Here is a 144,179-nt window from a genome sequence, read left to right on the forward strand (position 1 = left end):
AAAAATGAAGAATGCCCAGCATCATGACAAAAATTAACAGGTACTGTGTATAGAGGTAGTATATAAGTGGAAGTAAACTGGCTGACTTCCAGAGAATCAAGAAGTGACTGTAAAGAATAAGAGACTTTCAAGGGGAGGAATACAAGACAAATATTCATAGAAAATTCAGAAGCAAAACTTGTCAGAAAAAGATTACCAAAGTGAACTTTGTAGATGAAGAAAGGTAACATTGGACATTATCAGTGTTAGAACCTACCATTAACACCCTAAGAAAATACCAATTTTTACATTTTTTTTTCCACAGCTCAATTCTATAATGCAACACCTAAAGTAGCACGTACACTGAAAGTATTTAGTTGATAATGAAACATAATATTATTATTACACTCAGAGGATTCTAAAACAGCTGTTTCTGTTACACTACTGCAGCACCTCAATAGGTTCCCATTCTATTAAAGTAAACGCAGCAGAAGAAAGCCTACACACTTCAACTTAGGCAGGGGTTTGAAGTGATTAAAGAATTTCCTCATGTTGTTGCACAGTATTTAAAACAAAACAACAAAAAGCCCCATATGTTTCAATTCCAGCCTCTTTAGCACTCACACAAGTATGTGCGAACAGTAGTGGGTAAGACAGGAAATTATTTCTATGACAAAACCCCAAACATTCTCTAAACAAAAGTCAGGATTTCCAAAGAGAAAAAGATTTCAGGAAACAATATTCACAGTCTCATGCAAAGTGGTAATTAATTGCAAGCCTGTATGCTTCACTATACAACATCAACTATTTTGATTTATGAAAGAGCTCTCTGCCAGCATACGTGGCACAGATCAGTTATGGGTATCTTGCAAAAACACCCAACAATCATACCTAGAGCTTTAGCACACAGGTGCAACAGATGAATTCCCAAGGTTCCACACATGGGTTTATTTTAATATCCATCCAACTGTAGGATATCAAACTCTTCTCCAATAACAAATAAAAAGCTTCCTTAAAATTCCACTTAACAAATCTGTTTAATAAACAGGTAAAAAATGCATACAAAAGGACATCCAAACGTTTCACTGTATGCTCAGAAAGGTAAAGTGAATACCTAATCTGATGGCGCATTGCACATTAAGAATACAATAGGGGAAAAAAGTTACAAACACAAGTATCAGCCATTTAGGCTACAGAAATAACACACTTTATTAACTAAATTACATAGTTGTTTTATGCTTAGGTGTACCTAGATATTAATTTTATGCACTAGAAGGAAGCCTGAACCATTGAAAATAATAGTCAGAGGTCAAAAATTATCAGGGAACTGTTTTGAAAGATCAGAAGATTACATTAGACTAGAGAATTAGTGCTGGAACAAAACACAGATTTTAAGAAGGACCTAGACAGCAGCTTTCACAAATTAAGACCCTCTCTCACATGCTTGGACAGACTACATGTAACTTCAGTTGCTTAGGGCAGCTACTCAAATGCTGTCACTTCAGGCATTTAAATGTTCTGCTAGCTGCTGTTCAACACTAATGTTACCACAGACTTCAAATGGTCCAACCAGTACTACGGAGTCAAAAACCCAGAAGTGCAGTACTTTTCTCAAGCACAAAGGATTTGAGTCCATTCCTTAGACGTGTTCTGGACACGTGTGTCAGCTCTTGCTAGGAAAGGCCAGAGGCAGACCACCTGTATTGAGAGGGACCATGCAAAGACACCAGGAGTCATGTGGCACAAGCATAGGTGTCTTCATTCAGGACAGTTTACGTTCTCAGGATTTGGGAGAACAAAACAAAAGCTGCAAAACAGTAACTATAACTTACCTATTTTTGCTTCCAATGAAGGAAACAGATTAGTCTCTCTTCTGCCCAAGGGGTTCTTGGACCCTCAGTCAGAGGGCAAGCAAGATCTGAGATGGTGGAAGCCTATAACAAGTGAGTAGAACAGTCTAGATCTGTCTAATGGGGGTGGCACAAGCAGCTCCCCATTCAGCAGCTAGCATCTTAGATGCCTGACGTTCCCCAAGCCTTGCATGGGAAACACTGGTACTGATTAGAGATGAGCACCCACAGCCTCCACTAGCCAGAAGCAGACATCCTACACTCTGCAACAAACGTGTTTGAGAACTCCAAATGTTTCTGCCAACTTCTATTTACTTTTTCCGCTACTTGAAAATCAAGAGAGATGTTACTGCATTTCACATTACCCATCAGATGCACAGAAGAAATTTTCCTCCTCTACTCCTGAAGTTTTTATGTGTGAGTCTGGCAGACCAAGACATGTTTGATGAGATGTTTTTATAGCCACTAATGCAATAGGATATCCATTTCAGGGAGACATCACATTACAACAGACTCTGAAAAAGAAGCCATCTCTAGATACCGTCACTGATGTAAAATAAGATCCAGTGGCAAAAAGCATTAACTTTGGCCTCACCATACCTTGCATTATTAAAATATTCCTCAAAAACTACGCATTTCCAAGAAACTTGGTAGCTAATTCTGAAGGTTAGTTAATGATGGACAGTTCACATCAAAACCTGTGATCCCAGAATTAAATGGACAAGGCAGAAATAAACAAGACTTTGTTTATAATTGAAATTTCAGATTCCTTAGAAGTTCTTGCAATATCCTTAATCATAATTAAGAAAAAAAAAAAGTCCTTGAATAGGTAAACAACAAGCTCTGCAAACCCAGGCATGGAAACTGGACAGTACAAACTTTAAAAATGTGAAAATCTCTTACAACATCAACATTTTGGCTAGGTTTGTTAGGAAGTTTCTGCATAGACTGGGCATTGTTTATGCTTTAAATATTTCATCTTTAAATATTTCATCTTTTAGCAATGCCAAAAAAAGAATTACTTTTCAGAGATGTCTTTACAGAAGAGTAAATAATCACCTTAACTACCAATCACACAAATTACATAAACAGATGCCTCAGGAGTAGTTTTAAAAGCCTAAGATTCACAATTTTGCAATATGCAGCAGCAACGGGATGTAGGACTTGCAGTTAAATTCTAAAGAGTGTAGATTATGAAGGGAGCTTTTGAGTGTTTTATGGTTTCTTTTTTGTCTACAAGAGATTGATTCTGAGATCTTCCATTTCTGCATGCATGTTCCCTTGAAATACTTAGTGCACTGGCATCTAAATGCATAATGAACGTGTACAAAAACTCATAGTCACTTGTCTGGGAACTTCAGCACAGAGGATGAGAATCAGGAAAAATAATTCTCTAAACACAGAGGTGCTACAGGACTGAATTTAATTCAAATCAAAAGTTCATTAAATTAAAAAAAATTGCCAGAATCCTTATTTATGTGAGTTTGCTCTACACGTGCAAATTACTGTTACTCGAGTAAGGAAAAAAACTGAAATGTACTCAAGCCACTTAGCTTCCATTTCCTGATAAAATTACAGGGAAAAAAACCCCAAACTTTAAGAGGACCATTACTTAAAATGTAGTACTTTTTCCTTTCTCTTAATTTAATAATCACCACTAAATAGCAAATACTAATCAATTTCCACCACTTCACTAAATTTCTGCCACAAGATAACACCACTAAGAACTCACAATAAAGCAAAGCTGAATGAATTTCAGAAATATGGCTTTTTCTGCTGATATCTGCTTCTGACTGCTTACTTCTTATTGACAAGTTTCACCATGTAAAGAATGTCTTACCATGTTTTAGAGCTCTAAAAAATTCGCTCCACTCGTCACTAGAAAAAGGTGGTAAGAGTTCATGTAGGGCAGTATGACAAATTAAAAGTGATTTTCCGAGTTGCTTCAAATCAGATTCTTGTCCAAATGCCTCCTCATGTGTGTGTTCAGTGAAATAAGCCATGCACCTTTTCCAAGTCTTACATTTGCTCATCTAAAGCTCAGTCATTCCTCTCCCATTTGCAGCTGACAGGTTTCTCAAATTTCTGGTTGCTGTCCTGAGGAAATTTTATTGTATCTAATAGATCTTATTTACAGTTGCCACCTGTCCCTGATCACTGCTGGAGGGCAGTGCCATTGCAGGCAGAGACCCTGACTGCATTCAGCACCTTACGCTTCAAGCAGCCTGCCTGCCGCAGTAGGCAGATACCGCTCGCTTTAGGGAGATCGATGCAGAGGGAGCAGGGAACATCTGAACATAGGCAAGATCAGCAATGATCTGTTATCCTGGATTTCAGGTGCTTCCTATTGTATTTACCACGTCTTCAGTCATTCACCTAACATACATTTCTCACCTTTTTTTTTTTTTTTTTTCTTCCTGTAACTACCACTTCTTTCCACAATGCTTGGCAAACAGATGAATTCCCATGCATCTCTCAACCACGCACACCTTGGGAACTAGAGCTACACTTCTGCAGCTTACTGATGTGGTATTTATTCTAACAGCTAAACCTCAGCAAAATTACATTCCAGGAACACTTCAGGAAATCCCTACCCCAGTCTGCAAAAATAGTCCATCCATGTTTCAGAATACAAAGGTTACTGATACTTCCACACGCTTCTCTAGAATTTTTAAAGTATTTCAGCATTTTACACAATATCTGCATATTTTCACACTTTCTCCATGCATCAACAAAGACAGTAAGTTCCTTAAAAGGGAAAGTCAAAAGACTTCTTATGTATGGATCCAAAAGAACAACAGCAGTGTATCCCAAGCTGGAGGCAGGTGTGCCTCATTCTCAGTTTTGCATATTTTAATTTAATTGTATTTCTATTCTAAATGAAATGATGCATGTCAGCACTGGATTTAGACATCTCATTTTTTAAAAAAAGCTCTTTTGCTTTTAACTTGTATCAGGAACAATTATGGAAACCTCTCAGACAACAACCTCTACACTGGGATAAACATCATTCTTCCTTTTCTGATGTTATCAAAAGATTCTGCGTGTTACCCCAAAAGACAAGGAACAAAATATTCTCCCAAGACTTTGCTTCACATTTTTATCCCAACAGTATGTATTCACACACTTGAACAGATTGCTTGCACAGGACCATCTGGAATTATATCCTGCATGCGGGGCATTCCAAAATTGCTGTGGGCAGCAGCAAGTGGGTGGTGGTGGCTGAGGAAGCTAACACTAGCAGCCAGTTTTAGGGGGGGTTCCTGCACAGCGTCTCTGTGTTCTCAACTTACTATTTTTTTAACAGCTACAAGATCTAATAGACATAGCATTACTGTTCCTTATTTAGAAAGGTTTGGGAGTTCTCCCAGTACCTGAGAAGTTAAAACAAATGATGTTTGTATCCATTTCTTATTCAAGGTCACATAGCAGTATCAGTGGTGAGTCTTTGTCTCTACTTCTCTCTTTTTTTGCATAGTGACTCATTGTATTCAAGTAGCTACTGCCAAAAGTGTACGGCTATTGCCAAATCCAAGATTACACCACTGATGAAGTCCTGGACTAACAAGAACCTCAAGAAGCTATCCATCCCTGCTCTTAGACAGAATGCTAACCCATCCATCACAATCTGTTTAATCTTAATCTTTTCTAAGTAAACAACTTAACCTTTTCTAAGTTTTAGTCTTTCATTGTAGCTCATGTTTTCCAATGCTTTCGTTACTGAAGTTCCTCTCTGGATTTTGCTAATTGGTCTACATTTCTTAAAATACAATTTTCAGCTGAGACTGTACAGTTATCGCCAGAAGAGGAGGGATAACCAGTTTCTCACAAATTAAGTTGTCAGGTCTGATATAGTGTATTGTCTGTTCCACTAGCCTAAATCATTAATGAAGTCAACAGAGACTTCAGAATGTAGCCAGGTATGACCTCACCTAACATCCTTTCTTGCATTGATAGTATATTCACAAAAAACTACATTTTTCCTAATCAAAGTACATTACCATCCAAATTTCTTTAATTTCGTTAGAAGAACACAGTCTTGTAGGAGTGTGAAAGCCTTGTCAGGTTTGCAATAGAGTTTCACATCAGCTTTACTTTGTCCAATAGACATACTATTCTGGAAAAAAAAATGTCAAAAGAATTGTCAAAAACTTACTACCTCAAACCAATGTCCCCTATTTTTAATATTATTATTTTCCAAATAAAAATAATGTGTTCCCATATGCATTTGTAAATCACAATTGCACCGATCTGCCTTACTTACTTCTTTCCCCACATTCCATGCTGCTACTGTTGCTGCTTTGAGGAAAAAAATAAACTACGAACTTTATGTAGTTCTTTAGACCATCCACACACCATGCATCCCCATTCAAAGAATGCTTGCCTTGCAAACCTACTGAAGTTGACTGCAAGAATCATCACACAGCTGATAAAATGAAGAATTCAATAAATTTTCATTTAAGAGTAACTCTGTCAACTTAAATCTCCAAAAGACATTTAACACGATCATTCCCAAGGCCTTTAAAGAAACCAGACAAAGTGTAAGAGTATAACATCGACTAAAGAAAAGCAACAGCATGGAAGAAACAGTCAGGTCTGTGTTAAGAACTGTGCTGTTCGACATACTCCCTTTTCCAGGTCACTTATGAGTAAGTAATGAGGTGACCAAATTTGCTGACGAAACAAAGGTATTTAAACCAGGTAAGGGGGAACAGCAAGCTGAGTAACTGCAAAGTAACCTTGATGCAGGTGATACAAAGAACATGTGTGCTGTTATACTTTTAAGGGCGCTTTCTCACATTTTTGCCCTCTCCAGACAGTATAGGCCATTTTCATAACCGTCTTTCTCTTCAGATGTATTTTGTGTAACATTTAGAAGAGTTTACAGCATTGTAACCTTGGGGCTGGTGGGTAAAAGGCAGAAGGGAGAAGGAAAACATATGAACAGAAATCAAGAAAAGCACATTCAGCACAATGTGTTTTGGTCCTTTGTGCCACCATTCACAAAGGGAAGGCATATTGTAGAAAAATTATTTCAAAAGGTACTGGTACATTCTGTGCCTTTTTCCTGTAAAGTAGGTACCGCTATACTCCATGCTCTCTCCATCCTTCGGTGGATCTGTTCACCTGTTCAGATCTGTAAAACAATGTATACTAGCGTATTTAGTTTCCAATAAGCAGGATGTTGGAGTGACTTTCTGATGCCACACATGGTCCCATCCTTCTCAACAAAGCAACGCTCTGCTTCTGATGTAAGTTTTACCTTTTAGAGAAATAAAAAGTAAAAGGTAAAGCTAAAAAAAGACAGATCTGTGCACATACACCTGTTCAAAAACAAAACCCAGTTTTCCATTGCCAGAGCACACTTACATAGAACTTAGATGTAAAGCTACTCCTAATGCAAGGGGGAACAACAACCCAAACCACACTAAACCCATTTCCACAACTTTACTAAAACACTTACTCCATCAGTCAGCCCTGCAGAACAAGTGTTGCAGAAACCACATCTTCACATTACAGCCTCACTCAAATCTTCACCCATTCAGAAAGAATCAGCTCACATGCAAAGAAAATAATTTGTCAGTGTGGCCCCTGTACTACATGTTTCTCCAGCTGGCGCAGGGAAACAGCATTTCTGTCTTTCACACTTGAAATTCACATCTGTAAATTACACACCAGATTATACACTTTTTCCTTCCAGGCTGTTCTAGTCTTCCTCTTCCGTGTCTCCTCTTTATATGGTCCAGGTAATTTTAAATTTCCACTAGTTGCTGAGAGCTGCACAGTACAAAAATCTGATCTTCAACAATGATACCCTCACTTTGACATTTCTCTTAAAGGTAAACATACAGAACTTCAGGTTTATATGGCATTTGCATGTAGTAAATGAGGTCAAGGCTCTGTGTAACAGTAAAAAAAATGAAACAATTTGGGAATTACAGGAGCTATTGAATAGCTCCTTTCACAAATTAAAACTGTGCATAGAGATCGGAATCTAAAGATATGGCAAGTGAAAAAACATCTGTAAAAACCCTTAAGAGCTTCACACAGGTACCGCACAGTGAGGCAGAGCTGGTGAGCAAGTTATCTGATTTAGTTTAAATGTCAGTCAGTACAGTTCCTTTACAAAGCACAGAAGAGAACTGCAATGAGGTATCAGAATAGTTGAAATGGGACCAAAAGCAAATGATCAAGCTCATTTAGATTCTGCATTTCTGTAGCAGAATCAAAACCGTATCTGGATGAGCTTTCCTAAATTTTGCATACCCATCCACATGAAAATCTATGTTTACAGATTTGTGGCACTGAGATTTGGGAGATGACATTTCAACTATAATCTGAAGATCTTTAACTGCCTAGAGATGGCAGAGTAGGTAGGAGGTCATCAATATTTCCATAAGCCAGCCATGCTTTGATGGTATTTTCAGCACTGTACAAATCCAGTTCAAGAGAAGGTTTTTCTGCATCAGGGAAGTGCTGGCAGTATCAATACTACATAGATATATAAAGGCACAGAAAAGTGGAGAGTCCCTCTCCTAAGAGTCCCAAAGCCTAAGACTGTAATTTTTTAAAAAAATTCCCAAAGCCCATAACAAGGTAAAGCTAGAACAAAATCAGCAGGAAAAACTACTAGAAGCACAGGATTTTTTTCATTTCCCTCCTCTTCCTTCATAATTTCCCCCTTTGTGTCCTTATTCCCTGATGCAGATTTCTGCTTTCTTTCTGCATTGTATTCTCTGAGACTCAGTTCTAGTGTCACAGAAATCTTCCCCTAAAAACCAACAAATGAAATTGTTTATAACACTCTAAATCATCCTCCAGCTTCTAAACCAAATGCTCAGGGACATTTTATTGTAGGTGGCAGCATTTGACTTTTCAGGGTTGCTTTAGATTGTTTGCAGACTGAACCAGATCTTAGAGTTGCTAGACTGTCTTTGGTCTTCGTGGTTCATATGTATTAACCTTTGTTCCATCCAGATTCTGTATTTGCTGAATCCATATACATATATACCATGGAAGTCAGCACAGACACTGTATCTACCCATAAGCCAACTGTTTATTATTCCTGAAAAAGTTTTCCTGTAAAAAATGTGGAGGAATCTTTTAATGAGAAGTTAATTTTTAAGACAAGTTTCAACTAGGAGGAGCATTTAAAAGCAGAGTTATAAAATATACGGTGGGTGGGGCAGGTTACAGGTGGGCACAAAGCTATGCAAGGCATTATAAACACAATGCTAAAATAATAGGATCTCTTGAATGGGAAACCACAACCTCTGAATCTAAAAGACTTTGTTTTGCTTTCCTGTGAAAACTTGCTGATAGCACTGTTAAATGCAAACAGAGCACTTTCCGTATTTCATAGCGCACTGCAATCTTGAATACAAACACAGAGACAAAAATATAAACATCAAACATACTCAAAACTCTGAAAATATTTGTTTAAAAAGGTGGTACACCAGGCAATCCTATTCTTGCCTGAATGACTGACCATGATGTGCTCTGAAGCTGCACTAAAATGACTTTAAAATTACTGTTTTCTTTTCATCCACATTGCAGTGCTGAAATTTGTGTATTTTTGTTTATTGCTCTTGAGAGCAATTTCATTTTGATAAAACTAAAGGTCATTCATGCGACTGGTTATACTGCAAGAATGTGTTACAGCTTCAGAAGAAGAGAAATACGATCATCGGAAAGTACACATATATTTATAATATGCTTCCATGGTATGGTTCCAGAAACATCCTCTGCCTTTTGAAAAAAACTGTTGTCTTTGGGAGTTGAAGGAGGAAAGAAAGGGGGTCAGCTGTTTGGACTTGTGTTTCCATATTCACTTTGAAGATTTTGAGACTGGTAGCTTTAACAATTTACTTTGACAGGCTAGAGAAAAAAACTGTATAATGAAATAATGGAAGTCTTAGAAAGTTCTAAAATTTACTATCATTTAAATGCTGATTTTTTTTTAATGTGGTTTATATAAAAATGCCAAAAAGCAAATCCTTTATAATAGCAAATACTGATACAACTTTGAATTTCATATTTATATCGTTGCACAGCTTGTTTTAACATTACAACCTCTGTGGTACCACATTTAAGCATGTTCTGTTGGGTGTTTTTCTCTGTAAAACATACTCTGGTTGGCATAAAGTTTTACAATACTCACCAAGTAAGGAATAACTTCACTAAAGCCATTAGAAGTAGTACCATATAAAACTGATTAAGTTTAGACCGTGTACACACTCTCCCTGGCACAGCTCTTAGTCTTCAAAACCCAAAAGCTAACATGGTTTTCTAAGTTCCTTGCTCATAGAACATGAGGAATAGTAACCAGAGTCCAGGGTGCACCACCAAGATGACTATACTGATGTTCACGATGCAGTTGCTTCCTGGAGTTCCTTAGTTTTTGTAATGGGACCTGCTAAAACAGAACAGGATTTAACAGGAAACATGCTTTCAGGGGGCTTAGCCTGCTCCCAGTGCAAGGTTTTCCACTTCACTTCATTACAGTTTGAATTAGGCCCTGCAAATCTTTGAATGGGAATCCAGGCAGCTTCAATGCTTTCTGCTGACAAGATAACATGGGGGCACTGCAGTGAAGGGCAAAGTGGCACCATGATACTCACACACTGATGGCAGAACTGACTGCGGATAGCAAGAACGCTAGTTACCAGCATCTGATCCTACAAAGAGGCAGGAACAGGCAGAAAAGGAGGAAAGGAACACATCAAGAAATTCTTTTCAAGAAAAAAAGAAAGCTCCATTTACATTCTGCACTGAGAGCAATTTTTTGTAACTTTCTTCCTTTAAGCCTACCCTGTAATATCTTGCTGCATCAAAAATGCCTCTAGAAGCAGGTAAAAAAGGATTAAGACAATTAACACACACAAAGAAATTCTTGTTGAATCTCATGCACACACAAGCTGCTAAAGAATGCTACATACCCAATCCTGAAAGAATTCCCAGCTGTTACTAAACCAGTATATAAAAACCAGAAGGTGCATCAGTTACTGTTTGTAAAATGAAAATACTTTTAAGGTCATCAAGTCCAACCATTAACCCAACAGTGCCAAGCCTACCGCTAAATCATGTCCCTAAGTGCCACATCTATGCATCATTTAAATACCTCCAGGGATGGTGACTCAACCACCTCCCTTGGGCAGCCTGTTCCAATGCTTGACAACCCTTTCGGTGAAAGTTTTCCTAATATCCAACCTAAACCTCCCCTGGTGCAACTTGAGGCCATTTCCTCTTGTTGTGTCACTTGTTACTTGGGAGAAGAGACCTACGCTCACCTCACTACAGCCTCCTTCCAGGCAGTTGCAGAGAGCAGTCGCATCCCCTGTGAGCCCCTTTGTCTCCAGGCTGAACACCCCCAGTTCCCTCAGCTGCTCCTCACAGGACTTGTTCTCCAGCCCCGTCCCCAGCCCCTGCCCGGCTCTGGACACGCTCCAGCCCCTCAGCGTCCCCCCTGCAGTGAGGGGCCCAAACCCAGCCCAGGGTGCGAGGTGCGGCCTCACCAGGGCTGAGCACGGGGACGGTCACTGCCCTGGTCCTGCTGGCCACATTTCTAGCATTCACACATGCCAGCTTAAGCCATTTTGCTCCTAGAATCTCAGTAGTACAGGAAATTATGAACCATGTTTTAGGGGTACACATTAGGCAAATGAAGTGTGCATTCCATTTAAAATCTGCAGGATCCAAGCAACTTTTCCACAGCATACAATACTACCCCTTTTTCCTCACAAAAATCCCAGACAACCCAGAGTAATTGCCACTGAAATAAGCCTGAGTTTCTGCACTTATTTTACCTCGCTATTGAAACATTTGACCTTCTAAAGAAACAATTTCTTTACTACTAGATGTTCCTGGGGAACCAGCTGTAGGCTTTCCTATCAGAGCACACCTGCACATCAGCTTGTTACTATCTCTACTGCAGCCTCAGAAAACCTGATTAGCTTTCTGCTAAAAAGCTGGAATAGACAACGACTTCTTCTCCAAGTCTCTTTTACCATAACACGGTGGTCTGCAAGAGGTGGAGGAAAGGCCTACCCTGGCTTCTCACTAAATAACCCTCCTATCTGGGTAATACCTCATGAATTTTCTTGCAGTGAATCTCAGAGTAGAATGGAAAACTACTATTCAAATACTATTTCAATCTGAATTTGTATGTTCTGCGCTCTGCCATGGAGGCTTTACTTTTGTTACTTTTTTTCCACTTGCTGAAGACATTTGGGAAGGTAAGTTACTCATTTGCAAGTGGAGGGGAGGGGGAGCCAGCCTGTTATTCACCAAGTCATCCCTCCCAAGAGAAACAGCGCCAAAATTGAGACAAGGCATTGGGGTCACATGTTACAAAGGTGTGATAGCTGAGGTGATTGTAGTGTCAGACTACCTCTGATTTTTTAACATAAACTGCCTTTGAATAAGACTAGTTTATAACAGCTGTGAGAAACAACACAGGCTTAGCAGGGCGACTGTAAAAAGTGATCTAGTTGCATTCCTTAGTCAGTATCCATGGTACAAAATGCCAGAAGTTTAGAAACATTTTATGTTCCTAGATGTAGAAAATGAAGAAAAGGGAAGTTTTGGAGGAAAGGGCCTCAGACAGAATAGTTCAAAAAAAGAGCAATTGCTTGTGTCAAGCTTAATTTACACAGTTACCACATGCAACTGGGATTACTTCACATGTATCATTTTCTGTATTAAAATACATGTGCACCCATGAGCTTACAATAAGCAACTCTCACAAGTTTTTCCAAGTTTCCTTCCTTCTTTCCTTCTTTTTCTCCCCCCTCCTATTTTCCAAATACCACAGAAAGTGACCACCAGAAGACAAAACGTTCCCTAAAGTTCTAAAAAAGTTTTAAAGCAATAAAAAGAAGGTCTATCATAGCAGAGCATTTTAATCCATCGCTAGCACCCCCCCCCCCCCCCCCCCCATGTTTAAATATTTATCTTTTAAATATTACCAATTGTTACTGGAAATGTGTTATCAATCACTCCCACTTTTCTAATAGTTTTCTCTATTGTCTTAATTTACATCAGGATGCTCTTGTGTATCAGAATATGTTGTAAAAACGTTTCCACTGACAAGTCAGCTTTCCCTTTAAAGAAGAACAGCCGGATGCCTTAACCCTGGTCAGCCAACAAAAACAGAGAGGAATTCACTCCATCCACAGCAACACAGTTGAAGTCATTTAGAAGACTGTGAAAATAGGAAATTCTGTAATTTATCTGCTTTTCAAAACAATCCTGTCATTTTAATTGTGTAGAGAAACTAGAGGCTTAACTAAAGACATGCTCCTTCATAGTTTGCTGGTAAACAGAAAATGTTTAAAACTTGATCTGCATGGCTTTTATGCTTACGTAGCTATTATAAGCAATTGTTCTTAACTTTGCCTGTACATCAGAGTAAAAGACTGGAGTGTACCAAGCCATGCCATCAAGTCAAATCCCTTCAATTAGCAATGCCCCCTTCAACATAAAACCATTTAAAACCAAATAAGGACAAAGCCTGCTTTGCATTCAGTTTCTTCTTTTTCAGAAAATTACCATAATCCACAAACTTTTAGTGTAGAAAAGCATATGGAAAAGTTTCTCCATCTCGATTATGAATAGACAAGGTGAAAACATGAATTCTAGCAAAGACAGGAGGACAACACAAGCATTACTCAGCAAATATGTATTACTTCACATATTTTATGATTTTTTGTGTCAGCTGTATTGATACAGCCGTAGTACACAGGCACCTACAGCAGCTGCCCCAGACCTTACTTTCCCAAGATAATTGTTTCCAACAGAGACACAGGATCTGCATTATCAAGACTTGACCTACAGTTGAGCAGAATTACTTAGGGCCCCCCCTCCCTTGCTTCAGCCACTTAGAATTCGCTGAAGGCTCTGAATTTTAACAGAGCTCATCCATGTCTTGTACCCACAGGCCTTCTGAATGTTCTTATATATGCCAGGCTACCAAAAGTCAGGTACTGTGAATCCCCTCATCTTCTCAGATTGTAGCTCTCAGGAGCTAAGGCTCATCATAACCTTGCTACAGTCAGTACAGCAATACCAGTGCCAGACCCTGTCAGGCAGAAACATTATGTCACATTTCATTACCAGCTGTCTGAAGATGGCATAACATCAAGCAAGGCTACAGGAACCACACTATATATGACAGCATGCTTATGTTTTTCAGAGATCACTTTTTAACTGATCAGTTAGCATCAACTGGGACAGCATAATTTGATCCACTGGTTCACACTAGACGTGGAAAACATGATTTGTGCTCTTTCTCTCTTAGTTATCAGGTGTAGCAAACAAATAATAAAAAAATAAATAGAAACTCCAATTGTTAAGAGTCATCAAGGCTCACAGTCTAACAAAAAGAAAATTACCTCAGTACAGCAGCACTATCAAGAAGCACCAGAGCAGTAGGCTTTTGTTTTCACGCAAGGGGTACGGTTTTGACGCACAAAAATCTGAGACATTGTGAGAACAGCTCCCTAGATATGCATGTAAATCTACCTGGAACAATAATAAAATAATAGAACAAGTAACCTATCTTATAATACTGAGAGCAGCAAAAGTTCTGGAAAGAAACAGTTCTTAAATACAATCAATGGTTGGGACTTTTCAGAAATAAATGTAAATGGAGAATACAACAGCTTTCTATATTAATTTTTGCTCTTTCCCACCCCCCGCCTTTTCCTCATTTTAAAAGCTGTCAATTTAACAAGCCAAAATGAAGTAAATGGTAGCAGACACAGAAATCTCAGCTGCAATGGCACGCTCAACAGAGGCTTGATTGCTGGCAAACAAAGATCTGTCCACTCAACATCTGGATCATTTTGATCCTTCAAGTTTAGGTGCCAAATGACTATGTCATTTGGATTCAAGAGACAGAGACATGAGGGAGACCTGATATCATCATCCCAAATGGTCTGGGTCTTGTCCTGTGCTTGTGCTTAAAGCAGTCCTTTTAAGACCAGCGAGAATGGAAGAAGCTGTGCTGCTCTGGGGAAAATCTGACTTCATAAAAAGTTCCACAAGCTGAAAGTTGGCATGATTAGCGGTATACTGGGAGGTGGAAGAAAATGCGTATGGTCATATGCTCACAAGCGTGTTATGTGCATTTATAGAAATTTATATCAACAGTGCTGACCATTTTTAGCCCTGTATTTTCATGCATGCAACTTCCAGCTTTAAGCCCGTCACAATAAATCTGTCTACTTAAAGTATAATTTTAAAGTCCTTTTGACTAAGCACTCCCAAAAAGTTTAGGTTTAGAAAACATATTGTGTGCGTGTCCCATCTTTTTCTTTATTAATTTTTAGCTGAAGCAAAATGTCTGAAAAAGTCCACAGCTCTTACTGAACATACGTATTTACATGATTTCAAGAATGTCACGGAGTAGACTTAGACTTATTTTCACTTGAAAGTGGGTGCTCTTTTTATTCTGTGTATTAACACTGGGCAAATATTCAATTCCTTCTGAAGGACATTCTAAAGATGGCAGGAGACTGCCAGGATGCTGGTAGAAGGGTTCCTAGCAAAGGTAAAGAATTTCATGAAGCCATATGCACTCATGCAGATTTAAACTCACTTACATAACACATTAGGGCTCCATAAATATCTTTATTAGAACAAATGCTTTACACTCCAAACTCCTGCTGACCGTGGCAGGAGAGGGATTTCAGAGCAGTTAAACTCTTGTACAACCTTCTCTGAACAGCCCATTTACCTGGTTCCTAAGCACAAGGGGGAATTTGGCCACAAGGAAGTCATAGCACACAAAGAAACTGCAATTACAAATCTCTGGTTTTTGGAGGATAAATAAAGTAGCACACACACATCAAGTCTATTATTCTACCAGGAAAGTATCGCAGCATGTGTTTGCTGCACCAGACATCTAACCCAAATGACCAGAAAACAACTGGATATTTTTAGTCAACTTAAGAGGGCTCTTCAGCAACTCCAAACAGCAACAAAAAGCACAGGAGCTACCATTCTGCTGCGGCATCAAGTACCCAAGTGCCTCAACACAGAGCCTGCAAACATCAACACCGAAGATTTCAGTCTCCCGTACTGTTAGGCTCCCCATAGGCGGGTACTGAAGTCACTGGGAACACCTGCAAGCTCGAGGCTGCAGAAGCGGCTGCGGAGGTGCTGGTGGAGGTCCCTCCCCCGGCTGTGGCTGCTCCAGCACAGCCAGCTGCTGCCTCAGGCTGCACCCTTGCAGCCAGGCCACAGCCACCTGGGACCCTCAGCTCTGACAACGGACTGCAAAACCTCTTCCCCTGACGCAGCTCTTTTGTTGCCTGTGCATGGTGCACTTGTTTGCCCTGCCTTCTCAAGTGCAGACTGCTGTGCCAGACGGGTCTGGGAGCTTGTTGTCCTATGTTATAAGACTTGGAATAAAACCAGCTTGCTTTGTATTACTTATTTTGCAAAATCATGCTTTCCATTATGTTTTCTGAATTAGCCATAGCTTCAGTCGTATGCCTGCTGGACAACTCAAATACTCTATTTCAAAACAACTTGACATTTTTATAATAGAGTCATTAGGCAGTAAAAAAACCTTTGAAAAAGCAGTTTTGTGGTCAGTCGGTTTTACAGACTCCAAAAATCATTATTAGACCTACTTAAAAACCCAATTAAAAAAAGTCTGAATAAAAGACACAATCAATATTGACATCTTCAGACTTCAATATAATTCAGTGCTATTTAAATTTCTTAAATATCAAGCAATGAGTGATTTTAGAGCCAATTTCAAACATGAAGTCACCTATTCATAAAAAAACAAACAAAAAACCAATAAGCACAGAGATAAGGAAGTTTCCCTGTTTCCCAAGAATTACAGAATTAGACATGTTTTAAAGGTCTAGGCTTAGCTATGCTTAGTTATTATTTTGCCCTCTGAAAATGTTCTAGAAAATTTGGCAACAACAGAAATCTTCATTTTCTCTATAAACAAGTTAATTACAACAATAACTATAAAAATAGTCAGGTTATTTCATGTTTTACATTGCCCACAGGAATTATAGACAAAATAAAACATGGTCTCTCTATGGTCCAATGATACAAAAAGAATAACAACACATAACAAATGAGTGAGTCTTGCAAAAGACAAAATGATCAGCTAATTTGATGAAAACTTATTAACTTCCAAGTTGTAAAAGAAATTTGACAAAGGCATTTTTTTTATGCCAGAGAATAAAGAAAAACAACACTCTACTTCAATTTTAATTATTTTAAATTAGTATATTAAGATCCATTGTCTTGTGGTAGTGAAATTAAACTCCCAGGTAAGTATTCATATTAACATTCACTACTAAGTCATTCTCAGTTCATTTCATTGACAATTTTGAGTGTTTCATATTGAGAACAGTTTTATGAGAACCAGAGGCACATCTAGCTTAATGATCAGGATACTGCAAAATGGGGGTCTCCAGTTCTCATTCACTATAGCCTAACAGATCAGAGATTTTGAAGTAAAGAGTCAAAAGCGTTGGGTCTAGCCCAGCACCTGTGGAACAGGTATCCACAGGGCTTATTCCAAAAGAGTCCTCAGAACCCATCCCAAACCCACTACAGACTCCTTTAATCTCTGATTTAATAAACAAATAGATAGATAGATAAGGGGGGGGAAAAAGGGGGGGGGGGAAGGGGATAAAAAGAAAAATTATACCACCACAACTTAAGACCTTCTGCATGAAAACAAAAGCCTTAAAACTGTGAACTCAAGAAGAATGACAAATCGAAGACATTGCTATTTCTAGGATCCTGTCAACTAGCACAGAAGTCTATGGAGGGGACATCCGCAGGTAGTCCAAGGAAGGGGTTACCTCATGAAAGTCCAAAGAGAGGGAGGGAAATACTGGATGCAGAACTTCACCCCAAGCTCAAAGGCAATACTGATTGTATTTTTGACAGACTGTTTAGCACTTTCTTCCCCTGTCTCACACAGGCAGGCATCTCAGAAGTTGCTCACTACCGTACTTTGCTGAAACTCCAAATCCAGTTCACACTTGGGGAAGACCAAAAGAAGCTCACCAAGATACAGAAAGGGAGTAAAAGTCGAACAAACCACCAAAGAAGAGCAAGGTAAGTTTCCTCCTGGTCCTTTTGGGTGACTGGCAAAACACCTGTGAAGCACAGAGTCAAATCACCGCAGCTCAGAAAACTATGGTGAATTTCTGGCTTGCTGGGGATATTCCTATCACGTTTACACATTTTTAAGCCTAAAAGTACCCAAATTCTGTTCTGTAAACCTTTATACTAGCCCCCAACCCCGGCCCTCAGCCCCCAGTTTCAATTAGTCTGGGCTCCTCACTTCCATTGCGATATTGGGAATGGTCTTTTAGAATTTCACTCCCTGGATAGTGAGCAGCCACCTTCTTGTTTCTGGTTTAACCTGTCAATCGGGATCCTCTAAATAAATGTTACTACTCTTGCAAGCACCTTCCTTCATGAAGCAGTCCTATCTTCTCAAGGAACATTTTGCTCTGTTAAACAGTAGATTACTCTAGCTCCTCTCAGAAAATAATCTAAATTCCCAATCTTTCCTAACTGGCCGCCTCCTATGCTACTTTTCATTCATTTCTGAAGAAAATATCAAATAAGACAATACAGAAGGCAATGGTAAGACTGGTCGTCATTCTTTCCTATATTTTATCCTAGTAGAGCCCCCACCCAACCAGCTGATACAGCCAGCACTCTCCCCCACCATGAGTTCTGATTCTGCACCCTTGATTTGAAACAACTTGCAGCACATAAATTCCATTTCAAACCAAATATTTTTATAGGCTGTCCTTTTCAATGAGGAAAAAATCCTTTGATCTGAACCAAAATGTTTTGGGTTTTGATGTTTTAGGGTTTTTTGGGGTTTTTTGTTGTTGGTTTTTTTTTTTAATATCAGTTTTTACTATCTAACTGTTAAACTGCACCCAGAGCCTTGATACAAAATTCTTTTTTCAGTCACTACTTACTCATCACAGTGATGAATTTATTTCTAACTTTATTGTTGGCACAGAGAAGAAAAATCCTGTCCTTATACTCTTGCCTCCAGATATTTATTTGTTTGTTTTTAAACAACCCCCTCTTTAACTACCTGTAATATTTGGGGGGAGGGGTGAATAATTAATGATGTTATGGTTATATCACCATGCATTAATCTTTCACCTGAAAGACAGAGACATAGTAACAAAGCATTACTTTGCATCTCATCCTACATGCCAATACATGGAAGTGCTTGCCTTCAGAAAAACACTCTTTAGGCACAATAATGGACAAAACAGTGCCAAGTTTTGCAGGCAAGTCAATTTACAGCTCTGCTACACTCTGGTTCCACTAAAGATAAACCATAGCATTTTAAAGAAAAGATATTTTCCCCCGGTATACTTTGGACAAGTTTTAAGCAAAAGCATTATCTCCAAATACCTAAGCCTGCACATTCATATTTAAGTCTCAGGAATATGTGTATACACTGTATATCTTTTTAAGGTAAATTCCTGTGATAACTTAAATCAACAAAAGCTCCACCTTATAACTTTACATGTATGGACTGTTAAAAATCATGCTTCTGCAGCCTTCAAAATTGGGTTTTTTTAGCTTTGCGATTGGAAAAGCAGCATTCAGGTACCCCAGTGAGAATGTAAGCTATGTAAATAATTTCACCCCAAAACTACTTGTATTTCCTACTTATTATTGCTAATTGTTAGAAATACTCCCCAGATATTATAATCAGTCTTAAAGAGGAAATCTACAGAATAATTCAAATAAATTCAGAGTACAAGTTTTTTCCCCAAGTTTTCCACCTTCCAGATGTAATATGAAGGTGAATTTGGCTATCCAGCAATATACATATAAAATTAATAAAAATGTAGACAAGTACTTTTTTTCCTTGGGAAAAGCAGGCAAGAATGTTACAGGAAAGAAGGGGAATGGAATAAGGAGGGAGGGGGATGGAAATCCAAAACATATAATTTATGATCAAGGCAGCAAGTGACAGCACCAAAAGCCAAAAACTAGTTTCAAGCTAGATTTCAGAGTGTTATTTACATTCTGGCTAAAACTGCACTTGGCACCCATATTTTAATACTTGGGCATTCTAAAACATTTTCATTTCAACTTCATAAATGAGCTGCTTTTTCCTTGGCAATAAAAACATTTTTTCAAGCTAGGTCACTTGGCAAAGCACTTGAACCACTGTCAGAGTTCCTGATTTTTTATTCTTAGTTAAGTCATTCCATTTCCTCCTAATTTAGAAAATTCTAGATTTTTAGAGTGGTGAAAATGAAATTACCGTTGCTTTTATCAAGACACTGACTATGTTTAAGTCAATCTTCAACCCTCAGAAGAATACAAAAAGATAACTTAAAAAAAAGAAAAAAAAGAAAGAAAGCAGGGGGAGGGGGTGGCAAAGAGTGGCTTTATGAAATCACACTTTATACCTGAACAACTTTTCAGTTAAGGGCTTCTTCTACAGCAAACTTTTAAAAGGCCAAAATGGTAACTTGCCAATCACAGCTAGATAGGTGATGAACTGGGCCCTTCTTTCTGTCTTTTGATATAATTGTTTATTTTAAGCTAGACAGAAAAGTAACATGAGTTTGACTTCCCACACCAAACACTGTTCTTCATCCCTAAGAGTAACCTCCTCCAGACGAGACAACTTCAAGATTAGCAGAATGATATACTGACAGCTTGTGGCTTAACTCCACGCTCCTTATTCAACCTTCTGCCATGTTTATGGATTCAGAGACCTCAGCCTCTCAGCTCTGGCCCAGCTCACAAAACATGTCATGATCTCTGAAGTACTGTTAAAAAACCTCTAGATTTGGTACATCCAAACTAGATTCTCATAGGTCAGACCTGAAGTTCAATACACTTACAAAATAAATAGGCACAACTTCGAAAACCAGTATGGATGACTGTGGGCCTAGCACAGTCCCTTGTGAACCCAAACGAGGCCAACAGTAAATGATAAATTACTGCAGAGCCAAAATAATTCTATAGAATAATGAGATTTTTAAATTATGATGATCTATTAAAAAAAAAAAAAAAACAAAAACCAAAAACTCTGTCAGATTGATCAGCTGTCACAAATATAACTTCAATCTCTTGAACAATCTAGAAAGCAAGTTACACCAACAATAAGATAGCCCGAGACACAGCCAACAGACCTTGTCCACACTCCTTTGCTCTGTACTGAGTCTTTTGTAGAGCAGCTCACATTTCCACTGGCAATTCTCCCTGCACCCTTGGCAGTAACTTTTTCTTTGGGGACACTGAAGCACAATGGGGAGAAAACAGAACATTTTCATCCTGTGCACCATGTCCAAGCATCCTAAACATTTCTAATATGTACAGCTGCCCTTCAAAAACTGTAATCTTTAGCAGAGTTCATTATTGAAAACTACTGCTAGAGCATGGAGCACTCCTATAGAGGTTTTACTCTAGGTTGAAATAAGGCAAGTGAACCAAATTAATATCTGAGCATGCTATATCTGATCCTAAGCCTGTGCCCATATCCCACCTCTTATTGCTCCTTCCTGCTCCTTTTGGAATAAAGTAGACTCTAAAAACTTGAAAACTCCCAGCCACACAACAGAAAACACAATAGACAGATTAGCCTAGTACTCGTGAACGTAGGCTGCTCCACCATTAGGAGTCTTATTTCTCATATATTCGCTCCAAAGAGACAGAGTTGTTTCTGAAATGCACACCTGCGTATATTCCCCAACTCCATCTCCATAAGAGTGCCTTCCTCAGGGCTCTTACAAACTGCTTCTGCTGTTCGTAACTGTGCATACTTCATCCACCTGTCCATTTGCATTTCCTTTGGCGATACGGTGCAGAAATAACGTCTGCTTCCCAGACTTGATTCTGCAAACTAACCGGTGGACACAACTTTTTTGGAAAAATTAGCCCTAGGATGCCTCCTTGTATTATAAAAACCTATGCAGAACTAAAACAAACAAAAGCCACAGTAAAATGATAGCTAATTTTTTTTCACCATAACACAGAAGTCTACAAACAACTCTGTAATTTTAATATAAGCCAAAAAGAGCTTATCCGGGAACAGATACAGAACTGTACTTTCCAGAGTATGAAGTCCAAGAGAGACTGCCTTATGTGACAGCCCAGTTTCCTCCTGGCCTGGTGTACTTGACCTGGCCACCACTGATGTAGCACTGTGTTTATGGAGAAAAATGGTGAAAGGGAAGGGAAGCAAATTTTTTGCCTAACAGATCATGAACTGGGTTTAACAGAAAGATTGGTCTTGGGATAGCCAAATTGCTGCCTCAGCTTTACTTCTTACTTGCTTAATCCCAGGCAAATTTTTGTCCTTGACCAAAATTTTTCACCTGTAAAGTACAGATAACTTTCATGATCTGCACGAAATGTGATATCTATCTTTATAAGCAAAACTAATTAAACCTTGGCTTTGTAGATATCTTCAGGACACTGAGCGATGGGTGAAGTGTCTTGTAGGGGTATATTATAGTAGACACAGAATTACATAAGAAGGTTCAACCATTGATCAACTGCAAGTAACATGACCCCATTGATTTTATACCTACAAATTTAAATCAACAATGCCAAGGAAACAATTAAGACAAAACTAGTTCAGATATTACTAAGCAAATTAGTGTGAAGAAATTCAAATTACTGTGAAGAAAAGATCACAGACATCTGAACCATTCCCAGCATGGGTTATAGCTTGTTTGATTTGTTTCTTTCCTTCTGCTAATGAGCACAATATGAGATACTTCCTTTAACGTTTTCCTAAGAACCAGAATTATTCTCCCACCTCCCATGAATTTCCTAAGGGAGACTTAGAGATGAACCAAACAGTGAAAAGTAGTACTATAGCACAATAAATTACTATCCAAGACTACCTTTATATTAGTCCCAGTACAACCATTTACCACTTGATTTTCAGCTATATAAACCGTCTCTAGACATTTTCTTGCACAGAAAAATCTATGCTTCCTTTAACACTAGAGTTTTTGTACTGCTATAAAATCTGTCCTCTTTTTTTTTTTCCTTCACTGCTTATCTTTAGTGGCTGCCAGAGCCATATTTGTAATACACCAGTCTCTCTCTGTTCAGTCTTTCTTATGCAGTAAGTTCTCTTAACTTACATGTTTTTTTAAGTCTTATAGCTCAGAAGCACATTCATGTTTCACTTGATCCCTTCCTAAAGCACATAAATGCGCTACAAGACTACATTTCCAAATTTAAAAAAAAAAAAAACCACAAACACAAAACAACAAAAAACACATACACAAAAAAGCAAAATCCTTTTTTGCATAGATAACCACAATTCAAACCCAATGTCACCCAGATGCAAAAGCAGATATTTCAATATTAGCACACTGCAGAAGCATGTTGGAATGAGCCCACAGTGCTCTTAGGTGAAGGGAAGCACCACTCTCCACGCTGGTGTTAAAATGCAGGAAGCCTAAAGCAAGGTTCAATGTCCAGCAGCAGCAAAGACACCTCTGTGTCTCCGGTGAATTCTCTTGCTCTGCCTTCCTCCCTTTCTCCTGAAAAGCTGTGAGGCCATGCTACAAGGTAGCTCAGGACACTGATCTCTCTGAAAAATTTTTTAAAAAGCAAGCCTTTTCACAGCCAGATCAGTTCCCTAATTTTCTGTCACTGTATAACCACAATATTGTACCAGCATTGCTGAGGAGAAAGACGACAGCCAGGAATTCATATTTAAGTATTAATTTTCTGCTTATTAATGATATTACAGTTTTCATAAATGAAAACACTTTAACACATTTAACACATTTCTACTCAGTGTTATTTACTACTGACTTTCATTCGTAAAATCACATTTGAGAACAGCTTGGTTTGTTTACGTTCTCGTTTTCATCACTACTCATCTGCCTAATTGCTATTTAACTGCAACATTCATCTTCATGCTATTGAAAAACAAAAACAAAAGGAAAAACAAGGCATAATGAATTGATTTTCATCAGGGAATTAAATCCACATTTTTCCTGTAACGGGCCACAATGTTAGTCATCCTTTTCCACTGAAAAGGATGACTAACATTGTCATGTCTTCTGTTGCTGTCTCTTATGGTGTCAGTCATAAGGACTTTGGGCAGTTGTTTGATGAGATCAGCCTTGGGACCTTCTTTAATGCAACAGAAAAATGGAACTTGACAAGTGTCTTGACCAACAAGCTACAGAGTTTTTCCAAAGCCCAGGCTGAACTCCTCCTGGTGAAGTATTTCTTCCTTGGCTAACAAATCGGTCTTCACCAAGCCAGCAGCAAGCTGAGAACAAATGTCAGGGAATACATCTGATTGTGTTTAGAAAAGAAAAGCTGTCCGAACATTTGAGTTGAAGCATAAAATCAAGAAAAGAATAGAATCTTAGATCTGTAGCTATTCTAGCTTTTGTTTCCATTTCTAAACAAACAATTGTTCAACTGTGCCACTACTCTAAAGAATATTTTTTTCAGAATTTGAATCTTTTCTGTTGTAAGGAATGTTAATAGAGAACTGACACGATAAACAGGGACCAAATGTAGATACAGAGTGACTGAAGAAAGGAGTGGTCTCAGCATCCTGTTCGACAGGAGTAGCTGGAGCTTCACTACTTGCCCAGGAGCTGGGATTGGAACAAAATAAACGATAATCTTATGTCATTACTGGTTTTTTCTTTTTCTTTCTTTTTTTTTTTTTTTTAATGATACAAAATAGTGTTTGTTCTGCATTTTCTAGGTTCACTCACTGTAGCAAAGCAGATCTAAAAATTACTGGAGTGACAGTTCCAACTAGCAATTATAAACAGCCAGAAAATTGTCATTTTCATACCCTCCATGAAACCAGCTGCAATTCTCAATTCATGCTTGCTATTGTACCCCATTTATTAATAGATGCAAATGAAAGCTACAACTTAAATTTTTACAGGATAGTGTTCTTTCTTCCTTTGGGTTTAGCTGAAAACTACTGAGGACCTCCAGATATGTTTGGTCATACCCACAAGACATCTACCAATATGGCCTACTGGGTATTCAGAGGAAACTAATTAACTGCACTGTATTTGGAATAAGTGTCTGCTTCATGGGGCAAGGGGAAGGCAGACAATAGTGATAATTTTTAATAAATAATAAGACTAATAGAAATACATGCAAAATTAAAAAAAAATCTGCTGCTTTGAAAATTACTTTTGAAGTGTAAATGCCATCAACTTTATATAATTTTCCCTCACTTATTGGGTTTGAGGTAATTGACTGAGTTGATCCAAACATGCTTTTTGCTAAACGGTTGGATACAGGCTTCACTTCCAGCAGAGGGACATGCTTATTTATTCATAGGTACAGGTTTTCAGCATCCAAGTCCTGTTAATGTTACTTTGTACATTTCCTCATCTTGGAAGAATACAATCAGACTGCACATGACAAACTGATAATTTATACAATTTATAGGTTTGGGTCTCAAACTTTGAACATTTTGCTTTACCCAGCTAATCTGCTCCCTCCTCAGCAAGCTCCTCCTGAAGGCTGCCAGGCTGCTGTGTTCTGTTCCCACAGCGCTGGCCCTATGCTCTCAAGCTTTTGCATACTGGGGAGAGGGAAGGGAAGGCTTTTTTACTCCTTAGCTGAAGTGTGACAAAGCAATTGCTGCAGATTTAGAATTGACAATTAAGACTTCCCTAAGTGCTCCACCAGTACAAAATCAAAACTGAAGACTACCTTTCCAGAAAAATGGTGGCTAAAACGAGTTTTTACTGTGAATAGTTTCAAGTAGATATTTTTTTTAACCAAGTCTATACAATGTTTTGTTTTAACTTCCTTAATAGTAGAGGATTGTCTGGACCAGCATATCAAATTGACTAAATAGCAAAGTACCATATCGCACAGAAACACTTTATCTAATTTTTCTTCATAGACTTCTTAGGTATGGTTTCCAGGGAATTTTATTTTAAAAAAAAAAAAAAAAAAAAAACCAAACACACAACCTTCATTCTCTATTATCAAACAATCCCACAGTCAGCTTTGTTAGACTGTGATCAGTCTTCCACCCACTGATGTACTACGTGGCTAGCCCGTAGGCTAATGAAATCAGCTCTTGTGGCTCATATTGTAACACACAGACTTAAGCAATTGCCACAGCATGTTGATAAACAGCTCCTCAAACCCAGACTGATAGCACCACAAAACTGCTTCCTTCCCATAAGTTATATGAAGCAGAAAAACACAGAAAAGCCATAGTTTAATGATAAAGTTGGACTGTAGGGATTCCAGTAAAAGGTGTTCCAATAAAAGACATCCCAATGACACCATATTCACCATTAACTCATTGCAGTAATGAAGAGAGAGACTGGACCTTATTGATGTCAAAAAGTTAGTGAGAGAAGCTGTTATGTTTCTTCCCATAACTGACAAGAAAATAAGGCTTATATAAACTTCATTTTGTTTGCTGTGGCTCATATGACAAGAATTAATTGCATGCTTGAGCCCAGTCAGACAAAATCTGTGCTGCTAGATGGTCCATTACTACTTAGGCCTAAGAAATACAGATAGTACAACCAGGATACGGTTTCCATTAAAAAAAAAACCAACCCACAACCCACACACCAAAGTTGGGATTTCTTTTGCTGTTGCTTTCCATTGCGTTTCAACTTCCTTTTCACATAGTTTGAAGTTTAGCACAGCACTAATTCTGCTATCTTCTTGCATCACTCACCTTGGTTTAAGGATGAGCTTTCACATTTACCCTAGGCAGTGAGACAACTCCTTTTGTGGCTAGTAACAGCCCCAAGACAGGGGGCAAAAGCAGCTTTGGTCACATGTGACTTCCAATTGCCCGCCTTTGCAATGTAGTTTGAAGTACCAGCTTCAGAAGGCTGCTGCCTTTGTACAGATCTAGCCGTAGGCACTTCAAGATTAATAGACAGATTTAATTACCTGTTCCTTAGCAACCGTGTTATTGTTTCTACAAAGTCAATCCTTGTAATGTGCTGCTCCCAGGTTTTGGCAGGCTGCCTTGTTCCAAGCCAGGTGATTGCTGCAGTCATACAAGTTGCAGCTTGGCAAGGAGTTTCCCTTTCCAAGAGGGCTCTGTTTTGGTTTTTGACATGGGCAGGATCTCATGCGAGGTGTGATCACAATTTGCAGATTAACCAAACTGCCTGGGATTATGGCACAAGCATTAACTTGCAGATGGTACAGGCACAAGAAAGGTTTTCTTGGTTTTCTTCTGTTAATTCAAAAAAGTATGCAATAAAGCAGAGATTTTCAATGAGAAACACCAGCAGGGCTTGAAATGAAACACTTCAATACCTTTTTTTATTGTACTACTACTTCTTTTGGGTTTGCACTTCAGAAAGTCAGACCTTCCACGACCAGTTTGCTTTCAATAGCATAGAATAATTCCTTCAGTAACTGTTTAGTCACTTGCGCACTTAAAAAAAGTTGATTACTTATATTCAAGTAGTAAAATCCCAGGATCAATATCCATAGCAAAATAAGATGTCCTTCAAACAGAGAAAAGGAGGAACAGAAGTGTAAGGTAAACTATTCTGTTTAACAGCCAGAAAGAGTTTTGGTTTCCTGAGAGCAAGCACACACTTCCTCTGCTTCCACCTTTGCGGCTCCACAATTTAAAATGTGAAAGCTGACCCATTTGCAACAGCCCATTAATTACCGCTATTCAAGGAATCCCACCCGGGCAGCACTAGTAAAGAGAGGCTCTTGGAGGTCTATTATCTGACATCCTCGTTCCCAAAATGTTTGAACTGGCATCAAACCTGACACAGGAAGACCCAGCCCTGCTGGCTCATTGCTTTTGCTTTCTTTTTAACACAAACAAGGCTTATGGCACAGCCACAGAAACAGCTGAACTGAGAGAGTGGCAGCAACTGCAGCAAATCATCTGGAGGAAGACAGACAGAAATATCAGTGCTGTCGGGGATTCAACTTGCTGGTACTGAGCATAGTTTTGAAATCACACCCTTTCAAGAGAAGAAAGCGTGCTGCCTCCCAGACGAAGGAATTTTGAAAACACATACAAACTAATACACTATACATATAGTACAGTATTTGTACTACAAGCTAAGCCAACAACCTAGGAAGGAGATGCTTACACTACAGAAGTTAAACAAAAAGCACACTCATCATGCAGATTGCTTAAATTTACATCTGCAGACAGCGCAGGAACTTGAGAATAGAGAAGACATTTTGCATTATCCTCATATCAATTGTATCTGAGCTCTAGTTTCATACTTAAGAGGTATGGAGGAAAAACACTGCCCCAACACAAACTTTTAGCTGTTTTCATTAAGGCAAGAAAGAATTAACATAGCAGAAGACACATCATGTAGCAAATTACCTGATGATTTTACAAGTGAAAAATACTGAACTGGCTACTGTAACAGCTACCTGTAGTTAGGGGAAGGGGAAAAAAAATCATAATCAAGAAGTCTGTTTGCACTACCAATTTTCTGGATAGATCTAAATCAGGATTAGATAAATTCATTTTTAAAAATGTAAACTATTTCAGTAAAATTAGCAATATTTTTTTAGTGTATTAACAGACAGCTAGCACATCCTAGGCAACCACTTAAGCAGGAAATTCTTCTCTAAATGCAGCATAAACACTATTCTTGTTCTCCACATAGGATTTTCTATTGCAGGGAAAATACCCAAGCAAAGAGTCTTGTGACACCTATAAATACTTATGAAAATAAATGAACAACTGGATTTACTAGCACTGAAATAGAGATAAAGACCTTTTGGTTAGCTGCACTCAGAAAATATTTAGTGTTACTGCACCTGGCGCTGACTGCCACAAAAAAAAAAAAAAGAGAGAAGGTAATTAGCAAAGACAAGATTTTATAGGGAAACACCAGCATCCCATTACGATAAACTACAAAGCACTGTATTTGGTAACACCTTTTAAAAATGTAGTTCTACTCCTTTTGATTGCCAGAGGTGATGTGAACAGTAGTATGTCAGGCATCTTGAACAATCAGACAAGGCTGGCAAGATGAAGAGAGACTTGACTTTAATTAGTATACCAACCAGCATCTGGCCAAATAAAGGTGTGTCCAGGCTGAATCAACTTCATATACTAAGCCAGATGCTTTTCCTAATTTTAGTATATGTAAAGCTGGCATTTAAATATACTAAACCACCAAACAAAAAGGTCTGTGAAAGCAACCCAAAAGATTTCTGTCAAATTTTCGAGGATGAAGGTTAGGCCTTGTCTAGTTTTGCTCATACGTGGCAGTCATTGGGAAGATACAGGGGTCTTTCCATAGCAATGTGTTTAGGTTGTTTGTTGTTGGTTTTTTTTCCTTCTTAATTCCAGTGATAAATATGATCCCAGAAAATAACAAGAAATTCCTCTTCTCACAGTGTCAGCAGCTCAGAGACACACTGGTGCCATTAGAAATTCATTAGCTATCTCTGACAACCAAGAGCAGATTCTAATGGGAAGGAAACAATTCTAAATGTGTTAACACAAAACTACAATTTAATTCCACGTTGTTTCTTGAAGGAAGGTAAGGAGGCTGAAATTAGTGAATGTGGCTACAACAAAATGGGTCAAGAAAAGTTTCTGTATAACAATAAAGCAAAGAATGGGCAATACTGGACCTTCCTTTTTTACAGTTGGAGTTGATCTTAAAGGCATTTTCCAACGTAAATTTTTCTATGATTCCTGCACTCCAAAAGCTTGAGGCTTATGGGCTGCTTGAGGATAAAATCTTTTTCAACACATGTATTTGTGTTGAATTGCTATACCCAACTCAGATCTAGAAGATAATAGGTATACACCTTAATATTTAATTAATCTAGTGTAACATCATTGCATAAAAGAATGCCCACTATGAAACTATATTTTTAAAAAAACATACTCAAGAGTAGAGCCCTAGAATGAACTAAAATATTTGTTATGATGAGATAAGGTTTTGTTAAAGTTAATTCTAGAGTCTTGTCTTTGTCAGGTGATGTTGAACCTTACATGTAAGGGAAAGCAAGAAGAATGGTGGGAGCAAAATGTGTCTACTTACAGCAGGATTAAAAGACTTAAAAATTATACCTTATGTTGTCTTCACTTGATCTGAAGTATTTAGTATATTTTACTTCTTGCTAATTTATCTAGTAGTAATTAATGGAACAATATTGGAAACAGAGACAATCAAAACAGACATTCTCATCTACTCCTTTGTAACAGTTGCTCTTTCCTTGATGAGTTTCCTTAAAATGAAAGCTGTGAAGAAGTTAAACTTCCAGATACTATCTAAAATTCAGAGTCATCTCTATCTCACTGTAGAAAGGTGCATTTTAAAATATGTCCCTTCCCTCTGCAATACAAATATATTTCAAGGGAAGAAAAGAAAAGAAATAGATCTGAATTATCTGACTGATCCCAAGGAATCAAGCAGAACTCCTTCCCCTTTCCACACCTCGCCCCCCCCAAAAGAAAACCACCCACCAGCCCATAAAGAAATGGCCGACCAAAACACCACACACTTTCACTTTTTAAAGAAATACAAGTCTAAACAACAAACCAGTAAAAAAAAAAAAAAAAAAGCAAAAAACACAAAACAAAACTACCAAAATGGGATTTGGTTTGGGAATATTACTTATAATAGCCAAAAAATCACATTTGGAAATACATGTTGATTTCTAAAGTATACACTGGAAATCTGCAAAGCCAATCAGAATTAACTCAATCCTGATTTAATAAAAAGTCTCACACTATGGAAGAGAAGGAAGCTTTCTATCTTCAATACCATTCTGCCAGGCCACACAGAGTAGAGCTTATATTTTCTGTATTTCCATGGTTTGGTTTTGGGGTTTTTTATTAATACAATCATTTACTGAAGTGCAAAATTGGTACAAAAACCTACAAATCGACCTCTGCACTCTTTTAAAACAGGTGCACATGAAATTGTGATTCAACAAAATATTAGGTCATAAATCTCCTCTTAACCAAATAAAATCTATGGCATCTGTTTAGTCTAATTTATTCTTCCACTTAAATGGGAGTTGGAAGAAAAACAGGTTCATCTTTTCATGTAATTATTCTGTTGACCTGAAAGTTTGAAGCTAATTGTGCAAAGTGTTGCAGTAATTACTTAGGATTAACAGAGGTTTCAATCTGTCTGAGATACATTTAGAAATAAATACTTGAATTGGCTTTAAAAAAAGATCACTGTAATTTTATTACCTTACAGCAGGCTACCAGTTTAAAGCTCCTAAGTAACACGCAGAGATGTTCCCATTTCTTCAAACAGAAATTTAAATTTTAAAATGCTATTTAAAGACACTGTTTTACAACAAAACGTAAGTAAATGGGCTTCAAAAGGATAAAGCATTTAGAGGAGTTCTGCCACATTAGACAACTTTGAAGCACAGTGTGCATTTGCAATTCATGCTTTTTTCTTCTATTCCAGCCTGTTCCTGAGAAAGGCAGCAGTACACAGGGGAAGAGAAGAAACAAAAACCTGGCAGAATCTCCAGTGTGAAACTGGCAACCAAAACAGGATGCAAAAATGCAAGAGCAACCCACAAAACCATAGCAGCTTCCAAAGCACCACCAGTTGCCTGGTTAGCTTGTGTCTTCTGAATGGAAAGATTCTCTTATTCCTACATTATTTTTCTAATATCTATAAAATGGAAATGTTGCATACACAGCATAAGCCAGTGTGCTTACCCAGGGATTCCAAATGAATTAAAGAAAAGATAATGGCTTACAGTTCATAAGTGGCTTGTCTTGGCAGTTCTGTTTGGTATCTTGGGTAAAACTCACCACTTCAATCACATGGTAAGCAGTAAAAGACCTGGCAGAAGCTTAATATAAATAGTAACAGACTTGAATTTTAAAACCCAATGAAGTAAAAATTGATAGAATTTCATAGGGGACTCCCAGTGCTACAGTAGTGTCAGCAGTCCATAGACTAAAGGGTAAAAGAAAAAAAAAAAAAAAAAGAAAAGAAAGGAAAAAAAAAAAAGCATGCCAACCTGTAAACCAGGCCAAACTTGTAGTGATTTCAAGAAAAATGCTTTAGAGAATTAGAAACAAGGAAATAATTCAACACCAACCTTCTATCCCTTTGCACTTACAGAAGAACACAGAGCATTTTGCAGTCTCAAGATGAGCCTAAGCACAAAAGTCAGGTTTTGTTTCACATGCCCAGTGCTGCACGCAGAATTGATCCCGATATCAAAGTAAACACATAGTGTTTACATGAGCCAACAAAGCACCAGATTTTTTAATATGCATTAGCGTATAAGCTTAATCTAATATGAAAAGGATTTACACAACTGGACACTGTCTACAGGCATATTTTTCAGTCATATGTCCTAAGATAGCCCCCTAGCTGCATTACAAGTTTGCAATTATTTGGGAATCCTCCCGGTATCTAAAAGGAAGCAACAAGGGGACTCCTGGATGTCTCCAGTCATTGCTGCTCACAGACTACTGTGTTTGTGGCACAGAACTGACATGATTGCATGAGCATCCTCCAACTCACTGGTTGCACTCGGTTATTGAAACATCCAGCACAACACGGAGACAAAAGGACTTAAGTGTCAGTTATACCCCAGAGCTGTTTACAACTACCACCCTGAAAATAAAAGGCTTTGGTTATGCAATCTACAGCACAGCTGTGTCAGCACAACTGAAGGAACAGCAAATCATGATATTGCAGGAGGGACTTCTCAATCAGCAAAGGAAATCACATACCCCTGACATTACACTCACATCCAGTTGTAGAAGATGAATTTTTATAGAATCGTTATTTCAAAGAGTTTATTTCAAAGCATGACATTCAACTTCTTCTTTAGCTCTACTGGTCATCTAAAGGGAATACCAAATTGGTCTGGCCATCAGAACAGTTAACTTTCACATTTCTGCAAAGCTTAAGCTTTCATGAAATAAGTCACGTTTTGCTAAGCTTGTCAAGCTCAAGATGATATGATACTGTTACTAGAGCTGCCTTACCAAATCATGAACAGGCCTATTTATTAGCTCAGTACATTATTAATACAGAAGTGGAACCTCACGTGTCAGACACTGCTCTCCATCTCACAACTATGTGATACATTATGAGGCATGGTACTGTAGGTAGGCTATGGTCAAGTACAGTGTTTCCCTTATTTTGAGTCTTCTCCTCAATAAAAAGGAATAGCTTTATTATAAGCAAACTTAGAGATACCCATTAGAGCCTTGAGAATCTGTTAGAACATATTTGCTATTGTCTTCAGGCACCCTATACAAAAACTAATCCTTTAAACAGGAAAAGCTCTGAGTTTCAGCCTTAGTCATTGCCTGTCTGTATGCTGAACAAATTGAGGGGAACAGAGAATTGTCTGTTTTGCTATTCATTGTACCTTTCTTCTATTCTCAGTTTGGATGTTGGAACAAAAAAGAGAATTCCCCTTTTCAGCTTTTACTTAAAACAGATTGGACTGCACAGAATTAACAGAAGAACAGGAGTCTGAGAAACATGTAACGTTTCTACAAGTGCTCAAAGCTCACAAGAGCTCAAAGGACATCAGTTGTGATTCACTTACACAAAGGAAGCAACAATATGAAAACGCAAAGACATAATAGGAATGTCCAAAACCTTCATGCAATCTCCCCCACCCCAGTTTTTAGCAGAGGAAAAAGAAATAATCAGGCGCTTACCATATATCTCAAATTATCAATTCACACAATTTAGTCTGAAAACATCAAGTCTTAAGAGGCTGAAAAGGATGGGAGCTGTGCCCTCCCAAATAATAGCTAATATGAGTTCATATCCATTCTGAGAAAGGGAGTGCAGACTTCAAGTCTGTCTGGTTTTACAACAGGTGGACAGGGTCAAAGGATTCCTGTATTATCCACGTACACCAACACCAATGTCGTTATTGAGGAGTGAGAAGCAAAGTACTCGTATGAAACCTGTAGCATTGGGCTCAGGGTGCTGGGAACAACTTGGGACAAAATTCTCAGGGAAGTTATCCAGCACTCACCTTTCCACTTCCATGACTACTGCTATCACTGCATCCAATTTAACTGTCTGTAAGTGCAGCAGAATCCACCAGGATTATTAACAACTGACCTATTTTGACATGAATGAAATGATAAGATAGGTGAGTTACTGAAAGAGCTCAGCACTCCAGATATTGACACAATTTGCAGCAATCCAAACTTTTATTCTTTAATAAAAGTGAATGGGAGAAGAGGACAAGAAAAGCCAGTAAAACTAGCTCCAGCTGGAAGCAATGATCATTTCAATGCCACACATCACTTGCACCCAAATCACTTGCAACCCATAGTCTGCAGTTCAAAACGGTCATAATCAGAGATGACAATATGAGTAAGATGCCTGTTTCTACTACATCCACAGCTAACAGCAAAATTGCTGTCCCCTTCAGTGTTTCAGTTGTTTCAAGAGGATAGATTACAGGGTTGTGTAACAATAAACATAGCTGAATCTGAATATGAGAAACCAGTTGCAAACATATATTAAAAAAACACCACCAAAACAAAACAAAACAAAAAAATCCAAATGTTTGGCTGTTCTTGCAGGCAACATACTGATGAGATTTGAGACTAAGTTATTCGGACATTAATTTTTGCACATTTGGAAGATCATAAGCAGTTTAATCAGACTCAGTTTTCTTCCACTGGGCATTCAAACACGTTGCTGTTACTCATTTCCAGATTTGACTTTTTGCAGCTGGAGGTGGCAACGATGCAGTTCTGCTGCAGAGACTGGACAGACAGTGCAACCATACCAGAAGTGCAGCGGATAGCAATGATAACAGCAGAATTAAAAATGGCCATCTTAGCTTAAATTGGAGAAAGCCTACAAAGTTCCTGCACCAGCAGGATGAAACCTTCTAGGCTTCAGCCAGTAAGGGCATGGGGAGCTCCAGCTCAAGGGCATCAGCCAGACCTCTCTGCTCTTGCTTTGGCTCCGGGCTGGAAAAGGTCTGTTCAGTACTTTGGTTTTGTGAGGTCATGTATTATTAAAGCAAGTGACCAAATCATACAAGTTCTAACCATTTGTAATGACTTGAGCATAGACACTAGGTGCAAGTCAGATACATGAATAAATGGTCTTATTTGGACAGACAAACACAAAGAAATTAGAAACAGGTTTTTTTGCCAAGGCCCCCATTCTATGAGGACTAACAATCCAGTTTCTGCCTTAGCACAGAAACATCAAGTTTGGCCGACCAAGGGGAAGATCGTCTTAGGCATTTCTGTGGCAGCACAGTACATAATGTCTACTGAGCATCAAGTGCCTTCTGCTCTCATTTAAAAGTGAAACCATGTATAAGGTAGATATGTGGGTATATTTGTTTATTTCACAGCTGCCACTGCCATTAAGAGTGTCTGGAAAGCCACCTGGCAGAAAAGGACCTGAGGGTGCTGGGTGATGGCTGGCAGAATATGAGCCAGCAGGGAGCCCAGGTGGCCAAGGCAGCCAACAGCATCCTGGCCTGTATCAGAAATAGTGTGGCCAGCAGGACCAGGCCAATGATCATCCCCCTGTACTTGGCCGTGATGAAGCTGCACCTCAAACCCTGGGTTAAGTTTTGGGCCCCTCACTGCAAGGGGATGTAGAGGTGCTGGAGTGTGTCCAGAGACAGGCAATGGAGCTGAGAAAGGATCTGGAAAACAAATCTGATGAGGAGTGGCTGAGGGAACTGGGGTTGTTTACCCTGAAGAAAAGGAGGTTCAGGGGAGACCTTATCACTGTCTACCAGCCACCTGGAAGAAGGTTGTAGGCAGGTGGGGGTCAGTCTCTTCTGCCAGGTAACAAGCAATAGGACAAGAGGAAACAGCCTCAAGCTGCACCAGGGGAGGTTTAGATTGGGTATGAGAAAAAAATTTCTTCACTGAAAGGGTTGTCAAGCATTGGAACAGGCTGCCCAGGGAGGTGGTAGAATCGCTAGCCCCAGAAGCATTTAAAAAACATGTAGATGTGGCACTTAAGAATATGGTTCAGTGGTGGACTTGACAATCCTGAGTTAATGGTTGGACTTCACTATCTTAAATCTTTATCCTTCATAATATATTGCATGGTTCACTTGCAAGCCCATGATGTGGAAGTCTGCAAGGACACTTCATTATTGATTCCAATGATAAGGCCCACAAAAAAAAAGAAATTCTTCTGACAGATTTCTCAGTCAACTTCCTGTTGAATACACCAGATCACAGAATGAGTAAATACTAGCTTCACAAAACATGTTTGATTGACAGTCTTTTGATCCGACATGCACATGGTAGTCTCTTCAACTACACCAAACAAATGGAAAAGAAATACACAGCTAAAAAAAAAAAAAAAAAAAGGAAGGGGATGGGGGAACCAATATCCCTATAAAAGTCTGGAAGAAAATTTCACCCAGACAAGCCACAACATGTTGTACCAATATATATGAAAGCATACACTATAGAAAAATATCACAACTATATGCTTAGTAAGGCTATGTGGTCATGCAATTTGCAAATTACAGGATCAACTGTTAGAAGATTCATAGTATGTATTTCTTTTATGTTTCACATAAAACTTGCTTCAAGAAATATAATCTTTCTCTACTGTGTATGTCAACACAGAGGAGGGAAAGAAACATTCATTTGAGCAGTAAAACCTGCTTTTGGTGGTTTTGATGACTGTTGTGCTGGGCAGTGCAGCAGTGCTGAGACACCAGTGTTGCGATTATGGTCTCATTGTGATCAGCAGTTAAATAGCTGTCTCTAAGAAAAAAACAGTCGTGCTGTTGGAGCTGGTATGCATAGAAGCATCCTATTCTCTTCCATCCTTGCCCTGAAAGAATTTCTTGTGAAAACATAATATGCTTAGCACAGAAAACAGACATAGGAATGCTGTCTTCTATGATGTTACAGTCACAGTTGAGGCAGCTCCAGTGACAAGAGACTTCAGTCCTTTATTTGTGAACTTTTTCCTTAAAAAAAATCTAAATAATAGATGTAGCAGAATTTATTAGAAATCTTGCACTCATCACTGAAAATCTGCCATTTCCACAGTGATCTGTAACTGCTTTACAGTACCCAACACCAGATAAGAGAGAAGACACCTACCAAACATTTTTGTTTCACAGGTGCTCCCCTATTCCAGTGTTACTCAATACAACATGTACAGGCTGCAAAATCTGAATACTTCACTTCTGTTAGTTACCTTCCATTTCTGTTTTCAAGATTGTATGGCAAACAACTTCCTTACAAATATTTTGTCTTCATTACTGCTGCAAATCCACATTTTGTTGAACATAGACTATAAATTGTCCCAGCATAAGCATAAGCATAAAATACCGAAGTGGGATGTCTCTGTCAAAGATATTGTTACCATACCAAAAAAGTTAGAGTTTGCACAATACAGGTTTTCAAGTTTTACATAAAACATTAGACCTAAAAGTAAGGTGGGGACAACACATGCAGTAGTTTTTTCATATTGCTGAGTTTGTAATTCACCCAGACATTTGTCCAAAGTGATGGGGATAAAGCATTCCTGCCCAGCCTTCTCCAAGAGCAGCTCACCTCCAGCAACCCCAGCCTTCCCTCAATTTCTTAGCACCTGCGAGTCCTCACATTCTACATATGTCCATCCACATTCAAGAGGCAAAAATAAGGGTGTCAAGAGGTTTCTACTGTTTCATTCCTCCCACCAGGTACTTATGCAAGCGAAACCTTGCTCCCTCCTCTCAGATATTTACTAGGATCCAAGCAAGCTCCTCAATCCAAGAGGTTTAAAATTAGAAGGCATCTTGAATTTGAACCCCTATCTTCATCTAGCCATTAAATGTTAAGATGCTGAAAGGAGTACCAAGAGCTTGGAGAGAATGTAACAACTTTTTTTTTTTTTTTTTTTTAATCAAATATCCCAGGAGCTGGGGGAGAGAAAAGGAATAGATAAGTACAATATGAAATAAGAGGAGCTGGAATGAGGAAGCTACAAGAAATTTTCTTCAGTGACAAACACCATTGATGAACGCAAAACTTGGAAGAAAATGAACTAAAGAATCATGTGAAATATCCAGCTTGGGAAGGAAAATTGGTGTTGGTTTGTTCAACTGAACTATGCATTTTTCTCTTCTCAAATTACACCACAAGCATCTTGTAAATAGTAAATCAATGTGAGAAGAATTATAATTATCCTGGAAGATTACTACTGTGTTCTTGACTCTAGCTGACAGGAGGCAATTTTACACTCATTGTATCTACACTGCACTTCAGACTGGACATACAACACTGCATTATTATTATTTTTTTCAGTCTCACTTGAATGAGTTATAAAGCATACTGTGTCATGCGAGTTAACACCATTATCACAGAAATTACCTTACAGAACATTAGTGGAAGATTTTGAGCAACTCTGGCAGTCAGAGGTATCTCTGAGCAGCTGTTGGCCAAGCTGTAACTGCGTGTTGCAGTCCATGCTGCTGGGTACCCTGCAGTAACGGACAGCCAGTCAACTGCCAGCAGCTTTCCTGCTCAACAGAAAAAATACAGAACAATCTCAGGGCCTTACTTTTGATATTTTAAATCTGGATAAGCTTACACTGTGTAATGTCTTACCTCACAATCTCCTACTTTCATTTGGTTGCAGCGAATTTAAGAAAAATAAGTTACTCCTTACAAACCGGAGTATCAAGGTCTCATTTGCTGAGTCCACCTTCTGCAGAGACTCCCATGAAGTCAGAAAACAAAGGACTACTCAGCAAAAATGTATAAATCTCTGCCCCAGATGAGCATACACATTTAATTGATACTTCGAATTACTGTTTTCATGACTAGCCTACTATTCACAGGGCTTCTTAAAAGTTCGATTGTAGCCTCTTGCTTTAGAGCCCATATCTCCTCCCCTGCAGCTCCCAGGTAAACTAGCTGCTAAACTGGTGCTACCAAGCCAGCAGCTGAAGAACTAGGCGTACAGAAAAGGGCATTGCTCAGAGAAGCACTCTCTTGGCCTCCAGCAAACCTGCTGGAGCAGCTATTGTGACCCACTATGCAAATATTTAAAGAGGAAAAAAGCTGCATTTTCAAACCAAAACAATAGTGCAGTGCAAACGATAAAAAATAACTGTAAAATATGTTGTAAAAGTAAACAGCTGTAGATATTTAAAACACCAGTCAACTAACACTGCTCCATCTGAACTTGGCCCTTGAGAAGCAGCAAATTCTCCTCCCATTAGACACAACCCCAGTGAGCTTTCTCTGTTGAGTCTTCCGCACCTGTTTCCATTGTGGCAGGTACAATCAGGACAAAATTAGGTAAGGTCAAGAGCAGAAGATAGAAATCACCAAGCTCCTGCTAAAGAAGGGAGTTGAAACCACACAACTATGGCCACTTTTTGACATGTAGATAAAAACCAAGGCATAAAAGTAATGTAAAGTCAACACTAGCATTTATCCAGGCTCAGTCACAAGAAGGGGAGTAAGCCCAGTTACAGAATGTCTGTTTCAAAGTTCTTTACATCTGTTACTTTTTGAGCACATTTATTATTGAGAATAAAATCCTTATTTCTTTTCTTGTTGCAGCTACATATTGCAAAATTACAACCCAAATTGGATTGTAACAAGCAATAACAAAATTAAATACTTTGTTTTACATTAAGCTACAATCTGTGTGGAGTTATCAAGTGTTACTTTGGTGGTTTAGATATTTATGGATTTATTTTTTTTTTTTAATATACAAACTAAAGCTTTCAAAATATGAGTAAAGTCTCCAAGGCAGTTGGTTTTACATCCTGTAAAACCAATACTGGACAGACACAAATATAAACAAAGAAAACTTTAAATTAAGTTTAATAAAGGAAGTACCTTACATTGTAGTTCTACTATATGTCAAAGTAATAGCTAAAGTAAATTTAGTTTGAAGCCTACAATTATATTAACCAGTGGCATGGATAAAGTTTTTAAAACACAACCTTAGCGGGGCATCCTCAGCTTGACTAGTTTGGCATCAGTTGAGCTGAACATAGTTCCCTTAAGTGTAATAATAGTGATATTTCAATAGCACTAATAGCACTATTGAACAGTAAAGTAGGGAATATGGATAATTTCTTCAACCATCCCTTTCTGAGAAGTCACAATCAACTCCAGCCAGCCAGCCAGCAGTGAACCCAGTGCTCATGGTGCTGAGGAGTTACCTAGTGTGGATACAAGCAATTCAGAAACCGCTTGGATTACAGAAGCTAACAGCAGCACTAACAACACGGATTTAGAGGCCAGTTCATGACTGAGTTCTCTAACTGAAAATTTAGGCATTTATGAAAGTGCAAACCCCCCCCCAAAAAAAAAATTCTAGGAGAGTCCTTACTGTGTGTATAGGATAGGCTATTGCTATATAGATAAAATATTGGCTATTTTTCCCTATTCCTCTTGCAGCATTCCTCCCTTCCACATATATGCAGCAGTTTAGGGAAACGCCATGAGCAACCTTAGGAATTTTACGCACCTTAAGGAATCAACTTTTTGACTCCCAGAGCAAGCAAGTTGCAATGTCTTGTAGTTGTTAACGTAATGTAGATGTTCAAACTGTGAGATGTGCCTTGCATGGGTATCCATAACATACATGCAACTATTCCCTGAGGTATTATTGCATATGCAACACCATGCTTTAAAAACCTTTTAAATGTCATATTGGTCAGGTTACATATTTAGTCTTTCTTGCTGAAATACACGGGAATGCATAAGCTTCACCTTTACTTTCTTTGCAGCATTCCTGTGATCATGTACCAGCCTATAGACAGTATGAATACATTACTATTCAAAAATACACTCCCAAGGGTTAACTATTAGCCTCCAAGCCCAAGTATCTGATGTTCTTGCCAATGCCCTTCATCTTGTTTACCCACCATCTTTTACAGAGGAGTAGAAAAACACATCCTTTCTTGGGGGAAAGAACATGACAGTGCAGGATAAATGATACACAAGAAGCAGTGTTCCACTATAAATATAGCTTTAAAACTTCATCATGAATAGTAGTCTTTATGCTAAACTAGACAGAACCTACTCTTCAAGTTCTTCTCTTGGTCATTGCATTTTATCGTCTTTTGTCATTGAAATTTCATTAAGTGGTAAATGTCAATGCAAAGGTACAGTTTCCTAGTATTCATACAAGACCTTGAAGACAAATGGGGGGTTCTCAAATTTTCCTCTTAATGTTTTACAACAGAAAAATTTACTTCAGGAAGTCTTATTTTATGCCACTTCAACTTCTTGAAAAGAGAATTAGCAAGTCTGTCATTTCATAATGTGCACTTATATCCCATTTGCAGATGGCTTTAGAAAATGGTACATATAAGTTCAAACAAACTGAAGTAAAACTTAACATCTGAAAGAAGGATATCAATGTATACAAGCGCCTCATATCAGAAGTATGGAAGTACTGAGAGCATAGAGATGATTTTTGAGGCTGCAATGTCAGTAAGCAGCTCTAGCTCTCCACTAGGCTATCCAAATAGAAATAATTTTTAAAAATAAATTTTAATTTTAAAATAATTTTCAAAAGTATAAGACAGACACACCTTCACAAGCACTTTTTTAGGTGAAGACAGAATACAACTGAGAGGGGAAAAATAATCTTAAAAAATGATCACAATCATTTTCTTCCCAAGAATTTTTTCAAAGAACACTCAACACTTCCCAAAGGGTGTTCAGTTTCTAAAGAACAGGGCTCTTTCTATTAGGATTGCTTTTTATTAAAGTTGAAGGAAGAGATTAAATGTAAATACAGGATTAAATTATCTACACAAAGAAAGGCCCATCAAAGCCTGTAAATTCTGCTAGAATACTACACACTATTCAGAGTCTGTGAGGGCACAACAGGCATTAAACTCCTATAGACCTTGAATAATTTTCTTGATAAATCAAGTGTCTTTGATATGGTCTAAGACCCATATGGATAGAGATTTTAAAAAAAGGACTTGAAAACTGTAATTGGTGATGCTGACACCAAAACAACAACAAAAAAAAGCAGCAAAGTCCCCACCACTCACAGAAGTGTTTTGGCATAAACTTACATGTGGGAAGTTTTCCTGTACCAAATCACACCATCATTGAACTGTAGACAGAGTCACCTTGCATTTATAGTTCCTCACAGCTGAATTCCAGTTTAGCCTTCTATATTGGAATCTCCAATATGTCTCTCTTTATATTGGAAGCTCAGATACATTGGAAAGTGCTTAGATTACTGTAACAGTCTTTTGTTCAGTTTCACTTCACAACAATTTTCAATAGATGATTAAAATATTCCCAGGTAAGCACCTGACTGCCAAAGAACAAGCCCCTTTGGACCAGCATCCTCAAAATAGTTTATATAGAAACTGTGAGAGACATAGCTGTACTTTTGCTATTACTCACACACGTTATGGTAGCCAAACAAACTGCTTACAGGAAAAGTGAAATTAGAAAGATCCATTAAACCTTTTAAGCAGTTTCATGAAATATTCCTGCAGAGAGCAATGGCAGTCAACATCCCATAGTCTCCCTGCTCTTTAAGCTAGCTGGGTCACCTCATCCTTCCCCAATAAGCCAGTCCTGGGAATTTCTGACTTAGGACAAAGCCCAGTTAGCCACATAGGTATTATCACAGAAATATTAAGACTTCTCCCTTGCTTAAAATAACTTTTCCTTGGCTCTAACCCTGCATAGTAGTCGATTTTTGTAAAAATCAAATGTTCTTGTTGCAATTCATCTCATTCTGCTGTAAACCAATGAGTTTGGGAGGCTGCTGCCAGAGTCTTGCTCTGGAGATGGCAGCAGGCATTTTCCATTGCTCCTGGACTATGGAGGGTAAAGACAGAGTGATCAAAGGGCACAGGCACACTTCAAGCAGCTGCTATTTAAGGGGAGGTGGCGGAGGAGAGTAGTAGGCATTAACAAAAACCAATGCAAGTGCCCCCTTTTTCAAGGCCTGTTAGACTAACAAAGACAGAAGGGAAAGAGGCCAGCTCTGTGGCTGCTTTGGAGTTTAAATGCAGACGGTAGGAGCTACACCTTAAGCATCCTTCGGGTCTTTCATCACTGTATCTACTCTGTAAAAATGCCACTGCATGTGAAAAATACCTTAACACTTCAGAAAATACTTTAACTGTACCTAGAAATCAGTACAAGTAAGGTTTTGCCAAGAAATGATCTCAAATGATCCAGATACAAAAATAATTCAGAGGACAGAAGAAATTCCCTATAGATTGAAGGAACCCCCCTGGTTAAGTTGCAGATACTGGAAAGTGAAGCTTAACTTTGCAGGTCCTCTGTCTTACGGTTTATGAAAGTGACTGCCTAGATGTGAGGAAGAAAATCTGTTTTAAAAGTAGTGAAAGTTTTCTCAGTAGAGTTATTCTGTGCTTAAAAAAAAAAAGCACTTTTTTAAAATCAAGTTTTGGAGCAGATATTTCCAAAACTCTCCTAGATGTCTACATATATGAACACATATATACAAAAAATAAATAGGCATTTTATATATTATTCAAAACATAACAGATGTTCAGATATTTCATGCACTGAAGCATGCCATAAAGAAGCCAAAATATTTCAGGTTTAAGTGCATTTTTTCTAAACACCACTCCAGTAAATGAAATGGAAACAATAAATGTGGCTTCATGAAAACTAGCTTTTCTAAACAATTCAAACAAAAGTATTTTCCTACCCCCATAGGAAGCTTACTATTCTTCAACTGACTGGCAGAGGGAATCTACACAATTGGTATTTCCTGCAAGAGTTTGAGAGGAAGTCACTATGGCATTCTCACAAAACACGAGTGTTTCGGGTAGGTACACTAACAGGTTCACTGAAAAAAACCAAGCAATTCCTCCACAAATCAGCTATGAGTCTGAACCACACAAAAAGACACCAGGTCATACAACTTACATAAATTCAGCGTAAATTTTCAGCTGATATTTCTTTATTTCAAGAGATTTGTGCACCTGCTTAAAAAAAAAAGTCATCAAGATTTGGTGCACTGAGATCTGGATTTTTAATTAAAATGAAAACACAGTAAGTGGCTTACATATAGCATTTTAGCATTAAATGTCTAGTAACGTTTAGTTTTTAAAAAGAAACAGAGTGATGTAAGTTCAAATTAACACATATCTTTTTAGTTGTTAACTGAGAAAGCTCAAACTTTCTTTTAAAAAACTGTCTAGAGTTGCCCTCTCCAAGCTCTTTCAGCTAGAGCTTACAGTTAGAATTGAACCCATTAGCCACTTCTGACTCCATAATTATGGCCAATCTTGCAATTTGATTATGAAGCCATCTAATGAGTCTGCACATAGACAAAAAATTAAGTTAAATTGAGAAATAACAATAGCCTAAGAAAGTGTACAGTGGAATCATCTTACAAACCTATTTGGGTGAAAAACTACTTTGTAAATGCAATTCTCCCTACACAAAATTAGATCGTTAACTCAGTCACTTTTTAGAGCTTGAGATTCAATGGCTGGTGAGCTGACAACCCTGTGTGATTTACAGCAAACTGTCTGCCATCTGCCTGATATTAATCATTTTAGTCTGAAAATTTGGAATAAGGTAATGCTGTTGCAAGCTACAGTCAACTCCCTTGCATTTTTGCTGAGTAACACAGCAAGCCACTCTTGTTTAGGAGAACCAGCTTGATATTTGAAAACAAAGTTAATGCCAAGGGAACAAGACTGAGTCCATCTGACTAGTTTTCTAGTCCAGTTAGTGCAGAATGATTTTATTTATGTCTTTATAAATACATTGCTTACCTGACCAGTTGTTTAATCAGTCATAAATTCATCTGTATGCGTATGGACAATTATAGGTACCTATATGTACTACAGGCATTTAACTAACTATAGGACAACTATAGCTAGCTATGAATAACCAACAGATTTACAAACACATGGAATCAGCAAGGGAGTTATTACACAGCAAGTAGAAAGGATACTACCTGCAAATTCGTGATACTATGCATTTACGTCCCTCAAAACATGAGATTTTATAAGAATCTCACTTATTTAGAAAGCTTTTAAGGCTCACCTCAGGCAGAGAGTTTGCAAACAAGCTATGAGAATAGTTTTTCCAAAAATTCATAAAAACATAAATAAAATCCTATATAAAAAATATTAATAGAGTTGACTTAGGAATTAGCTAGTGATTTTTGAGTACTGATTAGCAATAGGAACCCTGGCAGATTCTACAGGACTAAATGAAAAAAACAGTGTCTCTGCTACAGAAGTCAACCAAGTCACTAGAAAAATAAAAAAGTGTGTCTTCATGCAAAAGTACAGCCCTGGTTTACACTCCTCAAAACACCAAGCTTTAGATTGTAAAATACAATGACAGGGGAAATGGGATGAAGCAAAGGATGCAGGGAGATTTTGACACATTAAGCAAAAAACTATTTCAGCTGCTACAGCACAGCTGACCCCTCCCGGCTTTGGATACACCAGTTCCTTGCTTCCTCAGGACATGAAAGCCTTCACCAGCTACAGTCTTGTCCAAGAGATTTCTGGACTACTATGGGAATGAGGCAGGGAGTTGCTATATGACAGGATCCACATTTCAATATCCCCATCTCTGGACCCACACAAAACTAGTACCACAGACAGAGCAACCTGATCTTGAATCCAGCCAAGACCCCAGGAAAGTCCAGCAATAAGGAGCTGATATTTCCAAGAGGTCACTTTTGGGGACCATGCTGCCACACAATGTACAATATGGGGTAGAGATGCTACTTGTGACACTGAGGTAGCTTGTACTCTACACATTGTAGTAAAATGCACAGGGCAGGAATTGGAAGCATTTGATCCCAGAAAGACAACATCAACAAGCTAGCACACAGGGTGAGGAACCACTTCCCCCACCCAAGATCAACTTTAAAAGTATTGGTTTTCATTTCTACATTACACACAAATGCCATTAGAAGTCAGATAGCTAGAGATTCACACACAGTTGCCAACCTGTATAAAGGTTTACTAGTTATCCAAGAGTACAAGGCTTTTTGCTAACATAGTTAAGAAATGTTAAAATCATGTATCTCAGATATAACTGTGATAGTTGCATAATCAAAGGTCACTTAAAATTAGATATATAAGTTTGCTTTTCTGAATCTTGCTTCATCCAATCTATTTCATGATCATTTATTTTGCTGTTGACAGTTGAGGTCAGTGCAAGAGCAGTAAGTCATATCTCACACTTCAGGAGTTTATGCAATAGCTGGCAACTGGACAATATTTCTGACATCTGGGAACTAATTTGCAAGAAAAGCTGGTGAAATGAGGCCATCCTGAGTTATAAACACAAGTCTAATGATATCTTCCAGCTTTGCAGATCACTTTTATAGAGTGGAAACTATGCAATTATGTGTATAGTCTCAATTGTCATTACAAAGTCTTTCCTACACACAATTCTTACTTAAACAATAAAACAAACCATCAGTTTACAAGACTTCTAAAACACTTGAACAAGATATAATACTTTAGAGATACATTTAAAGAAAATTAATGATGAAACTTTCTATCTCACACAATCAAAGAAAAACAAACTATGGAGATATTCAGCCCTAAAGATTCAGCTCTGCATATTTTGGAATTTCTAGAAACCAGCAGCTGTGCTGAATAATTTTTCTGTTACAGCAGAGCAGACACTTGTGTACAACCATTCAGTAACTGTAAAGTTGTCTGTTGTTTTTTGGTAAAGGATCTTCTCAGGCATTTACCCAATTTTACACTAACCAGCCACAATACCTTGAAATGTTATGAGCTACCAAATCACAAGGTAACCTATAAAAGTACAGCCTTGGCTAGACCCTCATGAACCCAGTCTTCTTTCTGTGTAAAATCATTCCCAATATAAGCACTTTGCTATAGTATCAGGTAAGGATAAAGATCCTTCCCCATCCGTTACAACTGAGGCCCTTCCCTCTGGTTCCTCTATCCCTTTGTCATTGATTATGAAGTTAATTACTAGAACACAACACACACAAAAAGTTTATCATTGTGAAAAAACAATAGCTTTACTTGTCAAAAAAGTCTGTTTAAGCCAACGAGAAACCTCGAGTGACAAATAAGCCCTCATACACAGCTCAAGCACAAGTTCAGCACGTCCAGTTTTCAGGGAAGAACAGCAATCTTGGCCTGGTACCACCTTGCAGCAGACCAGCAGCTTGGAGCAGCTGGTTCTTCAGGCTATATTATACTATACAGTCTTCCTGGATTTCTACCTCAGTCTATTTTGATTCCTTGAACGAAATGTCCCACCTGTGTGTGCAGTTTAAAGCTGTCTGAAGGAAAGCTATCCAACAAGCCTTTGCTGCCTGCTTTGCAGGAAGCTCAGCAGACCACTCTACAAAGCATCACTCTATCTTGGCAGCTGTCACACACAAACAGCAGCAGCACATTACTGCTTTCCCACATGGAAGCAAGCCCTGTTTCTGCTCCTGCTCATTCAGGAGTGACACCATCTCATGTGTCATCACATCAAGCAGTGACAGCACACTGAACCTCACTCCGATGCTGACCTCCGTTATCACCCATGCAAAAGAAAATCATAAGGGAAGGAGTGCCCATAACGTGCCTAGCTCACCACTTTACTCTTTCAGATTGAATATAGGCATCCTCAGATGTCAGTGCGTCCTTTTCAGGATTTTTTTTTTCCAGGAACAGGGATCCTGGAACAGAGCTGAGCCTGCACTCTCCTCCCAGCTTTTACATGCTACAACTCCAGAGCCCTAAGTAAGGATATCCAAGGATTTGTTCAGGATTTTTACCTTAAGGGCACTGCTGTTGAGTGGTCTCCAGTTTCTAGGTCTTCAAGGAGGTATGGCTTATCATCCTGAATGTCATGCACACTGATTTCTGCTCTCCTCATACCCCACAGTAGCAATGAGGTTAGCAGCTTCCTGATCCTGCTGCTGTGTCAACCTGCCAGCAGCCCAGCTCCAGCCTCTCTCATCGCACAAGGTGATGAGCAACAATGCAATTTCCTCAGTGCCCTAGGTGGATTTCCTGAGAAACCCAGGTGTAAAAGACCTGAGTGGACAACTGGAAGAGGGAACAACAAAAAGTGGTCTATTGTAGAGACAAAAGGTTCAGAAAAGGACTTGACAAGGGGCAATAGAAACAGAAGGTGGGCCTAAACCAAAAAAAAAAAGTGGAACTACAGACATGAAGGAACAGCAGAGCTGCTGCTAGACAACTGTCATTTGACAGCAAGTATAAAGGTACTTATGTCATTTGGCTCCTTTAACTGTAAAAATCCTTCTCGGATTGTCAGATCAGCAACTCAATAACTTAGCATCTGTGCATACACTCCAGATAAGCTGCATGATTTAAATTATTTGGATCCCATCCATTGATTTGGACCACTGTATGCCCAATGTGTGCAGCCAGAAAAGATAATCTTGTTTTGGTTTCACTCTAAAAGAATATATTTTATGCATACTTGCAACACTGCAATCCAGACTATTCCCACTCACATCTTTTACTCCTGTACAAGAAGCAAACATGCATAAAGACACAGACACATCAATACATTTAGATGGGTATGTTGTTTTCTTTATAACTATTTAAGTTCTTTATAAGACCAGCACAGATGACCAGGAGGCTGGTCAGTTCTATCATCTCAGCAGATGAAGAACAATGAAGTACCTGCAGAGTCTTTAACCCGTGCCAGAAAGCATGGGTCATTCTGTATAATATAGTCCATGCTTCAAATGTCAGAGGACTGGGGAGACTTTGTGATAAGTTAGCATTTTCACCCTACTGAATGGACCACTCCCTTCCTGAAAGCCTTCAGTGACTCAAAGCAGTTAAGAGTCCCCAATTAAGCCACAGATCAGCAAAACCTTAAGAAATTAGTGTGTTCATGCTATGAGCACACCAGATTCATTAACACTGTCCCTTTATTTTACATCACTTATGAATTCTGAATCAAGACTGTGTAGAGCAGGTGGACATATCCATGACTCCGTCCGAAGTAATAGTTCTGCTTGAACAATAACAGATGCCAAGTCAATCTCTGTGTTGTTCATATAAGAATAAGGGTTGCTCCTTCTTCCAGCCTTTCATCTGCAACTGCATACATACCTCCCATAACAAAAGTGATTAGGGTTTTTTTCTCCACCGTTTAACCTGCCATCCCCATAATGAATTCCAGGCATGCTGCCTTTCCACAACTATTGAATATTGACTTTTTTTAATACCATATTATACAGATGAAAATTGGGGAAGCTCATGATCTGGAAAGTTACCCTAAGACTTACGTTGCTCTTTATATTTCTAGAAATATGAATTTCTAAAAAATATGAAGTCTAGTCTACTTTCTACTTTAAGTAGTGTACTAGTTACAAGTTATGTTTAATGTTATCAAATTGTTCATTTTTAAATAAAGATTTTTTGAAAACATATCTAAAAGCAAAGATATGTTTCAAGGTATCTTTTGATATACTTGAGTTGGGTGGGTGACTACACTGAGCACAGACAGCTAGTAACTTCCAAGTCTTAAAAAAATTTAAAAAACATTGAACAAGTTTTCTGTAGAACGTAAAAACAAAATTCATCTATCACCCCAAGACTTACTGCTATTTTAATCTACTAGGGAATCACAGCCCATAATAAAACAGGTAACAGCTTTTTGAGACCAATTTGATCAATCTTGCCTAGTTCAGTTTTTATTTAATTTGTTTCAGCTGTGTTTAGAATACAGATTTCATTATGCCAAGAAGATCTTTTTGTTCCCAATTTGGTCTTTTTTTTTTTGCATGGATGTTTCCTGGCAATCGTTTTATTCTCTCATCTATTATAAAAATTTTGTCATCTTAGATATCTTTCCCACCACCGAGTCAGATCTCTGCTATGATTACTGAATTTTAAAATCAGGGCATAACTCCTTATGCTCCAATTGTAAAACATCCTGCTTCTACACACAGGCAAGATCCATTAATGCACGCACAATAGATTACGTGCTTTTTTTTCCAAGGAACTATGGAATAGTAATGAATTTGCATTATTTGCATACAGTATAAAGTTTTTGTTGGACTGTAAAACTGAAAGCCACCCTCCTCCTGTTTAAACTTAGTCTTCAGATTTCAAATGCAACTTTTGATTCATCTTTTGTCACCTTAAGAAATGACAGCCAGAGTCATTTTCCTCTCCTTAAATTTTAGAAAGTTCTTGACAGAGGCTCATTTGCTAACAAGTTTTTTCAAAATCAGGCAAGAACAAGTCACTGGCCATTGAGAGAAAACTAGAAAACATTCCACAGATACCGAAAATTAGAACTGAAGTGGGGGTACTTTGTATCTACTGCAGGGTACTCCTTGGAACACTCTTACCTTATTTTCTTATTTTGTTTACCCTCAGTGGATGATTAACTGATTCAGGGCCACAGCAAAAAAGAAGAGAAAGAGAGGGAGCGTGCAAAAGCAGTTGCCTCAGAACGAAGCACATAACTAGACAGAGATCACAAACAAGGTGTCAGTCACAGAGTGCCCACCGTACAATCCTTCTGGTTAGGCTTGCAACAGATTCCATCGTGCATGCTGGTCGTCAGGAACTATGCAGAGTCTAAATGACACATGTAGTGCATCTGACAGGCCACGCCACTTGCACAGCAAGTAACTCCCTGCTGCACAGTTCAGCAGCATGTATTCAGTATTGCTTCCTCTGTATGTTTGCCTTTCCCATATTACTTCTATCGATGCTTTATACTTGGATTCTGTTTAAGAAACAAAGCTGAAAGCTGAGTTTTTGCTTCCATATTAGAAAGAAACCAGTAGAGTAACACTAGAATGGAATTAGAAATTAGCATTTCCTTCAAACCAGTCAATGCAACACAAAGAACTCTGCAAAGGGCACTTGTGCAGGATAGAGAGGGAAACAAAAACAAGATACCATCTCATCTGTGTTTACCAGTTTCGACAGAATAAGAAAGAATAGGTTTTTTCTATACTGTCCCAAACTTGGGGTTTTTTTTCAGTATCAATTCCCTACTCTACTATTTTTGAACTACACTTCCCTTGCTATGAGGACCGAAAAAAGTGAGGAAAAACTATCCTGACATTTCAGAAAAGGGGGTGGGGGGGAGTGTCTCCAACATTTCTATCAGAAGAGGTATAAAAGGTAGAGGGGTCTGTTTCCAATTTAGTTTTTCTTATGTTTAGATTTGAAGGCCTGTTTATTAGAAACACAAAATCCAAACTGAAACACAACTATTAAAGAAATCCTTGAAACACTACTACTCTCAAAACCTGATAGGAGACAAACAGTTGCAAGTAATTTTTTAGCAAATAGTAAAATTTCAATACAATGGTCTACAATCAGTGGAAGGTTTAGAACGGTTCCTGGTGCACAAAGATAGCATCACACATGAAGTACCACAGCTTTGCGGAATCTAAGAAAGGTAGGGGGTTTTGATATTCTTTTCTTTTTGAAAGTCCTCAGTGTAACCCAAATACCCTGCAAGTGTTGCATGACTCAGACTGTTATGGGAAGCAGGCTTTTTTTGTTTCTAAACAGTCATGAGTTTTCAGCATAAGAATGCATCTCTTGTAAACATTTCCAGAAAAGATACAAAGCTAGAGGTTTGCTCCCATTCTAACCATACCCAGTGATTTAGATTGCATACAATTCCGTCAGAATTTAAACCCTGAAATTTATCGTCCACCAGTTCAAAAAATGGTGATTTGCTGGATATTTCACAAAAGACAACTTCTTTCCATTTTTCCTCTAAGATGATGATGGATAGCTTCAAGCACAAAAATATTTAGTACTACCACAGATTAACTAAAAGAAATAGCAACTTCATTCTAAGATGCTTCAAAAGCAAGTTTAAGGAGCCTAAATATAAAGGCTGTTGATTTTAAAGTGCTAAGTACTTTTACAAATCCTATTGAATCTTGGTTTAAATACACAGCAGTAAGTTAATTTGCCCCTCTTCGCACTTTCTTTTTTTAAAGAAAAAAAGCTTAGCATACATTCATGTATTTGCACAGCTTTCACCAAGTTCAGTTTTAAACATACTTATAAACATGGTATGCCCTATACACTTCACACCCACCTCTTTTCATTGTTAGATGGGAGATGCAGGTAGTGTTGCAGGTCACTTCTAAGTATTAGTGTTTGGCCATCTGTGTATTTGGTTCGCTCTGTGAAAAAATTCTAGTGTGATAAGTATGCCCATATGAACACAAAGTACTCCAGTAAATACAGATTTGTCCTGCTCAAGTCTAAGTGCACGCCCATTACAAACCATGTGACATTTGTATCTAAAACTAAACAAACTCCCATTTAACCATAAAGAGAATAGAAAACAAAATAAGTCATGCTTGCATTTAAAAAGAAAGTTACTTTAAAATTGTCCCAAATCTATTCTTCAGCTGACAAAAACTTCTCAGATTGGGACAGAAGTACCAAACAAGCAGGGAGAGCGATGTCTATTCAAAGCTCCACACAAAGATCTACAAGATGGAAATCTCTATTCCAACTGTGCTTCAGAGCAAAATATTCCTTGTGCTCTCATTTGAAATAATCTTCTACAGAACTGAAAAAGGCTTAAAATTAGAAAAGGCAGGATAGAAAGCTATGCTATGAGCACTAGAAGCCTTTAGGTTTCCTGACCTGTCAGATTAGTATAGGCATATCGTTCTCCTTCCCAGTTGAAGCTGCTGAAGACTGCCTCTAGGATTTCTCTATCACTTTCCCAGTGGCATAACATTTTTTCAGGGTTTCTCTCACCTCCCTATTCTCCAATATCTATTAAACACATTACTGCTTTCAGCACTCAAACACTCTCATTGAAAGTCTCCTATTGCAGAATGACTTTTTGGTCAAGTCCTAGTCTGGCAAAAAAAGGAGTCTCAAAAGCACAGCTGGACTCAACTCATAAAAGAAATCTTCAGGTGCTCATTGTGTGCCTTACAGTTTTAGTTGTGTTTTCTTTTCAGGAGGTGGAGTGAGCAAGGGGACTTATTAATAAGTTTATATGAAACAAAAATTCATCCAACAAAATTCTAATGACTTCAGCATGAATAGGAGACTTAAAGAGGTTGACCTGAAGTCAGTAAAGTTACATTAAAAAAGGTCATTTTTTTTCGTTGTCTATAGTTAATTTAGATTTTAACTCATTTTGAAACTTGAAGCAATTCCAGAAGTCCCAGCATTGCTCACAGAAAAAAAACCAGAAGCCTCGTCATTACTTTGCATGCAAGTATGATCATGCTCATGGAAAAAAATATCTCTTCAAGTGAAAATAATGATTTTGAGCATATTTTGTGGGGGTCTAATCTTATTTTGCATTGCTATTGTGGAAGCCCTATTGACTCATACTCTTGATGACATGAAGCCTTCATGACACTGGAACTGCCAAACGTTGATTCTGCCCCCCACTCAACAGACACAGAGAGCTCTGTAAATAATTTGTGCCATTGTGATCTTAAACTGAAAATACTGCTGCTAGCACATTTATGTTAATGTACTGAGTGCCAACATGCAAGTCTTCAGCAAATATTGCCCAACTCGAACTCAGTTTTCATGTGTAGACATAAGTGCATTAGTACAATATCTGAGTAACTTTAATGGCTCATTTTATCAAGATATCCACAGTATTTGCAGTGTGCTGATATGAGACCAAGTCTAGACCATAATATAGCACTAAAAACAAACTAATTGCACACTGAGGTTAATAATTAGAGCCACAGATAGTCGGTAAAGACTTAAAGAATTATACAATTTATGCAGATTTACAGTTACAAATTTTGAATGCATGCCAAAGGATTTAAAGATACGTTGGCTACATTCTGAAGATGCTTCAGCATGATTGCGTGCTTTATTTTTTAACCTATTTGAATATTTTTCAGAAGTATCACAGCCCTTATCCTTTACTTGGTTCTACTAAACATAATCTTCCCCTTTTAATTGAATACACTAAACATCTACATTGTAAGTTGCAGAATTGTATGTTAAAAAGCAATTGCTACGTATACACTTATATGCTCTGTCCACACTATTCACTAGTAAACTCTTCCAAAATTTTGTATCAAGCTTGGGCAATGTACCAAACATTCTCCTTTTAATTAAGCTTGCTCTTACAAAGTTGACAGGTAGATTTTCCATACGCTATCACTTGTGGCCCCGAGGCACATGTTAATTCAGTCACTGACTACTGTCTCCCCGATCTTCTCTAGAATTTGTTTCCTGATCCTTGCCTCCAAAGATCCACGTTTAAGCAGCACAGGGAGGACAGGGGCATGACTTTCACAAACAGAATAGAAAGTCTCTCTCCAAAGGTAGCTTCAAGGTCTGGTGGTTTTCTTCCACAGTGATGGCACTTGGTGAGCTCTTACAGCCTTGGCAGCACTTCTGGTCTGGATAGAGAAAATTTACAGACACTACCACTCTTGCCAAGTGGTAGCTTGGCAGCACGCTTATGTCAGGTATTTGCCTAACGCATTTTATCACAAACCCCAATTTTCCCAAATGGGAGTACCTCTGTGCCTGGACCGTCACGTATCACTAACACATTTCAGCAAGGCAGACATTCACCACATCTGCCTCAAACACCTGAACCATGAAGCACATGAGCATTCTACCATTGCACGACTCACTACCAATTCGCAAGAGGCTTGCTTTCACAAGTTGCTTCTCTGGCAGCCCATAAGGCACAAGTAATTCTAGCAGAAAGCATCTTCCCCTGAGGTAGTCTGCCACATCCCTCCACAAAGCCTGCCAGACCAGAAGTGCACACTGTTAGCATGTTGCAAATTCAGCAGCACAAATACCACTCCGAATGGGAAAGCTATGGGTAGACACGATGTGTGCTGCTACAGGGCTGTGGTTGTCACCATGCCGCCCGCTTCCTCTTTCATTTGGGTAACTAGAAAATGACGCAGGCCATAGTGGAACACTGTCATTACTGTATGATTTGCTTGGAAAGTTATTTTTAACATTTCAGAAGCTTTGAACTTCAGGAAAACCTTCTTCAAGGCTACCTGTGGCTGAAAACCTTTGGCATGAGCACTAAAATTGGTTGACACAGTGTGCAATGACTCTTGCAAAAATCCAACATTCAAGTAAAGAAACTAAAGGGTTCTTAAAGGGATCCATTCTTTTTAGCTATGCCATGGAATTACTGCACACCATCTGACATGCATTAACATTAACAAATTACATGAAAAAAATCCACATATACCAATGAGAGAATGTATCTCTATATATAGAACAACAGTATGCTGAAGGGGAAACCCCAACTATTGCTTATACAAAGAAAGAGTTGACTGAAAATTTGTTTGATGTACCATGGTGCTCTGCAATTCCTTTGAGGTAATTTATGAATCTTGGCTGTTTCATAGCTAGTTCATTAATTCATGGAAAAGTCTTCCCAGAATAAGTGAAATTAAGGAAGTACACACCATTAGGTTACACATTTCGCAAGCATAATCTTCCCTTCATGCACTACAAAGAACAGTGAAGATCTTAATGTCTAATCAACAAGGTCTGATCTCTACAAAAAGAGCAGGATCACTACCCAAAACCTTGTGATTATATCTTCAAAGAAATCAGTGCCTAAAGGAAAGTATGCGAAACACACATGCAGACTAAACCAAATTTATTCTGGAGGAAAAGATGAAATGTGAATAGTAGCTGTGACACAATATCTTGTATACCTCTGCAGACTTGAACAAACTTGAAATTCAGCGTTTTTCTTATAAACATGTTTGCCCAGGAGGAGCAAGACAAAATATTTCAGACCTTACCTTTGTGTCATGCACACTTAAAGACTACCCCAGCAACAAAAACCAGAGAAAAATCATGGGAAAGGGGATTAGAAGTCAGAGAGTGGGAACAGGATGTGATGTTACACACAGCAGTAAAATCCACAGAGGAATTTCAAGCCAAGCTCTCAACAAAATGTACGTAGTTTGGACTTTCTTCTTTATACAGAACATTTAGGTTAACTGGAGATTTCACAGGAATGAAGTCTGGATTTACTTCAAATATCTAGGCTGCTTAAAGTCTGTAACTTTCCTTACTCCGCCACAGTGTCTACTTTTATTTCCAGGGAATACCTCCTCCACCCTCAAGACAGCCTAGTTTCTTGTTGCTAAATGCTACTAAGGGGAAAAGGAGAGGGAAAAAATATATTTGTTCTGTTCTAGTGAGAAGTACAACTTCTTCAGAAAACCTTGCACCTCCATTAAGTCAGTGTCTGAGACCTAAGAAATAGTGGGCCACAACTGAAGAGACTACGAAGGAACCTTCACTGACAGTATCTGCCATAGCCAGACACCTTCGCTCATGTGCGGACCTGTCTTCAGAAAATATGAGATACACCAAAACATCAAATCTCATATGAAATGAATGCATGCTAGTAGATGTTTATAGAAAGGAGTAAGACAGCAGCATATTTATTAGAGTGAAGCATTATAGCCCAGGGTTTACCATATTAGCCAAATAATAAATTTATTATGTAGAATGACTACTTTTTACACCTATCTAGTATCTTAAAAATGAGGCTTCAGCTTTATGGTGTCTTAGTTCCAAAGATGTAGTAAGGTCTAAGTAGAAGATAAGCTGCAGATCACTTTCTAGACAAACTTACTCCAGCAGACATGGGAACTAATAAAATGGACACCCACCACACAAAAAAACCAAAACCAAACCCCAAAACAAAAACAAAAGCCACACCCAAAAAAGCAACCAATCTGCTCTGAGACTCTCTCCTGACTCCTTTTTCAAGGTGACCCACTACATGTCCTGCTCTACAGCCAGCAAACCTGAAAGTCCAGCCTCCCAGGCTGAGGAAATACAAACCAGTCGCCCCAGTCGAACAAGGAAAATGATAGACATCAAGTTACCTAGCTAGCTAAAGAATATCCAGAGCCACTAGCAGTTATTCCCATTAGGAAATACAAATAAGATTTATTTTTCATACATCATAGACTACCAAAGTTTACAAAATTCATTCAAGAAGCTTTATATTAAGAGTACAGAACACTGGAAAACATGGTCAATACATGGAGAAAAATGCACATTTACTACATTTTAAAAATCACTGTTCAAGGCTCCTGCTCATCAGGTTTGACTCTGTACTTGTATTAAACTAGAAAGAACTTTGGCTTAAGTAGTTGTTATGGGTGGTGTCCACCCTCACTCCCTAGCCTGAAAGCTGAAGAATACATAAATTAACATGAAGCTTCCTTCCCCTGAAGGTTTTGTTTAATTTTAGAAGTGTCAGGGAAATGTTAATGTTACATTTTGCTGCATATTTTCCAGCAGCATGTGGCATATGCCGAGAAGGGAAATAACACTGTTTGTCATTATGACTTTACAGCCAAGGAGGAAGAAAGGAAAAAAGAACCTAATTAAAACTGTAATTCATAGATCTGTTCTCTGCTATCCAAACTAGATTTAATAGTTTAAGGTGAATACAAGGTTCTTTCTTCACTTCCCCAAACTGCTGATATATTACAAACCAGGATAAAATAGTTTTCATCAAAAGTCTGCATATGAAAAGTTTGACTTCTCAAACTGGGAGAAGAGTTCTGACAATTGATTCATCATTTAAATAAAAAAAATCCTTATTTACACAACTTTTAAGTTTAAATAGTGTAGTAAGTGATAAAAATAAGAATCACCAACTCAAACAGGAGGACTTGGGAATAAGTGAAGTAGACCAGGACATTTAAATACTTACAGATTCAAAATTTCATGAAACAGGAAAAGTGTTCCCTATCCAGCTCAAGTGCAACTCATGACTCTCCCGCATAACAGAAATAAATTCAAAGAGACATTTATGTGTGTGCAACAGAAAATATAGAATCCAGTAACACATTCTGGTTTTTCTCCCTTTGCTCAAGATCCTGAGAAATACCTGTATAATATCTTTTCCACTAGGCCTCATGAGAACAGACCCTGGAGTTTATTTGAGCATCAAGTTTTGACTAGACATCACCACTTCTTTTCATTCCCCCAGCTACCTTAAGCTAGCCTCCCCCTTGAATTAGTCCTATCTCTAAGTTGACAAAATATTTGGCCATCATTTTGCTTCCCCTTTTGTGGTCTGCATCCAATACAGAGGAACATTACAAAAGAAATAACACGGTGCTTATGGCATAAATTAACGTAAAGCTGTATTTTCAACATTTCACTTTTTAAAAGTGAAACAGAGCTATAACTGCAACTGACACATAGCAAAGCCAATCACTCCAATGAAGAGGGTGGATTTTTTAATGTTGAAATGCAGAAGAAAATTTAATATTACAGGCTAAGAAAGGGCTTTTTTTTCTGTCCCTCTGTTTTCTATCAATATTAGCAGCAACTCTGAGTTAAAGAGTCTGCATTGTCCATAATTTCTCTGGGATGACTGTGTTCTGGTCAATGAGGTTGCACCAGAGAGACAGACATACCAGTTTCCCACAAATATAGAGTGTATTTCAGAACATGACGCTCTCAAAGAAGATAAGGAAGTAAAATTTTAATCTAAATCAGCTTGCTGTGCTTTGGTTAGACCAAGTTGTCTGTAAAGAGCGTCAATTCCATTTCTTCCCAGCTCTATAAAGATATGGTACAGCACTACTGAAAACTTAATCCAATGCACAGCTGACATAGCTAGAAACATTTCAAGTCATTTCACGCCCATATCATTACAGGCCCTATTTTTACATACACAAAAAAATATTTAATACAGAGCTGTTACTACCTTATTGCATCAAAACACAGTATCAGACCATTCTTCAAAAGATGGTTTCACATTTTTTCTTCATTCATGTTTTCTTTAACCCACGTGCTTATCTATATCTTGAAACATTAGAGCAGACTAGTATTGACAACTATGATGCAAGCGCCAGAGATTCTGATTGGTACTAAAAAAACTTCAAGTATCAATGCTGTCAACTGCCCAGAGCTCACAACTTCTAGGAGCTTTGAGATTTCAGAGATCTTTTACTCAAAATATGCATTCAACTTGCAACTACAAGAACTATCATCTCATGTCTGCAAAGGTCACCTGTACTGGTGCCACTGCTCTTTGACTGTGGCACACACATGGGAGAACACAGACCGAAGGAGAAGCATTTGCAGCCAGCTGATGCTGGGAACATTAGCCACGTACATTCATACATGCTGCCGGTCTCTCTTAAGGATACCTGGCTGGTGCCTCATTGCCCACCAGCACGGCATCCGTATATTGCACTTGCTCTGCTTTTGAGACATGCCATGCTAAGGAAACCAGTTTTGTAGGAAAACCAGGAATTGAGGCACAAAGCCAGTGTGAACAGCCATGTAGCAGTTCCTTGCCAACCCTTAGGCCTTCAACACAGGACCATTAACTAGCACTGCAGAGTTCATGAAATAAATCAAAAATAAAAGCTTAGGAAAATAAAGAAAACAGTGTTATTAGTGAGGCCAACCTCCTATTACCTCTATTTCATCTCAGTAGAGCAGCTGGTTAGATGCTTTGCTGAGCTTTCCACAGAATGCCTTCAGTGGACACAGAAACATGACCTTTCTCAGGCTTTCCAGCAGAATTTTCCATGAATTTGGGTTTTAGACATCACTAGGCTCATTACTGAAAAGATACTAGCCAGAAAGACTGTACAGTATTAGTATTACCATAAAACAGGAATGCGAAAATAAGTTTTGCTTGGAGTCATATGAGGAAAAGGAAAAAGAAAAAGAAAAAAAAAAAAGAAAGAAAAAAAGACTAAGCCCCAGAACATTCTGTAATTGTAACCGGAGGATTTTGGAAAGAAAACAATTCAGAAAAGAAACTCTAATCCTATCATGATCATTCTGTCATAGAAGCTGGAGAAATTGCTTTCTGTAAAAATAAACAAAAATGAACATTTCTGTATAGGCCATAAATGCCAGAACATTGAAGAAACAACTTTAATTTTGTAAGGACTGAAAGGATAAGTAATAAGTTGGCAGGGCCATTTAGACATTTGTGAACTCTCATAAATATTACCTACCACAAGTCTAAATCACTGCCAGCTCTGGCTTATGTTAGCCTGTTTTAATATCTTACCAACTCCTCTGCCAGAGGATAACTGACCTTTTAAAGATTTTCTTCTAGTGCACACATGATAGTGTCAAGTAAGTATCAGTACTCAGAGACTGGAAATCTACAAATTTCATTTCTAATCTTTTTGATGGACCATTACCTCAAATCATGATGTATTAGCTTTTTAAGAGCTTTTTACATTGATTAAATCCTAAAACAAAACTAAATGTTTTGCAGTAATAAGTCTTGCAATGACTACCACTGTCTGCAGAATAGAGGAGCAAACATTATATTTATCAAACCTGTATCATGGATTACAGAGAATAATGAACTTGCATAATAGTGGGTTCCATTTTTCAGCTGGATTCTTCTATTTGCTAAGGTAAGATGACTGGCACACACAGAAGTCTACATGGATTCAAATATGTATTGCACCTCCATTGATTTATACTAAAATTAAACAGTATGATAGAATTTTAGCTCTGTTTCTTTTTCTGAATTTTGAAACTATCAATATACCTGAACCGGCTAAAAAAAAAAAAAAAACAAAAAAACCCCCCCAAAACTAAAAACAAGCCACACACAGAGAAAGGACATAATTAAGACCACCATGCACCAGGTTACAGAGCACACACATTGACAAATCTAGCAGCATGCACTGACAGTAAGGGCTGTGTGTTTTAGTTTATCTTCTAGAGAAAGATGTGAATTGGAGAAAAGAGAATGACTAAAACTTGGGAGGTTGCTTTAATCCTAATGGGGGGAAAAAAGAGGTCTAACAATAACAAAGTGCAACAGTAATGCCAGTCGAATAAGATCTGACTTTCCTCCAACAGCCATATGGTAAAGTAGGTTAGCCCCCATATACGTTTCCCTATCTGCAGCAGAGTCCTGTGGAATGCAAGAGTTACACAGCAATCACTGTTGCATTCACTTTGATTTTTAACAGCAAAGACTGAAGAGTAAAACCTGAGAGAAGAAAAACTCCACAGCGTCTCCGAAGGAGGCAGTTGGGTCTGCTGGCTTTACTAGGCAGAAGAGTGTCCCCTATTCCTGTTTCTGAGAAACCTGTGGCTCTGTAGATGTGTGTAGCCACAAGATTTGTTGGGGCTTCAGATGTGTGTATCTTTCCATAGTAGCACTTCCCCTTGTCCATTTCTGAATTAGATGTCAGAATTAAACACCAGAACTGCCACAGGGGTGGCATAATGTTCTTTCATTTGTCAGGAAACATATTCCGTCAGGTTTATGGAGGGGTTTATTTGTTTTCAGTTAAAGGTAAAATGGATGCTATCCCAAGCAGCTATCAGATGACAGCAGTTTAAAGTTTCATGTACATGAAAAAGGAACACAGGTATGAATTGCAACAAGGGTTGAAAGTGTACAATTATAACAAGATTCTATACACAATGATTTACTCTGATGCAATTTGGGGTGGGGGGGAAGATTTTAAAAGAGAGAGAGAGAGAGAGAAATCAGCCAAAGAGTAATACCTAATGTTACAATTTCATCATCCCAATTTACAATTTCACTGTTAAGATAAGCTTTTAAGTTCCCGTATTCTTGGATATGGGTAACAGTGTAGGTATAGATTCACATTTCTACAGAGTCCTAATGATAAAAGTTGTAGATTGCCTGAATTTAGATATGAGACATGTGGCTTTATTAAGACTTTAAAACAACTAGCCCAGATATTAAAAACTTCATATCAAAATACAGGCCTAAAATTCCAGAGCAATTAACTTCAGATACATGCTCCCTACTTTCATGCTACACAACTGAGATAGAGTGCTCCATTTTCTCATTTAGAAACTCAGTCTTTGCCATAAAGATGCTTTCCTGCTGCTAACTGGGCTGTTTCAGAAGATACAAGCAGTCATCCAAGTACAACTTTAAAAATCTATGTTTCCAGAGTGATTAATATTACTTTTTATATTCTTATTCCCACTGCAACTTTTATGCACAACTTCAGGCTGCAGTACAACAAAACCAAAAGATTTTTCAATTGTAATAAGAAGTCCTGCATTGAAGCAAATAGCATATTTTATGCTTGTTCTGTTCTTGCCCAGAGAAGTTTAATATGCTAAATATCTGACTCCAAAGAGACAAAGATCCTTCTGCTTCCCTTACCCCGCCCCGTATCAGCAAGAAGGAAATATTATATTTTTATTTTGAAAAGATACTATAAGATAAACCTGTTTGATATTTGTGGGACATTACAGCAGCAAGCCAGAGCCAACACATAGAAAACGTCTGCAGATAAGACAAGAGGGACCACAGAAACAAGCTCGAGCTACTGCTTTAGCTGAAAGCCAACACTTAAAGGTTGATTTTCTCAATGTGGTTATTGCTTTTCCCATTTCAAAAATGAAACACTCCTACACTCTCATTGAGAGTAAAACAGAGGCCATTTCTGTACAGTGCCAGAGTCCCAGCCAGACCCTTCCATCAGCGATTATTATAGTTTTCTTGCTGCAGACGAAACAGGGTAAGTCATTTCCTTGATTCCACCGAAGTTGAGTAGAACATAGAAATTTTTAAAATCCTTTAGATTTCCTCATTCTGTAATATATAAATTAAATAAATGTGTGTATTCTATTACATCAAGACTTCATGCTATTTCACTTTGCAGGATTACTGTTCAGTGTAAGTCACAGCTGCACTGGATACTACACATCCCACTCCATAAAGGTGTGGCATGCCTCCTCAGCCTTCCCCACACCAGCCTCTCCTCCATTCCTGAACAGAAATTGTACGTTCTCAATTTCAACAGAAACTGACACATCTTCATGTGTCAGAACCTTTTCCCACATTGAAACAGCTCCCTCCTCATTACCACTGCTCTGACCCAAGTGCCATCTCTGTTCCAGAGATAGGAGATGGCCCCTCTTACAGAGATTATCTAATCAGTCATGTTACCCCTTGTATTTAGCTTTGAAGCTCCATGCTTCCCGCACGTGTGAGGGTGCCCTGCCTCGGGTACCTGGAAGCTTGGCTGCCTTTACTAGCTGTGCCAGTCCAGCTATTGAGACATAACCTTCACCTACGAACCTTGTGTTTCCTCCTCGTGTCCTTAAACAGTTTTCGCCAAACACCACACAACAACAACAACCAATCCAGAATGCTATGATTTATTCTCTCTGGGAAGATAAAATCAGATTTTGAGGCTTGGGGATGTATTTGTCCAATTTCAGTAAATTAAACATATTTTAAATTATCAGCCCAGTTCACCATTTTAGCATCTATAAGGATCTCTCCTTATTCCAAAAACTGGAAAGGGTTTTCCTAGCAGGCTTTAAAAAGTCTTATTTTGAAGAAGAAACGTTAGCTATACAGGTCAGGAAATAATTTCTTTAGTCAAGTTCCAAAGTACACCAGGACTGAGATGCTTTGAAAGCCTGTCTGCCAGCTGACTTTGTCCCACTTTGAAAACAAAAGCAACTCTTTAGAAAGCACTTTCTTAAAGCTGTTAATCCTTTAAAAAGAAACAATACTTAAATTACCTGCCCTATAAAAGCAAACAGAGCCCGAGGGAGTCTTTCTGAATGGTTTGCATAGCTATTTGAATAGACTCCTTCTAAAATGTATACAATATGCAAATAACTATTACAGAGCTATAACACACGCAAAAACTTCTTTTATTCTATTTTCTTGAACATGTAAATGAAGAACACTTACTATGTATTCCGGAAATGTAGGCAACAATGACATAATTGACTAAGAAAGAAGATATTGAGCAAACAAAGACCAGACTTGTTACCTCAGAAATTGCATGCTTATTTGTTGTTAAAAAACCCCCACAAATTCATTCAGGAGTATTAAAGAGGAAACTGATGGCATCTCCTATCATGCTGTGAGTACATAACCCCTAAATGCTGAGTGTTGCACACAGAACTGCCGTTCCACAGTCAGTTGCGCACCCAAAGCTCCACCACCACCCCCCCCCCCCCAATGATAAGTATGATCTAAAGTAATCTGGATCATTCCTTAATTACTACACTAACCCCGCCAACTGTGACAGGGACTTGGAACTGCTAGATATCCACACATTCCACTCATTTTCACAGTAAGCAATACTCAGTATCTCAAAAATAAACCAGATTATTTAAGCTGTTTATAATATCCTCTGGAAGAACTGAATTACAATAACCAGTATTTCATTAAAGTATGAAAACATGGTCATTCAATCCTGTAAAAGCACAGATAAGTGCATATTACAGATGAGGAAGATTATTTTCATCTTTAAGATTTTATCTCAAATTCAGGATATACTTTATACTGTTACTGAAGTGACACCAGGAACTAATGCACCATTAATCCTGTTCTTACTGTGGTGCAACTTTCCTTGATATAAAAATGCTGTTACAAACCCCAAGCAATGTAAAGTGGAAGACATTCTTCCAGACAAAAGCTCAGCAGAAGAAGCCACCCAAAGTAGCTGCCCTCCACAGAACTGCTCATTCCAGCACAGCAAAGAAAGTCCACACGGCTGGAAGGACAACTCTCAAAGTGAGACCTGACTTCTGTGGCTGGTGCAGTGGGTTTCTTCTTTGTTGTTGGTTCATGTGTTTTTTATTGTTTAGGTTTTGTTTTAAGAGTGTTTGTGTCTTATTTAAAAATATATATATAATTATGTAACACTGAAAAGATCTGTGAATGCAGTTTTAGAAAGTGACTTAGCTCACAAGCTTAATACCCAAAGAAACATAGGAGATGGATTGTCTGATTTAATTCCAAGACTACAAACACTCCTGACATTTATTTAGCTTTCTGAAAGACCTTTGGAAGGGCAGTTAAGAGCTTCCCTCCCCCCACAGCTTTGGGGAAGGGGGATGTTACTACACAAAAGAAACAATACTGACTGCTTTTGACAAAGCACACGTTACTCCCTTGCATGAGGATACAACAATACTATGTCTTCAACTGTAAAAAGCAGAAAGTAAAGGATGACTGTACTCAAAGTATCCAAAAAACTTCATGCCATAGCTTGAAAACGTGACCAAGATGAAAGATAACTAATGATGTCTTTTCACGGTATATACACACACAGCAGCAAATCCCAGTCTCTCAATGCATCTTTAAAGGATAAAATATTGTTAGCTAATCTTTTCAGAGTACTTCCTCCTGTAACATCAACCAAGGTTTTTGTTTGCTTGCTTGCTTGTTTTGCTTTTCCTTTTTGTTTTAAACAGGCTTATGCAAGCTCCATTTAACCATTAATGAAGACAGGAAATTAATTCCAATTCTTATTACTCTGCTCAAGTTGCATCAGGAGTCCAGGTAGGCCAAAAAGTCCCTTGCCACATATTTCTACTACATAACGCGCAGCTTTTGTGTGGTTTGGGAGTGGGGAGAAGTGCGTATTACACCGCTCTGACCACCAGGCCAGGTTCTGAGGATGTGACTAGTATGAAGAGCCCTCTCAATCCAAAATACCAATTCCCATGCTGCTGATATTCCTGAAAATCTCCCATTCAAGTGAAATTTGCAAATACTTAATTTGTTCCAGAATACTCAGATGGTCACATGCTGACAGAATATAGCTAAAAGCTTTTCATTCCTCTCAGCAAAACAGTCTGACACCTGCAGTATTCTACATTGACTGTAAAAAAACAGAGTAATTCAAAATTTTCATTGTGGTTCACTTGCACTACAAAAGGCAGAATTGTACCAGAGTGTAACCCAAACGATTCAGTCTGAACTTTGGGTTTACTTATACTCTGATTTTGTCCTGCAGGAAAAAAAAGAAAGGAGAAGGAAAAGGATAGTTTATTCATGCACTCTGAATCCAAACTCTGAAATAGGTGCACAAAGCTTCCTAAAGAGACCACTAGTTTAACTGATATCAGTATACTTGCTTCTACCCAGTAGTTGCAGAGGCATAATCTACACGAGGAGTACGCTTTTAACCTCTTATTGGACAGCTGCAATGGTTGACCTGCTTGCCATTTACTACTGCCTTATGCTTAGTGTTGCCACTTACATCAATGCTAACTGGTTGTAACACAGTACTCTCAAAGCACACCTTGTACCAAACCTAAGAGTAGCCCTACATTCTCCCCAAGAGAATACATAAAAACCAAAATCTTTTATGCAGTTTAGGATTATGTATATAGCAATATATCACTGACAGATGTCTATCTGGAACTAGAAGTTTGGGTTTTTTTCTGAAAAGGTCTGTGAACTCAGCCCTTTAGTAGCAGGAACAAATTTCATTGCCTCCACTGTCTTACTGGAGCTCCCATGAATCAACAGGGGAGGTGGGGCAGGCAGGGGGAACCTCTCCAGTTTTGCCATAACTGCTCTAACTTGACCAGCCTGAATGTACAATCAAATATGTGCTTTGTATAAAGTACAATATTCTTAACAGAGTTCTCACAGACAAAAATTAACTATTGCCTCTGAACCTTTGAACACTGTCAAACAGTTGATAACTTTTAACAAGAGTATGACTGCTTGTACACCTGCCTAGTTATGGACTCCAATGATCAGGCTGCACATTGTCTAAAAAGTATAGTCCAAAAAGGACCAAAAATCCAGCACACTTTTTGTAAAGAAGGAATGGGGGATGTTGTAGTCTTAAAGACATAAGAACATGCTGGAAGTCACTTACAGCTCTGTAAATGCTTGTTCCAGCTTGAACTCTTGCTTCTTTAAATGATTTGCTAATATTTTTACAAATAGGAATGGTTTTATCAAGCAGCCTTCCTCTGACTCAAAGCAATTACTTAAAGAGTTAACAGAAAATATTTAGGTGTACTCACACTGCTTTTTAGTATAATATTTTCATATGGAAATACCACCGTGCTGCATAAGAAAGTCCTGAATCTGAAACAATACCCAATTATCATAATCTACTAAGACCTGTATTTCAAAACATTTTAGAAGTGGTTTTGGATTACTTCTTAGCTGGCAGCCTCCTAGCAGCCTAAGAAGCAGAGTTGCAAAACCACTGCCAGAAAAATGAAGTTACAGAGTGCAATGCTGCCATCTGCTGAAAACTGGATGTCTTAATGCTCTATTACTACTGCCAAAAATTCAGTTACATGCTTTTGAACATTCAAAGCTACTTAGACCTACCTAATCTGATCAACTTGAGGAAGAGTAACTTCTGTTTTTGGATCAAGCATTTGTGCATACAGATATAATGTCAACTGTACTCAAGTACTGCAGCTCTACTTTCCTCTAATGGATGGCCACCCAACATTTGGTAATAACCCATGTGTTCCCATGTGCTGCGTACAATGCAGCACCGCAGGCTTGCAGAGGGTTCCCCTCCGTCAGCAGCAGGCCCCAAAAGTAATGTTTCATGCACAGTGACAGCTCTGAAATAGCACATCGAAGCCTGAAGGTTCCTCTAGCTATGCACAAAGGGAAGCTGCACATCAGGGTGGACACCATCCCCCTCCAGCAGCTTGGGCTGGTGTTCCAGTTACCAGGGCTGCACCTGAGGATGGTAGACTTGCTGGAAAACTTAGGAGTCCATGTTTTTAATTGATTTTTATTTCCCTACATCTAGTTATGGAATAATGAGTTGCCCTCTCTTCCAAGTGATGGATATGGCCTACTGTAATTGCCAAAATTCATATCTCATTTGCAAAGGGACAATATTTTTCATCTGGACCAAACCAAACTGTTCACCTAGCAAAAGTCACTATAGAGGAGGGGAAAAAAAAACCACCAAACAAACTTGTGAAAGTACTGCAATGTCTTTTTCACTGTGACCTAGATTAGTTGTGGTAACTAAATTTAGGTACACATACAGAGCTCTCACGTAGCATGGTCTGTCTTGCACAACCGTTACCCAAGAAGCAGTCTGACATTCATGCCCTGTTCTCTACTATTTAATTGGCACTTCTCAGATCAACGAGACTACAGAGTTTATCCTTGTAAAACACTTGAAGTACACACCAGATATTTTTGTTCCCATTTCACCAGTATAAATCTGAAATAACTCATCCTGACCAAGAGAACACAGACCTCAATTTCTACCAGTGCAAACAAATTAAGGATGTGAGCCACTGCACCAAGTTTAGTCACGCATGGCTTTACCAGATACACATGATTAACAGTACAAGCCTGACCTGTCTGTCTTGCACCAGAGTAAACAAGAACAGAATTATAATATACTACTACTGTATTAGAATAGTAGTTGATAATCACTTTGAACAGCTTGTAATCAACCTAATAGGGAACACTGAATGGAAGAATAGGTCTCTTCTATATACAGGAGGACAAACTCATCAAATGATGAACGTTACACAGCCTGCCTCTTTGTTACCATATCTCATTTCTTAAAAAAAAATCCATTGGAAAAATTCAGCCTCAATCATATAATCTAATTTGGTGCAGCCCCACAGTAATTATGGCTGATTCATGCTGCATCACTTACATTGATAAAAGGAAATTACCAGGAGATTCCAGAAGCATTTTACTGGACTTAATTCCAAGCATAAACTTGTAAGTGCTCCATTGATGTCTGTCAGTTTGATTATGGTACAAATCACGTACCAAGAAATACTAGCAACTATGTATTTTGCAGTTTTAGTTCCAGCAGTAGCACAAAGAAAAGGCAAAAAAGCCTTTGTTCAGAGACCAAAACCCTAATCCTTAGCTTCATTTTCTTATAGGATGAAGAAAGCCAAATTTTAAGAAAAAATTTAAGTTTGTCAAAAAATTACAGGTAAGCTAACATTTTACACTTAAGTTGATAATTTGTGGACATTACATTAAGACAGACACAAGATGAAAAGACTTTTAGTAACACATGACAAACAGAATGTGTGGGAAATGCAGTCAGAGTCACACTAAGCTACAGCAAAGACTCATTTACTCAGAGTAGCTCATAAATACCCACTCAATAAAGAATGAGCAAGAAGCTTTTTGCCACATCAACATTCATATTTACAATTCCAAGCCAAGGAAACAGTAAAGACATTAGATTTGATTACACAAGAGACAGAAACAGCTTTTTGTTGTTGTTGTTCACAGTGCAATGGGCAACATAAGCTTGAAGTTGCAGCCACCAGTGCTACAGGACAGAAGTTCACAGGTTTGAAGTCACCTCAAGGTTTCTTGCAGACCACCAGCATGGTTACACTGATGCATGCCAACTTGAACCGACCACTAACTAGGATGACTTCGTGGACCATTGGTGATCCATGAACATCAAGAAAACATCTGCCCTATAAAGCAATCACAGGAGATCCAAGTGCAGGATGTAAAGCACACAAGGAACCAAAACATTAAAAGGCAGGGCCAAGCTCTCCTACGATTTCAATGGATGCAGTTCCACTAACAGTGGTTTCAGTTTGTTTTGTTTTTTCAAACCTCCCACAGAAACCAAGCCAGATGGCTAAATGCTGCTACTACTAATGCTGCTAATACCCTTTCAGGATTATTTATTGAGTGGGACAGCTAAGACCAGCACTTTCATAGCTTGTAATCACTACCAGTTTTTTTTCCCCACTTTGTCTGTATCAGTTATAATTTTCTTTCAGGATATGGCTCGTTAGTCTCCAATGCGTATTGTTCACATCTACTCTAAGACTATTACTTAGCCAATGCATGTACAATTGAATGTAAATGCGTTGTTCTTATTTCAACTATATCCAAACCACAATTGTTATTGGAAACTTCTGGTCTAAGTTACTTTCCAAATTGACCCTTAAAGCCCTTTCTTATATTGTCCAGCAGTCATTTAACGGAGTGAGATACAGGAATTTTCACCCCATTATCCCATGGATTAACTTCCAGAGAAAACAAACAATTTAATAAGTAGAAATATTCTGTATAAAAATTAAATACAGTCCAATTTATATTTCAAACCAGCATTCACTGGAGACATAAAGGAATTGCAGTTTTCTAATTATCACACTGCACATAGAAGCAATCTTAAAGCAACAGCTCACCATGGGTCACACCTGATCAGTGCTGCTAGCCATCCTGCTCAACTCCTGGCTCTACAGAGGTCACACAGCAATACCCCTCCTCATTGGGAAAAGCCTGGTATGCATTAAGCTAAGGCAATCTAAGCTCCAAGAGCTACTAAAAGATGCCCAGGCTAGAGAATTTACTGTGATAATGGTTCCTTCTATTATTTGCATTTCACTCATGGAAGGGACCTATTGATTTCTGAAGGTCCTCCTCATTCCAAATGAAGGAAACTGAAACCAGATCACTCAGTCACAGTGCTAGCCAAACACATCTGTTGGGACTACCTTGGTTCCATGTTTTAGCAGAAGGTAAAAAGTTTATCGTATCAAATGACATGTAAGAATATTGCTAGGTGGCTCTCTAGGTACAGGGTAGAAGACAAGCACTGCCTAATGTCAGCAGACAAAGCTATCAATTTCTATACTAAATAAAATGCAAAGCGAAAGATGAGAAAAACAATTTAGTATAAAGAAGTTCTCCCAGTGCAGGATGCATCTAGCTCAATGACCGCAAAAAAAAAAAAAAAAGTTTTTAAAAGTCAAGTCACAGACATTTATTAGATCATCTACCAAAGCAGCACTATGCTGACTATATCCTCCAACCCAGCAGCCGCAGAACAGAAAGTCCCCTCCAAAATGGTGCCTGCCAAGTGCAGCAGTCTTCACACGATTTACTGGTCAGTACACATAAATACATACAAAGGAGGTGATTATGCCCTTCTAATTTCAGTTGTCATCCAGGAGGATCATTTCCACAGTTTTAGCAATGAATGTTCCAAACCGTTGCTGTTCTTCCCAGCAATTGTATTTTGTGGTTCTACTTCCATTTCCTTTACTATGTATGCATAAGCAGGAGGCCTCTCTTTGGCCTGAATTATTTACCCTGTAATTTGTGCTTCTGTTTTCAACTAGTATTTACTGCTGAATCACGCCAAAAATCACACATACTGAATATTGCAGTGGGTCATACTTTAAAGCCCCATGAATTTTCTGGTTTTCTCACAGCCAGACATAAGCTTCCCATTACTCTGGGCCAACCTTTATCCTCTTATGGAACATCAAGCAAGTTCACTGACATCCGTGAAAATGCACCCGTTTGTATTACACATTAATACTACATTTCAAAACCAGCCACCTCAGTTTTGATTCCTTGACAGTTTGGCTTTTACTTTCAGAGGTATTTAGATGACAGAGGATACTCCTGCAAGAATACTTCAAAAAACATTACATTTGCAATAAGAGGTCTATTTGATAGCTATCCTTTACAACATCCAGATGCTTAAAAGCAGGCAGACAAACATCAGCATCAGACAGGCATCCCTAAACAGCTCTGAAAATCTGTCTAAGTATTGAAAGAATCCTGTCAAAAGGCTACAGTTATTAGGAACCTAAAGGCAATGGCGCAAGTACCCTAATTCTGTATTAACAAATTTGCCTTCCAACACAAAGGCACACCATAGCACTCCTAGTAACCCCCATGAAACACAAGCCTACAACTTCAGGAAAAAAATGGATTTTCAAAGGTGCTGTATCTAAAAAACTTAAATAATGACACAGCCACACTGAACATTTCCTTTATCATGATAAATAGTGGTGAGCATATTTTTGGCTACATTACGCTACAGGCACAGAATAGCTAAATGAGAAGGACAGACACCATCAGATACACCCATCGGTCACAACAGTGTTTTAAACAGATGTAGGCTACTATAGGCCCTGCAAACAGTTCAATATTACACTCAAATCTTCACGTTAATAGGGTCTAAAATACAAGTGCAAGCACCTCTAAATCTCAATAGATTTGAATGTAGGCATTTTTTTACTGGCATTGATTTAAAGGGGTCACAGCCACCAAGCTGAACTGTCTTTGCAAGTCCAAAGAAGGGACAAGTACTCCTGGATTCAGGGCTGGAACCAACAAAGGACTTGGCCACTGAGTTGGCCCAAGCTGCTACCACCCTGCAGCCATTCACATCCACACAGCCCCTCCTGAGCTGCCTCAGGAAGGGGGTCCTCAACCTTTTTAACCAGGGGGCCGGTGCGCGGATGAAGCGGCAGGCAGTCATCTGCGGCTGCTTGGTTCCCCCCCCCAACCCCCAGCAGAGGGGTTCTGTAAATACGGGGGGGCAGACTGATGACCCTGGGGGGCTGCATCCGGCCCGTGGGCCATAGTTTGAGGACCCCTGATTTAGAGGAATGCGCTTGCAGCTGCACCGAGACAAGGTGGCTGGTGTGGGCCCTGCATTTCGGTGTGAAACCCTTGAAGCGCTTGACCAAAGCAGGAGACAAGTTGAGCCCTTCAGGAGGCAGTTGGGAGTGTGGGGAAGGAGGCACCTGAATGGCTGCTTCCTGCCTTCTGTGAAGCCACGCCAGCTCCAAGGCAGCCCTCTGCTGAGGCTGAGCCCCTCCATGAAGGGGAAGGTGGCACTGAAGCAAGGTCAGTGGAGAGAGATGCAAAGTGGCCCAGAGCGCTCTAAATTTAAAGGCGCTCAATACAGACACCACCCCTCACCTTGGCCAAAACCACCCTCCAACCCAGCATCAGCTTCCTAGAAAACTCACCTAAACCCCTTAAGCGAGCATATTTTCACTTCTAAGACATTTTCAGTTTGCCACAACAACGTACAAGTTTTTGTGAAAGTGACAGCCATTTTCTAGGAAGCAACTCACTGACAAAGCTACGCAAATAGTGGTATTAACTGCTTTTTAATATTAAATGGCTTTCGTACCTGCTGGCAAAAGTCTGATGTGACTTTCCTTAAAGACATATGTATATCCTTCTTTAAACTCTTCTTTCGAACAGGATGTAAATAGTTATTGAAATTAACATATATAGTTAGCCAACTCTCATCCCCATTTCAATAGGTAGGATACATGAAAAAATAGATGCAAACAGTGAAGTCAACTGACTCTTGAGACCTTGCAAATAATTTTGGATGTTCACATTCATGCTCTTCACAAAACCAGTAAACCATCTAAGTCTCTAAGTTACACCATACAGCCACATGACCTGCAGCACAATGGCCCCTTCAGAATTTCATACTCTTTTCAGAGGACAAACATTTAAGAATTGTTGCTTTGTCCTCCCCCTATTCTTCACATGTATAACTTCACAGTAAAGTTCTAGAAGTATTTCTTAGCACTGCTGTAAGTCTGCTATCCCATGTGTAAAGAGCTCTCAACAAAAGCAGTCAGTACAGGCTCAGATGCATCCTTCAAAGAAGCATCCCTCCTGCAAAATGTTTAATTACAGGCTCTTTGACTATCCCCTGCCATTTCAGCCACTTCCCCAGCTTGTTCCTTCTCTGAGTCTGCTATAGTTTGTTTTGCTGTGTTTTGAGCCTTTTCCAAGGTTTCAAATATTTGTGCTGCACCAAAACTATTTGAAGAAACCAAGAGTCTTTTTCCACCTTAAAAGCAGAGCCTAACACAGCAAACTCAGCATAAGCAAGAAAATTAAACGGGCACAAAACCCAGTACTGATTGTCCATTTCCTTCCTCTTCCAAACCAGAAAGCTGAGCTCTCTAGCCCTCCCAACACCAGCTCAAATCCCTAGAGAGACCCAGAGGTATCTTATATTGCCACACTAAAGTAACCACTCAAAACACAGAGAAGAAAAGCCTGCCTCTTGAGATCATTCTGCTCAAGCAAACTGTACGGGCCAATTTGCTTTCTATAGCAACTCCATCTTAGGTTGGTTCAACTGGCTAACACTTAGTCATTTGTTTTTCACTGCCCTAGGCATCACATTCATATAGCTATAGCCAGACGACCCGATTTTTTAAATTTTTCTTTAAAGCTTCCTTACCTATGTTCTTCTACATGTTCCCTCCTCCTTTTCTTTGTCTCCCTACCCTTTCTCTTCTTCTTGTTCCCCCCTTGTAAAATACCCTTCCCCAGTTTCAGAAAGCAATGCACGAATTCTTTGTGAGCTTGCTTTTCTACCAATCTTTTGAGTTCTTCTCACTTCTCCTGTCAACCTGCGTTCCAGCCCTTCTCTTCAGCAACCAAGCTTCCATGTGACCATCTGACTTTTTTTTTTTTTTTTTTAAATCTTCCTCCCCACCCTTACCTTACCTTGCTCCCCACAAAAGTAGTGTATTTCTATTTGGTTTAAGAAAGTCCTTCCACACAGTTTACAAGCACCTACATTTTGTTCCTTTCATCCCAGCTGCTGCTTCCAAGCCTACTATCTCCATAGCATGGGCACCCTCAGTGGGAAGCAGCTGCCTGGACTTCGGGCAGCACTGCACAAAATCCTCTCACACCAGCTATTCTTTAAAAAAAAAAATAATAAAAAAAATAAAAATCAAGAGAATCTAAGCCAGGCCTGCTATGCTGGCACTTTGACACAGTACTGAATTAATACAGACTTCGAAAACATAATACACCCCGACCACCTCTGTTACTCCAAACACGACTATTCAATAAATTTTAATTTCAAAAAGGTCCTCAAAAGGGGAAGGAAGAACCCAAAACAAAACCCAAACGCATCTATACCTCCATGGACTTTGTTTTCTAAGCAACCCTTGGAATTTTTGCCTATTGTTCTCTGCTGTGCACAACGGAGCATTTAGCAAGTGGTTTCTATTTTTAGGATGTCTGGGAATGCTTTGCTTTGGTTTTTCTTTCTCGCTTTGTGGGACCACAGTGCCATCTATTGGAGAAAATATGAAGAGCAGACCCTTAGCTGCTATTTACTATTTGTAAAGACTTAAAACATTTATTACTTCGGTTTCAAAACAGTTAGGTGGGCTAAGACTTTATCACAGGCTTTCATATGCATTTCTTCGGATATGCAAGCCCCAGTATTACTGAAACTTTCAGTCTAATACATTCAAAGAAACTTAAGCAAACACTTAAGAGCCTCACAAACACTGAAACTGTACTAACATGCCAGAAACAAGAGCTACCATTTCCAGAAATAAACATTAGAAAGGGCTGTCCTGCATGAACCCGTCTTTGCTTCTCCTAGATCCTGCATCTCCCATTCCAGTGGGACTCCCTGTTTGAGCAAGATCATGTAAACAGAGTCTGCTCCCTAACCTAATTATTATTAATTCTCCAAGGTCAGGCAATAGCTAGATGTTTGTAAATTCTCCTTCCAGTAAAAAGAATCATGTGTGTAAAGTTTCTCTGCATCTATAAGCAACCCTTCATTCTTTCCACAGTCAGTGGAAACTCAGAACAGCCAGAATAAGCTTGTACAGTACATACAGTCTATACTCAACACTAAGCAAAGAACACAAGTTTTATGAAGAGGAGCCTTTTTTAAAATGGACCCTGTGAGGATTTCAAAGGAATTAGGGAGACATAGGCCTGCAGGCATGTCATCCCCACCAGGAAAACTAATAGAGAGAGAAAGAACATGGCACAGGCTAAAAGAGGCAGACCCATAAATAAACCAGGCAGTACAGAAGACTCATCATACAGAAACCTCCCGAGTGCACTTCCAGGAGCACTTACAGCCTGCCCAAGCCCCTTGCAAGCTGACAACAGTCCCCTAGCCACTACCTGCAAGGGCAGCAATGAACACCCAGCTCAGAGAGGGGAGCATGAGGTCTGGCAGTTGGTTTTCAAAAGGAAAACGAGGCACAGGTGAACCACATTATCATTTGGGGAAGAGGCAGAAGGGGGAAGGAGGGACTACCTCCCTCTAGATCACATTAGCACAGCTGGTACTTTGCTTCACTCACACACAGCTCTTTTCTAATTATGTCATCTGCATACATTAAAGACTTAGGAAAGAAGATAGCACTCACACGGTCATCGAGAGGTCTCCATAATCGTAGAAAGGTATCTTTACATGTATTGATACATGTACATATATATGTGTGTTTACACATATCTTTAAGCCACTAGCAACTAGCATTAAAGCATTAGCCAACAACTCAGGACCAAAAAGCCCAACATAATGGACCTTAGCAGAAAAAAAAAACCTCACCTAACTTTTTTTTCATATGCCTGTAAGACACGTAATGTTGAGGAAGAAGTTGCAGATACAAGCAGCAGCTTGGGACACCCCACACTTCAGCCCCTCAGAGCTGGTGAGGCCATGATGGCAGCACCATGGCTGCCCCAGGTCAGCACAGCACTCGTACACAGGAGAAATTCTGCAGAGGCCCAAGCCTGGTCTCCCTTCCCCAGGCACAGCTGCACCCCCAGGGGCACTTGGGCTCACCTCATCCCCACAGCAGCCTCCCAGCGAAGGAAATAAAACAGACTCACAAACCTCCGCCCCAACATGGCGCCCTCCCTCCTCAGGGCCTCCCCAGTGTCAGCCCCACAGCAGCCCCCTACGGGGACGGGGCAGGAGGCCCCTGCGCCACCCCGGTGCCCGCAGCCACAGCGAGCTGCGCAGGGCTGTTTCTTCTTATTTCTCAGCCCTGCTTCCCTGTCAGGAAGCCCTCATGTTATAGCAGCAATGCACCTTATTTTGTAAATACCCATTAGATAAATAACATTCTTGCACTGAGCAGGGATATCTAGTAAATCCCCACAAATTGTTCTGATTTATCACAATTTTCAGTGTGAAATCCCCATCTCAGAACGTGTTTCCCTCTGGTGTCAGGCATAGGAGTCAGTCAGGAGCTAAGGGCTCTGCTGCAAGGATGCAAAAAAGTGACGCTTCAAATGGTGATTTGTTTTTTATTCTTTCTTTCACCAGAGGCATGACAAAAATCATCTTGGAGTGAGAGTAAAAGCTCAGGTAGACCAGAGGGATGCAGAAGGCCATGGCACCACACAGTGCACACCACCTGTCCCGGCTGCTCTATGGCACTACAGAGGCAAGGAGCAAAAAAGCCATGAAGGCAACAAGCAACACCTGCTTCATCTGCCTCATATTTGGCAAAAAATTGCACAATTGCTCCCCCAGCATGCCAAGACAGGACTCCAAATACAAAACTAGGGGTTCCTCCTTGTCCAGGGAGCACAGGAGCCACTGCCTGTGCCTGGAGTCACACAGGGGATGGGGGAGAAGAAGCAGCACCATCTCCACTCAGGTTCTGAAAAGAGTGGTTTCTGACCAGGGAATGGAGTGCCTCTCCCTCTGCTAGGTGGTTGTTTTTTTTTTTTTCCCCCAGTTAGACAAGAGCAGCATTTTTTTTTCTGTCATATTTTCAGCACCTCTGCAAATATTCCTCTGTACTGCTCAGCACTGGCACATGGTACTACTTATGAAGGAGAAAACACAGAACTCACTGCAAGCAAAGGATGAATTTTATTTACCCTTCCATATATTACAAATCTCTCCTGTTGATTTAGAGTTCCTTACATCAATATGGCGCATGTGTCAGGCATGACCGCACATCACTGAAATCAATGAAGTTAATGTGAAATTCAGAGGGGACAAAGCGGTAACTAGAATGGGGAAGCAGTGATACTTTAAAACTTTGAAGTGGCCCATCAGGGAGTTAATACCTGTGGTACAGAGCCCAACAGGCTGATTTGGGTGATAAAGGCATCTCTGGCTGCATGAACTTGAGGGTCCCACGGATGTATCTCGCTAGTAACTTTTTGATATAAATTGTACTGTGAAAGCAGCACACTAGGCCTTAACACAGAAATGAGTTTGCAAGATCTGGGCCTAAATATTCAGGCAGTGTCCCCCACACTTCTCTTCCAGGAAGCTGCCCTTTCCCCACGGCTCTGCCGCCTGTCAGGTAACGAAAAGAATTCTGAAATTATTTGGATTATTTTCCTTCCTGCCACAGCCCACGCATTTGTGAAGCATTACCGAGGTAATGAGCAGTTACAAAGGGCATCACTGCCAAAGGTGGCAAGGTAAGGGGGGAGATTGTGTCACCCTCCAGCGGTACTGACCGCACAGTCAGTATTTACAAGCACGCTGTTTGAAACAACAAAGCACAGAACAATCCCCATGTTCTGCAAGTTACACAAGCAGCTCCTATGTGGAAGGCGCTCCCTGCCGCACTGACAGGCCGCGCTGACCATGGCGGGCCCCCTCAGCGCCGACCGCGGCCCCCCGCTCACAGCCCCACCGGCCGCCGATGGGCGGCCCCACGCACGCCCCCCTTCCCTCCCCCACCCCACGGCCAGCAGCCCGCCCGGGCCGAGGCGCGCCCCCGCTGCCGGCAGGGTGCACGCGTGGGAGCCCACGCTGCCGCCACGGCTGCATAATTTTTCCGTGAAGTTTTTTCTTTCTGCCGGCGGAGCGCGGTCAAGTCCCAAAAAAGCCCGTTTTCCCTCCAAAAAGCTCTGTGCTCCAGGTGAGGCTCGAACTCACAACCTCGGCATTGCTCGGCTTTGTACTGCTGTATAAGTACCGCGCGCTAACCGATTGCGCCACTGGAGCCCTGACACCAACTCCTCCCGAACGGTTTATCAAGGACTCGCCCGGCCCCGGCGGGGGAAGGGCGGAACGCCCGCCTGCGCCCCGCGCTGGGCAGCGGCCCTGGGCCGCCCCAGTTTTCTGCCGGGGCGGCGCTCTCGTCATTAACGCCCGCGTTAACCACAGCGCGGAGAGGGGAAAAGGGTGTCGGCGGGCGCTTGCGCACCCCCAGGGCGGGCGGCGCCCGCAAGCACGGCAGGCAGGGGCGCCCTGGCCGGGACAAAGCCCTCCCGCCCGCTGCCTCCCCAGGCATGGCGGGCAGCGCGGCGGGCCCGCGGCGGCGGGGAGTGCCCGGCCCCTCCGCTGCGCGGGCGGGGCCAGCGGCGCGGGCGGGGCAGGGAGCGCGGCCCGGAGGCGGCGGGGGGCCGCACCGCCCCCTGCGCTCCCCCCGGCCGGCGGCGGGGCGGGAGGGGCAGCGGGCTGTGCCGCGGCCTGCGCCCCCGGCCGCGCACGGGGCCCGCCGCCGGCTGCAGCGGCCTCTGCGTGGCCTGCTGCGGAGACCAGCCAGGGCGGGGCGGGACCGGGCCTCCGGGCGGCCCTCGGCAAGAGGCGGCGGCCCCCGCTCGGCGAGGCTCATCCGCACACCACGTTTACAGCGGCGGGGAGACAGGCAGTCGCCTGTCGTGCTCGGGTCCGAGCCTGGGGAAAAAGTAACTCGTTAGTGCCAATAAACGGTTGTCATTAGTGCCAATAAACGGTTCTCTCTAGCTGGCCGTGAGCCCTAGGGCTTTGTGGGCTGATTGCCGCTCCACCGCCATGGTGAGCCACACAAGGGATGCCCTGGCACCTTCAAAACAAGCAGTACAGGTTTAAAGGAACCATATACAACCATTTTTGCATGATGGTTAAAAGAAATAACCAAGAACATTTAGGTTTATCCTGGGTGGATAACTCATCAAGGGCTTACTTCACTTTAGTACAAGAACTTTACTATGGAGCATCTGTAATACAAAGATGTCACATATATAGGGTCTAAACTGCTTGTTTCAATACCTGAAGGTTTTGTCTTGCTTATTCCTGAAATTCATGGATGGAATCAGCTGCTGTAATGCGAAAATCCTGAATAGATCTAAAAGGCTAACGTTACTTTATATACAGAAACTACACTGTGGATATGATATATTTCCATGCTTCAAAACAGCTGCTAGGAGAAAACACACAGCCTAACACACTTATTGAAGTATACTGCTAATATGGATTTATTCTGCAGTCAGGTCTGCCTTTATGTGGCAGGAAGATGGTAAACATAACTGGCATCAGCACATATATCAACCCAAGCAGTGCTCCAACAGCTACATGGTTCAGACGGAGACGCTTTCTTTTCCACCCATGCTTAGGCATTGTCACCATATTTACTTTCCTAGACAGCTTTGTTGGGTTACCAACATAAGTACTAGAAAGCGTTTTCCTTTCTACAGCTACTTTACAGTGGGGCAAAGCAAAAAGCCCTGGGCATTGCATTACAGGGCAGGTGGCTGTAGAGAGTGCTACACAGCGCTTTGGGTTTCTACAGCCTCTAAAAATGAACTGTTGGTGGCCCAGCAGCAGGTGACAGGCACTCAGCCAGTTTTAAGTAAATAGCACTGATCTTCCAGCTACTTTTGGCAGCTTGAGTGGCAGCTATGTGTGACTTCATTACCTCCACCCCCCACCTCTGATCCATAAATGAGCTGAAACCTTTTGAGACCATTTTGGATGGAGATGAGGCGCTTCTCACTTGTCAAGAAAGTTGTTATGCTGTTGGTATACTGTAGGCATTACTTGGAATATATTTCAGTGATATACACCATTGGCAGGTGAAGTAACATTCAGTTGCTGTATCTGACCATTGATGAAGGTGGCTGGCATGGAGAAAAAGAAAAAAAGTTCATTTCCTAAAGGAATTTTCCATTATCTCATAGGTTTAGTTAGCATACCAGAAAACAGCAGCTGCCTTCATTACCCTTAGCAGGGCATCATTACCCTAGAAAATGAGATATTCTGTACCATGTAAAGATTGCCGTGAACACAATTTCATCCAAACAAGTGGTTTTTTTGGAAATACAAGAACAATGGGAAGAACCAAAGCTGAAGCTGTGAATGTACAGACAAGCTCTTTATTGCAAATTTAACCTTAGACTCAGCCAAGACAGAGGACTCAGTGAGTCTAATTTTGGTGTTCATATAGATGATAATCACTGCTTGTTGTATTTTAATCAGCCTCTGCATAAAAACAACAGTGGTAATGGTGAAGATTCTAGTAGTCTTCATGGGATCTTTAACTCTTCTGTTGTGCTTTGTAGTTCACTTGCTTCTTATGTTGGTCCCCACAGAGACTGAGGCCCTTGATAATATGTTTCTGATATAGCAGGAAAATTGGCCACATGAATTAGTTTTTGGGCACATAAACTGTACTTGGGTTCAAGTAGTAGGTTTGTTACTGATTGGGTTTTTTGTTTTCAGCAACTATATAGAGTTTGTTAACATAAATAATTCTTCATTTTTTCAAAAGTACTTCATTTGTATTTGTTCTGAAAGTACAAACAGAAAAAGCATAGAATTGACCAAAAATAGGAAGCATGTTCAACCAAGTGAAGTGGATTATTTCATTATATCTATGTCTTCGTTTTTCCATTTCGTCACAATATTAAAAAAAAAAAACAAACAAAAAACCCACGGAAGTTAAAGTTTCCTAATGCTGCAGAATGCTTGCTTCCTGCTGCTTGCAGAATCTCCAGATTATCACTTCATTGTAGATCTTTAAAAATAAAGAATAATCTTTAACACCAATGTAGATAAATTGCTCTCTGTATTGCACAGGGATGGAAAAGCAAAGTTGAAATGATACTAAAAGGATTTTATTCTCAAATTGCTGGTGAATGCAGACCTCTCCTAGTGAAGATTTTTAAGAATACTTCTTAGTGCTAAGTATGAAAAACCCAAGGCTTAAGAGCCAATTTGCACTATGCTGTTTGCTTTCAAGAGTAGAATGAGCAGAGTGGAGCAAGTAGCATCCATGCTTGCTGGCTTTGTGGCCTGTTTCCCTCTTGCCTTCCCGGGAGCTCTAAACCATTCTAGGTCTTTATTATCAGTTCTTTAGGTGAAAAAAAATAACATAGTAATGGAAAAATGACTAAATATCACTTTAACACAGATAAAAATCCTGCCCAACAAACCTGAATCACTCTTCTAAACAGAAACACAGTAATTTAGCTTATGTGCTTTTTGTTAACATACCCTGTTTGCTGGACACCAGCTAGTAAATATAAATCTCTAATAGGTCTGATGGTTGGTGAAGGTAGGAAAATAGAATAGGTACTGTCCTAAACTCATTTTTCCACACTACCACTTTTTTCGTGCATGGTTAATGCAAAATGTGGATTTTTGTGTAGCAGTTTTGTGCTTCAGTAGTCTTGCACTTCTCTGGCAGCAAAAGCTGACAAATTGAGTCCTTACCTTTGTGTAAAGGGAAGGATCTGAACCAAAAGCAAGAGCAGACACTCCAGCTGCTGGAACAGGCTTTGATGGATGTGAAGAGTCATTGCAAAGTAGACTAGCAGGAAAAATTCAGGCCCCAGTCAGGTCACGAGACTTACGTATTTACTTGAGTCTTACAGAGAATGCAATGCTGGCTCTTTTCCTTGCCTCTCAAATACACTTCACAGAAATAGGGTTTCGTGGCCCAGTACTTCCAGGTCATGCAGACCATTTCTTAGCTCACCTAGAAAAAAAAAAAAAAAAAAAAAAAAAAAGCAATGTTCCATTATACCTGTTATACACATGGAGAGGCCATTAACTATATTCTGTATTTTTGAAAACCTATTGATTTCAGAAGGTTGCAGAAAATTCTACCCTGTGATAATAACATCAGCTTCATAATAATGGTGAATTTTATAAGTGAACTTCATTTGTTTCCTCCCTGAGTAGGTCTAGCTATTGGGTTTTCATACCTCCCTCTAACCATAAAATGGATTTATGAGCCTGCAACGGAGACACTTTTCTCTGCAGGTAATAGTACCTTGTATTCTGCCTAGTGGAAAAAAGTGGAGACTAAGGATTAGAGTAGGGGTTGTGAACAACAGCCCTGCAGTTAAAACTGGCACATTAATATTGAGGTGAGCAAGGCTTGGCTCTATCAGTTCCAGGGTCTGTGCTTTTTCCTACTGTGGCTTTGTACAATCTCTTGGGTTTCATGCCCGGCAAATCGGAGTCCTGCTCTGCAATACACGCTACTAATGATGAGGTAGAGCTCAAAACCACAAACTGTGGTCATTAAAATAGAGTGTCTTCTATTCTCCTGGTTCTGCCAGGCTGGGTCACAATTCCCCTAAGGGAAAATGCATTTTGAGCAGAAGATCTCTTTCCTTCATAGCTAAATAGTGTGCCAGCAGCCTACAGTACAAAAAGCACTGAAATATTCCTGTCTGTAGGTTCAAAACAAGGCCTAATGACTTTGCTATGCACTGGTGTCTCACCACAGCCATTCTGATGGTAGAAATTTGGTGTCCTAAATAAATAATGTGGATTTTTTTATAATTCAGAGAAATAATAATTATTCTGGCCTTATTTCAGAGGAAATGATTGCCATTCCCATTGTGATTGTACTAATATAGCGGAACTGTAATCCACATGTGGATCTTTTTATCCCATAATAAATGGATTTTCTTTTACCAATTATGCAATTAAACTAAACTGCAAAGAAGTGATAGAGATGAAGGTAAAACAGAGTCACCCTTACTGGAATAAGAGCATGGTATTAGTTCAAACTCACACTGCATTGCTTTTTTCCATTGGAAATTTATAATGGTATAAGGTAAAGAACTCCCAAAGTTGTACTGTTCCAGCATGCTGACTCTTCAGTCCAGCAGCTGCACTGCTTATATGAGCAAGCCATGGAGGATGTACCAGTCACTTTTAAACAAACCATATTATAACTCTATACCCATAAGCATTCATCCACTAAGCATAGTGTAGATACAAGCAAAAGACTAAGCTATGTCAAGAGCAACTGGAAATGCTAAAATTTTGTAATGTCTTGGGGGTTTTTTGATTACCACCCATTTCATGTATTTTAGGTCTGAAAATAAATGTTTACACATTTGCTTGTTAAAAAAATGGAAGTGGCAGGGAACAGAATGAGCAATCCTGTAGGAACTATGTAGATGTTGATCAGAAACTAATGAGGGAATAAAGACTAATATGGATCTGGAAATCCTGGAAGTTGTCAGTTTCTTGTTTGCATAATTTGACGACAATATGCTGCGCTTTCCCAAAAGGCATCACTGCAGCAGGTTCAGCTCTGCAGCAAGCCCTGCTACAACATTGGCAAAGAGTGGCTCAAATTAAAACGAGCATTTATGGAGAGCTGCTTTGGGTTTTACAAATGCAAGAGACATCTTTATTTTTGTTATTTGGCAGAAGAAGATGGCAATATTTTTAAACACACACCCCCAAAAATTCAGCCTAAGGAGGTTGAGGGGAGGTGGTGAAGAGGAAATGGGCCTCTTTTATGAAGCCTGCAATACCTATATATAGTAATACATGTATATTTTTTTATATATTATATGTAACTAAACTTTGAGCAACTGTTCTCAACTTGCATTTAGCTTTGAAACCTGATTCTGTGTTAGACTTAAAGGGTGTGGATGCCCATGTCTTGCCCATTTTCCTAACTCTCAGTTTGCCTATGCAACAAGGCAGTTTTTGTGGAGAGGTACCGGACACACGGTAGTTGATGCAGTAAAGAGAAATAAGAAACCTCCTGTGGGCAGAATCAGTCTCTGATGAGAACAGATATTTAAAAACACAAGTCAATTATTAGCTAAGCTGCTGAAGCATTAGTACTCGTTACGCAGTAACCTTTGGCTGATGGACCTGTCCCTTTGACACTGAAGCCTGGAGACACCTCTTCTACCAACCAATCCCCTGGGCTCTGGGGATGGAATCGCACGCAGTTTGCTCATGGGAAGAGCAACTCTGCGAACTAATATCTCTGTCAGAACTTTCATAGCTGGTGGACCATGGAGCTTCTTGTAAATGTAAGAAAATGGATAGAAGAAAACAAAACTGCGTTTTTGCCACCTGTGTGTAATAAGCTTATGTAAGTAAATGAAGGTTACGATTTTTTACCCAGTTCTTAGATATATAAATATTTCTAGCTATAAGAGGAAGCTGCTAAAATGTGTACATGGTAAAGATTAGTAAGGAACTGTAGTTCCTCTCAGACTGCAGGCAGGCAGAGTGCTGTTTCAAAGAACAGAAAGTGACTGAAATCTGTTTTGCAGTAACACAGCAGAAGCTGTAAAAATCAACTTAAATGTAAGATATTTGCCTTAACTCAAAGTCTCTTGTAGGCAATTAGACAGGGTTACGGGAATTTGTGTCAGGCCCTGTGACAATAAACTCACAGAAATCAAAGGAGATGGCATCATATCCACAAATTATAAGATTTAGCTAACAGATTGAGTGCTACCAAATTACAACCTGAAACAGGTGTCAGAGCTTCTGAGAGTCATTCCAGCATTGCAGAGGAACCATAGCTGCAGGAGTGCTCAAAAACCTAAAAAAACCCAACTAGCAGGACATATCGCTGAAAGATAAGGAGAAAGGAGTGGCAGGGACACTGGTGGAGCAGGTTTCCAGGGCACTTCCAAAGCTGTCAGGGCAGGATAGGGAGGCTGAAGAGGCAGCTTAAATCTGTTAACCATATTCTGAATGAGAAGCTAATATAAGAAAAAAGTGTGGGCGTTATACAGTTGTACAGCATGCACATTTTCACTGTGAAAGCTTGTGAACAAATTCCAGTGTAAATAACCCAATATGTGGTACCTTCTAGTCGCAGTATTAGCAAGGATGTCTTTTGTCAGTGAAGCTAAGGACAATATATTTTGCCTAAAACTCTATATACAGGCAGCTTTAGTGAGAAAGGATTCTCTTTAAAGAGTGATATAAGCACAGTTTTTATTTAGAAAATAAAAAGCATTTTTCTTGCTTTTAATTAAAAAAAACCCAACCAACTTCACAATTTTAATCATTAAAAAAGTATCAAAGCATATACCTCTTGCCCTACCCTGAAGTGCTACCTCTAATCAAAAGCCAAATGGGCAGCACTGTAGCAGAGATATTCATTTCCATTTACAGGTGCAAGAGTTACTTTTCAAAGTAATGGTTGCAAGACAAAGATATGGTAAAGGGCATGTCCTGACTGAGATATCTGTGTTGAAACCACAGTTGTATGTTTAACTGAGAAATTATGAAACTTGAATCACTTACAGTAGTTTCGTAGTGGGAGAGAATGAGGAAAGTGTCTTCTTATAAGTGTTTTCATTTATTTTGTTTTCAAAATGGATTTAGGAAGCATTTTGTAAAACATATCCATTTCTAAGACTTACCAACTATGGTGATAAAATTTTACCATTTTGCGTATATGGAATATTCATGGTTTTTTTTCTCATCAGTAAGATGACCCTTTTTTGTTATTATTGCAGTGTTCCCTATGCCTGCCAGCAGTTCTGTGTAATCCCGAGGTAACTCTGGAACATGACATCTATCATAGGTCTTCCCTATAAACTTTGCAAGAAGCCACAGTGAAACAAGGAACTTTTTTTGTGATAAAAATTGCATAGATATAAAAAAAAAGTAATCCATTTTTCCAATGTAGCTTCAGCCTATGAAGGAAAGGAAAGCCATCTACTATAGGGATTCTAGGTCTCTAACCACCTGCTCTGTGTGCTACCTAAATGTTTTCAGGGTCTTCCAATAAGTTTTTAGGCGATTTTCCAAGAAATTACTAATAGATATACAACATCTTTTCAAAAGCTTGATCCTTTACATGCTCAATAGAGATCTATAAGTCAATCTTCTCACTACTTTCTACATCACTGTAAGGCAACCACCTCAAAACATTTAAGTAACTTACAATCTTATATTTCAAGAGAAAATTAATGGTTAAAATCTAGGTCTTACAGCAAATCAGTAGGACTCCTGGTGTCTAAATTTATTATGGCTTTCAAGATTTTATTTAGTTGTATTCCATACACTGGAGAAGATCAAAAGTTTCGAATACCTATTTGGGATTTCAAAACAAAACCTCAGTTCCTGAAGCACTACTTGTTTAGATTTTTACCAAAGTCAAGAAAAGGATACAATGTAAGAGCTGCAAGTTAATTAGATGTATCTTAATGACACTACCTTGCAAATTTAAATGCTTTTTAACCTCAACAATGAGCAATTAGTGCAAAATCAGAACTCTTGACATAGCTGGTTTTTACAGGGTAGCTATGGCAGTTTTAAAGCCCTTTTTTGAGTTCAGAATATGATACTTACCATAGGGAGACCTGACAGTTATCATGGAGTATTTGATTCTTCATGGTCTCGAGACGTTTTTAAAAGGTTGCCTGCTGGTACCATTTTCTTTATGTGGTTAAAAAGAGAAATGTAAGAGTATATAAAACTTAAGAGGCCATTGATTAGCACCTCATTCTAAAAATAGTACAACCAAGTCATTCTCACACCCCTGAAACCTTTATGATACTCTTAACTGCATTTTGGCAGTCTTAACTGAAACTGCTTTCTGTTCTTATGATTTTTCTTCTTAACTTAATGCAACTGTATTAACCAGACAACTTTATTAAGTAATATGAACAAATAAACATATTGGAGTTTCTGCTTGTATTTCATAGCTGGAATTTTTTGACGATGTCATTATATAATTGTTAATGATGGGAATGATTAACACATAGTTGCCTGTTTGTTATGTAAAACTCAGCTAAATCCATAGGGTAACAGATTGGGAGATTTCCCAAACAAAAAGTTAAGCAACAATGATTTTTAGAGCAAGATTTTCACCTTTAGTTATTGAACTACTAACAAAACTGTCTGGGTTCCTATTAAAAAATTAACTCGTCTTAACAGTGGGCTACTAATTGTAAACTAATTGGATATTTGTAGACATTGATAAGATCCCCTCTCTGTCATCTCTTCTCCAGGCTAAGCAGACCCAGCTCTCTCAGCCTTTCCTCAGAAGGGAGATGCTCCATTTCCCCCTTCACTGGACCTTCACAGCCCTCCACTGGACCCTCTCCATTAGTTCCCTGCCTCTCCTGAACTGGGGAGCCCAGAACTGGACACAGCATTCCAGATGTGGCCTCACCAGGGCAGAGTAGAGGTTCCTTCTCATGCACCCCAGGATCCCATTGGCCTTCTTGGCCACCAGGGCACACTGCTGGCCTGTGGGCAACTTGCTGCCCACCAGAACTCCCAGGTCCTTCTGAGAATAAGCTGAGAATAGCTTCTCTTAATTAAGGCTTTTAATTAAGGCTTAGGAGGTGCTGCCATAGAGGCACATCATTCTTCCCCATGTTGCAGGGGAGTGTTGCTCTGCTGGTTCTTTGTCACTAGGATCTCCTGTTAGCCCAAGTATTGCCCAGAATTTCCTCACTAAAAAGTAGAGGTCAACACACCTCAATTCACATGTCAAAAAGAGCTTAAGAACAAATTCTGAATCACAGCTAAAAGGCCTGATTTATAGGGGTTTTTAGCAAATGAAAACCTGGTACCTTACCTCTTTATTAGTGTAAGTGGACTGACAGATACTTGGGGTGATACCTATTTTTTGTGGTAGCTGAGAGAAGTGTTCACTGGGGCTTTTAAAAAGGGCAGTTATGATAAAGGGCCTGAATTTCCTTTTCTGAATTAGCCATAGCCACAGTGAAAGCATTGTAATACTGTTCCACCTTAGCAAAACCAGTATAAATAGAAGAGAAATTAGCTGATAATTCCTACCATCAGTATCTCAGTAATTCTGCCAACGAGAAAAAAACACAACCTGGTTTTACCTTTATTAACCTTTAAAAGTGTTTTACCTTTACAGATCCTGATCTGATCAGCTGAGGTTGAAAAGACATTTTCCTGTTGTTCCTCTCTTACACAGCATTCTTTATCTTTACAGTTCAAAGCTCTTTCCACAGCTGGTAACTATTGTTGTCCCCTTTCAATAGCTGGAGGCACTGAAACACCATAGTGGGATGTAGCTGGCCTCAAGTCACCCAGCAAGACAGTAGCACAGGGAAGAGATGCATCCAAGGTCTTCTGAGTTCTCATTCTGGATGTGGCTTGTCACTCAGCATTGTTTGATTGACTCACTGTCCTCAAAGAATTAAAAAAAATACTTATAGGAAATAAAGAACATCATGAGTGGAGGTAGCTTTAAAATCTCACTTTCTTTCCTAGGCATCGCCATCAATTAAATGTGATGTTTGTTGGAGGGCCAAATGAAAGGAAGGATTATCATATTGAAGAAGGCGAGGAGGTAACCTATAGGCTGTTTATATTTTGTTGTTTTAATTGATTTAGTGATTAAAATCCAGCTACTTTTGAAGCTACAGCTACAGATTAACAATGCCAGGCTCAGTGATGTTGTATTTATTAGATCTGTTCAAAGACTTAAACAGAATCATTCACCAGAACCACACACCATCTGTGCACTCCTTTGAAACAAGCTCATGAGATCAGAACTGTTTGGCTATAATTCATTTCCAACAGGAAACAAGAGAAAATGTTCTGACACATCAAAATGTCTCATTTCAACATTTTGGAACAAAACTTTGGAAAGGTAACAATATTTTTAAAGTGATATTTTGTTGCAGAAGATTGATCTGTATTTCAAAATTTCAAAAGTACCTTTGAAATTTAAAAATTAAAACTAAATATTTTGAGTGGCTTGAAATTGTATTTTTCTGGACTTTGTGAAAGTAGTCAGCATTTTCAGCTTTCATTCAGGTTTGGAAGGTTAAGGAACAGAGTCTCTAAATAATATTCAAAGCTGTGCCCTCTACTGCGCATCTTCTGTACCAAAGGAAAGCCACCCCACTGCTTTGAGTGGTGAGTAGCCATTGTGTCCAATACAGAATATAGGAAAAAAGAGTAGAAACCTATTTTTTGAGTTTTTGATGGAACTGTCTGCTTGGCCTGAGGACTCCTCTGAGTCAGAGCTATCGCAGCTGGCTCTGAAGGAACCCTAAGGGAAGGGGGACACTAGAGGCCTGGCAGTAAGAATTTCAGGGTGGGAGACAATTTCCCATGCTTCCCAGCAGAGTAATTTAATTTCATATAATTACAATAAAATTTGGCCACCTGATTTTAAGTACCTTTGGAAACCCAAGCCTAAGCATCTACATAGTTCAAGGCAGAAATGAGTTAAGTTTAGTAAATCCTTTCACAAATAAACAAAAAATTCTGTTTACTTACCATTGAATCATTTCTCACAAAACCAACCCAGCCATTTCACAATAGGCTTCATTTTCTGTTACAGTTGTGCTGAGCAGGTGTTGTAGTCACCATAACCGCACCGCTCTGAAAGAGCAGATGTTATCACTGAGTCATGCCAGCTTTGGGTTGCCACCATGGTCTCACAGCCTACCCGTGGCGGTGGGCACAGGCACGTCCGTCACTTACCAGGTTACCCAACATGGTCCATTATGTCCCTCATCATCATCTGCTGTGCAGGGGGAGCTCTGGCAACACCCATGACAATGAGGTCAGGTTGTTTGGGCTGGTAAGAAGGTAAGCCAGGTTTCAGGGCAGTGTGTGTAAAGTGACTGTTGCTAACCAGAAGGATTTAGCATCCATCATATATTTACAAGGAAATTCCAGAGATACTTAGTTGAGAGAAACAAAATGTGGTTTTGTCAACATCATTATGTCCCTGGGGAAGAAGCAATCCCATCTGTAGCATGACTGCACAGAAAGCACTGAGAAGATGATGTGCACTGATGTTACGGTATATTAAGTGCTGTATGTTAGATTAAAAAAGAGTTAATTTTGTTATCAAGGTCAACTACATCAAGGTTTGGCAAAGCATTAAATGAAGGTACATGAAGGTATATAAGGAAGTTAATGATTCCAAATATTTTTTCTGTAACTTAACCTTTTTGGTTTTATACAAGTAATTTTCTTGCTCTGAAGAATACATTAGAGCTATACACTAAGGGAGAACATACAAAAATGAGCTTAATTTAACTGGTATGATGATTTCCACTACAATATTAAACATATGGTATTTTTTTTTTAGCTTTCTTTACAATCTTGCCTCTCCCTGCATCTCTGAGTTCATACCAGATTATCCTTGGTCCCTCACCCATTCCTGTACCGTTTCATTAAAAAAAAAATAAATCTATCTTATCCTCCCCTTCCCTTAAAATGAAAGTTAGAGTAATATAATTTACCTCTTTTTTTATTATTATTTTGCAAGATATTCCTGTGTTCAAAAATAATCTGGCCTACCATTAGTAAACCTAAACCTATTGTATGACTTCCCAACAGTATAAATAGTTAGCCGTATCTATAAAGACACAATTTAGATCAGTATGCAACAGTATAGTAAAATATTGCTAATTCAACTGGAAACAAGACTTTTTAGGTATCAATACATCCTCATTTACATAAAAAATTTTCCACAATTACTCATCAACCAAATAATGGAAACATAAAATTCCTGTCAGACAGGAAAACTGGAAACATACCCATCAGAAGCGTTATCAGTTACGTATCGGTTTCACATATGGGCCAATTTTGTCCACTTTTCTGGAGGTACAATGTAGTGATAGCCAGGTACGGCTTTTTGTCAGACACATTTGCACCTTCCTGTGATCTAATTTAGATCCATGTTTTTCATTAGAGAAGAACTGTGAGGCAGAGAGTAACCTCATAAAAGGGCATACTCCTAAATTAGGCTTGAGATTAAAAAAACATTCAAAACCATGTTCGGCTCATTATTTTGGCAGACAAAAGGTCATTTATAGTTCTGAGTGATAATTCAAAAGACAAATTATATAGGCATGCTGTTAGCAGGCCAAATCATGAATGCAAAACCCCACAAACTTTTTACGCAAATTTAGCTGATGTTATTCTGCTAATATTCTGATAGCAAAGAAGGGTTGGTTTAGAAAAGGAAGTTAAATTTAGGATTGTTTATAACTGTTCATTCATTATTTTATGCCTGTTATCACACAGCTTGTAGCATGCCCTGTGGCATAACTTGCACTTGTCAGCCTGCAGTTCACAGCAGTGAAGGGTTCATGTGCAGCAATAAGGGCTTTGGAGCATCCTCCTGCTCCCAAGCTGTTCTCTGCTGGTGCTGTTAACGTGCAGGTGTATCAGGAAGATCACCCTGGCTGGACAATTATGAGAAAAACAGAGGCTTGATTTGGATGCTCTTCAAAGCCTTTTAGGATTGTCTCCTGAACAAGTAATTTAGGCTGAAATGACAGCTAGTCTCACACACTATTTTTCCTCCTCTCAACAAGCAGGAGTTTTCTAAATATGTAACTCAACATGTTCTTCCTTCTTCGTTTTCTCTGTACTACTTAACTTCTTTCTTAATTTTCTGTGCACTACTTATTTGCCATCCCTCTGCACAGAAGAGATACCCGAGACATTGTTTTCAGTTGGACAGGTTTTACACGGAGCAAGCTGCACCTTGCAAGAGATAAAACATTCACATTCTTTGGCTTGACTTTACCACTATGTCATATTCATTCTTTTTCCTATTTGTAAGTGTTAAGTTCCCCTGTGCTCCTTTCTCCATCAGAACAGAGAGAGAGTCAACAAACATCGACTCAGGTGTTTTCTGCCTCTAAATCAGACTCCTCCTCAAAATGAAACTGAATTGCTTTGGGAAATGCATCTTCTGTTGAAACATGCAAAATCCTGCTGTGACAATGCAGCCATATAGCTATACAGACAAAACTTTCTTAATATGCACTAAAAAGAAAGTGTCTGTGCTATACAGCTAGTTTTGTGAGGTTTTCATACGAATAATTCTTCCAATGTACCGCATTTGCCAAGAAAGCTTTGGATTACACGGACTAGCGACTACAGTTCTTGTGTAGTCAACTTGCTGAGACCACTGAAAGTGTATGTGGCGGCCCTGATGTGATGCTCAGCCTTGGTAGCAGGTAACTTGGTAGCAGGTGCATGCCAGGTACCAGGGAACAGTCCTCAATATACCTTTGTCTCTTGAACTTTGCATCATACAGTAGCATTTGTAACAAGAAGAGTTTCGGCACTTAGCTCACAGATATCATGGTACATTTATTGCATTTTTCCTTACTTACAAAGCCTGAGGGGGGAAAAGATGTTCTAATCTTACCTTAAAAAAATTCATGATAAAACTTCCAAAGAAATAAAGAGAAGAAGATGACTGAAGGGGACTACATTTTGGAGGAAGTTAGTGACAGGCAAAAACTATAATCATAGCAAAGCTTAGCTGTAGTAAAGCAATTTCAGATTTTCTTTACTAATTGCATAGGCTGCTTTGGGGGAAAGTGAGATATGCTAACAGGTAAATCTAGGATCACAAAAGCAGTTAGGCTTCTGTCTCTTTGCCCACTTCACCACTTAAACACAAGGAATCTCAACTAGTTAACTTTGATTTCTTAAGAATTTATATTCTGACATTGAGTGTACATAAAAGAGTGCAGTTCCATGCAGAGGAATTCAAATCAGCCTTTCATCTGCCACCTGCAACACATTTGCATTGGCACAATATTATGCTTGGTTGTTAAAAGCCCTGCTTCTCATCATGCTGTGTATATCTTACCCTGGTTTTGCACTCAACATCTAGGTTGTTTTCTATAGATGGAGCCACCTGAGTACTGATACAGCCCCACAGATCACAGCACTTAACACTGCAGGCCTAAAGAGGACTCTCAGAACAGAAATTCCCTCTCCTTTGATCATCTTGGCCAATCTCTTCAGCTTCTTCTAGCATATTTACATGGTCTGACAGATACAGCAACATCTCTGAACAGCTCTGAAACGTGATACAGATTTCGAGTCACATCTGCCACAGCTCATCTGAGTTTTCTAACCTCAGTTTTGATTTCTGTTTGTCCCCCTCACACACACACTACAAGTAAGACTTGGCTCCGGTTTCTGACAAATTACCTGCTTAAATGAAGCCTGGCCCCTTCTTGTAGCACATGCTGCTCTAATCAGCTTGCTTTTGAGAAACCCTCCCCTGGCAGCTCAATTCTCCCTTTACATTGCATGGTGATACTGGATGCCTAAGAAAGAGGGGAAAAGAGGGGCTAGGTGAGCATCCCAGTAGGTAGTTTGGCGGTGCTTATCTCCCCAATAAAACTGAGAACGAGTTGCAGCAAAGCAAGAGAAAACGTTTTGCTTCTTTACTTTTTAAACCCCCCATATTTACCTGATGAAAACTTTTTGAATATTTTAATAAGAAACAAAGCACCTATTACAAAGTAATGAGTGATGGTCCTTTTGCATCAGAAAGATATTGTGGCTTCAGAAGTAAGTTTGCTGCATAGACTTGGGGTGAGTTTTTGCTAGTGTTGAAGTTGTTTCACAGATGACCGGTAACTGAGCAGAGAAAAAACTGAAACCCAAACCCCACAACAGTGTTTTCTCTACCTTCCTTATCTGTTTGCCTTCCAGACTTCTGATGGCTAAAAAACCTTGTGATGAGAGAGGGAGAAAATAGTTTTTCTGTGCTTAAAGAGATCAGTCGCCACCGACCTCTGGAGAGCACCTAGGCTCTACTCCCACATCAGAATTCGATTTGCTCTGCAAATTAATTTAGCACCTAGCAGTCTGACAAGGAACACAAGCCAGGATATGCCAAGTCAGAGCCTAATTCCAGAAGTGGCTGGACAATTCCAAATTCCGCTTTCAGAATCAGTCAGTACGCAAAGTACACTGCAAATTGCAGGTATCTTTAGAGGCCTGTGAATAAGCTCTCAGCTAGAAAAGCCCTCACAGAGCTCTGGGCTCCTACATCTAGGCAGAGGTTGATAGCCAGGGTGGATCTAAATTTAATTGTATACATTGCTGTACATAAGATAAAATAGACTTGCTTTTTTATTGGCCTATACAAATCAACTATAAATACTGTGTTCTTCCCCTACTACATGCTTCCTTTACTCTGCTAGGATACACATACCTGGATGAAGGAACAATACAATTCTCACCATGTTAATGTGGTGGGGATAATAGTTCTATTTTTAAGGTGATATCCACACTTTCTACTATACGGTTGAAATTAATTTCTACCAAGACAAACAGCTTCAGCTATGCTTCCACTAAAGGCAACAGTGAGCTCCCACCTCTTTGCACATCCACCTATTGTCTCCAGAAATGCTGGCATAATTTATTTTATGAGTCTTTGTAAATGACTGAAATACCCCTTTACAGACTTGACTAAGATTCAGCAGTAGTTATGCTGCCTTTCAGTGCGGCTTAACAAAATACTATCAGGTTTGAAGCATGATCAAGAAGGGTGAAGCAGACTAAGGAAGGAGGATGCAATTTTCCTATAGTAAGTAGAGTTTAAGGAAAATTTTAAAACCAAACTTTCAATCTTAAGGTGCTTTCAGGTTAGTTTTCATAGGTATAACTGCAGTTTTAATGATCATATTGAGCAATGTCATGAAAACATATTATGCTTAGGCTTAGGGTAAAGAATGACTTCTAGGTGGCTCATAACATCTAGAGTTAAGTGAGAATTAATAAGAGGATGTGTTTTTAGTATAATCATAACAAGAAGTGCCACATAGTAAAAAAGAAAGCAAAACAAAAGGCAAAAGTCTGGGAAATGGAAGGAAGAAAAGAAGGTATAATAATAAGCAAATAAGCACATTTAGCAACAAAAGGGATAAAAAGACTAGTGAACAATCTTTGTTTCTTTCTTGATCCATATATTCACTCAGAAAGACAAATCCATGTCCATTTTGACCCATTATGCAGTAGTAACGTACAAATATAGGCTTTTCTACAAGGATAAATATATGTGTGTATATAGATATATCGTATGTAACAAGATGCCTTGTCATTAATAAGGTGCTAATAGATTGAAAATGTTGCACATTTTCTCAGTTTTCAGTACTATGGTGGAGAATGGATACCAGATTATCCCAGTATAAACAGACCAATTAGAAAAGCTCATATTTTCAGGTGGCATGAACTGTACTGACTTACTAGCTATATATATATATGCATACAGATTTGTGTATACATATATACGTGTATGCACACCACACACCCCCACCTCCCCAGTACTTCTTTAGTTAGGCCTTGATTTTTCCAGGAGGTGCTTAGGAAAAGGTTAGATTTGCCTGGGAGGCAAAGCTCAGTCAGCATTTAGAAAAAACATTCCAGCAAAAAGAGGCTATGATACCGTATTGGGCATGGACTGTAACTCACTGAGATATTAAACAGTTGACAGTTTTCTTGATAAAAGTTCAGGGTACAACATAAACACAGCAGTAGATTCAGTAATTATTAGCATTTGTATTAATCACAGTTATGTCAGATGATTTACGGAAGACTGAAGGACTCAGATATTTCTCAAAAAAAAGTTTTAAAGAACAGACCATAATTTGCAGTGAAAGGTACTATTTAAATTCAGTCAGAAAACCACTTTTATTGGTAATGTGCAACCCACTTCATTTCTCTTTTCCCATTGCAAAACAATTCTTTTAATTCAAAATCTAGTGTTCAGAATCTTTCCTGATGACGGTGATGCTCGACTACTGAACTGGACGGCTCCTTTCCCTTCTCCAGTCTTTCATTACCAGAAAGTTTGCTTAGCTCTGTGATCCATGGTCACAAGGATAATAAAACCCTGCCTCTCTTGTCCTTTCCCTCATCTACATGACCTGTGCAAGTGTTCAGTAACAACTCCCTCAGCAGCTATAGGGAAGACAGACTCCAAAGCTCAACGTTTCAAAAAGCATCTTTCAATTTCAGCATTACCAGTTCCGTATTACCAATGGCTTGTGTGATAATCCATCAGGATCTTATGGTCTTAAATAAGTCTTTTTTTTGAAATGAAGGAGAGACCATTTCCCCACTCAAATCACTATGTTGTACAATGAGCAGTTAGCCCTGCCAGATGTGCTCTGTAATGAGGGTTGCTATAGCATTTCATACGGTCATTCAGTAACACCAAAGCAAATGACAGGAAAAGAACATGGGGAGATGAGTGCAAGGAGGATAAGTAGCCTGGCGCTGTGGCCATCTAGGAGAGTTATAATTTACCCGTGGTGATGCCCCTGGCACAAGGTGGACTTTCAGTTGTGTAAGAGCTCTCAGCATGAGCTCTTTTCCAATATAACTTCAGTTCTCCCTACTGTGTCATTCCCTTGGGAGCATATTTATTCTTTATGTTCATAGAGGCGATTCTTGAATTCTCAGCGGAATGTATTAATATTTCAACACTCTCAGAAATAATCCCAATTAAAAAAAAAACAATTAAGCTTTTCTAATGTTAGAAATAGGGGGGTTATATACTTTGGTGGTTTCTTCTTTCCCCTATTTATTTTTTGTTTTGCTAAAATTTTAGTGAATTACTGTAAATAAAATTATTTTAATTCTAGTTCTAAATTTTAATGAGATTTCAGACAATTTCAGCTGCACTAGCAATTATATGAATTCATCTGTTTGATTTCTAGATAGGGCAACCAGATCACGGAAAGTATAGAGAAGCTTGGCAGAGTGGCAGAAAAGTAAAGTTGACTTTTTGAAGTATTATGGTTCTGTATTATATAAAATGAGGAAAACCATGCCCATTATTCCAGGTCAAAGAGAGACCTGCTTACAGCTCACAGCACAGTTCTGCCGTGAAACAAGAAGCTAGGTCTGAGCACCTCAGAGCCCCTACAAAGCTGCTCTGAAGACAAAGCTGTGGAAAGGTCACTGAAGACAGAATTATGAGTTCAGTGGTTCTGTCCTTATACATGCCTCAAATGTAATCCTTTTACACACACAGTAGGAAGAGGAGCAGCTGTTGCTGGGCTTTGAGAGTATCCACAGAAATAAAGCAGTACAGCTTCCAAATTGGCAATTATTCCCACATGAGAAAGCTCCATTACAAAATGAAAAAACACATCCAAAAAACCTGTGCATGCATATTTGGAGCTTATTTGGAAAAGTGACATTTAATTTGACTGGATGTAATAGTGAAGACCTGATACATGTAAAATGAAGCTTTATATATAGTGTAATTCACGGATATCTGAACCATAACATCCCAGCTCTACAAAGAGTAATCCCCAGGAGTAAAGACAGAGCAATGGAATTCCATTGGGTTCACAGAATAGCCCTATAAGCAGTTACAGGCTCTTAGACTGTCAAATGTATGTAAGATAATGGAAATAATACATATTTAGTAACCTTTCCAAAATGCAAGCAAAAATTGGAAGCCTGTTGTTTATTGTTAGAAAAAAATATCTGTAAATATTTGCAATTACAGATTGAATGTATTTATACATGTATTCTTTATATATAGAATACAAAGTAAAGAATGTTTTGGAGTAGTCACCTTAATGTTATTTTCCTATTCCTTCAGCTTTTTTACCAGGTTAAAGGAGATATGTGTTTGAAGATAATTGAAAACGGGAAACAAAAAGACATTGTCATCCGAGAAGGGGAGGTAAAATAGGGTTGGTTTTGTGTTGTAGTATGTATGTATATTAAATGAATATTCTATGAAGTATTTAAAAATCAATGTATCCCTGCTGTGCAAGAAATGGCATCAGGATTAAAAAAAAACACCAAAAAACCCAACAACACAAAACTGGATGCAATATAGCAAAGTCCATGTAATTACAGCAAACAACAATACAGAGTGTTCAACATTTCATGATTTCAATAACAGAAAAAAGTATCTGTGAGCATTTGGGATACCCATTCAGACAGTCAGGAATATACTGAGAGGAGTTCTTACTCCCCCGCATGGCATGGAATCTGCCATGTGAATTCAGGTGGGTCATTCTTTTATTTACACATTGTCAGGTACGTACTGCCCACCCACCCAAACTCGCCATTAAGCAAACTGCCTAGAACTTCAAAAGTTCAGAGATTCAGCTATTTTCAGCCTTCTTTAGTCCTCACAGCTACCCTTCACAGCCATCACAATATAAGAACAGTTTTAAAAGAGCAATTTATGGATAAAATGTATCCCGCTGCACTCAGTTATTTTCCCTGATAGTAGTGGACTTGCTGAAGTATAGATTGCAGTGCTCTTATGAGAGTGTGACTGGGTATTTTACTTGGTGTCACTACAAGTTATTAAATGTGCTACAACTGCTACTCATTATTGTCACAAGCCTGAACTGCACTGTCTTTGAATGGATTATTAGATCTAGTAGGGCCAGCCGCTAAAAAGGAAGATATACATTAGACCATATAGCTTGATGTCATTAAAAGTATTACAACATTTTCAATGAAGAAATGGATCTATGTTTTCAAACCTAAAGACAGGGAGATTCTGGTCACAATGGAGACGTACATCCAGCTGAGATCTTGGCGTGTACCAGAAGCATTAATGAAAAGGAGCACACAATATCCTTAGTGGGAAGACTGACACTAGTCTGGGTGAAGCACTGCTTCATTAGCTCTGTTTTGCAGACAGAGAAATTGTAATGACTTGCCCAAACTTGAATAAGGAATCTGTACTGCTGAAGAACAGTATAGGCTTACCACCTTCCTACACAGTCAGACAGGTGCTAGTAAAAGGGTTGTTCTCAAACTTCAGTAATAGGCTTCTAACCAAATGCTTATTCACTTCATCATTTGCATGAGTAAGTAGCTCCTCATTTATTATTTCTGGAGAGAATAACACTCCTCATCATGCAATCACAGGTGCTTCCTGTGTTGCGGGGATGCACATGGTTGATTAGTTCACACGTTTTCGTGAGCTGACAACAACCTTGCTTTTTATTTCCATTTCTGCTACTGAGAAATTGCAGTACCTGTATAAATTCCGGGTGACTTAACTGTTTAGCTTTTCATTTCATTGTGTCTAGCAATGACGATCAAACTGGGAGGAGACCACCTGAATGCCACAGAGGCGGTGCTGATGGCAGTCAGTGGTCATTCACTGAAAAAGCAAGCAACAGTGTCTGCTAAGCTGTTGGTACCAAAGTGGGTGCAGCTGCAAAGGACCAACACAGGATCAACAAAGAGCAGGGGAAGAGTGGGGCAAGGATTTTGCAGGCTGGGGGGCAGGGGAAGGGCAACACAAAGAACAGAGACTTCCTGATACTGATGCTTTCTCATTCCTTTGAACAGATGTTCCTCCTACCTGCTAGGATACCTCATTCTCCTCAGAGATACACAGACACTGTGGGTCTTGTGATTGAGAGGGAAAGATTAAAGACAGAAATTGATGGGCTCAGGTGAAGTATAAACTGCTGGCTAATCTGTTAGGATTTGTAATATAAACTAATTTCTCATGTAAATACAATACTGTACTGTACTTTCCTGATATCTTATCAGATTCCCCCTGGCAATTTTGTACTAATATTATTCCACACATCTATTTATCTATATACACATAACCAGAGATCTCATTTAACATTTGATTTAGTTAAGGAACATGTTGAAATGTCTTAACTGCATGTTGTAGTTATAACCATCTGCTTATGTATTGCCTACTACTATCACCTTAAGTTTTAAAATCTCAGAGCTCTGTAACAATCCAAATTGAAAAAAAATAAATTATCAATTCTGGCAAGCAGAACTTTAATTGCTTTGTAAGCACTGAAAGCAGAGAGATGAAGAAGAGCTTTCTTGGCAGATGTGTGGGAAGCTGGAAACAAAAGTCAATTTTCTTAACACTAGCCCCTCTACATCGTACACACCTCTGCCCAGCTTTTATTGCCTTTTGAGAACAACATCTTCAAAGAAATGAGATGTTTTCTTTGTATTCTAGTGGAAGCAGGACTCAGCCTTGTCCTGTGGTCATACAGAATTCATAAGTCTAAGGCAGCAAGTCACAGCAGTAACATTAGCCAAGTTAGAAAAGCTGTTTTGATATTAACTAGATACAACTGACCAAGGAGAGTGTACAGCTGTTCATGCACTTTATAAAGATTTAAAATGGAGGTAATATCTGTAACATACTGTTCTTTTGCCTACAGCTTTGAATGCAACATAGGTGGTGTCACAGCAGGAAGATTGCAAATATGCAGAGCTAGGAAGATACACTTTTTCATTCAAACAAAACAAAAAAAAAACAAAACTAAAGAAAGAAATAAGAAACTAAGAAAGGGACCATTCAGAAAAACATGTGATTGGAATTCCAAGCTAAAGACAAATCCAGTTCCTTTAAAGCACTGTTCATCTTTTGGCACTTGCCTCTTTTTTCCTTTCATTACAGGTCTGTGAATTGTGAGCACTTACGTTATTAAAATGATATTTTGATCCAGAAACAATTACCCAGTGATTCAGATAACAATGTTTATTTGTAATAAAGCAACATAATTAGCTTTAGGTAACTTTAAGTAAAATAACCTACCTTGTACATGAAGTCTGTGAATGGTAAGAGTTAAAAAGATGCTGAATGCCTTTTTAGGAATCCCAAGTAGATCTAGAGAGTGGCACTCTATCAATATAGTCATGCCTCTGTGGAGAAATGAAACTAAAAGCTACCATATGGTTTGCAGGTGGGAAAAAATAATTGGATTAACAAAGCATAGTCTTAATTGAAAATATCTCATCAGGTGCCTGAAAATAATTTACTCAGAGGTTTTCACACAGATGTGATGAACCTGAAGTTTTGCAAGTGAACAATCATGTCATACTTTTGAACCTACGTTGTCTTTCTGTGTGCTCCTGGGAGAGGTGGGGATTTACAACCAGAACCTCTCATCTTCTCAAACATTTTTCACTCCTAGCCACCTGCAGCAAAGACTGTACAAGAGGCAGTCATAATGAACTTCGAAGTATGCTGACTCAAGGTCTACTATTATGTTACTGTTCCATTATTAATCATGCCTGTAAGACTCGGTCATAGAGTCATAAATCAGAGCCCCCAGCATACCGATTACTGTACAAGTGAAGAATAAGTAACCTGACTCAGTGTTCCAGCCCAAGTAATGATTACATGGTTTGTACTATAAGAAAAATGCACTAGCTAATGTTAATCCTATGGCAAACAAGGACAGAAACAACTAAGTTTGATGTTAGTTGTGTGGTTGAATTCTTTACCCTTAGTAAGATGCAAAGTCCTTGCCAAGTACAAAGCCTTTTCCCAGCTGAGACATCTGTAGCATCTCCCTTCTCTGTAGATTCTCTGTGTTCAAAATCTGTGCTTGCAGCACAGCTTTTTCCTTATTGGAGCCATTAGTAATGCTATTGTATTCTGAGTAGCCTGTGTTTGCAAAACTCGAGGAGCCAAAGAGCTCTTAGAAAGTTTCTGGACAATACATATATAGATACGTAAGACAGACACAAATACACAAATATGCACAGTATAATTATATACTCCTTGTTTCCCTCTTCAAACACACATGCCAGTGACTAACTCAAAGGACGTACAGGACCTATTCACATCCTATGCAACCTATGAGTCACGATATAAGTGCCTGAACTGGAGCATCACTCCCTTACCAGTACACAAACTCTTTTTAAAATCTGTAGGTAAATTTTGTATTTGCTATTCCACAGATTACAGCAACCTTGACCTGTTGATCTCAGCACAATTTATTTGTTAAGACATAAAGTAACACAAGAGAAATGCTAAGTTCCTCTTCAGAATGGTGGCTAAACAACACTTCCCAGATTTACACAGCTGACAACCATCTATTTTTTGCAAAATGAGTCCATAAACCACCTTGATTTCTTATCAGTCCACGCATGGGCAATAAGCAAGTTGACTCTCTGAAATATGAGCATTTATCTCACAGTTGCATGGAAGCAGTTACTGGAAATGGTATTTGGGTCCAGTTATTTTTGCAATAACTACGTCCAAAGTGCAAGTTCTTGGTCCCAAGGGATATGGCAGCAATCATTCCCAGTATTAAATCTGGAGAGTTGGTAAAGGACTTTGGTGACTTAATCTGTGGCTGATCAACAGGACTACAAGGTCCTCCATAGAAGTCTGAGGCTCCCCCCCCCCAAGTCAGCTAACCAAGGAAACAGAAAGCTTCCCTAAATAACCATTCTTCAGAGTCAAGTACACCAGGCTTGAGAATAACACGCTCTCACACATCAAATAGCTGTTTTCTTGAAAAGACTGAAACTGCCTGATCACTTAATAAAAGGATTGACTAATGTTTTTACTTTGTCAGGTACTATGTTGGAGAATCAACTAATGTCCTCTTTGAAAAATGGTTTCACTGTGAAGATCTTGGCACTCAACTTCTACCAATAATTCAAGAGTAAGCTTTTTTCTGTGTAAATTTTAAAAGAAGAGTTAAAATGGTCTAATAGATCTTCATCAGTCTGTGACTTACATAGTGAATTTTCTATTTATGCTGCATTTTACACAGACTTGTTAAAAGTTAATTGGTGCTCTAGGAATTTTTAATCATATCTTGTATACCCCAAACTCATTAAATCAGATTTAAAAAAAATATAAAAATCAGGTGCTCCTCACATCTACCTGGAACATACTTTTTGAACAAGTAAAAGCACAATGCTGCTAAGTGCAAAAAGAATTGAATGAGGAATTACCACTGGTTGATGCAAGGTTAACATAATCCAATTAATTGCCTTAGGGCTTCTTTTGCTTTAATCTAAGTACTTTTAATCGATATTATTCATGAATAATAGGACTGTGGCATATTTGGAAGACAGCTGCTTTCTAGGAAATATGTGAATGTCATCAACAAACAGCAACTGTTTAACAGATCGATTAAAGTGAACAAGGAAATTGTTTAGTGACATGAATTTTGGTGGACTTTAAGAAAAACCCTGTCAATAAAATAGGTACGGCCCTATTTTATTATATATATGTGTGTGTAACGTATATATGCACACATATGTATGCGTGTATATATATTGTGAATACATGTGATAGTAGCTGAGGATGTGGCACATCAACACAAAGCTTAATGGCCAGCATTACTGCCTGTTCTTTGTTAACCTACAGAACATGAACGTGACTTTTTACTGGTGTTTAAATGTTTATTATTCCAGGTTTTTCAATTCAAGACAATATCAAACTGGAAAACCAAATCCAGGTAATGCAAATTAATTATAGAATTAGAACAATTACCACATTTATCAAATATCAAATTATAACAACATCGGGTTGAACAGCAATGATCATCACATAAAATGACTAAGTTTCTGTTTTTCTTTCTGATTATGTAAATTAAAGTTACTTTGGGAAGTAATTCCTTCCATTACCCCAACCACAATAAAACCAACCATATACATGATTATCAACAGTTTTTCATGTGATGCCACCATAATGATCTGTCAGGTAAGCATACAGTGTGAAATCTCATTATCTCTATCCTTGCGTGCTATTCAAGTCTTATAGTAACAAAATTTCATTTCTGACTGCAGAATGAGATTTTTTTGCAAGTTGAGTCTATACACTCTATACCTACTTGTACTCCTTTAGCTATAACTACACACTGTGATCTACTCTTGGCAAATAAGGGTACCTAGAGAAAGACAGATACTTTTAGTTCATGTAGGGTCTATTTAAATCCATTTAACATTTTATTTCCATGCTGTCTTGCCTTATTTTTTATTTTGCCTCTACTTGTGGGTACTGATTGCATCTTCCACACTGAAGCAGATATTCCACTCGTAACTCCAACGCAAGTCTGTTGGACAGAGACATAGGACATAGAGAGAATGACTTAAAAGAAAACTAGTTTATTAGTACCTTTAGGATCAAACACGATGGTTGCTTTCCATATGACAACCAAAGTCTCTATTGCAAGGATACTTGCAACAACACCTTCACTGGGAATCTTGTTTCACTGAAATCTTACAGTCCTGTTGATCCACAGCTGTACATGAACATCCAGCACATGCATGATCCATTGCAATTGATTCACATAAATTATCTGCGAAATACCACCCACTTGTCTTAACTAGATACAAAAGACTACACTATGTGACCATTTCTGCACCTGCAGGAACAGTTTCTATGGACTATTTGTGAGTGGTTTAGGTGCAACTTGGTCAGTTCTGCTGCAGGAACTAACTGGAAAGTTTTCGTGACATTGCCAGGCTCTTAATTGACACATGGAAAATTGCAAATCAGCATAAGCACAGCATTATGTTGTACCCCACACATGTGGGATCTCCAGGACAGCCTTAGATTCCCACCCGGACAGTTCCTGCAGCAGTTGGCCAAATGCTGTTTTGAAGGCCACCGTTGTCTCGACCAGGCGTGCAAAGAGCCAACATACTTATTGCGTGTCTGCGCAGAGATGGGTGCTAGGTGGTAAACCCACAAAGCTAACACACCTCTTAAAACACAGTAAACCATTTTAGATGCTTTGAAGAACCATTTACAATCACATTTAGTCACATTTAATTCTCTTTGGTTCTTAAAGTCCTTGCCTCCATTTAAAGGTACAGAATTCTTTTTTTTTCCCACCCACATGTTCTGTGGGGAGGGGGCTTTGTTAGTAGGGGGCTTGCTTTGATCGAGGGTGGATCTTTTAGTATGCTGATTAAAATAATTCACACATAGTTCAATTAATTTTCTGTTTGCTCTCATTAACCATTTGATTCTCTTTGAGCTTATTTTGTTATGCCCCAGTTTGATCTATTTATGGTGTCTATTACCTCTCCCAGGGCCATGCTTTGTTAACTATTTGTAACAGTCTCTGGTTTTCAAATTCTTTCTTGTTTTTTCATCATAGATATTTACATATTTTGTCTAAATTTCAGCAGACTGACCTTCTATTAAGCACATACATGCACACATCTGATCCAATACTGAGCCAGCTGACCACACCACCAGTTCAGTCAATCCCATTGCTCACCTAGGTTTGCTGTTTCAGATCAGTCTGTTGTCTCATCTGTGCAGATGACTGATGGGGGGACATCCTGCACCAACCAGGAAATTTATGGCTCAGGTGCACTTCATGCGCACACATGAACAGCCATAACACCCAGCTATGATACTCTTATAACTCCATGACAAACTTGAATGCCATCCTTCGGTCACATCCATAACTTGTATTCCATGCCTCTTGCCACAAATTAAAATTTTAGCTCCTCTAAGAAATTTTTAGAACCAGTTGTCTTTAATCTGCATATTCATTCCCAAATGTCTTAAAATGTCTTTTTATGAATTACTCCAATAGAGACAAAAGTTCTAATGTGGAAATGATTTTTCATTATCCCATTTCTCAGTTTGATAGTAACTATAAAAATGTCACTGCCTGCTGTCTCAATCAATAACAAATATCTTACTCAAATCATAAAATCAAGGAAAGATGGTTTTTTGCACATCTTTTTTTTTATTTTCCTAAATATCACTTTTCTTAAAAATAGCTAAGTCATTGTCACCAAAAATAAAAGTTCACAGAAATGTTGTATAGGATAACAACCTTACAAGCCCTTGCAATTAGGAAATGGTAAACCAGTCAGAAACCCTGCCTGAAAGACTTTGCAGCTGAACCAGCTTTTGGCATTGGCTCTTTGATGGACAAGGAAATTTAAGTCTCAGAAAGATCTCCGTTTCTTACAAACAAAATGTTGTCATCCCCAACATCTTACTTTTCTTTATATGCACCATCAGAATGTGTTTATTTTTTAATATTTTTTTTTAAATGAGCTTATTTTAATTGGAACATGTCACCTGTGTGACGTTTGGGTGTTGCTGGTTTGATTTTTGTTGGTTTGGTTGGGTTTTTTTGGTTTTTTTTTTTATGTGCGGGGGGATGTAGGTAAGTGCAGCTACTGTCTCTCACTGTGTGTTCATACAGTACTGAGAAGAGGAAATATAATTTCAGATGAAGCCTCTAGATGCTGCTGTAATAAAAAAAATACTATCTTACACATACTATCATTGTTCAATACAGTGATTTCCAATAGGCATCCTTCACCAGTTTGAGCTAAGAGCTTATACATCAGTAACAATTACATCGGTGCAGAAAAGAACATTAAAGATTTATACTGTTAATATTTTTGAGAAGATTAGAGCTAAAGAACAAACCTGATAATCAATCAGAAGCTGTGGTACATCTTGATGCTTTTCTTTTTTTTTAACACAGAACTCTGAGAAATTGTTATTGATAAATCCAGTACAGAAGTTCTTTCCTTGTAATTTATTCAAAAGCTGTAAAAAGGCCAAAAGGCATGAGACATTTCCATTAAAGCTGAAAAAAGTTTTTTTCAAGACATAAAAAATAAAGCACGTAAACATAGTTACTTTGCTCAGAGCTCAATGCACCTTTTTCTCCTGAATGGACACTCCTCTTGGATTAGCTGCTAAGTCAAAACAACAAAAATTTGAGATGCCCTTGGCCTAACTCTTGCTATAAGCAAAAAGCAGTCAACAAATTATATGGCAGGCTTTCAGCATGGGGAATGGCTCCATTTTTCCAGTTTTCAGTTCTCACGGACAATAAGAAGCTCAAATTCTCAGTAATGTCTTACACATGAGGAAAATACCCGACATTTTTAGTTACAGAAGTTTTAGCTAGCAGCTCCTGTAACTGTCAGTGAGACTTGTGTTAAAAAAAAAATTAAAAAAAATAATCCATCAAACAAAGTTTGACTGAGATATGAGTAAGCTGGTAATATGTTCCTTCTGGAGATATACCCAACTGAGACAGAAATAATGCTTCGGATTTATTCCCTCAGCAGCTCTCCTTTTTTTCTCTTCAGAAGTATAATTCAACAACCAGCATGACACTTGTAACATATAACAAGCTACCACCAGTTTCGCATGATGTTTCACTGAAAAAAATATTTTAACAAGGTTTGAGCTGACCTATGCAGAGGTCTGGGTTTCAGCCTCCTCCTGGCTGAAACTCCAGCATCTCCTCAGTTTAAAAGTGCCAGCTGAAGCACTCTCAGGCTCATCTCTACATAAGCCTGAACTAGCACCTCACCTTTTTAGAGAGAAATGGAATAAAATTGAAGAAAAACATCTTGAAAGAAACCCCTTGATAGCAGCTCACTCATAGAGGAAAGCTATAAATGGAATCAATCAAGCTCCAATTGCTTTAAAAGAAACACCACCACTCCTAAAAATATCTAAAGTCCAGACTTATTCTTGATTTATTTATGGTTTCTGGTTCAGCCAACAGTAGAGCAAGTCCCTCTGAAAGCAGGGCATTCCAAATATATGAAGAGACAGCAGTATCCAAACCAATTAATCTACTTCTAATTATCAATGAAATTTTAATTCCCATAAAAGCTTTCTTGTCAGTGGACATACAGATATATAATTAAAAACCAGTCCTGTAGTGACTTCACTAGCAAAACTTTCATCAGTTCTAGGTGTATCTATGGTAATTTACAGTCTGAACTTAAAATTTGGTTTGTGTTGTTAGGATACAGCACAGTTCTCTGCTTGTGATTCAGAGCAGACAAAACCTCAGGATCTGAATCAGTATGAAAAATTGAGTGGTTTCTTCAGTCAGTTGAGTAGGAATACCATACAGCCTCGGGCACAGTCTATAAACAAATGTTTTCTGGTTTCAGTAGTGCTATTAAGCAAGTTATAAAGGTGAGCTCAGCACTATAAAAATCAGCTTCTGTACTGTCAATCCTCTGTAGCTAATCCAGTGCAGCCTCTGTAGACAGTATTAGCTGTTCAGTCTTGTTTCACTGGTGTATAAAAAACAGCAGATCAAAAGAAAAGAGTGTTAATAACTGAAAATAAGAAAAAGCTAAATAATAAAGGTAAGTGGCTAGTGGGCAATATTATTAAATTAAAACTACCTCAGAAAAATAAAACCAAGGAGCAGAACAAATTGTGTCTTCATTTACACTACAGCAAATACAGGACCATTCTTTTGAACTTAAAATAACTGTATGTATATGCCTGTGTTGTAGGTATCCTGAAATAATTCTAAAGATACTATCACTGTGTGTTTAATTAAATAAGAATCATTATTCTGGAAATAAATTTGATTTGCTATAGAGCCATTTAGAAAACTGAATATTTTATTCTCTTTTCTCTCATCTATTAAGGACTTCCCACGTATCTAGATAGATAGATCCTTCTATAATGTAATTTCTTTCTGCTTTGAGTACTGGTATTAAAAGAAAAAACATGAGCATTTAGATATTAAGAAGTGTTCCTCTAGGGAATTTATCTTGAAAATAGCCACCAGGAGGTCTCCAGGACAGAAGGCTACTCAAACAGACACAGAGCCTCAGTCATTTAGATTTAGACAGTCAAACTGTCTAGACCCACCATAATTGTACAATTCTCCGAGACACTGTCTGTAACTTCTATCAACAACTTGAATCTACTCCTTTTTCATACCGTCCTCACTGTCTCTGTTCTGGCAAAAATGCCCACATAAATGCACTATTGATCTTTATCCCATCATGCCTGAATCCTTTAAGTAACTTCCAAGTCATGTTCATATCTCTCCCGAAGCCCACCTGAACTGCAAAGGGCACATGAATCACTGGGTTCATCCACTTCCCCTCCCTTCATATTTAACAACTTTCCACACCACACCAGTTCCACTGAGCACAGAGCCAGCACTGGAGATGAAGAACTCGGACAAACCAGCCTAAATCAGCAACATTTAATACACAAATAAAGTAGCATTACAATGTATGGAGCATGGCTGCTATAATTTGCCATATGAAAACTTCCACTAAACTTTTTAATCTGAAACTACAATATATAATCCAAAACCCTGGACTGCAGGCTACACATCCCTTGGAGCCACGAATGCTCTGAGCCCAGAACAGCTAATGACAACAGTCACCAAACAAAAACTAAAGTCTCCAGGAACAAGCTTACTTCTCCCACAATATTCTCTGCTGAGCCTCCTCAAAAAGAGGCAGAATATAAACTGCAATCTCCATCTCCTCTCCTAATGCTTCTCCATGGGAACGAAGCCACTACTGACCTTTAGTACATAATGTATATAATAAACCTATCAGGGAAATTGGAAGAAATGCCCTATAAAGTTGTTTTTCTTTCTGTTCAGACTTTAGTGGGGAAAAATATCTGGTATTTTTGAGAGCCCTAAAGCTCAGAGCAGTTTCACAGCAGGTATGTCTTTTCTAATAAGGCATCTTCTTTCTTCCTTATGCTCTTAAATGCTCCCCAAACAGCAACATCTGAAACAGAAAACTCACTAATGGAGTCAATCTGACATTTTCACTAGTGTTTCTAAGGCTATTTAGTAGTAATAGCTCACACATGCTGTACAAATCCTTGTCTCACAAATGTAGTGAGGTCTCAACACTTGTTATAATGAAATATCCTATTCCTCTTCTATGGAAGCAGAAGTTATACACAAAGACAATTAAGGAAATGCCCACAGTCATATAAAAGGCAGATTCAGAAACCAAAATTAAGATTCCTGGTTGTAGGATTGGAACAGTGGTCAGTATTTCTAAATACAATATGACTTATCTATACCATGAAGAGCCTTTAAACATAATTATGACCTAAATCTTGCAATTTCTTGGTTCCAATTTATTCCCTTCCATCTGGCTGCTGACACCTCTTTTTGAAGAGGCTGTATTTCTTTATTACAAAAATATTTTTCAAGGCTTTCCTCAAACTTCTTTGTTTCAATTAGGAAAAAAAAAAAATTGTTGTTTAGTTTCCAGCATAGATTTAATGACACAAAGAAAAATGTGCCTAGAAATAATTACAGGGACAAATCATAAATTTGCAGTCATGCCAACTCTCAGGGCATGCTACAAAACCAAATACAGTTACACGGGGAAATGTATGATTACACTGAGTGAGTGCTGAATTTTCAGCTGTTTCTGCATGTATACTCAACAGCAGTGAAATGAACTAACTACCCCCAAAGTAATCAGTCACTGTCAGTGCTTTCACTCTGGATTTTTATATGCAGTGAGCTAACTACTTGCTTTTTCAAACCCAGATGCCTGAAATTACATCCCTCAGTCCACAAGTTTTATCTACAGAGGTATTAAACTCCTACTAGTCTCATTGACATTTCTGTTGACATGGAGAATAAAGCAGACTTTTCATAAGAATTAGGTAGGCACATATAGGAAAAACATTCCAGGGTATATATTATTGCTGGCATTGGAAATTAAACATGAAATGCTGCAAAATGGTCACATCAGAACTATTCATTATGATATAGCAGTCTTTCAAAAATGGAAGGGATAATTAGAAAGTGGACAGAAATAAATGAATACATAATTCTAAAATAACTTGTGAGCTCTTTATCCCATCTGGACCATTTTATGCTCAGTTAAAGAGTAAGAAAACAGAAAGCATCCAACTGCTCCACTTCGGTTAAGCATGTCTTCTGCTTTTGCAGAGAGGGAGACACCATTTGTAAGGAACTTCCTCATGTCTTTGCATGGAGATAAGGCCACAGCATACAGGGACAGACTGTTTCTGAGGCAGCACAGTGACTTAGGATGGAGGGGCTTTCACAATTAGTAACAACATATAAGGCGATTTAAAGATTTGAAATCTAGAATGTGCTGCCTAGAACTGAAGGATGGCATGTCAGCAAAAAATAGTTTTTCATAAAGCCAACATGTAATCAGTTTGATAGCTGACACTATTTCAGTATATCATATTTCATGTGCTTTACTGCTCTTCTCTTTTGCAACAAATCTTGAAGAAACAAGGTTTGCAAGACAGCTATGGAAAGAGCTTGGGGACAGAAGGCTCAAGAAACACTCTGGGAGAATGAGATGGTCTGATTTCTTGACAGGAAAGCTTAGGCACATCCCTGGGGCGGGGAGAGGGGGGTTACCATCTAACATGTCTGGAAAAGCAAATACACTCCCATATACCTGGTATGCCAGGGGCAGTCCTCTTTTACCTGCCCTCTTTATTGCTATCAGAAGTACAGTACTCCCAGCAAGTTCCAACTCTTCCTTAGGTGATGTCTGTGGAGGCTGTAACCACCTGTATGTTCACCGGCTGTTTTCCTGCAAGCCGCGCTCTCCATTTTTGCACACCTTCATATTCTCAGCCTTAGTACAGTCTCTATTGCTGAACTGAAATCAACTTCCTCCAAAACCTGTAATTCCTTTTTTTAAATATTTACAAAGTCATTCAGTAAACATGATGTATTTTTCAGCTTAACATGATACCATCAGATTCTAATTTAAAGCTGAACAGAGCTATAAAGTCCATAAATAACACATTGCTCTGATACAAATATTTAACAGCTACAAAAATGGATGTTATTATTGAACTATTGAAATAGATCTGCTGAACATGTAAGAAAATACTAGATTCGATGTTCCATTTAGTGATATGTTACCTGGAGATACATACAAAAGGCTTTTAGCTGACTAGCTTAGAATTGCCATCTTCCATTTTGCTGCCGTATTTTTTACCTTTACCATCCTTAAACATGCTGTGTCCTTGCCTCACGGTATTACTAGAACATAAGAGCTCTGGAAACACACCAATTCGCACTTCCTGAGATATTGTTGAAAGCCAATGTACAGGCCAAGATGAAATATACGCAACAATGTCTAAATATAAGCCATTAGCCTGATAAGAAATGCTCGGTTCCTTTGGAAGCACAAAGCTTCAACTCTGACATGTGTGGGATCCCAAAATATTGGATCCTTCTCATCATAGCTCATTATCTCAAGTTCACAAGCACTAGGGCAGCTGCAGCTTTCATACAAGGGATAAGTATTAGGGTTAAATGAGGACTCGGTCACGTAGGCTATTAATAATGTCAGATACATGCCATATACTTCATCATTAAAGAGGTCTCTGCTCTGCAGTAACAGGTAATCAAATCATCATCCTGGATCACACTGAAGGTTCATTTCATGCAGACACAGTTTTCAAACTGCTGTTATGCTATCAATGGGCAAGTGTCATTAACATCAAAATCAGTAACGAGCTAAAACCCCACCACAGGCCAGGGCCTGCTGACAAGTGTCAAAATACAGCTCTTGTCCTGAAGTACTTAAAGCCTAAATACATTTTTTTTTTTTATGTCCATCTTTACCTGAAAGTAAATGAAACTGTTAGAAAGTGCCTGTATATCACAAGCAAGAAAGGACAGTGCTCTGTAGTAAGCGTAGGATGTATGACACTTTACATTGGCCCTAAGTATGCATAGGTCACTTTACTATTGTCCTGTGCACGTTGTCCCTGTTTTGCGGTACAGCTGGAGTTCTCCAGAAAGAGGAAAACTAGCAAAGTTATGTTTACAGGTAGCACTGACTGAAGTTAAGCTGCAAACTTAGAAGTTTACAGTTGCTTCTCATTGTTAGATTCGTGTTGCTTCTTTGTCAGAATACAAACAAGTACTTTGACTTTTTTGTACCCCAAGTTCCTTGCAACTCATGGAGAACGTTCATAGTTCTGCTTGCCTAAAAGATCACACTGCCCATCCTGGAGACTTGGCTGTTTGCTGTCCTTTCTCCAGCACATGAAGTCTGAACTTACTTGTTAGCTTGACACTGGAATTCTTGACCTGTGGAGACATGTATTCCCTTGAGCTGAGCAGGATACTCAGGGCCTCTCAGTATTTGTCTCTTATCCTACAGGTGCTATATACCTTTATTTATTTATTGTGAAAAAACCCAACAATTTCAACAAGGACATGCATTTTAGTAGAAAGCCCTACCAATGGCTTTCTTGTATTCCAACAGGCTTTTCTAAATTCAAGTGATCTGTTTTATTCTGATAATAGAAAAAAAAACCACCTCTATCATCTTTGTATTACTTTAGAAGGTAAAGATTGCTACTATACATGAAACAAAACATTTAAAAATCTATTGGAATACTAATTGCACCGAGTACCTTCTGATGAAATGTCTTAATATGTTATTCTCCTCTGCTGTGTGTGAATATATATAATAATATTCTAGACCTTTATTTTATATCTCACCCTAGCCAAAAAATAACTTTCCAATACAGCTGTAGTTAAGCATATCCATAATTACAGGACAAAGTATATATAAATATTTCTAATTACCTGCAAAGTGAGTTTGATGAACCTGTGAAAATTAAGAAAAAAAAGAACAAACAAACAAACAAAACCCAAACCAAAACAACCAGAAATATTGCAGTGTGGAAATAAATCACCAATGACCTTAACACTGATTTTTAGTGTTATCCAAAAATAAAATATGGAATGTTCAGACCAGATCTTTTTAATGTTTCCAGGCCCAGATTAGAATAAATCTAATGTAAAGATTTTCTTTGTGGTGTTTCTTAATTTCTCTGGAGGAGCTTGCTTTTCAATAAACTGTATTAAGTATTTAGGTTAAATAATGGAAAAGTAGGAATCTTTTTCTTAAAAGCTTGAAAGACAAAAAAGCTTTCAAAACAAAAAATTCCCTTCTTTTCCTGCAGATTTCTTCAGATTGCTTTCAGTGTTTCCTGAAAGTGGCATTGCTGAGACAAATCATTTGCAGAAACATTTGCTTCTTCCACTTAATTCAATAAAATGGAAAAGAAATTTGAATGGCAAAACCTTTATCTACAATAAAAGGGTTAGCATCCCATCCAGATTGTCTGGAGATGGGTGTAGATACTCGGTGCTTTTTAATCTGTTAAACAGCAGTAGCTTATTCAGTCCACCGCCATCCCGTGGACACACGGACCTTCTCACACATTGTTCTAAGACTGCGTACAAAATGGCCTTCCATTGAAAACTGAAATGATACATTCAAAACACTGCAGAGCAGAGAAAAACAGCTTTAGCTTTTTAACTTTAGTGAGTTTTTCCAGCACCTAGTTGGCATTATTGCTTGAAATTACTCCATGGGTGTTCCCCCATGGTATCTCAGAACAAACTACTCGGGATCACCAAGGTGATTGCGCTGTCTCTGCACATCACTCTGAGCTGGTAAACAACTACAGCTAATTCCATATACTAGCAACACACAGCACAAATCTTGAATTTCACCACCTACACTGAAACGTCATTCAGTCCTCCAGCTCTTTTAAATCAAATCAGTTATGAAGGAGAATTACTGGAAATTAAATCCAGCTATAACTCCAAGATCACCACACAAAAAAAAAAAAAAAAAAGGCATTTTATTAAATTTAAGGTTGTGATAACTGGTTTGCTTCACTGTGGTCAGTGTTTTAAAAACACATAGGGGAGAAGAAATGTAACAGCCAGTACTAACTATATGAAAGATATAAAGTAAGCTGGTTCTACAGTCCTAATTCCACTTACATTAGGATATGTAAGGGATGACTTGGCAAAGGCTCAGAGATGACACATCAGATTTTACCAGTTCAAAAGCTGGTCTCAGAACGAAGAATATGCCAGCAAGAACTAGGTGGTCTATTGCATGCTGTTTGAATGCATTTTTAACAGGTGTGGATGAAAAACACTTCTGAAAACACCTTTAAAAAGCAACTCCATAAAGATACACAAATAATACATGCATCTTACAATCTCAGGTAAAAAGTCCTGATAATAACCATAGTACTGTTTCCTGTTACAACTCACTTTTGACTAGATAATATCTGTAAACTGAACCCTTCAAGCTTTAAACAACGATAAAATGCTTGCAAAGATCAAGGGAAAAAAGCATCACTGACAGCCCTCTGCCTTACTTACAGATGAACTCCTGAAAGAAACACCTTTCCCACTAAATTCCACTTCTGTTATGGAGCCGTTTTCCTTCTCAGGCTGGTTAAATGATCATCGCAGAGAAATAAAACAGAAAAAATCCTTGAGTATGTTTGGAGATAACTTTGAAACAGAGGTAGGGGGGAAACAGGGTGGGGTGGGGCGTGTGTCTAATTTCTCTGGCTGTTCAGACTGACTGAATCCAGACCTGGGAATAGTATGTAGTCAGCAGAGAAAGTTACGTACCCCTAGAGAACAACTGTCTTAGCCTGACCTGCCCTTCAGAAGTGCCTGCCTTCATCCACTGATTTCACTAGCTTAAGGCAGGAGCTTCCTAGCTCAGAAACTTCCATTCATGGAATCAACTTGAACCTTATTTCCACTGGGATTAAGCCAGCTCACTCTCTCCATAGCCCTATCCCTCCATATCTCACAAATCAGAAACGCCGCCATGATACAAATACTACTCGCAACCATGTTTGGCTTCCCTATGTGTTTGAACAGCATTCTTGGTGCCAAGTCTAATCTGGGATCTGGGTGTGGAAATACACTTTTTTTTTTTTCCCCTCCCTCCCCCTCAATCTACATAAAGTGGAAACAAGGAAAACTGGACAGCACCCGAGAGCCTGGGCTGTGCTAAAGCATCGCATTTCTCAGTTTAGTCAAACACAGACTAGCTTGGGTGTAAATAAAGCTGTCACCCGTTTGCTATCTGTGTTATATGCACAATAGTTTACAAAACATATTCTTTCCCTGGGTTACTTCGAGTCACACTCTGAAGGATCCAATATATTTGACAGCAAAGTGACAGAGAGCGTGGGACTGTCTCGAAGAACACAGAAAGGGCAGATAATGAGAAAAATCAGGTCCATTCTGCAACTTTTTTAATGGTAATGGAAGAATCTTCTCTACTTCGACAGGCTCTTGACAGGGCCCAGAGTTCATGAGGAGGAAGTGCCTGTTCCAAGAACAGAAGCAGGAAGGATATAGATGCAAAGCTGAGAGTGGGAGGAGGCAGAAGGAGTAGATAAGTGAGGATGCAGAGAAGCATAAGGAGTGGCAGGTGTGATCAGTTCCCTTTTTATCAGTAGGAATCAATATGAGAATACCAAACGTAATGTGAATTTTAATGTCTGTAAAAATAACATCATCATCTATGAATATTTTTGCATAAAAATAGAACGTTTTAAATGCTGTTGGAAGATGAATATGTACACTTTGGTCACTGGGATGAATCCATTACTTTTCTTACCTTTTTCTTTTCATTTGGGTTTTTTTAAAGGTTATAGCTTACGGACCAGGAACAACTGAGAAAAGTAAAAAGAATTCAGATATCTGGATATGGCAGCTGGTATGTGGCACATTTCTTAACCAATGAGTTCATGTTTCAGTTCAAACTGAACAGTAGTAAAGCCTTCTAGCACCAGCAACAGAAATTAAAATTATTACCTTCTTTCTCATATAAAAGATCATCAACCATCCTTCAGCTTTAAACTATCATGAAAAATAACTGTAAACTACTGCCACCATAAAAATAGTCTCTTTTTTTCCTTGTCTTGTACACTTCCTCCATCAGGTCTGGGTGGGGATTTTAATATACCCTACCTAAGGTATATCCTGTAAATATACCAGAACACCTCCAAGTGATAAAAAAGCATCACCTATTACTTCTGCCTTGAGGCATTTGTCCTCCTACTGCAGTCAAACTGGAATCAGGTAGAATGAGCTAATAACCAAGTTCTCAGACTTTTTTATACTAAAGCACAATGGTAGATCATCCAGAGGCTCTTCATTCAGCTGGCTTCTAGGAAACACGTGCAGCCCAAGAGAGAAACAGAGAAAAGCTAGTTTTCATTTACACAATTCAGGCCAGTTTGGGAGGCAGATATTTCTATCAGTTCCTGTTCTTTTGACATTCACAGGGACTATGAAATACTGATTTGACATAACAATCTTGAAAGACATTTGTTTACACTGCAGCTGACAGCAGCCTATGCAATCAAGACCTCGTTGCTGGCAAGAACCTGGCTCCTCTGCTTGAAAGATAATGACAAGTCCATTCCCGTGTGGATGGGCTCCTGTTTGTGATTTCTGTCAGCTCGCTGCTGACTTGTGAACTGCTTCCAAGACTTGAAAAGATATTAGGAATCAGAAAAGTAGAAGAGGAGCTTGTAGTACTCCAGGAGGTTACCTCCGTAATTCTCAGCGCCATACCAACTTGCAGCCGGTGAGGTTAGACGGGTAGCAGGGTAGCCCCAAGAGTCAGGCAATGGGTTGCTGCTTTATGATGAGGAACAACGAACCGTGAAGCATGTTTTCATTGATGCTAATAGTGTCAGACAGGAAAGATCAGCTGAATATTTAGCTAGCCCTCATGAAAGAGAGCAGGTTTGAAGTGCTCTTTCAGTGGGAAAGATCTGCATACTTACCTGCAGCACGCACTTTCTGCTAGTGACAGGACATGGAAAATCAAAAGTTGGTTATCTGTCGTTTCCCTTCAGGAGGGCACATCGACTGTTACCATGGATGGCAAAACCCTGACTCTGTCTGCTGGTGACAGCCTGCTTGTCCGTGCCCAGTCTGTGTGAGTAGAGATGAACAGTGGTTCAATGATGATTTCCGTGCTTCCAACAACATAAATTCTCTGTATTTGGTCCACACCAGGCTGGGCATCAGCTGCTGCAGAAAGACAGCATCTGTGAATGCAGGATTTGCAATAGCCTCCATTATACCTCAGGGCAGAAGTTCTTCAGAAGGAAACAAAGTCAGACATTCATTCTAGTTCACCTCTTACAATTGAAGCTGGGGAAAATAAAAAAGATAAACACTACCAAGAAAAAGCAGCAATCAAAAGACCAGGCATAAAGGTAGATGGCACGGATACACCAATCAGCAATTCACAGCAGATCCTCTAAGCTTCAGACCAGGCTTAATCAACATCAATGCAGCGATATTTGGGGTTCAGACTAAGAACACAGCCCTCTTCCTGGAATAGGATGCATATGGCTGTTTCATAATCGTGACACATGTGATATATGTAAAGGAAAAAAAAAAAAAAAAAACAGTGAAAATAGTTCCCAGCGAGAACGGAGAGGGAAAATACTCGCCAAATCTTGTGAAGCATGGCATAAGCTGATAAAGTGCCCACCGTCAAGAAGATGAAGGATGATGTAAACTAACTGGTAACGCAATGCAGCAGATTATAGGGAGGTGATAAAAGTTGCTGCCTTTCCTACAGGAAAAAAAAAAAATGTAATAAGTAGTAGTGCTGACATTTGCACCTTTTGTACAGCACTGACAACAGTTGCTGAAAGATCTGAGACCATCCAGCTGTGCACAGAACTGTTCTCTGCACTTGTGATTCCAACACATAGCCATGTCCTCCCTTTACCATTAATTCCATCACTTCTGTGAATCAGTTAAATTAATTCCCAGTCCTGCAGTCCAATCAATGAGCATGTGTTTTCAAAATCATGGCATAATGCATGTGCAGAGATCTGCCAGCACAGTCCATATTGCATTAAGATGTTCATCAGATCTGTACAGCAGACACCTTTTATTGTATGCATCACCACTGCACACTGATTGATCTCTGGCTGTCTGTGCAACTGGCACAGAAACAGCTAGTAAAAAAGTGATGGCCACAAGAAAAATACTATTGAGTTCATACTTATTTCATTAAAATAGTATCTGTATCGAGGCGATTCTGTTCCAATCCTCATGTCACCGAGATCAGAATAGATGTCTTCCCCCTTGGCTCAGGTAGATATACATTCTTCCCCACCATGTCATGATGTCTGGTTTATGTTAGTGATGGTGAAGAGTAATTCCCTGAAACATCACAAGATATACCAGTATGGAAAGAACGAGTGTAATCAGAAAAGAACCTGTTTGTTTTCCCCTACTTTTCAGCAGTGTCAATGTTTAGTTCTCCCCCATACACACTGGATTATCTCTCCTTCTATTTTTCCAGGTACTGCTGGAAGAGAACAGAAGAATGTGTTGCACTCTGCATTGCTCAGGATCCAAATCGCAAGCAGCCTTATACCTAGCTCCTCTCCCAGCTGACTTCAATGATAACTATGTTTTAACCTAGTTGCCTTATTTTAATGATCTTTTTAGTCAAAATGCCTAGAAATTTGAGTAGTCAAATACGATTACACTGAATTAAGTGGAATCAAGTGCTGTGCCAAGTTAAAACTTCCCCCCCCCCCCCAAGTGGAGTTTCAGCAAAATCTACAATCAATAGGGTTTTTTTAAAACAATATTTCATATCTGAAAGAAGATGAAAACATCTAAGTAGCAGGATTACTTATGTGATAATATATATGATATTATCTAGAATAAGTTAAAGACTTTTCAAATGAAGTCTCTGCCACAAAATGTAGAAAAAGATAGGATGGATACTGGCATGCCTGCTTAGGAAACAGTCTTAATTTCTTTGTCTCAGTTTTGTCATTTGTAATAAATTGGGTATAACGCTAGTTACCTAGCCCACAGTATGACAGCTTTAATTGGCAGTGGCTCACAGATGTCCTGAGATCTCTGGCTAAAAAGCCCTTTAAAAAACAAAACAAACTATCTGCTGCTGTGCTCAAGGATCTCAGGGAAAGAGCCTGCAACATCAAGCATTACTTAGATCACCACCTGCACTTACTTCAGGTAATTTACTAGCAGTTTACCAAATCCAGCAATGCAGTAGCAATCACAGTTATCAGTACCATGCCACACTGGATGCTGTCTATACACTACACTATCAATAACACAGCACTGCAATATGACTAACACAAGAGCATCTGGGCCCTGAGTGTTCCTGTGCAGCAGAAATCTCAAGTCAAAGTAGCCCAAGAAGTGTGTTGGGAGAAAAGGGAACAGAAAAATTACTATAATCAGTTCCTACTGAGTGCTGCTTCTTTTTGAACAGAGGTTTCCTGCAGAAATAACAAGTGTCAAATTATCTTTTCCTGCTTTTATTCCATGAACTCTCCAGAGGGGGATTTGTTTTGTTTGTTTTTCGGTTGTTTTGTTTGGTTGGTTGTTTTTTTTTTTAAATTGTCCTTCACATTATCATCATCAGAAAACAGGTTGCTTAAATGTCTGCAGCTAATATCAATTACATGTTTGAGAAAGCAAAAAGTTACCATTTCTTGATTTTTAAAATAATTCTAATTAAGTTCAGAAAAAATATTTCTTTAATATATCTATCACCTACAAAGCTCATTAAACTGAGTTGTCATGTGTGTTTTATTCAAATGTTCATTCTTTTGATAAGAAAGACTCAGATGGTTTGACTTTAATTTATAGCTTATATTTAAGTTCACTAGCTTTTCTAGTAAAGCATACAGCAGAGTTTTGCTATATCCTCCTAATAACAGGGGCCCTAATTTAAGGAATTGAGCCTAGTCCTTAATGCTGTTATAGGTGTGAGCTGTCACACATGAAGAGGAGCTGTAACACCCCCTTCAAACAAGGGAGTCATTTATCCGATTACCATTGGTATTGGTGTGCTGCAGAATTGCCTACTCCTTCAGTGAACATCTATGGTTGAGGGATCTAGGGTACCAAAGTGTTACATTTTTAGTCCACCAGTTAGAGGGTAACCACAGAAATATTTCTATATTTCATACTGAATGATAAGTGAATAAAACACAGTAACAGGTAGAACAGTGTCCAGAAAAATCAACAGTTCTTCACCCACCCAGGGGCACTAACTGCCATGAAAATTTCAGAATAAAAATTAATGTACCTCTGGTTAGGTACCTCCCAGGATTTAAAATTAAAACTCGACTCAAAATACATTTGTGATGAAGTTGGTTTTTTATGATAACTTGTGCTTGAACACCTGAATTCTACCCAAGTCCTGTGCTAGGCACCTGAAATCAGAGCAAGAACCAGACCAGAAGCATTAAGCCAGAGCTGCACCACCCACAGTTCTGCCACTGCCTGTGCTCAGAAACCAGAACTGAGCAGGTCGTCAGTAATCTTCTTGTGATGAGCTGCTGTCGTGTAAAAACTGGGTAAAAGGTGTCCAGTCCCATAAGTATGAGTAAGAATCAAGATCAAACAAGCATGAGAATATTTGTAACAAGGTTTACGCACCAAGTACTAGGAGAAAAGATTTTTGTGTTCTAGTGTCTCTTTTGACTATTGCAGTTCTTTTTCTTCCCCTCACCTTGCACTCCCAATCAATAATTACTTGGTAGCCAGAGCACAAATGGAAGCACAGAGAGAACCTGTGATTTACTCATTTCCAAGATGCTTAACAGTGCAATTTAGAAACCTGCAATTTCTCTTTTTCCAAGACTTCAAATAGTTCCAGGAGGCTCCTTATCAGTCAGTGAATCTTTTATTCTTCTTCTGTATTATGGATATTGTAAACTGCCCCAACAATGGTACATTTTAATTAGAAGCACCCATGTTCCTCTGCTTGTGACGAAGCTGCCCAGGTAAGAGTTTGATTCCCAGAGCCCTTTTAGCTGCCAGGTGCTGTTTCTGTGTATGTGTGGTCAGCTCAGTAGATATTTGGCATCAGGTTGTTGGGATCACAGTCTGAGGACTCCAATGCTAATCTCGCCTCATAAAGAAGGATTCCAGGTTTAGGTCCAGTGGCGAAGGCTTAGTTAGGTGCCTAAATTGTCTGCAGAGTGCCCTAATGCACCCCTGTTGACAGTGTGCTTGTATGCATGGCCATGAAACACACCAGCACAAAACCATGCCCTATGCCTATACATATGCCATGCCCTATGCCTTCTTTACAGCCCTTTTTATGCAAGGTGCACCCGCACCCTGACTTGGGCACTCATTTTCTGTCTGAATTGTACAGATATTATGTCACCTCATACTTAATAAATTTACTACATTTTTGGCAGGAGCCAAACTAACCAACTAGCCAACTAACCTCACTAGTACAGTACTGCATAGACAATCCACTGTTGCTCACTGTTTCTTCAAGACTCAGAAGCCTTTAGACAAATGTATATGCTAAGCAGTATTACAATAAAGCCTACACAGAGCAGAAGCCATTCATTGATTAATTGTTACTTTTAACACATGCAGGATTGTCTGGAGTCACAAGTTGGAGCTGACTTGAAAGCTTAGAAACACACACAAAGGAGTTTGAGCCTACCTACATGCATCCACAGAGAGTTACTCCAAGCCTGAATCTCACCCACCCTGGAAGTCAGCAGCATCCTTTCACTTCAAATGCAGCCCAGTCTTGCCAGTTGTTAAATATAAAGAGAGGCTACAGATGTTCAGTGTCCTTAAAATGTTTAATCCCAATGAGAAAACTGGTAAGTTTTGTAAAGATAATGCTCCTTTTTAGCTATATAGATCAAAACTATTTAAAATTACTGTCTCCTATTGCCACTAGGCTAGACAGGTCTGACCTGATAGAGTACTTAAGTTCTTATTTTTGAGCAATGCTGACTTACATGAATTATGGAAATAAACTGATAATATCTAACTATACTCCTGCTTATTAAGCGTTGAAATATGAGACCATAACAAAAATATGTTGATTAGCAAGGTTCATTATACACCAACACCAGTTCAAAACAACTGATATTGCCTGAAGTAATCATAATACTTAAAAAAGAAATAATCCTATTACAGTAAATAAAGCTTAAGTTTTCACTAGCTATTTCTGTAATATTGAAATAAGACCTACAAAAAGCAAGTTTATGCAAAACACATATGTTTATGGTTCTGAGAGAACTACAGAAGATAACAATGACCCTCACAGATCACGTAGTAAACATATTGGAGATCAATAGAAGAACTCAAGATTGTTCCATTAAAAAAAAACCCAACAAAACCAAACAAAAACACCAAAAACACCAACCAAAACACAAAACTCAAACACAAACCAACAAAACCCAACCCCTCCCCCCAAAAAAACAAACACAGAACAGTTAAGGCAAGATAATGATCTAAGGGTAACTACCTTTCATCCTGCAATGCATAAATTGACAGCTTATAAAAGTCAAGAAAGGAACTCTTCTTCCTCCATGCTTGCTTTAATTTTAGATCTTGCTTGTTCCTTTGAAATTACAAACCTTAGCAGAGGCAGAAAACTAAACTAGGTGGATGAGTAAACTGGTAAAATCAGGTGTGTTGTAGTAAACTCTTTCCTCAAACCTACACGGTATTTACTCACACCTGTAAACCAACCTTATCTTACTCCATGAGGATAATAAATGCTTTCATTCTGTTGTTAAAAACATCCATTGTGCTGTTTTCTCTCCAGGCAAATATATATGTTATAGAACAGATGCACAGAAAGCAACCCTCCCACCACCATTGCACATAAGTAAAGGAAGAAAAATTACTTAAGCTATTTAACAAATTCCTACAAAAACAGCTTCTGTTCATAATGCAGACATTTCAGGGCTTTGGGGCTTCTTTTTAGGTGTTTTATTTTCAGTTAGCAATCCGGAGTGTGCTTGAATGAACACTTCAGGCTAATGAAGGCCATCACCTTCTGGTCTGTATCTGATTGAATACACAAGTACTTGTAGAGCTGCTCTCCAACATCAAAGGACAGAGAATAATAGCTGGTTGGAACCAAAGTGAAACCCTTGATTTTAAAGCAATAATGAAGACAAAGTTAATATCTACCCTGCAGCTCAGAGTAAATACCTGACCTACAGGTCCTAGTGCTATCTGGTACAGAAAGATCTTATGCTGGGTCCAGTGAGCAATATTTTCAGTGATGGTCCAGAAAGTGTGGAAATGCATAAAACCTCTCCTTTTTAAATGCTACTGGAATTTTGATTGAAGCTTGAAAGCTAGGGTAATACACACACACATGAAGTCAGTTTATATTCAGCACCCTTCCAGAAACAAGCCCTGAAAAAGCAAAGTCATTAGGCAAATCAATCCTAATGCACACATCAGATTCCCCTCTGCAGACAGCTCTCCTGTTTGGGGTCTATAAATCGTAGAACAGTTCTTTCTAAATTGCTGTTGCTCTAGGTTAAATACATCTCCAAGATCTTTGGCCTGATCATTCATTATAAGTTCCATCAGAACCACATGCTGGAAGATTTGAACACTGCTTTGTATTTTTAGAGTTGATAAACAGGTGCACATACATGACCATTACACAGCTAAATAAAAAAAATATGTCCTTGATTTGGGAGATAAATTACACTTAAGTTGCAGCAAAATTATTGCCTTTTTTTTTTTTTATGAAGCACCCCACACTTCACTTTTTCCAAAAGCCAAGCAAAGCTTATTCTCTTCTTGCAAATCACAGCTGGAGAGTGATAAACCCATTTTACCCAGTAGCCCCAAGAAAAGAGCAGTCTCGCAAGAAACAGAAGCCCCAGAACAGCTCCCACCCCTACCAAGGGGAAGCAGGTTAAACTCAGATCTTTGCTGTCCTGCAGGAGCATCCCAGTGACAGGATCTGCTGTTAGAGGCTTTTCCACCCCATCCTGGTACGGCTTCACAGTATTACAAGGTCAACTAGGCCACGTGGGAAGCACCACAGTGTTGCTAGCAAGCTGGAAGATAATTCCTGCTCCCCAAATACAGAAAACAGTACTCTATAAAACAGAAGCAAGTGCTGACAAAAAGCACATATCGTAACACCTCAGCCGCTGTTCCATGGCGATCGTTTGCCTGAACACATTTGTGATCTGTCTATATCATCTTGGCATACATTACAAAAAGAAGGTGAACAACACATTTTGACTTGGGGGAAAAAAAAAAAAATCATCAACAGATTGTCAAACCACAAATAGATCAGCTTTGTTTATGACAACCTGAGAAAAAAAGTTAACAGTTGCTTATTGCTTCCTGATACTGGTGATAAACAACACAATGGTTCAAACCCTACATGCTTTATTACTGAGTGGCAAATAAACAGTCAACGGACAGGTTGCCTTATCAGACAATATCTTGTTATTCTCTTCAGAAGGAGAGCAGTAAACACTGAACAAAACTGAGTAAGCTTCACAGAATGATGAGAATTCATTTTTTTTTTTATCCACCAAAACCTATTAGATTATCTTTACTTTTAAACCAAGATAGGAAACTACATGCCAGCACTGGAATCAGGAGTCAGATTGCCTTATTCCATCAGACTTAGAGTTTAAAACGAAAATTAACCAACTCTGGCTTCTATTTCCAATATGGATGACAACGTTCAGTTGTCTGAAGCTATTTATTTCATCTTTCAGATATAAGCTAGGCAATTTACACCCAATTCTTCAGTGAAAGTAATTTGCCACTACTTACATCTTTGCCGTTTTAGATGCAGCTGCCCTGATTTATGCCAGTATGTTAACAGCATCAGACTGCTACACGACAATGAAGAAACGTGGCTGTGCAGTGTTCTGCACCCCCTAAAATACAATTGTATCATTACATAGAGTTTACTTATATTGTATATATGCGCACATACATTATAAACACACACACAAACAGACCTATATATGCCTTAAGAGTATTTTTATGCAGGAATGGGTTGTATTTTGCCCATATTGGTGAAATTAGTGCCAAGCATACTGTATGTGCTTGGCATTTTGTAACACAACCAGCCCATTATTGGCAGAGACAGAGATTGATACTAAAGGTCATTTTTATTTATGTCAGACACAGGATGTTTCAGGAGCTTTTATGAAGCAGCTACATCTGTGCTCTCTGTGGGTTGGATCCACTCCATACATACTGCTGGAGGACAGAAAAAGCAGATCATACAGGAGGGAAGCACTATCCTGGGCTTCACTGGAAGCCAACTACACTAAATGCTCCACCTAACCCAGCCTTTTCAGGGGGGCTGTGCAGCTCACAGCTGCTCCTCATGGAGGGCCAAAGGTTGTTTTTCATTATCAATTTTAATCTAACAGAAAGGTTTCATGGTATTTATTTCCTCTACAGCAAAATTAACTCTACTTGCAAAGCTTCCTCCCCCTCAGAGGGAAGTAAGATGTAGGCTCGGAAGCCCAAATCCGCAATGATATTTAAGTGCCTGAGGAACTGTGCCAGAGTGTCTGGCAGGGGAAGCTAAACAGACTTAATTTTAAAAGGGAACATAGTGATTGGAGAGACAGGCTGAAAGCTCAGGAGAATGAAGTACTCCTTTTATCTACTATGGGGGGAGCTGTTAAGTGGCAAAGCACACTTCTTTTCTCATCTGTGTGCTTTTCTCATCTGTGTGCTTTAACAGAGCGTGAGTGCCACCTCCACCTGCATTGGAGACTGGCCTCAGCTGCAGCTGGCACCAAGTTAGTCACAGATGCTATTTCCAGGACATCAACATCAATGCAGTGGGAGCTGGACAGAGATACATACAGTTTGTATGATCACGTGAACAGTCATCTTCAAGTTCCTTGCCCTGCAGGACTAATAAAAATACTCTTTGTGAAAGGTACCAATACTCATCTTGCTTAAAACCAAGACACACAGAAACAGTAGAAAATATTTTGAAACGTGTTACTGTTTATTTTCTAAAGTTTGTGTGTTTTGTCATTAAACTGCTATTTTCCATATTTATTTCTTTACATTTTGCAATGAACCCATTTTATTAATTTCCTCATATGTCTATATTGGTACAAATGCTATTCTGAGCTGTATTTGTATAAATATGCAGCTAATGGAATTACCCTGATGTCACAGCACTGCAACAGAGGACAATTTGGCTCTCTATCTATGTAGGCATTATAGCTAAAGCCAGACACAATGATGGAACTGCATTAGCACATGAAGGTTGCTGAACACAAGGTACACTCCAGTATGACATATATCTGCAGGTTATAACTTCACTCTAATAGTGTACCTTATTCAAGATAATAGAACAAAACTCTTGGGGCTTTAACACCCTTATTACAGCTGAGTTAGTCTTTATAGAAATGCTAGAAAACCAGAAATTATTAACTGTATTCTGCTGAAAAAGAACAGCTTCCAGATGTCAATGTTAACATCTAGAGAGGTGGAGAAGACAGCACTGGAAAGCAATGAGATCATCTCAAAAAAAAAACACCAACAAAAATTCTGTTAACTAAATTCTTTCTCATTCTGGAATTCAACTAAAAAGTGTAATCCAAAGCAATCTCTAAAATAAGCTTGTTAAGCATCTAAAAACAACAAAAAAGTAATTATAAACTGAAATTGAAAGACTATTCATACCTTTCATTTTTTTAGATTTGACCCTGCCCTAGCAAAGATTACACCGCTCAGAGCACAGTACAGCAGTAGAAAGCATTCAAATGCTTTCCAAAATTATGGGAGACAAAAATGTTCCTAAAACCTCAGCATACAGAGGTCTTTAAAAAAAAAAAAAAAAAAAAAGAAAGAAAAAGGAAAGAGGTTCATCTGAAAATATTTTAGGGTACTAGGATCTAAAAGAGATGTCTTTAATTCATTGTGCCGCTTTCTCAAATCAATGCACGCTATTAGATTCTGACATTCATTTGTTTGATTTAAAGAAGTTGGGAAACGTATGCTAGAACAAGCAAGTAGTAGTTCTTGTGCATGTGTTTTAAAGGCACGCAAAACCCCTTTCACTCTAGTGCCTGATGTGTTTAAGGAAATAATAGACATAATTTAAGTTATCTGCCATAAGGTCTTCACTGAAGAGGTTCATGCTGTGAGGATTTCCATGGCAACTACTTGACGTGACATAAGTGTTCATTTTTGAAATTGAGAGCCCAGGGACATGATTAGCTACAGTAATAATACCACGTAAACCACCTAAACAGAGATCTTTTGTTCAGGGCCAAGTAAACTAACTTTCCTTTTCCTCTATGGGGACCACAGTTCACCAAGTTAAAAAAAAACCCTTCTGGTTTCTAGCAAATTCTTACAAGAAGCAATAATGCATTTACTTATACACATATAACGAAAGTAACGAATTCCTTAAATTACCCAGTATACAGTACATCAAGTAGTCTATAGAAAGTCTACATGAGGACGATTATACCAGGGGCAGCCCAAAGAGGCACAAATACAAATATTTCAGAACATTTTCAAGTCTATTGAAATTCACCTGCAAAGAGATGCCAAAGACATAAGTGCTCAATCGCCATGAAAGTATTTAAAAATAAGTACTCATCAGTATATTGAAGATGATACAGCAAATTAAAGCTCTAGCATAACATAGCAGTAAAGGGGGAGCCTAAATTAATAAGCATTGCTCCACAGTGAAGAAGGAAAAAAAAAATACCCACCTTAGGAAACACAAAACTAGAGCAGCCAGATCCTTTATACCTGTTTCCCTGCCCGCCAGGTATGGTCTTGATTTTACCAGGTATGAGCTAGGGGCAGGAATTAAGCACCCTCTGCCAATCCCAACCTGCAGACTCTTCAGAGATCACAATCAGCCAGCACAGGTGCAATCCAAGGTTGATTTATAATGGGATGGGGCTGATGGGGAACAAGTCCTAAAACCACTTGGCCTCAATTAACTCTTCTCAGCCCTGGTGTTCATGTTGATTGCCCGATCCAGCTGAATGTATTCAGCTCAGGGCTGATGGCTGATACCTTTACTCATCAGCTGTAGTCGTACTTTCAAAGCTCTCCTTCTGCAATATGGTGTGCAGTCGATATAGATCACTAAAGCCACCTTGAAAAAACAGTTTACTTTTATGCAATCATCTGAGAGAATTTTATATCTACTAGAGTAAGGCTCCGCATAACACCTAGTTTTTATATTCTCTTTAATTCTCACATCTATTTCAGACCTCCATTAAAACTGCATAACATTAATTTATTCAGGAAAGCTTAATAGTCTCCTGTTGGAATATTCCTCCATTAAGTTGATATTATGTCACTTCATGGAAGGCCTGAACAGATGTCCATTTTTTCCTGGAGGGATTATTATTCAGAGCTATGCTCACAGATGCACTTTCTTACAGTAAAAGTGCCTGGAAATGAACATTCTCTGTGATATACCATCTCATCTTCTTAACTGACTGGTCAAACAATGACAAAACTGTATTGTTCGTTTTAAAGGATGTTTAAGGACTCATTCATGAAAGACCTAATACTGGTGGAGAAACGATTCGAGGAAGAGCAATGAGTCAGACCACTGGCAGCCACCTTCGGCTGGAGGAAGCCACAGATATCCAGGCTGCACATGAACTCCCTGAACAATTCTACTCTGCCTATTTTTAGCACTGAAAAACAGTTTAACTTCTACTTCCTTGGGAAAAAGGAAAATGGCAAGGTTTGAAGGGACTTGTCCTGGGATTGCGGTGATAGGCAGCAGAGCCTTTGCTATGGGTGCCCTTCACATGGGACAAAGGAAAAGATGAGCTGAGCTAGAGGAGAACAAAGGCAGAGCTAATGCACAAATTCTGACACCTGCCCATCAGCTAGTGTCCTGAAAGGAGAGACCCAGCACAGAAACAACCCCATTGCTAGAGCTGAGCGCCGAGGGGATATTTATTCTCCCCGCCCCCGCAGCTAATGTTACTGCCTCTCAACCTGGGCACCGGAGAATGACATATCCTCCTTGTCTTTATTTGTTCCCACTGAGTTTATTAAGTGTTTTTCTTCATCAGAGATGAAAATACTGAGTTCTTGAATATGCCGTGTGTAGGGGTTTTACTGCATTTGCTACCACACACAGCTACGAAGCATGTGGATAAAAACATAGTGTGCTCTTGTGTGACTCAGATATTGCTGTTGCTGCATACTCGGAGAAGTTTTTCTTTAGAATTCTCTGTCCTCTGAGAGAAAGCTAACCCTCTCTCTGCTTAGGCTTGTGCTGTTGCTGGAAACCAGGAAGGAAAAGCAAAGCTGCACAGAAGGCAAATCCCACTATATTTCAGTGGTCAACAAAGGAAATACTCCTTGGTGTAAGGCTCCCATGTTCAGCAAGGCACAGTAAAAACTGAGGTTGAGACAATCTGTTCCCGAGAGGCTTGTAGGCTAAATGGCAAGCTAGAGAAAGGGAGCTACACAGCAAGCAGAGAAAGGCGTCTGAAAAAAGCCTCATTAGCCCTCCAGTTCCTTCACCCACAGCATCTGTTTGTTTCTTCTCAGAGCTGGCATTTCTGAAGGTCTGTATGCTCAGTACTTATCCCAAGTATCCAGCAGTGAGAAATAAAGACTGCATAGTCCTCTGAGTTAAGGAGTTATTGTGTTAAAACTTTGCTTCTCTAATCAGTCTGTGTTGTGAAAATTCAGGTGCTGAACTGAGAAAAAGACATCTAGAGTAGAACAGAGATGACTAAGAAAAAGATTCCTGCTGTTTTAATTGCTTTTGTACCAAGGTATTACCTCTTGATGGGTAAACATCAAATCAGCAGTATTCTCAGGGTGAGCAGTAAAACAGCAATCAAATAATTCCTTCCAGCTATACAGCAACAACTATGTGCTGTCCTGTCCTGCTCTTTTCCTCAGTATTTGGCACACTGCACATTGAATATACTTAAAAATAGCCCTATGCTGTAGACACTATTAAATTCCAATTATTCTATCCCTTTGTACTAACTTCATAACTTTGAAGCTTATCAGCACTTGTGTTTCCATGTTATAGAGAGAACTGTATGCCATGGCTGGCAGCAGCAACGTGGGAGTCAGCGAGCCAAAATGTTACTTCAAGACCTGTGTTTATACACCGATGGCTCTCTCACACATTCCACTGGCATCTGTTACAGGGAATTTGAAATCCAGCATTATCCAAACAAGTTTTAAAATAATCCTAATATTTCTTAGCATTAAAAAATAAAAAAACTTTTATGTAATTTTCTTTTTTTTAACCCATATTTCTACTTTAATCAGATCAGTTTCTGCATTACTGTCCTGTCACTACCTCACACTTTACTATCCTTCATAATCTGAGTACATACTTAACCATCAGTTTAGACATTTTCTAGGGGATCTTAATTCCCATTGCAAAAAGGAAAGTATTCACACTTTGGAACTGGATGACACAAGTTCATTCAGTAAATTGTCTTGGATTTACCTGGTGATTCAGGATGCACCTCTGTTGCCGAACAGGCAAGTACTGGAGATGAAACTGACAGCTATTCCTCGTCTCATCCTGCAGCTCTGTTGTGGGGCCTCCTAAGGACCACTCCCTGCAGGATGAATGAGGTTACAGGTTTGCCTCCCTCCAGCCTCTGGCATTACCCCACCGTAGTTTGCATTCTCCATCAGTCCTGGCATACCCTCATAACACAACCCAGACCATAACACGTGGCACAAGCTCCTCAAGTGCACCATGTCCTCTCAGTAAACACTACCTTTTAGGACCTTCTCATTTAGACCATCTCGTTTTCAAGTCAAACCAAGCCTGCATTATTATTATCCACAGCTAATTTCCTGCTTCCCCCAGAACCACAGATCTATACGTTTATCCTCTTCCTATGAGGTATAAATTTACCTGACTACGCTAATTACACATAGCCACATTTGAATGAATATTTACAATGAAAATGTTGTTTCAGTGAATGCTAGGGATGAGTTCTCTGAGTTCCATCAGCAAAAACTCAATAGATGTCAACAGAGTCAGTTGGGATTTTCATCTGTATAAACAGGAGCAGGATCTGACAGCCATACAAATTACATCTGTTCCATTGCAGCCATCTGTAATTCAATCTCCAAAATATTAATCAAGTTTATCTGACATGATTTTTCCTCCTTCATCAGCTTATTCTGCTTATTGCTTCTTGGTCTGTTACCCTTATACGCTAGATTTTTATTCCCCTTAATATTTATGCCTTTAAGAGAGATTGCTAGATTTACTGGACAACTTTTAGTGATCAATACCACATTACCTTCTCTTTAATCATTCTGTACATATAATTTGTTTGCTATATGGTTCTCTAAGGTCTGGTCTTTCTTTGCACTGCTAACCTAACACAATACGCTTAGGCTTAGCAGTACATTTAAGTATTATAACTCACTGTACACTCAAAAACTAGTAGGTCAAGGACTATCTTGATTTTTATGCCAATTTCTTAGGAGTTTCATTTTATTATCCTGAATTCTCAGGCCTTACTCTGAAGTGAGGTCACAGTTCATTTTTCTCTACACCACAACAAGGACTAGAGTACTTGACTAGAGTACTTCTCCCTCTTTTAATAAAAGCTTTGATTTCCTTAAGCATTTCATTTCTCTAGAATTCAGAAAAACACCGCCTGTTTTGAGGTCTGACAGAAATGGCTATACTATAAAGTCTTTTTGAAAACCTATTGATACATTTAAGTTTTTCTACAGTAAAATACTGCAGCTGCACTCTCACATCATTTTACCTTACTGTCTTCTCCAGGGGTGACTGGCTGTCCCACTTTTTTCCTGTGCATTTGTTCAGCTGTACTTTATATTATTTTTTCCTAGAATTAATAAACACGATATCAAAACACTTCTATACTCCAGTCTTGGCTACTGAATCCACTTAGATAAATATGGGATTGTTTTACCCCAATTTAATTTTGCAACTTCCAGATATTAGGTACTTATGAAAAGCCTCCACTGAGCTTCCTGAAAGTATTTTCTTTCCAATTTTTATTAGATCTCATTAACTATTCTAAAGACTATTTCAATAGAATCAAAGAAAATGATCCAGGTGTCCTAGATATTTAATAATCATCTTTGACTCCCCTCTAGGACCTGGAAGAGTCCACCTTCCTTGATCTTTGGGTCTTACTGATGCTATGTATTTTACATGGAAATCTCTGTTTTTCTTAGAGAATCTTCTATATCTTGCTAGTTTTCTCATTACCCAGCATAGAACCGTGTACCAGAACAATTCTTTACAAAAATACATATAGTGTATAAGTCTACAATTGCTTGCATAGGTTAACAACTAACATTGGATTGAGACAATCTAATTTCCTTCTAGAAACAAAGTAAATAAAGGAGAAACAGTAACTGTCATATTTTGACCAACTAAGGCCCTAGTTCACATAAGACAGAAGCAAATCAAGGAAATATTGTCTAGGTGAAAATACTCTCAGTTGAACTTCAAGCAATACTTACAACTAGCTGAATAAAGTATTGCAGAGAACTGTTAGCTATTGACTGGCAAAATGGTTTTGCATTCAGTGCTGTATAAATCACAGTAATCTGGATGATACAATAGGCAGCATATGAATTTAAAATATATACAATCCCAAACCAGGTAGAATTCCAGTATCCTAGAGGTCAGGATTAGAAATCAAAACTTTCTTGATACATTTGTAGAAAGTTCTAAAAACAACAAAGTGAATCTCAGTGGGGACAACTGAACAACAACGAACACACACAAGCACAAACCAATCAACTGCATAAAAACATGGGCAACAACTTGCAATGCAAATGTTCTGCTGAAAAACATCTGGAGGTTGTTCTGGATCACAAGATGAAAATGGATCATCAGCAGGGCATTTAAAAGGAAAGAACAAACGGTACAGAGATGCACAAACAAAATCCTGAAGGAATTCCTTCCAGTCTGTGGAGGACTCGCAAGGCTGCAGGCAAAGTCTTGCTATCAGTTGTGAGCACCACATCTCAGGAGTGAGGTAGGCAATACATAGTTACACCCACCCCCCTCCAACCAACCACCCTGCAAAAAAGTCAGGCTAGTTTTTTTAATTAATACGCAACATCTGAATACTTTCTTCACCAAGACAGAAGAGATACTTGCTCGTAAGTCTTCACATAAAGTTTATGTGTTAGACTTCTCAAAGCAAAGCACCTTTCAAAGATTCCCACAATATCCAATGCGGGTTTTAAAATTTTATTTTTAGATTTTAAAAATTTGTCTAATCAGTTTTGGAGGAAAAAAATTAAACACATGCTAATTCTTCATGGGAATGTTGATTTTAAGCATGGTTGACAAAATCTGAAAGACTGAGATGAGTAAAGCAGTGTCCATGTATCAGGTGCTTATTATTTTTATCACTCTTCGAAAAGAGACTTCAAATTAGAAAGGCTTGACCTATTCATCCCCTGATACGGATACCAAGGAAGTCATAACAGATGAGGAGACCACTGTTTCTACCCAACATTACCAAGAAAAAGTCAAGAATCTTAAACAAAAATTACCTCAAAGTGACCAAAGGACAGACAGTGTTAATGCTGAATTATAATTAAATCTCTGTAGAAGTTTTCTACTTCTGGCACTACAGCTCAAGAAGACATAAGTTACTGTTTCATTCCCCAGAGGGCAATTTAGCCTTCTTTTTAATGGAGTTTTAAAACCTTGTAAACTCTAGAAAAGATTCTTCACATTTTGCCACTACTCTGCAAATATTAAGGGTGCCTAGATTTTAAATATTTTTAGGCACATTGATTTGGCATACAGCAAGATGTAAATGATCTTATTTTGGCTTCACTGTTGGGCCCAACTTTTTATTAAAGTAAATCTAAAGTAATACCAGGTAAAGTTAGGGGAATTGGTACTGATTTCAGCAGCAGCAAGTTGTATCAGCATCAGTAAACAAAGGACACACGCACAAAGGTTTTGTTGTATCTGATACAATGCCTATTGTTTCAGATGGAACCAGTTACCTTCTGCAAAATTTTGAGAGTTTACCCCTTAACAGCCAAAATTGCTACTTTCAGATACTAACAATCCTAATCACAAAACTGATGTAAAAATCATATTTTGTAAAAAAAAAAAAGTATTTCAGATTTCCATTTTTACCCATCTAATTTAAGGTTTAACTCACCTAATTTACATACTTTAAAGCATTATCTCAAGAGCTAGAGACATCTAGGAAGCAGGAAATACGCTGGGAAAAAAAGAATCCCTCCATCCCTCGCTGTCTCGCTGCCAAGTATTATATGACTGAAGAAGAGCTTGCAATCCTGGTTATCAGAATTAAAATGACCAACTGAGTGTCTAGGGTTCAAGACCACAACCTAGCCAAGCTGTTGCTCCTTCCCCTTTCATGTGTTTATAACAGCACCTGTACCTTTCATCTTCATAGCAAGTAGCAAAGTTGAAGAAATGAGGCAATTTTCCCTTTTTTTTTACTCACCTGCGTGACCTCTTGCCTAACCACTGCCTGCCACTCAGTACACACAACATGTGAAGCCCACCTTGAGAAGACATGAGCCGCTACCATGTTATTTTTGATGGAAAGAAGAGAAGGAATTTTCCTATTGCAGTGAGGGGGGATGATTACACAAGGCACAACTGCTGCCCGCTTTGCAGAACTTGCCTTAGTGAAAGAAAGACAAGCCCATGAAATGTTTCATCGTTGAGTTCTCCTGCCTTTTCCTTATCAGTAATTAGTGAGCAGCAGAATGTGTACACTTCCTCAAAGGAAGTAATTACTGTGTAGAGGGCCAGAAGTTTTCAAAACAAAGCTTAAAAGACATCAAAATTACATAGGCCTTCTGCAGGATTTCTAGAGGGGCAATTTTTTTCCTCTCTCATTCCAAAAATAAATCATAACTGTGTAATAATTTTGTTACCAGTCTCTATTGATAACAGACAGCATAATAGTGACTAGGCATCCTCAAGGCTGGACCAAAATTCCTGCACTGTCGTGATGAACTATGACACAAACAACAGGTAACCAGCACTGCTGTCCAGATCTTGAAGCATTTTTGCTGTCACTGATGAGTGACCCTTTCCAACTTTACTCCTGCTTTTCTTAAACTAGCTTTTCATTTCAGGCAGGAAAAGACTGCAGTCTCTGGAAGCAAGAAAATATGAAATTTGTAACCAGGCAAGAAATTTAAAATAACTCTTAAGTTAAGGTTAAAGGCAAAACTCCCACCTGCCCCTTCACCAGTTAAATCCGGTAACGGTGCTTTCTCTCAGCCTGCGTCTTCAAGTCACACCAACACCCTTCAGTCTCAGGCAGAAGAGTAGAAGAGATCACTGAGGTCAGTGTGAGAGGGGTTTTGCCTTTCACGGGACTACTGAAGACACTGAAGCACACCCAGCAGTCCTGTGTTCATGCTTGTCGGTCATTCGTGAAAGGTAACCGGAAACATTTTCAGCGGGAATAACTCATGATGCTCAAGGTTGAACAGAAGAAAGAGAACAAGCACAGGCTGACGATAATATGTGAAGAAGGGAATAAAAAAAGGTAACAGTAATAAAGAAGGAGGGACAAAAATACCCACTGAAAATAATTACATCCCCAAAACAGTTGCTCTCAGAAGAGGCTTTTCTACTGGTTCTACAGGGCTGAAGGGAGCAATTATTACTGACAAATATTGCAGAATATCCTACTGCCATAACTATGAACAGATGTTCCCTTTCCAGTAACTTGAAAAGTGCAGCTAAATGTTTGAGAGAGATGGAAGTTTCCAAGCCCCAGACACTAGGGTGTCGTGCCCTCCTGGCATTCTAGCAGGTAAGTGACAGTGCTATTTTGGACGCCACATTCAGCATGTACCCAAACTAACAGCATCACAGAGAATACATTTCCTCTACAGTGTTCTAGGAAAGTTTCAGAAACTGAGATGACAACATGATACCAGAATGCAGCCAAGTATCTCTAGTCTTAGACTATTTTAAAATAGTAAAGAGTCTCCTTACAGCCACAGAAACAGTTGTTCCACACCACATGCCAGAGAAACATGCTAATAAGTCCATCATTTTACCTGTGGTTCAGGATCACAGATTTGAGTGGTGAAGGACTTTGGTTTTGATAACATGTTTTGTGTTCAGCAGAGAACGGTAAAGCAAGGGGACTTGTGGTTCAGTCTGGAGGAGACAGGCATTGGTGTGCCTTGCCCCCATAGTGTGCATGCTACATGCTGGAAGAGAGCTTCAGATACAAGGTCTATCGATATTGTCATTGGGCACGATTCACTGATTTAATCTTGGTCATTGTCTCTATCATCACAACAAAATCAAACAGTTTTTGAAAAGGGCCAAAAAAGCTAGGTACTTAATTCCGAGGTCTTTGGGGAAAGTATCTCAGTATCATTGAACAAAGATCAAATTAAAACAGATCAAGAATTTCCCCATATTTGTAAGCGGGAACAGTTTTTAGAGTAAGCTGGTTTTGAACAGTCATGGCAGATAATCAGGTTTGTGGGGCAGGGTCTCTGGCTTCAGAGTACAATTAATACATGAATAACATTTGAAACATAGACCATTGGCAAAATTACTCATCTGCCTCCTCATGGATCCATCCATCCGTGGATGACCAAGCAAGTTTTTTTTCTTTTTTTACTCTGTGTAATTAAATCAGTTCACTGGAAACTGAGTGATTCATACTTTATACAGAAAATTTTCTCATATAGTTTACCACTAATTTTTTTCCCTCCCATTACTCTACAAAGAATTTGACAAGGATGGACTTACTTGATCCTTCGGCTTTTAGTTCTGTTCATGAAAAAGGTGCGAGGATCAAATCTCCTGTTCAGTCACCCAGTGCTTTCTATGGATACTACCCAGCTAACATCAACAGCTACATCAATTCTTAGCCTTTCTGCACCTCTTGTAATGCTAAACCAGGCACATTCCACAAGACCTGGAAAGGTCTCCTTAACTCCATTTGTTTTCTGGAAGGGGCTCCATTAATCACACACACAGATGGGCTCACATTTTGGACTATAGTCCTACCTGACACGGCTTTCTTTGGCTTTCATAGCAAGACATTAATTATTACTAATGTCCAGGGAATAGTGGGTATGCCAGGGCTCCTGTAGTGTCCAAGTGTCTCCTTGAAAAATTACATGCTCCTGAAAGAATCCATGTCTGCTCTATGAGTTCCTTTCCTGAGAACCTTCCAGCCTTTTTCTTCTCACTGATGTTTGAAAAATTAAATTAATGTTCTGGGTACCTGGCGACATCATTTCTGAAAATGCTTCTTCCTGAAAGCACTATATGTTTCCAGCACTCATTGGAGTGCGCTCACATAAATGAGTGTGTGTATATTCCCCACCTTATATCTTAGCCAGCCTATCTGACTCCAGTTTTGCCATTCTGAAAGGTGACAGTTAATTCCTGTTGGAAAGTCTGGGGACTCCAAGTGCATAATAATGCAGGTACAATTTAGGGCAGGCCAGACAGAAACTTTTTTAACTGTGAACAGTGGGACAGCATCTCTCCCTCTGCTCCTCAGTTCTCTGCCAAGTGTTCGTGGACACCCAGCCTATACACCGTTTCAGAAGAAAACTGAGAGGTGAGGAATAACAATCATTTAAGTGTTAACAAAGCCAGGTATCCATCCCCCAAGGGATGAACTCCTTAAGTTGCTTGATAACTGCCCTGTTTCTAAGGAACGAAACAGTAAATAACATGACAATAATGAGAGATGTCTCTTAGTGGAGTCTATAGGAGTGGCACACCCAGTATTAGCTTAGCTCAGAAGCAGTGAGTTGGAAACAATCAGAGACTGTCACCTTTTAGTTGAAAGAAATGTTCTTTAAATAAAAGTTGCTTCTTAGCCAGACTTCCCAATCTTAAATATTAATGATTTTACCAACACACTCTTTCCCCTGCCCCCAGCATCATAGACTATAAATTTTCTCAGCATGTGGGGCATATTTTGTAGGTGTTGGAAGTTACTGTTCTGGATTCCAAGAACACACTAGCTGTTCCTTCAGCAAGAATCACTACCAATGGACTTTAACTTGCCATACAACACGCTGCAGTGGATTCCCTATACTGTTCTGTAAAGACACTGTACTTCCTGATGGGCAAAGGGTTCCCTCCTCAGTGAGAAAAACCAGCTGAGAGGAGGTAAGACTACACCACAGATCAGATTGCCAAACTTGCAAAAGACTAACTGCTTTAACAGCCAGATTTCAGAAAAACGCAGGGACCTTGAGAATAGGACTTTAAAAATAAATCTTGCGACCTATAACACATGATAGTTTTACAGCATCCCATAAAAGCTGTCCTTCCTTTCAATGAGAAGTAAAGTTTATAGGAAGAGAGCTGCAATTTTTTTTTATTTTTTTTTTTTTTTAGCAACACAGATAAATTCTGCTCATCCTACAAAGGCTCACAACTCAAGGTAGTGATTTCCTTGTCCTCAGACTAAACATGGGGTTCTTCTCTCAGTTCCTTCTGCCCATATTCCTCTCCCTCTGTATCTGACTAGTCACGTTCATAAACTACCAGGTGTGCCAAGCATACGCCTGTGACCCTAGTACACCATTTTACTGGGAGCAACAGTGGAGGCCGTGCTGGCACGCCAGCCTTCTAATGGCACATCAGAGGCAGATCACACCATAGCATAACCCTGTGCAAGATGAGAGAGAGGCTAACTTTCATGTCAGCAAGAATCCCAGTTTGCCGATCAGAGGAGGGCAGCAGCCCATGACATGCTTCACAACACTGGCAGCACACAAATATGAGAAAGATGAGGATCCTCAGCACCATCCGTTTTGATCTACTGTTCCACTACTGTGTGCTGAATTACAAACGTAGATAGAGCCCAAGGGAACTAATTAGTTCCCTCCAGAAGAGAGCTGGGGATTAAACTAACATACCCAGAAGCGTGTATAATCAGGGAACCAGGAACCAGGTCAGGATGCTGTGTTATATGACAGCATAGATATACCCTTCATCATCAATTTGTGCAATGATATCCACTGGTCCTGTAAGGGCACAGCAACTTACAGCAGCTGGTAACACCAAGGTAACACCATTTGTTTAAAAGAATAGATGATGTACTACATTCTCTCTTTTTCTTTCTTACCTACCCCTCCTACATCAATAAAAGACATAAAAATTCAGTCAGATTGCTGGTTGCTGTTGATGAGATACAAAGGCACAAGTGATACTGCAGCAAAAGAGGAGTGAGGCATTACAGATGTGGGATTTCTTAGAAAAAAATTTAAAAGTAGAGAAAACCCAGTTTGACTTAGACCCTTCTGTGAGAAGAACATTTAAAATCTGTCAGTTGAATGTTATTAATATTGTAAATCAGAAGCAAAGTCCCAGTAAAAGCTGTGACTGGACACAAGCATGGTGGGAGCTGAAGAATGAGGAGCCATCAAGCAAGTTACATGGGTCCCCATTGCATTGCAACTGGAAGTCTGGTGAGCAAGGCTGTGAAGAATAAATTATTAATCCCACATGCAATTCACATTGTTTTATTTAATCTGGCAATATACTAGTGTATAGCCAGAACAGTCTGGGTCCTTATGTTGCCTGCCCACCTGGTATACAAGTCCAAGGAGAGATACCACCTTCCCTACAAGCTTTGTATCTCCTAGATCTTCAGTCATGTTTACAACAGCAATGTAACTGTCTCTATCTCACAACTACTGTTAAAAGCCACAAAAATGTGTTGTGTATTAATATTTTTATTTCACAAGAACATTGTATTGACCCAGATTAATTCCTTATGCATTTTGCTTACCGTTCAAAGGGCTGAAAACTTTACACTCATGTGGTAGTTGTTTTCTCCATGGTACTAACATCTCATTTACTACACACAGAGAAAGCTAATTTCTGGAGAGCTAACATCACTAATTTGTTCCTTGTGCTACTGTTGATTTTTTCCTTGTATATCTACTGTCTAGAGCCCACAAGAGCTCCCCAAATCCAGGAAAACACTGTGCCTCTTCTCTCCAAGTCTAATTTTATTTGGTTTACTGTCTAAGAAAGGAGATTATTACATTATTACATTATTCTTGAAGATAAGACATTTACCACAGATTTACATTTTTTTAATACTTTGCTTTTTAGAAAGAGAAGGATGTAACCCACAAGCTTTAAAAGCTTGATGTACGCTGAATATAAAGACTCTCAGGAGATGAATTACAATAATGAATACCCCCTCAATATAAACACATAAAACTCCACTAATGAAAACTGTAAACAGTATTGAAGTATGAACTGAAATTGCCATATGTAGTTATTGCATATATGAGGCAGAGACAGTCATGTCACGCATTCTTAGAAAAAAGTGATCATTTCTGCTTGTTCTCAGGCCAAAGAGGGAAATGGCTTCTGAATTTGAGGCTCTTCCAAGGCTAAGTGATGGGGTTTTTTTCCCTATCAGACACTGAAAGTCTTTTTTAGATTTAGTCCTACTTCTGGATGAAATCAGTCATGCAAACACAAAGGCACAGAAATAAGCTTACTGTGAGGGAAGTTCACTAAACGATTGGATACCTGGAAGCCTCTGATAGTTGTATGAATGTATTTTATCATCTTGAAGTGTTTCATAAAACTTCAGAGGAGAGGTGAAGGACTTAGAGTCTGTGTCTAAAAAATGGCAGGCATTCTTACGAAATATTTACGCCAAATTTTCAGCAAAACCAGTGGGAGTTAAAGACTCCCACCAGCTCCCAGAAAAGCTTAGCATCTTGCAGTAAACCATAAATGAGCAAAAAGATAAAATATCTTCCTTACACTGTATTTCAGTGCTTTTAGATGAGAGTTAAATATAGGCATACTGGCTAGATAGAAAAGAAACGCGTGTTACCTCTGCCAGCGGTATGAAGACTGTCAGTTTGGCAGCTTCCAAGAGTATAATTTTGTACATGGACTTCTATCAAGAAAGTTTCCTATTCTAGATCAACAGTGGAAACAGTACACAGAAATACATGTAGTCGCCAGTGTCTCTGTGCTTCTTATCTGCGTGACTCATCTCTCAGAAGATATTTTATGCCTGTGAGATCCTCAGACTTTCTGCTCTGAATTTCCAGCTAACGTGCCAAATACAATTAGTGTCAAACACCTGATGGCTGTTTCTGAGACCATGAAGGTGTGGTCAACTAACTGCTAATAGTTAGCCAGTCGTTTTCACTGAGGTTGTTGGGCCTTTTACTTCTTTCCTGAGCAGATAAAGCTATTATCGGTTTGTGTAACACAGGAGTGGTCAGGACCCTCAGCAAGGTAGCACAATATATAGAGTGCCTGTGCGGTAACAAACATGAAGGCACGATCCTAGCCACCAACATTTTCCAAATCTAGGGCCCTTAATTCTCCTGTCTATGCTTGCCTGAGTCATATCTCATCCCGCTCTGGAGCTGATGATTTATTTGTTTGTGTAAGGCACTACATATAATACACATAAATATATGAAAATGACAACTTATGTAGGAAAAGGGGAACAAGAAAATGCACAGCTTTTTCCATCCATTTCCTTATAAATTTTAATTACCAGAAATAAGATAAAGTGTCACCCTTCCCCATCAGCCTCTCCACCCATTATTATCTGTCCTCAGCTCCTTGGACAAATCAGGGTTGGGGGAGGTTGGTTTTCAAGCGGTCAAAATCTTCAGGGTTTTTTGTGGAGGCAATTATCCTTGAACTAAGACTCCATTGAAACAAGCCTACAAATACTGAGGTGTTTATTTTCCATTTCTGTTGATTAAAGTATGAGCTCATTTTTTACTCTGCCTCTTTCATACTCTTAATAAACTCATGCCCTGTGGTACTGGTGACTTTTACAAATCAACTTCTCAACTACCCATCAATCTTTACACAGAGCATTAATGTTTTATTGTTCTTGTTCTGGTAGTAATGATTTTTCACTTCCTCCGCTGATTTTTTTAATCAAAAGTAATTTACAGCACTCTTCACCAAGATGAGCTTTTACCAATTCTAAATACATCACATGTGTGTTCTCTGCCACTTGGTCAAATCAGAAATTTGACTTATACGCTTTGCTGGCTTTAAATCAAGACATATTAGGTAATAAATAAAATGGTCCTGTAGGAATTTCCTTAACCGTTTATATAGAAAGAAAAAATATAAGTTTTTGCAGGTAATTTTATTATGCGTAACTGCATGAAATAGCCTTTTAAAATAACTTAGAATGCTTTGATCTGCAGTCTCATTAAAAAAACAAGCAGGTATCTTAACACATCCAGATGATTTGCCACTATTCATGAAACAATCACTTTGGAAGTTATTGATTATGAATAACTTAAAAGCTGTTTAGAGTCAATACGAATCAAGGCAAACACCTACCTGGCTTTTCATGTATGTTCTATTCTACAGGAAGCAGTTCTGAAGATCTCCAAGACCTCATTTAACAGGTGATCAGCTTTGCCAAAGATTTTCTTTACAACAGTGGCATAAACATCACTTTCGATTCTCTGCTGTGCAATAGAGGTAAGACTGTTTCCTTACAAACACACTGTTTAGTGTGCTTTTAAGCTCATAAGATCCTCGGAGAGTGGCATATATTTTACTATAGGCGTTGTATAGTATTTCTTATTACTTCCAGTAGGAATTACAGTAAAATTGTAAAAATAATACCTATTAGATCTTCTCAGCAATAATTTATAACCATTTGCTAAGTGCTCAGTGAATAATTTCTAAGTATGATTTTTCACATTGGTGCAACCAAAAAAAAGTCAGCTGTTTACACCCATCTGTGAATCCTCCATGAATGTTCTTTATAACATTGTTAACACTTAAACATCCAGTCACTCAATATTTGTTAACTTTTCCTAAACTTAATATTTAGATTTGTGTATACTTGAATTTTTTTGTATCTTGGAGGTTTTTCAGAGCTGAAAGCAAGAAATTATTTCGTCCCTTGGTAGATACATCGTAAAAATGCTGTTTTCTGTCTCTCTTCTGTTTAAGAAATAAGCTGATTAGAACACAGACAGTAACTGCTTCTTTCTTCAGACCCTGTTGCCAAAAAGCTTCAGTATACAGAAGAATTTCTTCTGGCAGTGTATAATCCTTGAATTTTGAACAAGCTTGACATTTATATTATATAATTAGGAGTAGCAGTTATGTTGCTATGCTGCTTTTCCCATATAGCACAAAAATCCAACATCAGAGACTGAAAGTTCATGACACCATTATGCATTCAATAGCCCATCTTCACTGAAATATATTTTTCCCTTCTCATTTGTCAGATAGTTATCAGTTTTTATTAAAGGGAATCTTACTGGGTGGACCAATGGAGGGACTGGAGTGAAAGCGTGTGGAAGGGGAGAGTTACCAGCTCACAGGGTGCAACACGAGGACACAGATTTGGCACATGACTGAAAGCTGCACTTGAAAAAGAAAAAACAGAGTAATTAAACAAAAAAACTCCAGCCTACCCTCTAGCTCTTTCTTGGCTGTGCGCTGTTTTTCTGAACTACAGGCCACTTAAAAGTGCTTGATTCAACAGCAATGGAAAGCAAAGCAGCAGATAGGGTTGTAAGACCTACATATCTATACACTGCCTCAAGCAGCAGCTGAAACTATACCTCTATCAAGCATACATGAGAAGCAAAGAAAATACAGGCCCCCATATAATTATAAATACCATTATAAACGATCATAAGAAAACATTTGGAAGAATCGGCATGAAACTATAAGGACCTTCCACCAGACTTATCTAGTTGCCTGCTCTGTGGTATATTCAAATGTATTTCTTCTATTTCAAAAGTCCACACAGATTTGCTATAAGGATGGTTATATGTAATACTAATATTCAAATGTCTAGTATTGTATTGAATATCCAAACAAGCTAAACAATATCACAGATGCCAGTGTCTCTTGGAAAGAAGGTTCTTAGGAGCAAGAATATGATGTTCAGAGAGATCAGAAAAGCCCACATCCTTTCTTATCTTCAGTACAGACATTCTGTGACCAGCTAAGCATTACCCAGTCTTGTCAGCTGCTAAGGAGTATGACTCTCACGCTGAAACTGTGAAGACAATATTGGGTATCTATTAAGCAAGAGCCCTGTGAGGCATAAATCCTGGGAGAAGAGATAGGAATGCAAATTAAGTTCTTCAGAAAGAGTCAAGATCCAAAGGTCTCAATTATTCTTTAAAAAATAATAAATTAAGTTCATGGTCAGTTC

General features: G+C 39.0%; 1 protein-coding gene, 1 long non-coding RNA gene and 1 other non-coding gene across 6 annotated transcripts; 1 reads left to right on the forward strand and 2 right to left on the reverse strand.

Moving 5' to 3' along the window:
• Positions 1–77,946: 77,946 nt before the first annotated feature.
• On the reverse strand, positions 77,947–78,040 carry TRNAI-UAU (transfer RNA isoleucine (anticodon UAU)). Its single transcript has 2 exons — positions 78,003–78,040; positions 77,947–77,982 (listed from the first exon to the last, which is right to left on the reverse strand). It is a non-coding gene; the product is annotated as a tRNA-Ile (tRNA).
• Positions 78,041–80,158: 2,118 nt separating this feature from the next.
• LOC129737266 (uncharacterized) lies at positions 80,159–88,047 on the reverse strand. 2 transcript variants are annotated; one of them, XR_008734947.1, is made up of 3 exons: positions 86,381–88,047; positions 81,512–81,776; positions 80,159–80,586 (listed from the first exon to the last, which is right to left on the reverse strand). It is a non-coding gene; the product is annotated as an uncharacterized LOC129737266 (long non-coding RNA). The 2 variants fall into 2 exon arrangements; XR_008734946.1 differs by having other exon boundaries at positions 80,159–80,813.
• HAAO (3-hydroxyanthranilate 3,4-dioxygenase) lies at positions 83,940–119,790 on the forward strand. 3 transcript variants are annotated; one of them, XM_027802060.2, is made up of 11 exons: positions 83,942–84,155; positions 85,543–85,581; positions 88,286–88,364; positions 97,422–97,505; positions 99,146–99,252; positions 102,148–102,237; positions 102,998–103,041; positions 114,534–114,679; positions 115,826–115,894; positions 117,045–117,127; positions 118,517–119,790. In XM_027802060.2, exons 1-11 carry the CDS (start codon positions 84,076–84,078, stop codon positions 118,593–118,595), a joined length of 900 nt encoding a protein of 299 aa, XP_027657861.2. In that variant the 5' UTR covers positions 83,942–84,075; the 3' UTR covers positions 118,596–119,790. The 3 variants fall into 3 exon arrangements, with proteins under 3 accessions (XP_027657862.2, XP_027657861.2, XP_005437033.2); XM_027802061.2 differs by lacking the exon at positions 115,826–115,894 and having other exon boundaries at positions 83,940–84,155; XM_005436976.4 differs by lacking the exon at positions 85,543–85,581 and having other exon boundaries at positions 83,945–84,155.
• The last annotated feature ends 24,389 nt before the right edge of the window (positions 119,791–144,179 follow it).

The sequence above is a fragment of the Falco cherrug genome, chromosome 13, assembly GCF_023634085.1.
Source record: "Falco cherrug isolate bFalChe1 chromosome 13, bFalChe1.pri, whole genome shotgun sequence".
Classification (NCBI taxonomy): domain Eukaryota; kingdom Metazoa; phylum Chordata; class Aves; order Falconiformes; family Falconidae; genus Falco; species Falco cherrug.

Bases quoted from the DNA above. Each gene is read 5' to 3' on its own strand.
- HAAO (XM_027802060.2), top strand. From the start codon at position 84,076: ATGGAGCTTCTTGTAAATGTAAGAAAATGGATAGAAGAAAACAAAACT. The intron at 97,506-99,145 runs GTAAAATAGGGT...TCCTTTGAACAG, and splicing joins TTGTCATCCGAGAAGGGGAG to ATGTTCCTCCTACCTGCTAG. The intron at 117,128-118,516 runs GTGAGTAGAGAT...CTATTTTTCCAG, and splicing joins CTTGTCCGTGCCCAGTCTGT to GTACTGCTGGAAGAGAACAG.